The sequence below is a fragment of the Muntiacus reevesi genome, chromosome 1 (genome assembly GCF_963930625.1).
Source record: "Muntiacus reevesi chromosome 1, mMunRee1.1, whole genome shotgun sequence".
Lineage (NCBI taxonomy): Eukaryota > Metazoa > Chordata > Mammalia > Artiodactyla > Cervidae > Muntiacus > Muntiacus reevesi.
The window spans coordinates 194,501,682-194,641,861 of NC_089249.1; the positions used below are offsets into that span (position 1 = coordinate 194,501,682).

At 51.3% G+C, this 140,180-nt stretch overlaps 5 protein-coding genes and 1 non-coding gene across 18 annotated transcripts in view; 3 read left to right on the forward strand and 3 right to left on the reverse strand.

Annotated features, from left to right (window-relative positions):
• Positions 1-7,926: 7,926 nt before the first annotated feature.
• Positions 7,927-13,829, reverse strand: SPC24 (SPC24 component of NDC80 kinetochore complex). Of its 2 annotated transcripts, XR_010662921.1 has the most exons (6): positions 13,656-13,829; positions 9,782-9,926; positions 9,503-9,607; positions 9,290-9,366; positions 8,104-8,264; positions 7,927-7,978 (listed from the first exon to the last, which is right to left on the reverse strand). XR_010662921.1 is itself a non-coding variant. In XM_065932766.1 (5 exons), the coding sequence occupies exons 1-5, from the start codon at positions 13,813-13,815 to the stop codon at positions 8,158-8,160; spliced, it is 594 nt and encodes a 197-aa protein (XP_065788838.1). In that variant the 5' UTR covers positions 13,816-13,829; the 3' UTR covers positions 8,043-8,157. The 2 variants fall into 2 exon arrangements, 1 of the variants encoding a protein (XP_065788838.1); XM_065932766.1 differs by lacking the exon at positions 7,927-7,978 and having other exon boundaries at positions 8,043-8,264.
• A 7,353-nt stretch (positions 13,830-21,182) lies between these two features.
• On the reverse strand, positions 21,183-47,852 carry KANK2 (KN motif and ankyrin repeat domains 2). 4 transcript variants are annotated; one of them, XM_065917809.1, is made up of 13 exons: positions 47,753-47,852; positions 46,129-46,313; positions 45,041-45,157; positions 43,320-44,531; positions 32,007-32,177; positions 31,807-31,909; positions 30,278-30,529; positions 29,554-29,641; positions 28,824-29,043; positions 27,722-27,864; positions 25,376-25,576; positions 25,201-25,290; positions 21,183-23,294 (listed from the first exon to the last, which is right to left on the reverse strand). In XM_065917809.1, the coding sequence occupies exons 3-13, from the start codon at positions 45,075-45,077 to the stop codon at positions 23,241-23,243; spliced, it is 2,571 nt and encodes an 856-aa protein (XP_065773881.1). In that variant the 5' UTR covers positions 45,078-45,157; positions 46,129-46,313; positions 47,753-47,852; the 3' UTR covers positions 21,183-23,240. The 4 variants fall into 4 exon arrangements, with proteins under 4 accessions (XP_065773881.1, XP_065773883.1, XP_065773882.1 ...); XM_065917811.1 differs by having other exon boundaries at positions 30,278-30,517; positions 46,103-46,313; XM_065917810.1 differs by having other exon boundaries at positions 28,824-29,040; positions 46,103-46,313.
• An 849-nt stretch (positions 47,853-48,701) lies between these two features.
• On the reverse strand, positions 48,702-96,243 carry DOCK6 (dedicator of cytokinesis 6). Of its 8 annotated transcripts, none has more exons than XM_065917813.1 (50): positions 96,088-96,240; positions 88,279-88,366; positions 87,445-87,620; positions 86,872-86,940; positions 86,527-86,656; positions 84,813-85,025; positions 83,039-83,124; positions 80,913-80,979; positions 80,660-80,809; positions 79,664-79,744; positions 79,393-79,546; positions 79,112-79,239; positions 78,887-78,980; positions 78,320-78,482; positions 74,916-75,033; positions 74,759-74,829; positions 74,428-74,566; positions 74,239-74,340; positions 73,515-73,601; positions 72,572-72,803; positions 72,193-72,354; positions 70,995-71,158; positions 70,082-70,186; positions 67,769-67,861; positions 67,436-67,531; positions 66,639-66,779; positions 63,397-63,510; positions 63,102-63,272; positions 62,614-62,753; positions 62,355-62,524; positions 60,074-60,234; positions 59,625-59,807; positions 58,854-58,980; positions 58,322-58,406; positions 58,079-58,175; positions 57,810-57,944; positions 57,353-57,505; positions 56,724-56,882; positions 56,507-56,607; positions 55,424-55,616; positions 55,193-55,336; positions 53,705-53,836; positions 53,591-53,605; positions 51,964-52,089; positions 51,776-51,865; positions 50,987-51,223; positions 50,459-50,602; positions 50,259-50,365; positions 49,417-49,578; positions 48,702-48,937 (listed from the first exon to the last, which is right to left on the reverse strand). In XM_065917813.1, exons 1-50 carry the CDS (start codon positions 96,129-96,131, stop codon positions 48,895-48,897), a joined length of 6,342 nt encoding a protein of 2,113 aa, XP_065773885.1. In that variant the 5' UTR covers positions 96,132-96,240; the 3' UTR covers positions 48,702-48,894. The 8 variants fall into 8 exon arrangements, 7 of the variants coding, with proteins under 7 accessions (XP_065773885.1, XP_065773884.1, XP_065773889.1 ...); XM_065917812.1 differs by having other exon boundaries at positions 57,810-57,974; XM_065917817.1 differs by lacking the exon at positions 70,082-70,186.
• Positions 76,338-78,160, forward strand: ANGPTL8 (angiopoietin like 8). Its single transcript, XM_065917819.1, has 4 exons — positions 76,338-76,634; positions 76,812-76,973; positions 77,735-77,844; positions 77,928-78,160. The coding sequence occupies exons 1-4, from the start codon at positions 76,338-76,340 to the stop codon at positions 77,953-77,955; spliced, it is 597 nt and encodes a 198-aa protein (XP_065773891.1). The 3' UTR covers positions 77,956-78,160.
• A 13,220-nt stretch (positions 96,244-109,463) lies between the features above and the next one.
• Positions 109,464-109,536, forward strand: TRNAE-CUC (transfer RNA glutamic acid (anticodon CUC)). The gene has a single exon. It is a non-coding gene; the product is annotated as a tRNA-Glu (tRNA).
• A 20,194-nt stretch (positions 109,537-129,730) lies between these two features.
• Positions 129,731-140,180, forward strand: part of TSPAN16 (tetraspanin 16) — a 16,404-nt gene continuing 5,954 nt past the window's right edge. Inside the window, exons 1-4 of one of the 2 annotated variants that reach the window (XM_065932787.1) lie at positions 129,731-129,799; positions 132,540-132,737; positions 136,569-136,643; positions 138,341-138,448. In XM_065932787.1, the coding sequence (XP_065788859.1) occupies positions 129,731-129,799; positions 132,540-132,737; positions 136,569-136,643; positions 138,341-138,448 (450 nt within the window). The remainder of the gene's footprint in view (positions 129,800-132,539; positions 132,738-136,568; positions 136,644-138,340; positions 138,449-140,180) is intronic. The other variant, XM_065932798.1, reaches the window with a different exon arrangement.

Genomic DNA, 140,180 nt, shown 5'->3' on the forward strand with positions numbered 1-140,180 from the left:
GGAGGTGTCAGGGAAGGATTCTCCTTAATTTATCTTAAACTTTTTATTTTAAGAATCTGTCTCCAGTGCAGGTTCTATCGCTGGGTCAGGAAGATCCCTTGGAGAAGGGAATGGCTACCCACTCTAGTGAGCTTGCCTGGAGAATTCCATGGAGAGGAGCCTGAAGGGCTACAGTCCATGGGGTCACAAAGAGTCGGACACAACTGAGTGACTAACACTTTCACTTTTACATTTTATATGGGAGTATGATTAACAATGTTGTGATGGTTTCAGGTGGACAGCAAAGGGACTCAGGTATACACATATATGTATCCATTCTCCCCCAAACTCCCCTCCCATCCAGGCTGTCACATAACATTGAACAGAGTTCCCTAAGCTATATGGTAGGTCCTTGTTGGTTATTCATCTTAAATATAACAGTGTGTACATGTCCATTCCAAACTCTCTAACTATTCTTCCTCCCCGTCCTCCTTTAAAAAAAATTTTTTCCCCTGAATTTAATTCTATTAAATTCATTGCTAAGATAGAAATAAATTGAGAGGTTTCACATCACAAATATGGCTTCATTGTGATAACATTTGCCCAGAGCCACAGACATTGGGGTACATGGACCGCACTCTCCTCAGTCTTATTCTCTTGTGCATCCCAGCTTTACCTGAGTCTGACCTCAAGGGCATTTCAGACCCCTATCTTAGGGCGTGGCAGTCAAGCCACAGAGAGTCCTGGCGTTTCAAGTGGGAAACAAGAATACAAGTCATTGGATAGGAAAAAAAATACAAGGAACTAAGCATAAACGACTAAATGGGACATACCATAATGAGATGCCACCTACACGCCATTTGTATGGCTGTATTAAAAACAAAAAAACCACAAGACTTTCCTGATGGTCCAGTGGTTAAGATTCTGTGGTTTCAAGGTAGGAGATGCAGTTCGATCCCTGATCAGGGAACTAAGATCCCACACACCTCGATTAAAGATCCTTCATGCTGCAACTAAGACCAGGCACAGCCAAAATTTAAAAAAATAAATAAAACCATCATGTGATCCAGCAAGTCCACTTCTGTGTATATGCACACAGAAGAATTGAAATCAGGGACTTGGATATTTGCACACTTGTGTTCATAGTATTATTCACAAGAGCCAAAAAGTGGAATAAACACAAGTGTCCATCTGTAGGTGAATGTATAAATAAAATGTATATATACGCAGTGGATTATTATCCAGCATGAAAAAGGAAGAAAGTTCTGAAACGTGCTCTAAATGGATGAATCTCCAAGATATTGTCTAAAGGAAATCGGCCAGATCCAAAAAGATAACTACTGTGTAACTCCACTTACATGAAGTCCCTTGTTCAGCCGCTCAGTCATGTCTGACTCTTTGCGACCCCATGGACTGGAGCACGCCAGGCCTCCTTGTCCTTCACTGCCTCTCAGAGTTTGCTCAAACTCATGTCCACTGAATCAGTGATGCCATCCAATCATCTCATTCTCTGTTGCCTGCCTCCGTCTCCTCTTGCCCTCAATCTTTCCCAGAATCAGGGTCTTTTCCAATGAGTCAGCTCTTTGCATCGAGACTGGAGCTTCAGCTTCAAGCAACAGTTCTTCCAATAAATACTCAGGGTTGATTTGCTTTAGGATTGACTGGCTTGAGCTCCTTGCTGTCCTTGAAATCCCCAGTGCAGTCAAATTCCTAGAAACAGAAAGTAGGACAGAAAGTGGGTGCCTGGGGTTGGGGGAGAAGGGGGGCAGTTGGTGTTTAATGGGTACCGGCTTTCAGTTTTGCAGGAGGAAAGAGCTAGATGGTTAGCAAGGTTGCACAACAAAGTGAATGTGCTGAATGCCGCTGAACTGCACACCTAAATTTGGTTAAGATGGTAAACTTTCAGGGCTGTCTTGGTGGTCCAGCGGCTAAGACCCCGTGCTCCCAACACAGGGAACCTGGGTACCATGCCTGGTCAGGGAACTAAATTCCACATGCCTCAACTAAAGATCCGGCTCAGCCAAATGGGACTTCCCTTGGGGGTCCAGTGGTTAGGAACTCAGAGCTTTTACTACACGAGGTACAGTTGAGTCCCTGGTCGGGGAACTAAGATCCCGCGTGCAGAACTGCACAGGCAAAAAAAAAAAAAAAAAAAGCCAAATGCGGAGACAATGAGGAGTCCCGAAATAACAGCAGAAGGGGTGGCATTACCGGAGCCCAGGAATTTTGGTAGCTGGGAGAAGAGCCGTCTGCGGCAGAGAGAGAGGAGATTCTAGCCTCTCCCCTCCTCCAGGCCCCACCTCCCGCCAGCGCCCCTTTGTGCTGAACCCTGGTGGACGTGGGAAACGGGGTTCCCTGCAGGACCCTGCCCAAGGGCAGAGGACCCGGAGTGTGGAGGCAGTGGGTAGGAAAGTGTGCAGACTGGCTTGAGTTCTGGCTTGAGTTGGGTGACTTTGGACCCATCCGAGCCTCCGTTTCCCCACCTGCAAACCGGGCGATGCAAATCCCGGCCTCCCAGGCTCCGCAGGTGGCGGGTTTAGAGGTGGCTGAGCGAAGCGCCGGGAGTCGCCGGGACTGCGATCTTCTCTGTGTCCACAGGGTGGCACTTCCTTCCTTCCTTCCACCTTTTGTCTTGGGAAGGTTCCAAAATGCCTCTGGGGGCAAGAGCTGAGCGGACCGCACAGGAAGCGTTCCGGGCTTGCAGGCGGTCGCTCGATAATTGGTTGATTGACTGACTCCATGCTCAGCCGCGTGGCAAACCGGACAAATGAGCCTTAACAGTCCGGGCGCGCGCAGGAGGGGCTGGGCAGTGGCCGAGAGCGCTGAGAGGGGAAGGTGGGCAGGACCTGGGCGGGGGGAGGTCCCCGGGGTCCCCGGGCAGAGGGAGAGCCTGGGAGAGACTGGAGGTGATGGAAGTTTCTGATGCCTGACCTGGGCAGTTTTCTGTTAACGGAGGGAGTAGTAACTGAAATCCTTCCTCGGGCGCTCCCAGCGTGCCAGTGAGTGTGCACAGACACACAGGATTAGAGTGTCAGGATAAATAAGAGCGGACCCTTCTTGGGGATTAACTGGCTGCAGCCTCTCTGTTGCCGCCCAAGGAGGGGCCAGGCCCAGAGCCCATTTTACAGATGGGAAAGGGGAGGCTGGTGTCCCTGGGCTTGAGTCCCGAGCTCCTGGCAAGACCAGGATGCCCAGCCTTTTTGTCCTTCAATAGCAGCAGCCTAAAAGGCAAGGCCACGGTGGTGAACCTCTCTGGGCTCACAGGGGCTCCCCTGGGGAAGGGTCTGGTTGTCACCCAGGTAAGATGAGGGGCAGCTGGCCGGCTGCTTGGAGTTGGTCTGTGGGCTCCCCCAAAGGGGTGGGGAGCAGACTGGAGCTTGGGAGCTGCTGTCCCTGAGGACAGGGTGTGGGCAGGTGACTCTGAACTCCTGCCTTTCCAAGAGGCTCAGCAGCTCCGGCCAACACCAGCCGGGTAGTGGGAGGAAGTTGCTCCCCCAAGCCTGACACCCCAATTGACATCCTCTGCTGCCTTCACCCCCCAGCCCCAGCCCCCACAGGCATCTGAAACCACAGCTGCCTGTGGTGAGTCAGGCTGGAGCCTGCGGGGCTGAGCCCAGGTCCGTGGGAGGAAAGAGGGGGAGGCGGGGAGGGGGGAGAGCTGTCCACATGCCGGCCCGCCCCCATGGTGGGGGGCAGCGCCCCCCCTCCTCTAGGCAGTGAATTCCCTCAGTGATGAGGAGATGAGAGCACCTGAGAGTTGAAATTTGAGCAAATACTGGTCACATCACCCACCCCACGGAGTGGAGTGGAATTGAGAGGCAGGGAACAGCCCCCAGGACTCCTGGGTCCGGTTCAGCCTCCCCTCCAGGCAGCTCAGGTTTCAGCTCTGACTCCTGCCCTCCATGAAGGGGCTCCACCCTCCCCGGCACAGCTGCTCTGCTTACACCATGGCCTCCTCTCCCAAGCTGTGCCTGTGATTGGATGGAAGGCCGGGAGCTTGGGGGTTCAAAGCAAAACCATCCCCCAGTCAGCTGGGCCTCTGCGCCATGACCTGTGTCAAGAGGGCAGTGTCAGACTCTCCTTTCCCAAGCCCCAACTCTGAGCTCCCCCACCCCACCCCCGGAATCTGAAAATCCTCCTCATGTCTCACTGTGGACTGCAGGCCTGGCTTGATCCAGCCCCAAGGCCTCTCATCCTCTCCTTGCTGGCCTCTTTGCTGTCTCTGATCCTTTGTACTTGCTGTTCCCTCTGCCTGGGTCACTGTCTCCATATTTTTGTCCCCTGGGCGTTCAGGTCTGTCTGGGCCCAAATTACTCTTCCTCCCTGGGGCCTCCAATAGGCTCTGCCTTCATCAGCTGTGACACCGTTTGTGAACAGCTTGCCTTCACTGTGCCTTGGTTCCATCACTGAAGGACACTGGGAGCCAGCACCCAGTACCTGCTCATGGCCTCCACAGTAGCGTGGCTCCCTGGAGGGGGCGCCTGGCAGGTCACAGATGTCGAGTACACTGCTGAGTCAGGTGGGGAGGCCACCAGGAGGTCCTGGGGGCTTCCTGGGGGTGGTCCAAGCACTGCCGTGTCTGTATTGGTCCCTTGTGGTCAGTCTTCCCAGCCTCTCCCCAGCCTCAGCCCACCAAGCTTGCCAGAGGTCCAGGTGAAGAGGTTCAGCCTCTCGATTCCATACACCCTTGCCTATTTTCTCCAGAAACACCAATTAAAAACCAGGTTGCATAAGAGATATGGGTTCGATCCCTGGGTCAGGAAGATCCCCTGGAGTAGGAAATGGCAACCCACTCTAGAATTCTTACCTGGAGAATTCCATGGACAGAGGAGCTCAGTGGGCTCCATGGGGTCACAAAGAGTCAGACACGACTGAAGTGACTTAGCGCTTAGCAATGTAACTTTAGTGTTTTAAAGCAGTTTTCAAACATTACTTTCTGAGATGTCAGTTATATGAAATTTTATGAAAGCATAGAAATCCTAGAAAACAGATTGAAAGATCATTGAAATGTTAGCTGTGTTGTCTCTAGGCAAAAAAAAAAAAAAACCAGGTTGGCCAGGTGTGTGGATATTTGACCAGCAACCACTAAGGACTTTTAAGTGCTCTGTTGCCTGGCAGGGCTCTACCAAGTACAGGCCTGGGTTCCAGTTCTTGGTCTCTTTCCACCTGGGTAACCTTGGACAAGAGACAGGCGCCTCGGAGTCCGTTTCTCATCTGAAGAGCCAAGAACCCATGGACCCTGGGGCCCCCCTGCTGGGTTCAGCCTCCCGGGGAGGGGGGGTGTCACTGTGACTTTGGGCAACTGACTGGACCAAGCTGTGCCTCAGTTTTCCTACCTGTAAAATGGATCCCCCTCACCAGCTTGGGTTGGTGCTGGCCTGAGGGGATGGCAGAAGAGGAATGGGGTGGGTGTGTGGGGTCAAGTCTCAGTTCTGCGGGCGCCAAGGTTTGGGTTCCATGCTCCCTTCCTGGTGGTAGGGGGGACACTGATCCTGCACCCCAACCAGGGCTGGCCTAACATTCAACGTGCCCCTGGCTGGCCTCCATAATCTGGGAAAAGGCTGGTGGCTGCTGATGGGCTGGCTCTCAGAGGGAGAGCAGGCGGGGCGGGGGTGGGGGTGCAGGCTGGAGGCCGTGGGCCAAGGCCATCCGGGCGTCTGGCCAGCCCCGGGCAGTGAGTCAGGGCCCAGGCATGCAGAGGGCCAGGGCCTCCCCTGGCCCCTGTGAGCTCAGGCACCTCCCCGAACCCACCCGTCGGGCCCCACTGGGCTGCATGCCTCACCCCCTTGCTCACTCCTTGAGTTGGTCTCGGGGGGCTGCCTGGGGAAATGGGACATGGCCCCTCTGAATCTTGTGTCCATACAGCCTCCCTCAAATGTCAAATGTCCTTTTTGGTCACTGAGCTCTGGGCAGGCAGGCAATGCCTCCTAGGCCCCTCCCCGAACAAAGCCACTGCTTGGAGCGGGGTGTGATTATGGCAGGGGAGCAGATCCCTTCGGAAGGGGTTCAGGCCCTGAGCTAGGGCCCAGAGAGAACTTTGCCTCTAACTGTACCCGCCTCCCATCACCAGCTTTCTCTCCCAGGAATTCTGTGCCCATTAATTTGAACTAGAGGGAAATACACTTCTCTGCCAGTCCTGGGACCCTCAGCTGTGCCCCAGTCCTCTCAGGGCATGGAGCCCTCCTGGCACCTTCACTCCTGCAGGGGAGCAGGTGGAGGCTGGCTGTGTCAGCAGGAACGGCCATCATGGTGAAGCAGCTTCTCAACTGACCCTGGCAGAACCCTCATGGGTTCCCGGCTCAGACTACAAGGCAGGGGGGTGGAGGTGGGGGTGGCAGCCCTGAGTGCGTCCACCCCCCGCCCCGCCACCCCCAGGGTTTTCAGGACAGGGGTTGGCTCCTAGTATCTAGAGGGTAGAGGCCAGGGTTACTGCCAGATTATCCTATGATGTCCAGGGCAGCCCCCAACAGAGTGACCTGGCCCCAGCACTGTGAAAGCTGAGGCAGGAAAACCCTGGTCTAGGTCAAGTCTTTTGCCCTTTGGAGGCCAAGGGTACCAATGAAGGACTCTGCTTCTTTTTCACGTCATAAAAAAACTCTGCCAACCTTGAAAATGAAAACAGCCCAGGAGGACTTATGGGAACGTATCCTTGAATATGTAAAGCCAAGCTCTCGGCATAAAAGCAGGGCTTCTGAAGTTCTGGGAATCTTGTGAGCCATATGGTCTGGGGATGCTTGCATTTCAGTGACACTAATAACCCCTTTTTGGGGTCTATCTCCTGGACCCCAACAGGCAGGCTTACTTGCCCTAGGACCTCCAAGGACCATACCAAGGGGTATGGGAATGGACTATTTTGATGCCCATTTGATGTACTCGGGTGCCGCTAGAACTTACTGTTCCTTCTGCTTAGAAAATCTCTGATCAAGAAATACAAATTGTACTTACTGTAAGTTGTACAGAGGTGCACAAAACCCAGCACCCAGAGATTCATGTAACTGCCAAATCTATTGGCTTCAGGCAAAGCTGTATCCAGGAGGCACTTGATGGCAAAGGGACCATACTTCTCACTCGCTGCCCTTAGACAGGCAGGCAGGCTGGCCATAAACTTCCTACTTGCAGTAGTACTTCAGTCACTGAGGATGGGGGTTAGGTGAATGCACTGATTGGCTGGCCCAGGCTTTGGCTGCATGCTGAATCAGTGAGGGTTTATTATGAGCGTCTGTGATAGAAAAACTAAGAAAGACACACAGAGCAGGTTAGCCCCTGCACTCGAGAAGTCTAGTATTGATATCCAGTTCCACCATCATCAGAGAACTAGACTCTTATCATCTCTAGAGAATTTCAACCCTCCTCATGTGGCAATACAGCTGCCAGGGCTCCAGCCATCACACCCAAATTCCAGAAAATAGAGGAGAAGGGAAAGGGGACACTCCCTTGCCTTTTAAGAAGTCACATACAACACTTCTTCTTACATTTCACTGTCCTGAATTTAACTGCAAAGAAGACTGGGGAAAGTTCTGTTTTGACTTGGGCAGTTAAAAGGAGTTCCTTACCAAGTGGTGAATGAATATTAGGGAGGCAACCAGTGGTCTCCAATACAGTCCACCCTGGAGCCAGGGATGGGCCCCTATGTAACCTCTTTGTGACTGGCTCTTCCTTTCTAGTCCCAGCATGAACACCACCCCCATCCTCTGGGGCAGGTTCCCTTCCTGGCTGAGGCCCCAGAGCACTCTGGATACTCTCTAGCCTGACGGCATCTGATCACTTCTGACTCCTCCGTCAGCTGCAGATCCTTGTCACCTTCAGCTTGTGTCTTCACCTTGGGCACACAGCAGCACTCAGAGACTGAACGGATAAAAAGGGGCCACGCCTGAATCACAGGTGAAGACGTGGAATCTGTCAGTGGCTACCACGGTGTCACTGGCACGCGCTGTCACGGATGTGAAGTTGCAGCCCTGGCAAGGTTAAGTTGGTTCTCTCTGATTACCTAGTCCAGCATCTGAGGCCAAAGTCGGGAGGGTGGAATGGGGGTGGGGGGAAGAAAATCAGTAAGAGACAAAAACTCATTTATGTGTCAACATTTAATTTTAAGCTGATCTCACCCCCGAGGCGCTGACCACCCACCATGGCTGATTCCCACTATGTGGGGCTGTGTGACGCAGTCCCAGAGGCTCCGGACTACCACTCCGTGTCCACCAGATTCCAGAGATAGTCGCTGATGAACTTCTTAGAGAGCTGGGTGCTGTCCAGGTGGATGGGCTGGGCAACGCTGGGGCCATGGTGGACTGAGAGCACGGGTGTAAGGAAAGCCAGCATGCACTGCCCTCCCCTTCAGCCCCATGACGAAAGGATACTGCCTTTCAATTGTCATTATTAAGATGCTTAGAGGGGCTTCCCTAGCGGCTCAGTGGTAAAGAATCTGCCTGCCAATGCAGGAGGTACAGGTTCGATCCCTGGTCCGGGAAGATCCCACATGCTGTGCAACAACTAAGCCTGTTGAGTGGCATTCAGTATATTCACGCTGTTGTGCAACCATCATCATTCATCTCCAGAACTCTTCATCTTGTAAAATCGAAAAGTCAAAGTGAAAATCACTCAGTCGTGTCTGACTCTTTGCGACCCCGTGGACTGTAGCCTGCCAGGCTCCTCTGTCCATGGAGTTCTCCAGGTCAGAATATTGGAGTAGGTAGTCATTCCCTCCTCCAGGGGATCTTCCCGACCCAGGAATTGAACCAGGGTCTCCTGCATTGCAGGTGGATTCTTTACCAGTTGAGCTACCAGGGAAGGGTCCTGTAAAACTGAAACCCTGTCTCCATTAAACAGACTCCCCCTACCCAACCCTGATAATCCTCATCTTACTTTCCGTCCTCATGAAACTGACTCTAGAAATCTCAGGTAGGTGGAACTATATGGAATTGACTTTTTGTGTCTGATTTATTTCACTCAGCATATTATATCCCAGGTTCATCCATGGTGTAAAATGTGTCAAGATGTCTTCCCTTTTTAAGGCTGAATAATATTCTACTGTGTAGATGGACTACATTTTGTTTATCTGGTCATTTGCTGATAGATGCTTGGGTTGCTTCCACCTTTGGGCTCTTGGCAACAGTGCTGTTGTGAATCCTGTTCAAGTCTCTGCTTTCATTCCTTTGTGGGTATACCCAAAGCGAAATTGGGTCATATTCCAATTCCCAGAAGTGGAACTGGGTCATGTGATCATGCTGTTCAATGTGTGGGACCTGCCACAGTGTCTGCACCATCTAATCCTCCCCAGCAGTGCCCAGGGTTTCACATTCCCCACAAAGGATACTGCCTTTGATCATCCCAGGCTCACACTCATAATCCCACTCGATTTTACTAATTCGGCGATAAAGTTGAGCCACATACCTGTGCAAGAAGACCAAAAAAAAAAAAAACAGAGAAAAGAAGTCATTCCAGTGTCAACTCTAGCAAAGATCCATGGGCTACAGACACACATACACACTCACAGGGACACACACTCACATCACATCTATGGACCTACACAGCTGAAGGGATGGTGACTGTCGTGTCCTCGTCGACTTCCTTCTCTTGTCTGTCAAGATCCGCCTCAATCTCCTTGAGCTCCTCCAGTTCTCTTGTGAGCTGAGTAAAGCAGGTAGTTAAGGACCCCTGGTTTTGGAGGCAGGGCTGCCCACATGCTCACACCTCACAACAACCCTGTCGGCCCCGAGCCACTGGCTCTAGGTGTGTTTTCTAGCTTGAACAGGTGCCTCCAGGCGGGGCTGGGGTCCAACCATTCTGCACACGCAGGAAAGGATATAGGAGGTTGGCCTTCAGGCGGGTGTCCTCCTCGCTGGCCCTCTGAAGCTCAGCTTCAAGCTGCCGCAGCTCGACACCACCCTGATGTGCCTGCTCCTTCGCATCCAGGAGGCTCTGGGCCACCTCCTTCTCTGCAGTGAGGATCTCTGCAGGGTGGGGTGAAGTCTGGGCTCCTCAACTCGAGCTCCCCAGGAGAGCCCCAGAGCAGAGGGCAGCCTCAATGCCCCCATCTACACCCACTTCCATTTGTGGCTCCCAGACCCATCATCCTATTTGCAAATACCCACCAGAGTCCCACCTGGAATCTGACTCAGTGTATCCATTTCACCGAGTCACACCTGAATCCACCAGACGAAGAAACTCCAGTCCCTCCTCGTCCACTGAGTCTTAATGTATGACATCACTCTCCACCCCGTTGCCCAGACAGCAAGCCCAGGACTCACTCTTTGGATGCAGTTGGCCATCCATTCTGGCAGGGCCCCTCCTTCCTCGTGCAGGTCCTTCATCACTCCAGGACCACCCTGTCAGCCCCCCCACTTTGCTTTGGTTGCTCCTGTTGCCAGTCTGTACTGCTCTCTGCCTTCAGAGTGGCTGTGTCAGAGGCCGAATGCTAAGGCACTCCTCTGCTCAAAGACCTCCCAGGGCTCCCCCAGTGTCTCCAGGATAAGGTCCAGGGGCACCTTCGCCCTCCTTGCCAACCTCCATTCTCCTTGCTTTTCTCCCGATCACGTGTTTTCCCTCTGTTCTGGCTTGCAAAGATGCTTCATTAATACGTGCAGACATGCCATATTTCCTCATGTGCTTTCCTGGGCCCCCGCCTGCCTGTCCTCAGGGATGCTCCCATTGGGCACACCCGTTCCCAGCCTGAGGACCTCGTGGATAATGCCCAACTCAGGCGGAATGGACACTGTCCTTTCCCTCCTGGGGCATGGCTGTGCTCCTAGGACAGCCTCATCACCCTGGCCTATTTATTTCTTGTCTCTCTTCTTCAAGGCACAAATTGTGTCTTCCAGTCGCTAGATATCAGCCAACACCTACTCAGAATAAACATATTTGGAACGGAACATCTGAAAAGATCAAAAACACCCTAAGAAGGTTATTGTGTTCCTTCTTATTGAGTCAGAGAAACCGGCCAACCCAGAGAAGACACAGATGACAGTGCTTCTCAGAGGGCCGGTGTTTGTTTACAAACTTAGATCAAGTTAATTTTTAATCAAAGCGCTACATGTCTATGGTTGTGAAAATTTAAACACACACTTGGGCGTGCACACACACACACTCCTCTCTAAGCCTCTCCACCCTCTGAAGCAGCCACTTAAACTCCTCACTGTTTTCTCTGGCATCAGCCTTCATATTTCTAAATAATTTGCTTATGCTGCTATTTCTTGACCTGTGTTAGACGGTGCCTGCTGACTTCCTGTCGGAGAGCTGGGGGTCTGGCTCTCTTACACAGCCTTCCCGCCCCTTCTCCAGGCACCGTCCGAACCACAGCCAAGTCTCCTGGATGTTCAGTCTAAGCCATCACTGCCTACATGTGTGCTGTGCCACAGGTAACCAGGGAGCCCTAACTCACTATGTTCTCTCATAACCCTCTGAGGGCGGCTTAGCCCTCCTTGCATTCGAGAGGCTATGAACAGAAGCTCAAAGAAGTGACTTGTCCACAAACTTAGCTCCAAAGTCGGGATCTGAACTGGATCCTTTGTTCTGGCCATGCTGGGCAGCCTGTGGGATCTCAGTTCCTCGACCAGGAATTGAACCCAAGCCCCTGCAGGGGAAGCATGGGTCTTAACCACTGGACTGCCACCAAGGAAGACCCTGAACTGGATTCTTTGATCAAACCCCAGCACCCTAGAATGCTGACTCTTCTCTCCTTGCCCCAAATCCATCCATTCTGCTGAAACCCAGGCAGGTTATGTTGATCTTCTCCCCAACCACCCATGGAAGTAGAGTTAATGGAATGGGAGAGGAGAAAAGGAAGGAGGAGGAGGAGGAAAGAGCAGAAGACCTGGCCCAGGACATCCATCATGCTTAGTAGTTGTTGTTTTAATTGCTAAGTCATGTCTGACTCTTATACGACCCCATGGACTGTAGCCCACTAGGCTCCTCTGTCCAAGGGATTTCCCAGGCAAGAATACTGGAGCGGGTTGCAATTTCCTTCTCCAGGGGATCTTCTCGACCCAAGGATTGAACCCCAGTCTCCTGCATTGGAAGGCAGATTCCAACATGCTTAGAACCAACATCCAAACTCCTCCTGGGGGCTAGCAGGCTCTGGCTACTGCTGACCTCATCCACCTCTTTCTCCTGGGTCTCCAGGCTCATTCTCACCTCATGACCTTGTCCCTGAGAGTCCCCTCTGCCAGGATCACTCCTCCCCCCAGGCATCCTATGGTTAGCTCCCAGCTCATTCAAGTCTCAACCCAAACGGCACTCCCTCATAAAGTGTAATTGTCAAAACGCATTACAAATCCCTGGCACTGAAACCACAGTGGAAAACTAGATGACATTTCCTCAAAAAAAATTAAATATCAAATTATCATCTGACCCAGCATTTCCACTTCTGGGAAAATACAAAAACAGAATTGAAAGCAAGGACTCAGAGAGATTATTTTGTACCCTCCTGTTCATAGCAGCATTATTCACAATAGCCAAGATGTGGGAGCAACCCAAGTGTCCAGTGATAAATGGATAAACAAAATATAGCGTATCCATACAATGGCATACTGGAGATGATGGTGGTGATGGTTACACAACAATGTGAAAGTGCTTATGCCGTTGAACCGGACACTTAAAAATAGTTAAAATGGTAAACCTTACATTACGTCAATTTTACCACAAGAAAAAAAAAGCTTGAAGCCTTTAAAAAAACAAAAAAACCCTGATGCTGAGAAAAGCTGCAACATGGGCAGCCCCCACCTCCAACCCTTTCAAGGGCACAGTGCTATGCAAGCGTGATTTCTGTGAATTTCACTTTGAGTCATCAAAGAGGTGCTTCAGCAGCCCCAATTCACAGATGAGGAAACTGAGGCTTGAAAGGGAAGCCACTGGACTGAGACCACAGGGCTCATGAGTTAAGGGCTGAAATCCTTAGCCCATCACCTCCTGACAAATTCATTTTTCTTGTTTATCCTCTCCCTCACCCCGCTAGAGTATCAGCAGCCCCTGCACCCCAGGGATTGTGTTTGCTCTATTCCCTGCTGTCACCCCAGGGCTGGCACTATGCCTGTGCACAGCAGGTGCTCAGTAAAACATCTGAACAAACTCAACAGGAAGATGTGGATTATTTATTGTTAAAACCAACTTATAGGAAAAAGAGGCACTGCAAGGTTAAGTAAGTCACCTCAAATTTCACAGCTGGGAAGTGGGAATGCTGGGATTCAAACCCGGTGTTTTGACACTTGAGTTTCAATTCAAACCCTGAGTACCTCAGCTCCTGCTCACAGAGCGGCAGAGCCTGCAAACTCATATATTCACCACTAAACCCCCTGGGTGGCTCAGATGGTAAAGAATCCGCTTGCAATGCAGGAGGCCTGGGTTCGATCCCTGGATTGGGAAGATCCCCTGGAGGAGGGTATGGCAACCCACTCCAATATTCTTGCCTGGAGAATCCCCATGGACAGAGGAACCTGGCGAACTACAGTCCATGGGTGTCGCAAAGAGTCGGACACTACTGAGCGACTAACACACAACCCCCCGCTGCTATCCTGAAGCCCATTTCATGGGTGGGGAAACAGAGGCTCAGAGGGTACAAGGCTCACCTGCACGGGGAAATGGATTAGGGGAAGGGACACCCAGAAGGGAGGTTCGTGACTGACTTGGCCACCGCTCCCATTACACGGGTCCCGGCTGGCCCTCGCCCCGCCCGCCCAGGTCCTCACCTCGCAGCCACTTCTCGGCGCTGTCTTGCGTCTCCAGCAGCCGCTCCACCATCTGCTCGTGGCGCCCCAGCAGCCGCCGCTGCTGCGCCTCCGCGCGATTGGCACCCAGCAGGCTCAGCAGCCCCTGGCTCACCTCCTCCATGTCGCGGAAGGCCGCCATGACTACTTTAGAACCAATCCCGCGCAAATTTAACTGTCCCTTGAGCCCCGCCCCCCCTCCCGGAGAGACCCGTTTCCATTGGGTTGATCCCACGTCAGTCATCAGCGAATGTGGGCGGCTGCTTCGAGTCGGACAAGTGCGCCTGCGCCAGCTCGTCTGTCAGTCCTTGACGAAGGCCAGTCTGCGCAGGGAGGGCGTGCCTCCGCAGTCCCTGATGCGCCTGTGCAGGCTGGAGAGCAGCAGCACGAGCTTCAAACTTTCCTTAGCAAATTCAGTGCCTGCTACTTCCAGGTTGGGGTTCTAGGGGCTAAGCTGATAACTGCATCACGTGGAACCGACGTTCTGCGGTGTGTGCATGGGATACTCACAATAAGCATAAATAAGTAAAGTCTATAAGAAGCTGCAGAGCAAAATGGAGTCTGCAACCAGATTTATTGGGTTTCAACCCCAGATTTGCCACTTATTGACTGTTTTACTGGGCTTACGTGGTGACTCAGTGGTAATGAATCCGTCTGCTAAGGCAGGAGACCCGGGTACCACCCCTGCGTCGGGAAGATCCTGTGGAGGAGGAAATGGCAACCCACTCCAGTATTCTTGCCTGGGAAATCCCATGGACAGAGGAGCCTGAGGGGACAACAGTCCAAAGGGTGGCAAAGAGTCGGACTTAGCCCCTAAACAGCAACAAGCTGTGTTACCCCAGGCAAATTGCTTCATCCCTCTGCTCTTCACGTTCCTCTTCAGCAAAATGAGGGTCATCATAGTGTCTACTTTAAGAGTTGGCTTGGGAATAAATTATCCTATCTACAAAACAGAAATGGACTTGTGGTTGCCAAGGGGGAGGAGGAAGGGAAAGAGATGGACTGGGAGTTTGGGGTTAGCAGGTCTTCCGTGATGGTTAAGCAGGTAAAGAATCCACCTGCAATACAGGAGACTCAGGAGATATGGATTCGATTCTTGGCTGGGGAAGATCCCCTGGAGAAGGAAATAGCAACCCACTCCAGTATTCTTGCCTGGAAAATCCCATGGACAGAGGAGCCTCATGGCTACAGTCTAAAGGGTCGCAAAGAGTCGGACATGACGGAAAACTAAGCACTCACTGACTCAGATGCAAACTATTACATCTTAATAGAAAAAAATATTTAAAAATATATTATATATGTGTGTATGTAAAACTGTCACTTTGCTGTACTGCAAAATTAGCACAACATTGTAAATCAACTATACCTCAATAAATAAAAGAGTTGGCATGAGGGTTAAATAAGGTCAGTGCCTGGTATTCAGTCTGTGCTGTCCAGGTGTTACTGCTTCCTTGGTGGCTCAGTTGGTAAACAATTGTCTTCCTGCAATGCAGGAGACATGCGTTTGATCCCTGGGTTGGGAAGATTCGCTGGAGAAGAAATGGCAGCCCACTCCAGTATTCTTGCCTGGAAACCCCGTGGACAGAGGAGCCTGGTGGGCTACAGTCCATGGAGTCACAAAGAGTGAGCACACGACTCACTCACATGACTGAGCACACAGCATTTAAGGTCCCATATCAGTCGATTCTGAGTGAACTAAAAGGGATTACTATTTAGGTGCTAAGTAAAACAAATAGAAAGCTAGTGGTTGAGGTATCCAGCTCTTACTGAACACCGTGCTGGGCAGGGTTACAGTACAGGAAAGAAAAACTGTTCATTTTTGTGACGTGTCCCTCAGATGAGGTGAAGACATCAATCTAGCAGGTCATGACCAGCATTTTCTACAAAATACAATGGGGAAAAAAAATTAGTGCATTGTGTACAAAAAGCTAGGTATTGTTTTGGGGAAACTCCAAACATTTGTCTACTGGGTGTGGCGGGTAGTATTTCCCAAAAAATAGCCACAGAAATAGTTCCAGCTTTGCCACTCCCTGTCAAGAGGCAGACTTTATTCTTCTCTTGAATTTCAGCAGGATTTTGTGCAACTAACAATGTGGCAGAAGGGATGCTGTATGACTTAAAAGCCTTGGTCAGAAACTAAGATGCATCTTTTGCCTGGCGCTAGCTTGCTTTCTCCCTCTCTCTCAGTTCCAGGGTAGGCTCTCTGAGCCCATTTGCCATATTGTGAGGAAGCCCAAGCCACGTGAACAGTCTCCCAGATAAGGGCCCAGCCAAAACGAGCATCAACCACCAGACAAGTAAGGGAGTGAGCACTGAAATGATTCCAGCCCCCAGCCTTTGAGCCTTCTCAGCTGACACCAAGAGGAGCAGAGAGAGATGTTCCCAGCAAGCTCGCTCAAACTGCAGGTTTGTGAGCAAGATCCATGTTGTTGTTTAAACCCAGTAAATTTGGAGGTAATTTGTGATGTAGCTGTAACACCTGGATCCCTGGGTCACATATGAAATTTGTGTCTTGCTGTGGGACATGTGAAAAATCATGAGGATCTCCCTGGTGGTCCAGTGGTTAAGAATTTGCCTTACAGTGCCGGGGACACAGGTTCAATCCCTGGTCCGGGAAGATTCCACATGCTGCTGGGCAACTAAGCCCATGTGCCCCAGCTGCTGAGCCTACACTCTGCAACTAATGAAGCCCAAACACCCTAGAGCCCATGCTTTGCAACAGAGAAGCTATCACAATGAGAAGCCCGTGTACAACTAGAGAGAAAGCTTGTCTACAGCGTTGAAGACCCAGCGCAGCCAAAACAGAATGAATAAAAAGATATAAATTATATTAAGAAAATTTTAAGGTAAGCAAACCACTGAATTAAAAATTTAAGGGAGCGCCAAAAATCTTAAAAAAAAAAAAAAATCATTGAAAGGCACTGCTCTAGTGACAAGACCTCACAATAAGCAAAGAAATGAATGAGATCATTTCAGTCAGCCAGGAAGACTTGTCACGAGGGCAATAACACAGGGTCATAGGACAAAATCACTAGAGTTGGAGCAGGGGAGGGAAATGGCTTTACGTTAGGGGCTCAAGGATGGATTCCCTGAGAAGGGGACATGTGAATAGGAACCTGAGTGATGAAAAGGAAACAAGGCATAAGGCAGAGGAAAGAACAAGTTCAAAGGCTCCTGAGGTGTGGGAGTTTAATTTCTTTCTTTCTTAATATTTATTTATTTGGCTGCACCAGGTCTTAGTTGCGTGTACTTGGGATCTTTAGTTGAAGCATCCAAACTCTTAGATGTGGCATATGGGATCTAGTTCCCTGACCAGGAATGGGACCCAGGCCCCCTGCCTTGAAAGCTTGGAGTCTTAACCTCAGGACCACCGGGGAAGTCCCAGCAGTTTAATTTCTTTCAGGAGTGGTGAGGAGGTTGTCATGGCCAGAGAGGAGTGAAAAAGAGATTTTGAGAATCTTTATTCTGATGTTGATGCACCAGGAAGCATTGGAAGGTGTTACATAGGGGAGAGCTAGGCAGGGGATTGGCTATAGATCTTCTGGAATTGAGAGGACTTGCCAGCAAGCCTGGATGCACGGAATGAAGAAGAGAAAAAAAGCTCCTGGGTGTTTGGCCCAAATACCTATTAGGTGGTGGTGGTACTTGTGACCAATATGGAGAGGAACAGACTTGGAGGTGAGGGAGTGCATGAAATGAAAAGTTTGGGGAAGGTCCCAAGGCCTGGAGAATGATTGTGTGGAGCTATCAAGAAAGCAGTTGCTTGGCTAGATAAGTCTCCAAAGACATTTGAGCTGTGGATAGAAATTCAGGCTGTCAGGATGCAGCCAGTATCAGATGTCAGCTCTCCTGGGGGAAGAGTATGGAGAAGAGGAAGTTCAAGAACAAAAAGTTCTGGGATTTCCCTGGTGGTCCAATGGTTAAGACTCTGAGCTCCCAATGCAGGGGGCCCGGGTTCAATCCCTGGTCAGGGAGCTGGATCCCATATGCTGGGACCCAGGGCAGTCAAATGAATTAATTAAAAAAAAAAAAAAAAGAAGAAGTTCCCCATCCTTTGACTCATAAAGTGGCTTGCAGATATAGAAGTGATGTCACCTTAGTAGTTTCCTGCAGAAATGTCGGTTTCCGGGCGTGGAGCTGGGACCCCAGAGTCAATGCTTATGGCATTGCTCACCCTCCTGACGGCGGAGCATTTGATGAGTTTGCTTTGTTACCATCAGCTCTGTGACCTTTGTTTGGTGTGAGGGGCTGACCTTCTCTGCGCTGAAAGGCAGGCACAATGCTGAGTGGAATAAAAAGGTGATAAGACCATGGATTCAGTTTCTGGCTCTGCAGATCACCTGTGACCTTGGCAAGTTCTTAACCTTTCTAAGCCATGAGCTAATGATAGCTCTCTTATCAGCTGGGAAAGGCTGTTCAAGAGATAAGCCATTCCACGTTGCACCAGCAGAGCCTGAAAGATATAAATGCTTCTGTCGGAAAGGCCACTCACTTCACTGCCAAAAAATAAAGCAAGAACTACTCACAGCCATTATGATGGCTCTTATTAAAAATAAATCATAAAGCAGAAGCTAAAGCTTTACAGCACTGTAAAGCAATTATTATATGTGCGTGCATGCTCAGTCAGTAAGTTGTGTCTGACTCTTTGCGACCTCATGGACTGTAGCCCGCCAGACTCCTCTGTGCATGGAATTTCCCAGGCAAGAATACTGGAGTGGCTTGCCATTTCCTTCTCCAAGGGATCTTCCCAACCCAGGGATCAAACCTGCATCTCCTGCATTAGCAGGCGGATTCTTTACCGCCACGTGGAAGCAACTACACTTCAATAAAAAATTAATAAAAATAAAACAATTTTAAAAATCAGAAAATAACAATTGTTGGTGAAGAAATGGACGAACTGGTTGGTGGGAATGTAAACTGGGCCAACCGCTCTGGAATAAATTATAGCTATTCCTCAAAATACTAAAAATAGAACTACCACATGACCTAGCAATTGTACTTTTAGGTATATCCCCCCCCCCACACCCTGCCATGTTGAAAGCTGGGACTTTGTTTGTACACCCAGCACGATTTACAATAGCTAAAATGTGAAAGCAACCAAGTGTCCCTCAGTGGATAAATGGATAAATAAAATTTGTATGCAAACAATGGGATTTTACTCAGTCTTTAAGTACGAAAATTCTGCCACATGCTACAGCATGGATGAATGTCGAGTATATTATGCTAGGTGGGATAAGCCAGTCATAAAAAGACAAAAACTCCCCACTTCCACTTATACAGGGTCCTTAGAGTACTTGAATTCAAGGAGACAAGAGAATGGGAGTTGCCAGCGCCTGGGGGTGGGGGTGACGAAGTTAATGTTTAAAGGGGACAGAGTTTCACTTTGGGAAGATGAAAAGAGTTCTGGAGATGGATGGTGGGGAGGGTTGCACAACAAAGTGAATGTACTTAATGACATTGAACTTCACAATTAGAAACAGTTTAGATGGTGAATGTTTGTTATGTATATTTTGCCACAAAAATAAACGAACTTGTATTTTTTTTAAAAAGCCAAACAAGAGGGACTTCCCCGGTGGCCTGGTGGCTAAGACTCTGTGCTCCCAAAGCAGGGGGCCCCGGGTTCAATCCCTGGTCAGGGAACTAGATCCCACATGCTGCAACTAAGATCTGGTGCAGCCAAATAAATAATTTTTTAAAAAAGCCAAACAAGACACTGGGTTTGGGGAGTGGGGAATGAGGTCTTCAGCATGAGCTGAACAAGGTAGCAAAGATGATGAAATGATCCTGGGTGATTGTTTATGAGAAACAATTTTTTTTTTTTTTTGGCCATGTCATGCAGCTGGTGAGATCTTAGTTCGCCAAGCAGGGATGGAACCTGAACCACAGTAGTGAAAGCACCAAATCCTAACCTCTGGACTGCCAGAGAGTTTCTGAACAATATTTGTTTTCTTTGCAACTATCTCTCTTTTTTTAATTGGAGTATAATCACTTTCCAATGTTGTGTTGGTTTCTGCTATACAACAAAGTGAATTGTGTATACATATATCCCCTCCCGCATCCCCACCCTCGGGGTCATCACACTGAACTGAGTTCTCTGTGCTTTAGAGCAGCTTCCCACTATCTACCTTTTTCTTTTTTTTTAATATCCAAAAGGTCTCTTCTTGGCTCACGAACCACAGACTCTTCCGAAAACTGACAAGATCAGTGTACCTTCCACTCAGAAATATACAACATTGCATAAAATTTCTAGGACTTCCTATAACCTCTGAAAACCACCCATTATCTCCTGGTCCAGAGGGAAAACAGAGGAAGTGAGAATCAGGAGACCAATCATCCATTATCAGTTATCCTTGGGGAAGAGAGGGAGAGAGTTCCCAGGACTGGAGAGGGGAGGGGCTGAGGATACGCCCCTTCTTGTCCTTGTGCTGGTAACTCGAGGATGTTCACTTTTCAAATTGCCATGGAGCTGAACACTTTTTTTTTTTTGCTGCACTGTGCAACATGGAGGGTCTTAGTTTCCTAACCATGATTAAACCCATGTCCCCTGCATTGGGAGCACGAAGTCTTAACCACTGGACTTCCAGGGAGGCCCCCAGCTTTTATACACGACTCACTCATACACGAAAATGGCAACCCACTCCAGTACTCTTGCCTGGAAAATCCCACGGACGGAGGAGCCTGGTAGGCTACAGTCTATGGGGTCGCAAAGAGTCGGACGCGACTGAGCGACTTCACATACATGAAAGGTATATGCTGCCTCAATAAAAAAATAAAACAGGAAAACAAAGTATTTTAATACTCAGCCTGTTAGGAAAATGTTTGGTGGGAGATGCTCCAAGTGTTGACAATGGTGCACATTTCTACCAAATGGGACCATGGCACCCTCCTCTATGCCAGATGTTTTCATTACTGTTTAAATTTTGCCTTTTACAATCACTGTAAATTATTTTGTCATGAAGAAAAAAAAATCAGGAAACTTTTTTTCCTGAGGTGTCCACAGTTGGTTTGTTTAGAACTTTCTGCCACAGTGACTGTGTTCTGTATCTCTGCAGCCCAGTCTGGTAGCCACCTGCTATGTGCAGCTACTGAGTATGAATTCATTACAACTGATTTGCATTTAAATGGAAATTGCCACAGCTGGGTAGTGACTGCAGTATTGGATAGTGTCAGTGTAGGGCGGAGCATAAGGGCGTTTATTTTAATAGTCTTGCCAGTTTTCTGTAGTGTTGAACATTGTTCAAATAAGTCTACTTTTAAAAAGAAATCTATTTTAAAGCTTCATGAGAAATACAAGGACTTCCCTGGTGGTCCAGTGGTTAAGAATCCCCCTTCCAATGCAAGGGATGTGGGTTTGATCCCTGGTTGGGGAACTAAGATCCCACATGCTAAGATCACACAGGCAACTAAACCTGGGTGCCTCACCGAAGACCTAGCTCAGCCAAACTTTTAAAAATTAATTGATTTAAAAATAAAAAGATAAACAGTAAGATAAACATCAGACACAGACACTTTGGCCTTCTCATAAGGTAGCTTTATTAAATTCCTTTACCTTCTAAAAAATGATTACAAAAAGGAATACTTCATTTAAGTGTAATACTGTCTTTACGGACGTACCATGGTCGGAAAGTGAAGTAAAAGGTCTTGAATACATGTGAGAAGAGAGCGGGGTCAGGCACAGAACCCCCTGTAACCTACCACGCCAAGCCCAAGGGGTAAGGGCAGGGAGAAGGGAACACACACGGATAAATATGAACTCACGGTGGGGGGGGAGGGTAGGGGCGCGGTGGTCAATGAGCTGCTTCTAGAAGCTTAAAATAAACGCACCCACGGCTCCAGGGCCGGACACATAGACACAGACCTCTTGTACCGCTTCTCAAAGCTGCCCAAAGCTGTGGCCTCCTGTCAGTGGTCACCCCCAGCCAGCTTGGGCTTCCCTTCCGTTTCATTTACACACTCACGTACACACACAAACGGGGCGGGGGGTCTCTCTCCTTTGACCATCCAAGCTCTCTTGTCTTAGGTACTATCCCTTCCATCATAGTCAAAGTGAGCAGACTCCATCAGGCCAGGAAACCTACTTTTCTAGGAGAGAAGCCAGCACTTGGCTTTGCTGAATGAACGTGTGTAGTGCCGAGGGCTTGACCCGTCTTGCTGGGGTTTTAGCGCCCACCCCGGTGGCTATGCCGAGCTGGACAAGAGAGGGCAGGACGTCTCAAGACTAAAGGATCTCACTCCCCGGTCACAAGGCACTTTTTGAGGCTTAGAACCTGTCCCCCTCCTCCCCTCCCTGTTTCCTTTTCTCTTGCTTTTTTGGTCACAAAAGGAAGGAACGGGAAAGAAAACTATGTTGCGATTCTGAGACAAAATAGGCCATGCAGGAAACTGCGTGTATTGGGAGAGCCCCGTTTCCAGCAGGCTGTGTTCCAGGCGGCTCCGGAAAGCCTGTAGGTTGTTTTAAAAAAAAAAAAAAAAAAACAAGCAGCTGGCCCTTGTTTGGTTTTCGGCAAAGCTCTGTCTCTTTAAGTTTGCACTGGGAGCCCTCGGGGGCAGCCAACTTTTAATCGAGCACACATGGGATTTTTGGAACTGGGCCTATGCTTGCCAACAATCTCATGCCCTGTTTTCTTTCCTTAGAGGAGAGACATTCTGGAGTCTGGGGTGAAGGATGGCCTCGTCACTGGGGTTCTAAGCCTAGGGATGTGGGCACCCCTCTGGGGACCGGATTCATTTCCTACATGTCCAGTTCTAAAGGATTTTCTAGGAAAATGAATATTTGCCAGGGCCCCCCTGCATGGAGGAGATCCTGGGGAATCTCAAGAAAGGCACAACTTGGACACCTCGGCTGCTGGCTCCTGAGCCCCACACCTTAGTGGGGCCGGGGGTGGGTGGGGGGTTGCTCGCAGTGGGAAGAACAGAAGGCAGAAGAAAGGACTAAACTTCCCGCCCTGGATGACAGAGACAGAACCTGCTTTGTGAAGAGGCCACAAGAGAATGCCACCAAGAAAGTCGCCTGAGCACGGGGCAGCGGACAGAACTCAACTGTATACCAGACAGTTACGTGGAGGGGGACTGGGTGTCAGGCCACTCTTGATGATGCAATCCGTGCGTAACAACATTTAGGCTTAAAGTGAAAATACACGATTCCAGTGACTTTCAAATTTGGCAAAAAGTAAGTGATTTTTCCCCCCATCCCCCCTCCAACTGTGTGATTCGGAAATACAATATTTTTCCCTCTTACCCTCCTCCATCTGTAATTGCCAGTTGATTGTTCTCAGCGTTCCTCACAAACCCACGCCTCAGAGCCAGCCACTGGCGCCGATTTACATACGAGTTTAGCTCCAGTCTGTGCTGCGGCTGGTTTGAACCAGGGTACTGGGAAAAAACCCACTTTCATCTGAAGTCTCCACGCTGTTGGGGTCTCCCCCTGGGAATCAGAGGAAAACCCCGATTGCCTTTGATCCTGGGACCTTGGTGGATCGAGTTGGGTCTGGCCAGGGAGGAGATGAGGGACAGTTCTTTCTGGGGCTGCCTGGTCCCCAGGAGTGGCACCTGGGGCTCTTCTCACGGCTACTCCTCTGCAGAGGATGACGCAGGACTCTCATCATCTGACATCGGGGCAAACTGAAATGAGAGGCAGAATTCCTTTAGTTTGGCCTCCCCTTGGGGGTCTGAGGTAGTGACTTTGCTGGCTGGCCCTGCGCCTGTGGTGAGTGAGCAAGAGGCCATGGTCCCTTGGCCGCAAGGAGGTGACACTGCTGGGGAGACAGCTTCACAGACGCTCACAGATGAACGCAGTGGAGGGTTCTCCCTGAGTGATAAGGTGGCGGTGACGGGGAGAGCAGGTGGTCAGGCAGGGTGACGTCTGAAGGATGTTGGGGGGGCACCCAAGGGGCAGAGTGTTCCGGGGAAACAGCAAGTGCAAAGACCCTGAGGCAGGAGCGGCAATCGGGCCAGTGTGGCTGGAGCAGTGTGAGCAAGGAAGGGGGAGGTAAAAGTGGAGGGAGGTGGGCTTTGAGGATGACCCCACTCCAAGCGGGGTGGGACTCACAGAGGGCTGTGAGCAGAGGAGGGCTGTACCCCGACTCAGGTGCTCAAAGTGACCTCTGGCCACTTTGGGGAGGACGGTGGAGGGGGCAGTGAGGATGCGAGCCAGAGAAGCAGTGCGGAGGCAGCGGCAGTGGTCCCAGAGGACAATGATGGAGGATTGGGATCCATCGCTGTGGAGCCCTTGGGAGCAGGACCACATGTCAGACAGCAGGACCACCCAGCCCCATCACCCCCATCTCCCAGGGTGGACATGGAGGCCCAGAGCTGATCCAAAGGGGATCCCCTGAGCACCTAAGACCCTAAGCAGTGATGCTGAGAAGACTCGGAGTCTCAGAAAGAACCTGCAAGCGGAGCAGGAGCCAGATGGTTTATGTCTCAGCAACCTTCTCTCTCTTGGACTATTTGAGGAAACTGCTGTGGTAAACACCTACCTCGCCACCCTCAAACCTGGCCCCAGACATGCCTCAGGGAGGCCAGGGCAAGTGGGAGGTGGGGGTGAGGAGGAGCGGGCAGAGAGGTTCCAGTCTGAAGTCTGGATTCACACCCTAAGGTCTCGGCCCCTTCCTGTCTGTGAGGCTTTGGACCAAGAATGGAACCTTCTAAGTCTCAGCTTCCCCACCTGAAAAATGGTCACAGTAACCGTACATTATGCAACTGAATAGGGTTCTTGTGGAGGGTTCTGGAAATCCTGCTCGGGAGGCATTTGGTATACAGTCCATTAGACTAGCAGGCGCTTCTCAGGTGGCTCAGTGGTAAAGAATCCGCCTGCCAATGAAGGAGGTGTGTGTTTGATCCCTGGGTTGGGAAAATCCCCTGGAGGAGGAAATGGTAACCCGCTCTGGTATTCTCGCCTGGGAAATCCCATGGACAGAGGAGCCTGGTGGGCTACAGTCCATGGGGTTGCAAAGAGTCAGACATGACTGAGCACACACACATGCCGTCAGACTAGAAGGGCTTGTCTCTTTCATCAGACAAGGGCATGCGTTGCAAACCTATGAGGACTGCCCCTGCGTCCCCCATCAGACTGGAAGGGCTTTCTCCTCCATCAAGCACTCAGGACACAACGAACACCAATCTTATCCTCCTGTTAGGTTTCCAGAAGAGCATTTTGCTAATGGGCATGATTTTTTTTTTTTTAAAAACCCAGATTTCTAGGGTCAAATCTGAGAAATTCACCATTAAGACACAGTTAGGCTTCTTTACAGTGAAACTTCTCAAGGCCTTGAATACAATGATACACTTCGAGTAAATGCCAAAGTCTTCCGCGTGGTGATGAAGAACAGGATTTGGAACCAGACAGATCTGGTTTGAATCCTGTGATAACCAGGATAGCTGCACAGTCTTAGCTCTTGTGTCTTGTCTCCTCATGGGGGCACCATGAAGGTTCAACAAACAGCTGACTCTGCAGCCCTTGGTGTGGTCCCTGTATGCCATCCTCCGTCAGAGCCCCCACCCCTTCCCAGCTAGGGCTGAGACTCACCGAGCACTTGATGTTCATGTGGGAATACAGCATGGACGCAATTTCACTGTGTCCCGCGTCCAAGGCCACCATCAGAGCCGTGCTCCCATCCTGCAAAGCATCGGTTGCTATGCTGATGCTCCGCGCTGTGCTCCCACCCACCCACCCCCCTGGGCGCGCCAGGGCGGGGACTCACACGGTCGGTGATGGAAATGTCGCAGCTGGGCACGGCCAGCAGCAGCGCCGTGATCTCCTTGTGGCCGTGCTCGCAGGCACACATGAGGGCCGTGGAGCCGTCGTCATCTTGGATGTTGACGTCCGCCTCGCAGGCGAGCAGGGCTTTGACCACGTCCACCCGCCCGTGGCTGACCGCCAGCATCAGGGCTGTCTGCCCCGCCTGGATAGGGCAAAGGAATAGGCTTATGGATCATGCAGGCCCCAGAGGGTGACACCCCTGCTCCAGAACCTTCCATGGTTCCTGAGTACTCTGATGCTAACTGCACTCCACTCATGGGCCTTCTTCTGTATTTTGAACAATCCTACCTACCACTGGGCCTTTGTACTTGCTGATCCCTTTTTATCCCTGCTGATTCCTTCTCATCCCTCAGGTCTCAGCTTAAATGTCTCCTCCTCAGGCACATGCTGTGTCTCCCCATCCCTTGTTGTTGGTGGTGTTTAGTTGCTAAGTCATATCCGACTCTTTGCAACCCCGTGGACTGCAGCACGCCAGGCCTCCCTGTCCCTTACTATCTCCCAGAGTTTGCCCAAGTTCATGTCCATTGAGTCAGTGATGCTATCCATCCGTATGTCCACTTAAATGAGATTCCTAAGTCACAGGTACAAACATAAGTAAAATGTGTTGAGCTAAGAATTGTACACTTTCTGTCTACAAGTTGGTGGTAGTTTAGTGGCTAAGTCGTGTCTGACTCTTGAGACCCCATGAACTGTAGCCTGCCAGGCTCCTCTGTCCATGGGATTCTCCAGGCAAGAATACTGGAGTGGGTTGCCATTTCCTTCTCCAGGGGATCTTCCCGACCCAGGGATTGAACCCAGGTCTCCTGCATTGCAGGCAGATTTTTTACCGACTGAGCTAGAAGGTTAAATCTCAACAAAAACCAACGTCCAGGGACTTCCTCGATGGTCCGGTGGCTAAGCCTCCCAGCTCCCAATGCAGGGGGCCTGGGTTCCATCCAGGTCAGGGAACTGGATCCCACATGCCACAACTAAGACCAGGCAAAGCCAAATAAAGAAATTATGCTCTGTGACAAGAGCTAAGACACAAAAGGACACAATACTACATGACTCCGTTTATATAATATATCCCTAACAGACAAATCCGAAGAGACAGAAAGCAGGCTGAGGGGGCTGGGGCTGGGGGAGGGAAGGGAGTGAAGTGACAGCTGCGGGTGCTGGGTCTCCTGTCGGTGTAAAGGTGTTCTGGAGGCAGACAGAGGTAGAGGTCGCACAGTACTGCAGCTATGCTAAATGCTACCGGCTTGGTCATCTTAAAAGGGTTCATCGTATGTGCATTTCACCTCAATTGTTGAAAAAGTAAACCACCTGGACACATACCCAGAAAAGATGAAAACTCTAATTCAGAAAGATACTTGTACCCCAATGCTCATTGCAGCACTTTTACAATAGGCAAGACATGAAAGCATTGATGGATGAAGAGACCAAGAAGATGTGGTACAACGGAATACGACTCAGCCATAAAAAATAATGAAATAATGCCATTTGCAGCAACATGGATAGACCTAGCGATGATCACACTAAGCAAAGTAAATCAGACAAAGCCAGATATCATATCACATATATGTGGAATCCAAAAAAATGATACAAATAAACTTATTTACAAAACAGAAACAGACTCACATAGTAAAAAAAAAACTTATGGTTATCAAAGGGGAAAAGGTGGGGAAGGAGAGATAAATTAGAGGCTTGAGATTAATTAACATATACACTACTGTATATAAAATAAACAACATGGTCCTACTGTATAGCACAGGGAACCTTATTCAACACCCTGTAATAACCTATAATGAAAAATTATTTATGTATGTATATATACAACTGAATCTCTTTGCTGTACACCAGAAATAACACAACATTATAAATCAGTTATACTCAACTAAAAAAAAAACACACCTAAACCACTAATACAATTCTTTTAATTAAAAATAAATCAGTAAAAAGGCAAGCAGGGCCTGGGACTTCCTGGTCATGCAGTAGTTAAGACTCCAAGCTCCCAAAGTAGGGTGGCCCAGGCTTGATTCCTGGTCAGGGAACTAGAGCCCGTATGTGGCAACTAAGATCCGGCACAGCCAAATAAATAGTTAAAAAAAAAACAAAAAACAAAGAATGGGGCTCTGGAGCTAGACCTCCAGGTTCAAGTCCCCCTCCTCTAGTTGAACCCCGAGGAAATGAATACTTCTCTGCGCTTCAGTTTCTCTGCCTGTGGAGTGGGGGTTCCTGCCTTGGCTCTGGGCAGGGCTAGGACATCATAAGTGGGAAGGGCTGTGCCGGCGCCGAGGGCCTATACCTGGCTGGCTTTGGCATTGACGTCTCCAAGCCGGAAGAGCTGTAGGACGGTCTGGATGTCATCCTGGGTCTTCAGGGTGGCCAGGGCGGTGAGCATGATGGGGCTGTAGCCGGCGCGGTTCTGCTTGTCCACCTGGCAGACACCTGCCGGGTTGGGCCAGGAAGACATCGGGTCTCAGACCCCCGTGATGCTGGCTGGGGGAGGGGCCCCGAGGACCAGGCCACGTCTCTGCCATCAGACTGGAAGCCTTGTTCACTACCATAATGAGCGCTGGGGATCAGGTCTCCTCCATGAGTCTAGGTGTGGACTCACCCCTTCTTTTTCTTAGACTGACAACCCTATTCTGCCCCTGGGTCCCCATCTCTCTTATGGGAGCAGCTCCTAACAGTGAAGTCTGTGACTCCTCCATCAGACTGGGCTCCCAAATTTAGGGCTGAAAGTAGGATTTGTGTCTCCCTCATTAATCTGAAAGGCCCCCTAGTCATCTTTCAGTCTGGCCTATGTCTCCTCCATTAGACTGCGGGCTCTGCCTCCTTCATCAGATTGACTAGTGGACAGTCACGTCTAATTGCGGACCACGACTTGTCTCTGAGCCCCAAATGGGAAGCCACATCCTTTCCTCAGATTAGGGTTCCAGGGGTGTCACCTTTGTTATACAGGGGTCACTGGGGTGGTAGAAGGGCCACGTGTTTTCCGTTAAGGCCATGACTGCCTTTTCCAGACACTGGGGCCACAGGTAGGGCCTCTATCCCTTCACCAGCGTGGAAGGGCGCGTCTCCCCCATCAGACTGGGAGGGCGGCGTCTCCCTGATCAGACGGGAAGGGCAGTATCTCCCTCACCAGACTGGGAGGGTGAGATCTCCCCCATCAGACTGGGAGGGCGGTGCCTCTTCCACTAGACTCTGAGGGTGGCATCTCCTCCACCAGACTGGGAAGCAATGTCTCCTCCATCAGACTAGGAGGGTGAGATCTCCCCCATCAGACTGGGAGGGCGGTGCCTCTTCCATTAGACTATGAGGCTGGGAAGCAACGTCTCCTCCATCAGACTGGGAGGGTGACAGCTCTCCCATCCCTGGGCCCCCGCCCCGACCCCCGGGCTCACCACTGTCTAGCAGCTGCCGCACCACGGGGAAGTTGGCGTGGGACACGGAGTAGTGCAGAGCGGTGTTGCCGTTGCTGTCGGCGATGTTGACCACGTAGTCCAGCAGCCACGCAGACACGGCCCGGAAGGTGACCAGGTGGCGCCGCACGAGCTCCGGGTGGGCGTCGCTGCGGCAGGCCAGGCGCAGCCACTCCTGCAGCACCGTGGTGTAGGCCACCTTCTGGCCGGGAGAAGGGGGCGTGAGGGCCACGGCAGCCCGCCCCGGCCCCGGGGAAGCCCACCCTGAACCAGAGGGGACGTGTGGGCGCCCCACCCTGGGTGAGCCCCCCAGAGGAAAGCGTAGTGTCCCCTGCCCTAAAGGGAGGTGTAGACCCCATGGTCCTAGGTACGTCCCAGAGGAAGGTGTGAGCATCTCCACCCTGGATGGGATCTTCAAGGTCAGGTGTACACACCCATCAGAGGAAATACAGCTGCCCCTCCCTCAAGCCCTGGAAGGCACAGGAACCAAGGCTAGCTTTGCTGGCAGGTGACCATCCGTGGCCCTCTCTCCTCCCTGATGCCTCTCCAAAGACCACAACTCAAGTCTCGGAGCCCCTCGCCCACCAGCTCCCAGCTAGGATCCTGGGGTACCCATGATCCAAAGCACAGAGAGACACTGTGGATGAGGAGAAGCCAGGGTGGGGTGGAGGAGAAGGAGCGCCCCCACTTCAGGCCCAGGGCCCCACCGTACCAGCTCCCGCTCGGTGAGGGCTTTGGGGTTCTCCAGGTACTTCTCCAGGGCCAGGCAGGCTGAGATGAGGTCAGGACTCAGCTCCATCCTGCCAGGGGCAGACGAAGGGGAGTTTATCTCAGGAGCACTCGCCTCAGCCTCCTGGGTGTCCTCCACCCACCATGTCCAACTGGGGTGCTCAGAGAGGGTCTCAACACTGTGCCCCGTGGCCCTCACCCAGTCCTGCCAGGGCTCCCGAGTGGTGGAATCGCAGACCCCCCTCCTTCTCAGACACTTTTACATAGCACCCCCAAGGGGCAGACATGGGCAACACACAGACCCCAAGAGAAAATGGACACATGGGTCAAACTTTATTCCAAATGACCAGCAGCAGATGGAAATCTATTTCTGAGGATGGATTTTTCATCAGGGGGAGAAATAGGAGACATACACAGGATGGACAGGTGGGGCAAAATGTCCCAAAGAAGGTGGGTGACTTAAAAACAGACTTGGCCTGCCCCTTAAACCCTAACCCCAACAGCCCAAATTGCCCCCCTCAGGCCCTTTATCAAAGCCACCAGACTTTCAGATGCCCAGAATGAGAAAGTGTGGGTTCACTAATTCAGACTAAGGTGTACATGACTGATGGGTTTCCCCTCAGAGGGCTTGAATGGTGGGATCTGAGGCAGAGGTCACCCTCTCTGCCCCAGACCCTGCCTGAAGCCCTCCCACCCAGAAAACTGACCGGATCTCGTCTTTTGCACTTGATCCTGATGCCCCCTCAGCTGTGGGCGTGTGCAGAGACTCCTGGTTCAGTTGAGACTCCTCCCGGCTCGTCTTGGCCTTCACCGTCTCCTTGGGCCTGAGCTGGGGAGCTTCGGCCACACTCGGAACCCTCTCCTCTGGCTCTGGGGCCTCGTTCTCTGTGCTCTCATTGTCCGAGAAGTTCTCTGCAGTACTGGAGTCCTCGGAGGAGGACTCATACCTGGGGGAGACGCTGTAGGTGGTAGGGGAGGGGCATTTGACCTCTCTGGGCCTCAGTTTCCCCATCTGTTAAATGGGGATGGTGGCACTATGAAGTTGAGAGGGCTCCAGGGATGCAATAAGTGCTCAGTAAACACTGCCTGTGATGGTGATCATGTTTGGGGGGTCAGGGAGGGGCACTGCTCTTCCCTTCTACCCTTCGGTACCTGTTACACTTTGCTGCTTATGCTAGAAAGTGTGTTAGTCACTCAGTTGTGTCTGACTCTTACGACCCCATGGGCTGTAGCCCACCAGGCTCCTTTGTCCATGGAATTCTCCAGGCAAGAATGCTTAAGTGGGTTGTCATTCCCTTCTCCAGCAGATCCTCCTGACCCACTGATCGAACCCAGGTCTCTCACATTGCAGGCAGATTCTTAACCATCTGAGCCACCAGGGAAACCCACTTTGCTCCTTACATAGGTGTGGTACTGATTCAGACCCTTGTCCTACTGCAAACAGGACACTTGTGCTTTTTGCTATCTCGTGACAGTCTAAGCTTCCGCGCCTGGCATTTAAGGCCCCCAACTCTTTTTGCTCCCCAGGCCTCCCATTTTTTTTTTTTCTTCTTTTTAAGATTTTTTGTTTTTTTTGGATGCAGACCATTTTTAAAGTCTTTATTGAATTTGTTACAATATTGTTTTGGTTTTATGTTTTGTTTTATGTATTTGGTTTTATGTATTGTTTTATGTTTTGGTTTTTTGGCTGTGAGGCAAGAGGGATCTTAAATCCCCAACTGAGGTTCGAACCTGCATCCCCCGCACAGGAAGGTGAAGTCTTAACCACTGGACCGCCCAGGAAGTCCTCTCCCACTTTTCATGTCATGGCTTCCTCTTGTCTTAGAGTGTTTATCCAGGATGTGTCCTCCACCAGGAGACCCCCACCCCCCACTCCGCGCCTTGCAAGGGTCTGCTTGTCCTGCAGCACACGGGTTCCCCTCTGTCGGTGACTCTCCTCAGGGCCATCTCTGCCTCCTCCAGGGCCCCCTCACTGCCTGAGCATCCCCACCATTGCTCCGACCCTGCTGGGCTGGGACCGCCCATCAGTGCCCCAGGTCACAGTGGACCAGGAGCTCCATGGGGGCACACAGCACCTCCCATGGGGCAGTGTGATGCAGTGGTTACAGCACCAGCTCAGCACCAGACTGACGAGTCAGTCCACCAGGCCTCGCTGTGCCTCAGTTTCCTCATCTGTCTCCTGTGCTTTGGTTGAATGAATGAATCAAAGTGAGGGGCTCAGCCCAGGATCTCTCACCTGCCGTTGACCCCCACGAACTGGAGGCTCCTCCGGTGGGCCTCTGGGTCTGTGGGCTCCTCTTTCTGCTTCATGATGGACCACACGCCTGCCTGGGCCCCTCCTGGAGGGGGAGGGGTGGTGTCACGAGAGTCTCCCAAAGCCAGACCCCATGCCTGGGCTCCAGGCGCCCGGTCCTCCATGCAGCCACACCCGCTTACCTGCACCCCCAGCCTCCTCAAACTCCTGACAGGCTGCTTGCCTGATGGGCTCCTTGATGGTGGTGTCGTCGTGGGCAGGCACCTGGCCTGTGTTCTTCTCTGGCTGCGCCTGGGTGGCCCCCTCAGACTCCGGGGGTGATAAGGACGATTCTGCAGGAGCCTGTGGGTGACCTGCAGAGACAGGAGAAGAGGCGTTTATTGCAGGTAACAGCAGCAAAACAAGAACAGTAATAACAGCTGCCTCCTGTCACCTGCGCTGGGCCAGGTGCTCCAAGGGCTAATTCTTGCATTACTCCATCAAAACTTCCCACGTGGATGCTGGATTGTTACAGACGAGGAAATTGAGACCCTGAGGGTGGCCTAAGGTCACCCTGCAAAGAAGTGGCAGGATCCATTCCAGTTCTGGTTTGTCGCCTGCCTCACAGTCGGTCAGGGTCAGGGAATATCACATGACCCCTATAATCCTGGCTTGTGACCTCCCCTCTGACATCATACTGAGTGTTGTCTGGAAACTACAGCTGAAAATAGTGGTCATGGTCAGGACTCAAATCTCCCGCAAAAGAGCTGTGTGACCTCAGGCAGGTCACTTAACCTCTCTGTGTCTCAGACACAACATTTCCTTCATCATGACGCCATACACGCTAAAGACAGTAACGTGAGAGAGAGGGCTTAAAACAACACCTGCACAACAAGAGCATGCCGAACATTTGTTAAGTCAAGAGAACTGTCAGCTACATTTTGATAAGACTTACTAAAAAAAAAAAGAAAAAAAAGACTTACTACTATCACTTTATAATATTATTTCAATATTATAAATTATTTTATAATATATATTTATAATATTTTTATATTTATATTATATAATTATATATTTATATTATATTATATTTTAATATTTATATTAAATATTAAACATTTATATATTTAATATATATTTAAATATATTAAATATATATTTATATATAAATATATACTTATATTTATATAAATATATATTTGTATTTAAATATATATTTAAATATAAATATATATAATATATATCATTATATAAAATAATATAAATATATTATATATTATAAATATTTATAATATACAATATTATTTTATAATATAATATTATTTCATTATTATAAATATCTATAGTGTTGTGCTGTAGATAACATTTTGTACCTAGTTTCCTGCTTCTTTATTTTCAACATTATGCAGGTGTTCCTTTTAATAATCAGGACAAAGAAGAAACAAGGGTAGCCACAGGGAGTGGACAGAAAAAGAAAAAAACAATAAGGGCTATTAGAAAAATAGTTAAAACCCCACCCAGGGGGATTTCACTCTGGGTCAATGAAAACGTTCTTGGGGTGGATGGTGGGGACAGTTGCATAACAACGTGAAATGGACACTCAAACATGGTTAAAACAAAACTTTTTATGTTATGTGTGTGTGTGTGAGTCACTCAGTCGTGTCTGACTCTTTGTGACCCCATGGATTGTATTCCTCCAGGCTACTCTGTCCACGGGATTCTCCAGGCAAGAAAACTGCAGTAGGTAACTATTCCCTTCTGCAGAGGTTCTTCCCAACCCAGGAATCAAACGGGTCTCCCATATCGCAGGCAAATTGTTTACCATTGGAGCCACCAGGGAAACCCTATGCTATATGTATTTTATCATAATTAAGGGAAAAAACGTCCAAGTTGGTCTGAGAACAAAGGTGACATTGTAGGACTCAGGATCCCGAGGGTGCCCACTGCGAAAACAGGAGTGGAGTTGGCAGAGAGTTCCAGCCCCGGATCACCAGCCTGGAGCCAGGAACAGAAGTCCTGAGACCCTGAGTGGCTGCCCAGGTCTCAGAACCCACCGAGGTCCACCCCATCCCAGGCCACATGTGGCTTCCATGTCCCCACTTTACCAATTCATTTTAATTCCCTTTAACATTTAACTTTTTTTTGACAACTGCAGCAACTACTTCCTCAAGTCCATGGGCGACGCTCAACTTGAGCTAGGAACAGGGAGTAAACACTTCACACAGCAGAGCACATCGAACGGATGAGACATTGGCCATAAAAGCTTCCGACAGCGCCCCAGCCCAGGGCGGGGCTGGCCCAGGCGGATTCCAGAGTCGGGAGCTCCAACTCCCAAGGGAAACCGAGAGCAAACGCCAGGTTTTTACGGGAATCTGATTTTTTTTTTTAAATCTCGTCAATAAATTCACATCTGACAGACAAAAGCACTACATGGTCAAGTGGAAAGTAACAAGAGACAGTGGAAAGTATCACCGTAGCCCAAAGTCAGACTTCCTGATGGAAACACCTGGGAGGTCTGTTACTTAAATTCAGGTAAAGTAACATTATGCTCCGGGCTTCCCTGGTGGCTTAGGCCTTAACGGTAAAGAATCCGCTTGCAATGCAGGAGACCTGGGTTTGATCCCTGGATTGGGAAGATTTCCTGGAGAAGGAAATGGCAACTCATCCCAGTATTCTTGCCTAGAAAATTCCATGGCCAAGAGCATCCTGGAGGGCTACAGTCCATGAGGTTGCAAAGAGTCGGACACGACTGGGAGACTAACACTAACAACATTATGCTCAGAAAAGAAGCTAGTCACAGAACAAATGATGCATGATTTGCAGGATCCCACTTGCAAGAGGTTCGTAGAAGAGTTAAATCCACAGAGATAGAAAGTAGGATGGCAGGTGCCAGGGGCTGGGGGAGAAGGATGGAGAGTAAGTGTTTAAAGGGGACAGATATTCAATTTGGGAAGACAGAAAAGTTCTGGGAGGCCTCCCCGGTAGCTCACTGGTGAAGAATCTGCCCGCCAATGGAGGAGACACGGTTAGATCCCTGGTCTGGGAAGATCCCACGTGCCTCAGGGCAACTAAGCCCAGGTGCTTTTGCTACTAACTACTGAGCCTTCGCTCCAGAGCCCACAAGCTGCAACTACGGAGCCCACGTGCCACAACTACTGAAGCCCGCTCACCCCGCAGCCTGTGCTCCACAACAAGAGAAGCCACCACGGTGAGAAGCCCATGCACCGCAACTAGAGAGAACCCGTGCAGCAGTGAAGACTCAGCACAGGCAAACAAATCCATAAAACAAAATAAAAGTTCTGAACGTGGATGGTAAGGTTGGTTGCACAGCACTGGGAATGTGTTTATTGCCACTGAGAAATGGTTAAGAGAGTTTTATGTTACATGCTGTTTACCCCCAATTTTTTAAAAGTGGGGGAAAAAAAAAGAGTGAATTGGAGCAGCACTATGGCCCCTTTTGCCCCACGGAAGAGCAGGCTCTGCCCTTCAAAACCTGGGATGGCTCCTTCCAGTTGTGAGAAGTTAAAGGTCAGACACTGCAATACTAAAATAACAATAACAGAACTGATAATAATTATTATTGTTATTCTACTGGGAAATGGAGTGAACCGTGACCAAAATTTATATGGAAATTTATATGGAAGAACAAAAGTCCGTGGCCAGCTAAAACGGGCAGGGATGGGGAAGCTGGCTTAAGAGAGAGTAACACGTCTTCCCAAAGCCACAATAATGAAATCAGTGGGGCATGGCTGCAGGAAGAAACAGGCCAAAGGAGGTGAGGAAAAAGGGCTCAGCACAGACCCCAGGTGAGAGAACTGGGGGTAAAACAGAAGCGTTTGTGCTCACTCGGTCCTGTCTGACTCGTGGCAGCCCCGTGGACTACAACCCACCAGGCTCCTCTGTCCAGGGGTTTCCTAGGCAAGAATATCGAAGTAGGTGGTCATTTCCTTCTCCAGGGGATCTTTCCAGATCAGGGATTGAACCGAGCCTCCTGCACTGGCTGGGGGGTTCTTTTCCCACTGAGCCACCTTGGGAAGCCCAATAGCAGCTCTGCGTGGAGCAAGCCTACGGGCACCATTTTTCCAACAGCATTTGGTCCCTTTATGTCTTTGTGTCACATTTTGGTAATTCTCAGAATATTCCAAGCTTTTTCATCATTATTGCATTTTTTATGGTGACCTGTGATCAGTGATCCTTGATGTTACCATTGCAAAAAGATTATGACCTGCTGAAGGCTCAGCCGATGGTTACCACTTTTTAGCAATAAAATACATTAAAAATTAAGGTATGAACATTATCTTTTAAGACATAATTCTATTGCACACTTAATAGGCTACACTAAAGTGTAGACATAACTTTCATATGCCCTTGGAAACCAAAAAAATTTTGGGACTTGCTTTATTGTGGAGGTCTGGAACGGAACCCACAAATCTCTGGCATATATTCGAAAATTGCTAAACGATCAGGTCTTAAAAGTTCTCATCACAGAAAAAAAATTATAACTGTGAGGTGATGGAGGTTAAACCTACTGTGGTAATCATTTTTGTGATATATACATACATATATACATGTATATATTGTCACATACATATATATGTATATACTGTAATCATCAATGTGTACACCCTCAACTAATATGAATACTATTACTTATGATAATATATAATAAGTAGGAAATGGCAACCCGCTCCAGTATTCTTGCCTGGGGAGTCCCATGGACAGAGGAGCCTGGTAGGCTACAGTCCATGGGGTTGCAGAGTCGGGTACGACTGGGCAACTGGGCACAGCAGAGTCAACTAATATAATTTATGTGTCAATCATACCTAGATAAAGTGGAAAGAGTTAAAAATTTAAAAAAGAAATCTGCGATGAGTTTAATGACATCAACATTAACAGTTAAAATACTCTTGGTTAAAACTATTTTGTTAAAAAAAACTCAAAAAAAATTAAAATAAAAAAACCAAGAACCTTTTAAATTTAACTGACAGAAGAATAAAGGCTGTGGAAAGATAGTCATGATGCCAAAAACAGGCAAAGAATTATCTTTTTTAGAATAGGCGTTAACAAAATTTTTCTGTCCTGGGCCAGATAATAAATATTGTGGGTCATAAGGTCTGTTGCAAACAATAAAAAAGCAACCCTAGACGGTATATAAATGAACGGGCCTGGCTATGTTCTAATAAATTTGAATTTCATATAATTGTGCTCATACCACACAATGTTACTCTTTTCACATTGTTCAACCATTCAAAAACACAGAAACCACTCTGAGCCCATGGGCTGTATGAAAAGAGGCAGCAGGCTTCAAATGGCCCTGCAGGCTATAGTTCGCCAACCCCTATTCTGGAAAATGCCAGGAACATCTCAAAATTGCCCCAGAGAAAAAAATAGAGGCTACGACTAAGCGAGTCGCTAAGGAAGGAGACTTGTGAAACATATATGGTGATGCTCAACCCCACCAGAAATCAAAGGAATGCTATTTAAAACAAGGAGGTACCACCTTGGACAACTGCATCAAATGAGCAAAAAATTATAGAGAGATAAACAAACTCTATGTTACTGTGGATGTAGGGAAAAGGACACTTCAGACCCAGCCATGGTTGGTGGGAGTGTGGCCAGGGAGAAATTTCCGGAGAGAATCAGGCAAAATCTGGAGTGAAGCTGTGCCTTTCCTGTAACCCAGCAACCCCACGGGACAGGACGTGTAAGGACGAAGCCAGTACTATTCAAAGCAGCCAGGAGTTGGAAGTAACCCAGGTGTCCACCAAGGAGGGGATCATATAAGAAAGTGTAGCACATACCTAGAGCAGAAATCTATGCAGTCATTAAAAGTGACAAACCACCAGATCAGGGTGGAGAATTCCAAGAGAGTGTAGAGAGGAAAAAATAAGAAACAGAAAGAGATTTTTTTTTCCTAAAGCACAATACCATTTTAGGAAATTAAACATGCCTAGGGCATATTTTTCAAGAACACTCAAATATCTAAATAAGCTTCTGGAAGGTGGGTTGCAAGGAATGATATTACAATGGGGGGGGGGGTATGACAGAGCAGGGGGTGATGAATCACAGCCTGTGGGCATGGTTTTTACATTTTTAAATGGTTGGGGAAAAACTGAAAGAAGGAGTCTCTTTGGGACACGTGAAAATTACAGGAAATTGAAATTTCAGTGTCCACACAATAAGTTTTATTGGTACATAGCCACATTAGTTCATTGATGTATTGGCTACCCTGCTTACATGCTACAAAGGTAGAGCTGAAACATTAAACTCATCAAAATGTATACATTAAAAATGTGCAGATTATGAAAGAGGCTCAGAGACTTAGAGAAGGAACTTAACAGTTGCCAGGGAGGCAGGGGGAAGGATGAGGGAAGGGAGAGTCAGGGAGTTTGGGATGGACATGTACACACAAATATATTTAAAATGGATAACCAACGAGGATCTACTATACAGCACACGGAACTCTGCCCTCAGTGTTTGGCAGCCTGCCTGGGGAGGGAGTTTGGGGGAGAGAATGGATACACAAATATATATGGCTGAGTCCCTTTGCTGTTCACCAGAAGCTATCACAAAATTGTTAATCAGCTATATACAAAAAATACAGAATAAAATTTTTTTAAACGTGCAGATTTTTGTATATTACACATACCTCAGTAAAGCTGGTGGAAAAAAGAACTGAGCAGAACTGAGTCAAGTCATTGCAACAGAGATCAGATGCCCCACAAAGCTGAAAATGTTTATCAATCCTCAACATTGAGGGTGGAAGACAAAGGTGAAAAAAGAATTAAAGTCAAACAAGAGAGGTGCCATGCCTAGCTCCATGGGGCTAGTGAAATTCTTGGGCCATGGGCCCAAGAATTAGATTAACTCCTTAAGTCCAAAAGAAATTTTAAAAAAATTTAAATCACTTGGCCAACTAGTGCAGGAAGGGAGAGTCCACAGCAAGGGGTTAGCGGGGTCGGGGGGAATAAAGCAATTTGGTAACAGATATCATGGTCCTTAAAAATGCTCTTCTAGGAACCTCCCTGGAGGCCCAGTGGTTAGGACTCGGTGTTTTCACTGTGAAGTGAAGTCGCTCAGTAGTGTCTGACTCTTTGCAACCCCATGGACTGTAGCCTACCAGGATCCTCGGTCCATGGGATTTTCTAGGCAAGAATACTGGAGTGGGTTGCCATTTCCTTCTCCAGGGGATCTTCCCGACCCAGGGATTGAACCCGGGTCTCCTGAATTGTAGGCAGATGCTTTACCGTCTGAGCAACCAGGGAAGTCCTGTTTTCACTGAGAGGGCCCCAATTCAATCCTTGTCCAGGAACTAAGATCCTGGGAAGGTGCATGGGGCAGCCAAAAAGAGAAAAAGCAGGAGATGAAAGGTTCCCACAGAAGGAAATTTGCATGGCACCTTTGGTAGCTCAGATAGTAAAGAATTCTGCCTGCAATGCAGGAGACCTGTGTTCAATTCCTGGGTTGGGAAGATCCCCTGGAGAAGGGAATGGCAACCTACTCCAGTATTCTTGCCTAGATATATTCCATGGACAGAGGAGCCTGGCGGGCTATAGTCCATGGGGCTGCAAAGAGTCGGACGAGGCTAACACTTTCTTCTTTCTTTTTGACAATAAAGAGTCACCCGGCTGTTAAAAGATAAACAGCATGTTCCAATAATTTTTTTTTTTTTGCCACACCTTGCAGCATCCAGGATCTTAGTTTTCTGACCAGGGACTGAACCCCGCACCCTCGACAGTGAAAGCTTGGAGACCTAACCACTGGACCATCAAGGAATTCCCCTAAAATTTTTTAATAACATGATGAAATGTCCCTGGGATAATGTTAAATCAAAGAAATCAGAGGATTTAAATTCTGGCTTTGAAAACTATGGACAAATTCCTTTACCACTCAGTGCCTCAGTTTCCACATCTGTAAAATAGAGATAGAAACGCCACCCACTTCCAAGCTGTACTGGGGGTGTCAATGAATTAAGATACAAAAAGGACATCACATAATGCCCTGGCCCACTGTAAGGGCTGCCTAAATGCTTTTACATAGAAAATAAGGCAACACAACAAATTCCATCATCTACATGTTGCCAGACTCCAAAAATACATATTTTCTTCATGAGAAAAAAAAATCGGAAGGAAAGAAGAAGTGTCGATGGTAGCTGTGTCTGGGCAGTGGTGGGTTTATGGAGCTCTTATTTAGTGTTCTAGAGTCTTCTGTCTCAGTTGGTAAAGAATCTGCCTGCAATGCAGGAGACCCGGGCTCAATTCCTGGGTCAGGAAGATTCACTGGAGAAGGGATAAACTACCCACTCCAGTATTCTTGGGCTTCCCTTGTGGCTCAGCTGATAAAGAATCCTCCTGCAATGTGGGAGACCTGGGTTCGATCCCTGGTTGGGAAGATCCCCTGGAGAAGGGAAAGGCAACCCACTCCAGTATTCTGGCCTGGAGAATTCCATGGACTGTATAGTTCATGGGGTCGTAAAGAGTCCAACACGACTGAGCGACTTTCACTTTACAGAGTCTTCTGTACTTTCCAAACCTTCCACAAAGAATATGAATTGCATTCATAGGACTTTGTTTCAAACAATAACACAGGAAATTTCAAAGCCTTGGGGAGACCCCACGGATGCACGTGCCTGGCTGCCCCTTCTCCCAGGAATCTCTCTGTGGTGCCTTTGAAAGGTGAGGGGTGAATGAGAGTTTATGGGGGGTCTCCAGGCCTCTGCCTGTCTCATCCACCTTTGCCAGTCTGAGGCGACGACTGCCTCTTACCCTTCCTGCCCTTCGCTGCAGCTAGCAAATTCTAGGTGGCAGAAAGGCTGGACCCCCCCCAGCCTCCTTATTGACCTATGCATGACCAACCTAAGTGATCAAAACATTTGTCAAGGATTTCCCTGGGAGTCCAGTGGTTAAGACCCTGTGCTTCCACTGCAGGGGGCACGAGTTCAATCCCCGGGTGGGGAACTAAGACCGCACATGTCGTGCAGTGGAGCCAAAAAACAGAAAAACAAAACATTTGTCAAGAAACCACCCAGGTGCTTCTTTTCTCTCACATCTTGGCTCAAAGAGCCAATAGCTAACCCCTGAGCACCTACCAGTGCCTGATACCATCCTGAACACTCAGCATCAACCGATGCATTTCAGCTCACACTGATCTGGAGCCATTGGGTGGTCGGAACCACCACCCCGCCCTGCCCCCACCCCCACCCCCACCCCCAGTTTGCAAATGTGGCACAGAGAGGTTAGCCAGCTCGCTCAAAAGCACAGACCTAGAGAGCAGGGAAACCAGAATTTGAACATGGGCCTCCATGCCATCCAACCACCACCCATCCCACATCCGTTTTATTTGCTTCAAACATGCGTTCTCTGAAATGATTTTTCTTCACTTGTTTCTGGTGGGCTATTTGTTTATTGCAGGGGTTTTTCGTCTGTCTTGTTCACTGCTGTGTCCCCAGTGCCTAGAAAAATCTAGCACATGGCAGGCACTCAGTAAATATTCGCTGGATGAGAAGGCAATGAAATGAATTAGCACATGCCCGTTCCGCCCAAGCGAGGCAGAGACTGGGGCTGGCTGCAGCAAGAGGGAGTTAAGTGAGACACAGGAAGAACTTCTGGGGGGTGACCGCTTGCACAAGGTGGGGACACGGCTAGGTCTGTGTCCTGCAGGCAAGAGGCCCCGTGGCTGTGCTGGGAGGCACGTCTGGAATGGAGGTTGCCTCTAAGAGATCCAGAGGCTGGGCTGGGCGGGGCCTCTGGCTGGGGGCCAGGGTCGCAGGGCTGGGTGTTTGGGATAGACACAGAACACAGGGTGGAGTCCAGAGCTGGCCAGGAAGAACATGGGGAAGCAAGAAAACACAGCTGGGACCCCGCCCTCCAGCTTGTACCCTCTGGTGCCTCTACAGGGCTCTGGCTACCTGATATTATTTGAAACTTAGATGAGGAAATGGGTTGAATCTTTGAGGCATGCTAGCATGCTATAGATTCAGAACAGCCTGGTCTCAGATCCTGAATGTTTGACAAAGGACATGTGAAACTCCTCTGCAAACCTCAGTTTCCCCAGTTATGACAAGAATTGACCTGAAAATTATTAGTAGGGGGGCTTCCCAGATGGCACAGTGGTAAAGAATCTGCCTGCCCATGCAGGAGACACAAAAGAACATGGGTTCAATCCCTGGATCAGGAAGATCCCCTGGAGTAGGAAACAGCAACCTGCTCCAGTATTCTGGGCCTCCCTGGTGTCTCAGGTGGTAAAGAATCTGCCTGCCATGCAGGAGACCCGGGTTTGATCCCTGGGTCAGGGAGATCCCCTGAAGAAGGGAATGGCAACCCACTCCAGTATTCTTGCCTGGAGAATCCCATGGACAGAGGAGCCTGGCGGGCTACAGTTCATGGGGTTGCAAAGAATCGGACACAGCTTAGTGACACAATAACTAACAGCAGAAGTAGCAACACACAATGGTTAAGTGCTTACTGTATGTATGCACTAATTCAGAAGAATCCTAGAGGTGTGGACCGTGACAAGGCCACTTCACAGACAGGGAAGCTGAGGCCCAGAGAAGTGAAGCTGATCATTCAGGTCACACAATAAGGGGTGGAATTTAAACCCAGGTGACCTTGCTACACAGAGCCCACTGTCTTAACCTCCTCGGTGGGTGAAACACTTAATAGAGCCGTCAGCACCAGACTGGTATTAGATAAAGAACAGCTGTTAGGATTATGAGTCATTCTGGCAGCATCTCCCAGGGGCCTCAGGACGGCGGTGGTGGGGCAGCTGCTATCCTGAACATCCCACATCCCCTTTCCGAGCATGAGGACTCAGCAGTTCCTCCAGGGAGCATCCCCTTCCTCCCTCTGGACTTGGGTGGGGCTCCTCCACCCCCAGGATCTGGGTCTGGGCAGCGAGAGACTCAGTGATTAGCTCAGTGAGGAGCAAATGACCCAAGCCAACCAAGAAGGGTCACCCCTGGGATTTTTACTGGTGCCATCTGGATTGAGGGGCTCCCTTTCCTTTTATGAGCTGCCTCAACAGATGTCAGGAGTGGTGTGATCACCTCTGCCTGCCTGAGAGAGAAGCTTCCAGGATGCACAGAGGAAGAGAAAGAGGGAGGTAGAGATTCCTGAGGCTATTTGAGCACCTGGATCCAGCTATGCCTGAAGCTGTTACTGACTTACATGAACAACACATTTCCTTTTTCATGGCCTGAGACTGGTTTTCTGTCAATCAGGGAAGAATTTTTTTTTTTTGCCCAGCAACTGACAGCCTTGGGGACCTTCATCCAAATACCTCCTACTGTCCACACATTTATAATGTTCTAGACATGAGCACACACCTAATTCTTCAGATACCTAATTTCTTCACATGGTCCCTAGAGGGAGTGAGTCGGCAGCACAAATGTCCCCTTCGCACAGATGAAGAAACTGAGGTTCTGATTGCTGGTGGAAGAACAGGGTGGAGGCTGGACCCCAGCATTCAGAGGAAAAGGAGGGACCCTGCAACATCTGCCCCCACCTACTACGGCTCACCTGCTGCCCCATCACAGCTGCGCTCTGTGATACTGATCTTCTTCACCTGGTGGACGTTGCTAGTGGATGCAGTGGGCGCTGGGGACACTGTCTCCATCACCTCGTGGCTGCGGAACACAGCGGGGCTCTCGGCCCCATTGGATGTCGCCAGGGCCCGCAGCCCTGCCCCGTAGGGCTCCAGACTCTGGGCCCGCTGAGCAGGGGCTCCCGCCGCCGTGCTGGCCGCCACCTCCACCTCTCTCGGCCCCTGCACCACCCGGACAGTGTCCACACGGACTGGGCTGTCTGGCGGCGGCCAGGCCTGGGGCTGGAGGTCGGCCTGCCGGGCTTGAGCTGCCTGTAGCTCCTGGAGTGCTTTCTTGAGCTGGGTCTCCAGCACGGCCACCTTAGCGGCCAGGGCTGCCTCCCCATCAGGCACGCCCAAGTCCCGCTCTCGGACCCAGGTGCCCACGCTCCGGGTCTCGAGCGCCACTGGGTCCTCGGGGGCCTCCGGAAGGTCCAGGCAGAGCTCGCCACGGCCCCGGGCTCCTGCAGGATGGCCCAAGAACTTCTGGCTCTTGAGCTGCACCGTGAGTTGTCGCTTCTCCTCCTGCAGCACCGACAGCTTCACCTGGAGCACGGGGATCAGTTTCACCTGCTCTTCCAACTGCCGCAGCTTCCGCAGGGCCCCCGCCATCTGCTCCCGCACGTGGGTCAGGTGCCCAGCGCTGGGTGCCACTGGCGTGGACAGTCCTGATCCCCGCGGTGTTGGGGGCGGCAGCCCCACGCCCACCAGTGAGCTCGTTGAGCCAGCCGCGCTGGGGGTCAGGGAGCCCAGACCGGCAGGGGTGGCTGCCTGGTCCTCCAGGCGGCGACGGGCGTCCAGCAGCGTGCGCTCCACTCGTGGGTTGAAGCCACCGCGTGTCTCCAGGGCGCCGTACTGCGGGTAGAAGCCACGGCCGCAGTAGGAGTAGGCCGAGTGGCGGCTGTCCCCGCTGGCATTGGAGCAGAGAGACTCGGTGGACGTCCACCAGGAGCCGGGCCCGCGGGGCAGGGAGCCCAGGCGGGGTCGGCGCTGCACGGCCACCCGCCGCAGCGTGTGGCCCTTCTCAATGTCGTCCACGTACTTGAGAAAGTCCAGGTCTAGGCGGTAGCCGTAGGGCGTCTCCACCGAGTAGGGGACCTCGGGCTCTTTAGAGGGGAAAGCAGGCGGGGAGGCTGGGCCGGGGGTCCCTGAGGGAGAGAAAAAAGCCAGCACCTCTGAACACTGTGGTCCCCTCCTGGGGGCAAACTGGGTGAGTCTGCCCCTGGGTGAGTCATGGCTTATTGGCCCAAAGGATGGGCCACCACTGGCTGCTCAATGCTCAGCTGCAAGTCTCGGACCCCTTCCCCACCCCAGTCTCAGGCCCCTCTCCACCTCCCCAGCCCAAGGCAAGGCCTTGTGTCCCCTGTGGACCCTCCCAAGTCAGGGCTGTGCTTCCAACCTCCCAACTGAATCAGGACCCTGTCTCCCAACTCAGACCAATCGCCTTTCCTGAAAGACCCTGTCTCTTCCATTAGACTGTCGAGGGCAGAACCGAGTTGTCCCCATTCAGACCCTCAGGATAGAGCTGTGTCCTACCCTCAGCCCCGCTCAAGTCAGAACTCCTTCCCTCCTCCAGACCACACAGGACCTGGCCTGTGTCCCTCCCGCCCCACCTCCAACCCCAAGGCTGGGCCCTCTTCCCCACGAGACCCCTGACCTGGGAAGGGGGCTGACACGTGCAGCACCTGGGCCATCCTCTTGCCTGCAGAGCTCCTCGGGTGTCTCTGGTGGGGGACTGTGAGTCAGACCACCTGCAGCACTGGCTGAGGTTTACCTGGGAAGAGGGGGGAGAGGGTGTGATGACACCCAGAGTCAAGAGTCTGCAGGGGGAGGGGAGGTGGCCACCCCTCCCCACTGCCCCCTCCTCCCCAACTTCCCTCTTTCCCTGGGCGTGGGACCCTCTCACATGCACACACCCGCCCTGCCTATGGAAAGGGTTGGGGGGGCCCCCACAGCCTGGAACAAAGAAACCAAACCTCACAGTCCGCCCGCACATCTGTCCAGCCCCTGGACAGGCTCCAGCTGTTCCCACAGCCCCGCCTCCACAAGGCCCCCCACCAGGGGCAGGGGGGGTGGGGTGTTGAAGTCCGACAGGCGCCACCCTTCCTGTGCCCCCTCCCCTCAGCCCAGGCAAGAGCTGGCTACCAGGACAGATGGGGGCACTAATGGGGAGACGGCCAGCCTTTCTGCAAGGATCTGGGGAGACAGAGACACGGGGGCACAAAGAGAAAGCAAAGGGTAGGAGACCCCCAAACAAGAGCTGGGTCCGGCTGGGCAGTGGCGGGGGGTTGGTAGGGAAAGTTGGGGGGAGGCAGCAAGGAGCAAAGCCTTTCCCCTTTATGGAAACAATTTTCTCTAAAAATAAACAGTTTCGCTGCCGGGCTACACGAGAACTTCCTGCTCCCCCCCCACCCCCCAGGATGCGTCCGGCTCGGGGGCTCAGGGGCGCAGCAAGGATAGAAGGCGGGTGGAGGCCCTGGAAGTCATGGGGGTGCGGGAAGGAAGTAAGAGGGGGTGCCGGAGGCTGGAAAGGGGAGGGACAATCAGGGCCTCACACTAACCTGCACCCCCAGACCTGGAGGATGGCCAGGGTACTTCCGTCCCCCACACTCTGACCGAGTCTGGCCAGTCCTTTCTGCTGTCTGACCTCTAACCACCCTGCTGCAGAGGTTCCGGCCATCCCACTCTTTTCAGGCTGTGGCTCCAGGGCAGTGGGTACCTGGGAGGATGGGCCAGGTGGAGCACCTGCTGGGCATGAAGGCGGGGCCGGAGCTCCAAGGGCAGCCGAGCTTGTCTTGTCTCACGTCCTCCTTGCTTAGCCTCTTGCTTGTCTCTCTCCACGTCTCTCTCTGTCTCTCCACGTCTCTGTCTCTCTGCACTTCTCCCGCCCTGTCTCTCTACGTCTCTGTCCTCACTTCTCCTTTCAGTGCCTGGAACACACAGTCATCCAATTGTAGGAAACCTGGCTTTCCACCTGCTTGAAGGGTCACCCCCTGCACAACAGGGAAGTGATCGAAAATATTTTCTGGGGACCTGAGAGAGACTAGAGGCAGGAAGCAGGAATGGTACTTCTGTGGAGACCCCTGGAGGTGAAGGGGGTGGAGTGAATAATAGTATAACTATAATTATCATCCGGGCAACTCCTTTGATCATCATGACAACCCTACCAGGGGGGTAGTTATCACTGTGTATTACAGTGTCTTGGGTAAGATGAAGTGTTTTGGGACACAGAAACACATAATGGGGACTTCCCTGGCGATCCAATGGTTACAACTCCATGCTTCCAATGTAGGGTGCACGGGTTCGATCCCTGGTCAGGGAACTAAGATACCACACACCACGTGGGGCGGCCAAAACAAAAAGAAAGAAATACACAGTGACTTGCCCAGGGTCACTTAGCCCGAGGAAGTAGCTGGGTCTGGATTTGAATCCTTAGCTTGGTAGATTCCCCTCACTGCCAGTCAAGCCACCCACACATCCATTTTCCAGGCAGAGAGACTGAGGTCTGAAGCCATGTGGCCATGCTCCATGTGACCAGCTAACGTTGGAGAAAGCAGATGGTGGGGGAAAGGGTAGTGGCGGTGGGTGTCTGAGGCCCAGGCTTCTCTCCTTCCATGAGACCCCTGGAGCAGGCGAGCACACGGGACAGGACAGAGGGAGATGGAAAGGGGGACAGGCCCCTCCACGAGGGGACAGGGAGGTGGCTCAGGGAAGTAACACGGGATCCCAGCGAGGCGGCCCGATGTCCAACGGGGTCTCCCTAAAGCCCGGGTCCCAGGCCAGCCTAGACATCTCTGGGGTCTTCTCGCTCCTCTCCCCGTCCCAAAGACCGGGGTGAGGAGGACCCCGCCCCGTGCAGGGAGGGGGCGGGGCCTGCGGGGTCCCCAGCTAATGGCAAACAGCTGCAGCTCCCCACGCCGGCCCAGCCGCTAGGCCGAGGCCCAGCCCGGCCGGACGCCCGGCCGCCTTCCCGCCGCCTGGGGCCTGGCTCCGGCCCGGCCGCGGAGGAGGGCGAGGGAGGACGAGGGAGGGAGGAGGGGGACGGGACAGAGGTAGAAAGGAGGATGGAGACAGGGGAGAGGGGCAGCGGGGAGGCAGTGATGGGGAGAAGGGATAGCGGGGTACGGATGGAGGATGGGGTTGGGAGAGACCAGCAGGGACAGAGTCAAAGATAAGGACCGCGCAGAGGCGCGGGGACCGCGACACTCAAGTCCGGAAAGTTTGCGCAGAGATGATGGAGCTGGAGGCAGCGGCTAGTGGAGACCGGCGAGATCGCGCCCTGGGCTTGAGGGTGGGGTGGGGTGGGGTGGGGACCACGCTCGAACCCCGAACCGGACTCGAACCCCGACCCAACCCGGGTCCTACTCGCCTCGCGCGCTCCGGCCGCCGCTGTCCCAGCGTCCCGCCGCCCGTGAGCCCTCCGCGCGCCGCCGCCGCCCGGCCGACCAGCCCTCGGCGGTAGCTCCGCCCCGCCCCGCCCCCTCGGGGCCGGCCCCGCCCCCTGTCGCCTGCGGCCGGGCCAACGTGGAGGGGGATGGTAAGGGACACGATCGCACCTGGACGGCAGGTGTGTGCGCGCGCGTGGGGGTGTTCGGCCTCGCCCCCTCCTCCAGTCCCTGGGACAGTGTTCCACAACTGCTGTCTTCCCCGGCCCGCTGCAGCTGGGCTGCTGCGCGGGGCGGGAGGGGGTGGGGCTGGCCGGAGTCCAGCTCCTGGAGGGCGGGCGGTGGTGGTGGTGGTGGTGACTGCGGGAGGTCACCCCTCCCCCAGCCGCCCAGCGCAGGCCTGGTACACTCTGACGTGACCACGCGGGGCGGGAAGGGAGGGGTGGGTCAGCGCGAGGCCGCAGACCTCAGCCAAGGCCTGGGCTCCATGGCCAGCCAGACCTGGTTTCCAATCTCAACATCACCAAGCCTCTAACTACTGGCTGCCTCAGTTTCCCCATCTGTAAACCGGGATAAGAATGCTGCCTGCCTGACAGTGGCGTTGAGATGATTCTGTAACCACGAAGCAGGCTGTCCCTCATGCAGCCAGGCCCATAGATGGGACAGTGTCTTTCTGGGAGGCAATTATACAGGTCTGGGCTCTGGGCAAGGGTTTAACAAATGTCACTATTATTCCCCATGAACACACATGACATTGTCATTTGTGTGTTGCCTTCCCCACTAGAATGTCAGCTCTACAAGGGCAGGAATTTGCATGGGTCGTCACTGCTGTCTGTTGCACCCGAGTAGTTCTCAGTGTCCGTCATCAACAATTAGGTCGAGTATGCACCTGGGACCCAGCCCCCAGGGACCACACCACACAGGCTGTTTACAAAAACCATTTTAAATTAGAAAAGACGAGAAGCATCAGTGCACAAAGATGAGAACAGAGGAACAGAGGGCCCAGCCCCATGCACAATATGGTCGCCTCACAGCCAAGTGGGCAGTGGGAGAGACTGTCAGGAAGGCACAGGTAGCTGAGGCCAGGGTCCTGGTTCTTCTGGGAGTGGCTTCAGGCCCTGTGGGCTCAGAGGTCAGTCTTCCGGAAACTTGCTCTGTTCAAGGAGTTCCTGGGGGAGGGAGGAACGAAGGAGATCAACACGGCCACATAGTCCCCAACTCCATAATGCTCTCCAGCCATCACCTCCTCCCCTTCCTCCCACTACTTTCCTTTCCCTCCTCCCCTTCCCCGAAAGATCCTTCTATGGTCATCCTGGCTCCTTTAATGTTGGTTCTGATCCAGCCATGGAACTGGAGATTCCTTCATAAAATTCACCACTGGACATATGAATCATACCCATTTGACAGATGTGGAAACTGAGGTTCAGAAAAATGAAGTCAGTCACACGCCTGAGAGATAACCTAGCCAGGATCAGAAATGGTGGCTCAGAGCTTGAATATTATGTACATATGCCAGTGTTCACATGCATGTGCAAAGCCTCGAGCACCCATGTTGATGGGCACATGTATGGCAGCCCCCACACTCTGCCAGGCTTTGCCTGCCCCATCTCGCCCTCTCCGGGGTGGGCCGGGGACTCGGGTTAGGCACCTGAGGCTGGCTGTGTTTGGCGCCAGCAGCTGCGGCAGGCGCTGTGTGAGCAGAGGCTGCAGAGCCTCCCGCAGACGGGAATAGTTGCGCTCCAGCTCCCGATGGTACTCCTTCTGGTCCGGCCCAATCAGGGCTTTGTTCTTCCGCAGCGCATCTTCACACCTGAGGACCAGATGGCTCAGTGGGAAAGAATCCGCCTGCCAATGCAGGGGACCTGGGTTTGATCCCTGGTCTGGGAAGATTCCACATGCTGTGGAGCAACTAAGCCCAGGCGCCACAACTACTGAAGTCCACACGCGGTAGAGCAGCACATTGCAATGACTGGGTCTGCCTGCTGCAACTAATGAAGCCAGTGGGCCCTAGAGCCTGTGCTCTGCAACAAGAAGCCATCGCAATGAGAAGCCCACGCACAACAAAGAGTAATCCCCACTTGCCACAACTAGAGAAAGCCTGTGTGCAGCAATGAAGATCCAGTGCAACCAAAAAAAAAAAAAAAGAGAGAGAGGTGGGAAGGCCATGAGCTGGGGTCAGGCATGCAGAGCAGTAATACTGGGGGTTTGATAGGTGGATATATTGTTGTTCAGTTGCTCAGTCGTGTCTGACTCTCTGCAACCCCATGGATTGCAGCACGCCAAGCTTCCCTATCCTTCACTATCACCTGAAGCTTGTTCAAACTCATGTCCACTTGAGTTATTGATGGTGGACATGACTTAATGGAAATCAGAGAGGCCATAAAGGGGGGTCAGGTTGATACACTGGCTGTACTGGGGAATCAGGTGGGCAGAGAGTCATAATGGGGGGGTGGTTAGAGGGGCCCTGTCTGGGGATGGGGTCAGGCCTACTTTTTGCAGAAGTCTTTGAAACAGAGCCGCAGCTTGTTGTGATGCCTAAAGAGCTTGGGGTCTTCTGGGATCTCAGCCAGAAACACCTGGGCTACCTCCAGAGGTCCCTGTGGGGTGACAGGGGCTCATGAGGCTGTCTGCACACCACCCTCCCTGCCCCTGGTGGGGGTTGGGCAGTCTGCTTCCCCCGCCAGCCATGCCTGGTTCACAGTGGGCCCCACAGAGCCCTGCAGCACCATCTGCAGCATCTTGGCATCAGGAGGGTCTTGCTCAGTGGCGAAGGCCAGCTCCCGAGTCTTCTTTTGCATGTCCTCGATGGCTACCTCCACCGGGGTCAGCACCGTCTGTGGGGTAGGGATGGGCACGTGCCGGCTGGTGCCTGGAGACGCCCTGACCCAAACCAGCCTGCGGCAGCTTGGATCTTGGTTGGGGGTTCATAGAGTGGGCTTGGTGGGCTACAGTCCATTCCAAGAGGCTGTGTAAGGAACTGGGTCTGGGGGCTTCTGCCTGCCTGGGTCTGGAAGGGTGAGGGTCAAGGTTCAACTGCTTTTGGTGTGCTGCTGCTAACTCTGGCCTGCTTCTAGTCCAGACTTGGGTCAGCGAGGTCTGGAGGGAGGGGTTTAAGTCTGCCGACTAGGGCCTGGAGGCTGGAATTTGGGGGTCCTCCGCCTCCCTTGGTCTGGGGTCTCTTCACCTCCCCACTCCCTGGGCGGCCCCTGACCACCCACCTCCTCCCGGTGGCAAACACGGATTCGGGTCTTGATGTAGGGGAAGGCGTGGGCTGTGCTGAGCAGCGTCTTGCGCTTATGCTGCTCTGGCAGCTCGCCGTGAGCACGCCCGTCTGGCGTGAAGGGTGTGCAGAACAGGAAGGTTCGCAGCCCATAGTTGCGGTCGAAGTAGGTCACCCGGTCCTTGAGCTCATAGGTGTCAAAGTGCGGCTCCACGTATGTGATCTGGATGTAGGCCTGGGGCGCAGGGCCCAGGGGTAAGGGTTTCAGCCCCAACACACATACCTGGGGTTTGCCAGCCTCCCGCAGGGGCCCCATCCCTGTAGAAAGGGGGTTGAGCCTCCCTGGGTCTGCGGGTTTTGGGTCTCAGGGATTTGGGTTCTCAGGTCTCCCTATGTCTCATCTGGGGCTTTCCTGGTGGCTCAGACAGTAAAGAATCTGCCTGCAATGCAGGAGACCAGGGCTCAATCCCTGGGTTGGGAAGATCCCCTGGAGAAGGAAATGGCTACCCACTCCAGTATTCTTGACTGGAGAATCCCATGGACAGAGGAGCTTGGTGGGCTACAGTCCATGGAGTTGCAAAGAGTCAGACACGACTGGGCAACTAACACTTTCACATCTCATCTGGATGTATGGGAATCCCTGAGGAATAGGATTGTGGGGTCCCTGAGAGAGACGAGCTTTGGAGTTTCCTAGAGAAATAGGATTTGAGGGACCACAGGATGTGGTACATGGTGTCTCTGAATATAGGGTTTGGGGAACCCTGGGGGGATGGTCAGAAGCCCTCACCTTCTGCGGGTCCAGCTTGGTCTTGTCCACAGGGTTAGAATCTTTGATGATCTCGACCACATCCTCCCCGAACCTCTCTGTGTAGAACTCCTGGGGACACGGGGCTAGCTCAGGGTCACACGGCTGCAGCCCCCACCCAGCCACAGGGTGGCCCAGTGCCCTGTCCACCCCCCACTGCCAGGACATGCCTCCAGCCGGTGTGAGATCTCAGCCAGCTTCGTGATGGACGGCTCCTTGTACACGAACTCCTGCTCGTCCAGGTCACCAAAGCGGGCGCCGTAGAAGCCCACGCGGAAATATGTCCCAAACACGCGCTGGGGCTGTGGGAGAGCTGCTATTGACCGGGAGGCCCCTACCCCAGAGACACATGTCCTCCAGCCCCATGTGCAGAAGATGGGGGCATGGGTGGAGGACTGGGGGGACCCCAAGAACATCACATCACAGGCAGAGATGTGGACCTGGCCGACTGCCCACTGCCCACACCCTCACTCCTTCTCCCCAGCCTATCTGCTGCCCCCTCCACCTTTATTCTCATTGAACAAACCCCGAGCTTCCGATTCTGCCTCTCGCCCCATGCAGTCCTTCAGAGTATGAATCTCAATACGCAATGAGGAACAGGGCTCTATTGCTCACAACTCACTTCTCAGTGTCTATGGGGCTGGGTATATAATCGTTTAGCTGCTAAGTCATGTCCGACTCCCTGCAACCCCATAGACTCCAGCCTGCCAGGCTTCTCTGTCCATGGGATTTCTCAGGCAAGAATACTGGAGTGGGTTGCCATTTCCTTCTCCAGGGGATCTTCCCGACCCAGAGACTGAACTCCCGTCTCCTGCCTTGGCAGGCAGATTTTTTACCACTGTGCCACCTGCGAGCCCTGGGTATACAGTAGGTGCTTAATAAATGCACACGTGGCTGAACGAAGTCATGGCTGTCTCTTGTTCTGGGACAGAGGCTCTGGTTCCCTTGTTCAGGGCATCCCCTCCCCTCCCTGATCTAAATTTGGAAAGGGACTCCCCTTCCTTCCACCCTAGGTAGATGACCCACCACCAGGAAGGACGGGGGTGGCTCATGTTCACTCACCAAAGTGGATCCAGGTAGGGTGGGGTGGGCACCAGGACAGGGAGGTGGGAGCCAGGGGCAGAGAGACAAAGTCATTGCAGAGGTCAGAGGTCAGAGTCCCCAACCCCCAGGGTCCTGGTTATGCAGCCCGATGACAATCATTCTATGGGTAGGGAGATCCGGGGAGGGAGGAGACCCGCCTGCCCTGCCCGGCCCCCACCCAGCCCTCCCGCCTTGGCTCTGGGTTCCTGCCATCTTTGGCCAGAAAATTCTCCCCAAACTAGGAGATGCCTAAAAATAGACCCAAGTAGAGGAGAGGCAGAGAGGGGGAACATGAAATGGCAAATGAGCAGAGATCCTGGGGGAAGTTGAGGAGACAGGGAGACATGAGACCCAGAGACACACACAGAGTGAACAAGCAAGGACACAGACAGGGAGAGATGGATGGGAAGCGACCAAGAGACAGAGACAGACAGAGGGCGGGAGCGGGAGGCCCCCCTTTCAGGCAGTGACCAAGCTGGCCCTGCCCGAGGGAGGGGTGTCACTGGAGAGCTCCCAGCTGGGTGAGTCACAAGCTGCCCTGGAGATCTGGGGCAGGGAGGGGGACCCGGGAGGAAGTAGTGGGGGAGCGTCATCGGTCTCGCCCACTGAGCCCCTGTGGCCAGGCAGCCGTGCTCCGCCAGCGCCTCCTGGTGGTCCCCGACCACTGCTGACCAGTTGTCATGCGGGTCCCAGAGGCAGGTGGGTGGCACTCACCTCCCAGCCGGAACTCTGTGGTGGGAGAGAGAAGGTGCAAAGTCAGCTGGAGATGGCAGGGGTCGGCAGGGGCTGGGGCTGGGGGCAGGGGCTGGGAGGGCTTCCTGGGCCCACCTGGTGCATGATCTTAGTGAAGGCCTCCTGCAGTTTGCCATGCACGGCAGCTAGCTTCTTGTAGTCGCGGTGGGCTTCCAGGATGGGGATGAGGGTCTTGTAGACCTCATTCACGGCCTCGTAGAGCCCGCCCTGGGGATTGGGGTGTGGGGGTATGTCAGGGTTTCCAGAACCTACCCTGGTCGTCTCTCCTGCCTGGTACAACCACGCTCCTACCCACTCCCCCGGGTGCCATCTTCTATCACCTCCTCCAGGAAGCCTACCCTGACTGCATCTGCCCCAGATGGGGTACCCGCCTTTCCACTCAGCCCTTACTGACATCCTCTGTGGTCTCCACCATCCTACTGTGGACCAGGTGCTGAGTACATCTATGCTTTATCCATGTTCTTTCATTGGTAGGAGGAGTCATTTTCTTTCTCCTCAGACAGGAAATTGAACCTGAGACAGGATGGGCTCCCCAGGACCAGTACCTGAATGTAAGCCCTTCTGGCATGATGCCTAAGGCCTCCACACACAACTGCCTGCTGGCGCATGGTAATGCGCACTCCTGAGTGCCAGCCAGGGCCAACATCAAGCTTGGCACACAACAGGTGTCCTGAGCTATTTGCTGACTGTCTGAGGTCTGTGTCCACCATCTGGCTTATTCCCAAGGCCTTTGTCTCTGAGACTCCAGCAAAGTAACAATAAGAAACACAACATCAAAAAAACCTCTAGGGGCTTCCTTGGTGGCTCAGTGGTAAAGAATCCACCTGCCAACGCAGGAGACATGGGTTCAATTCCTGATCCAGAAAGATCTCACATGATGCAGAGTAACTAAACCCAAACACCACAACTATTGAGTATCTGCTCTACAGCCTGGGAACTGCAACTACTGGGCCCAGGTACCACAACTACTGAAGCCCGTGCACTACAACTAGAGAAGCCATCACAATAAGCCCATGTACAACTAGAGAATAACCCATGCAGCAATGAAGACTCAGAACAAACAAAAAATAAATACAAATAAATAAACAAAATTAAAAAAAAAAAAGAAAGGAAAAAAAGAAGGTTCAATGCAAAGAACTGAAACAGGATGGTAAACATAGGTGGTCACTGATTTTGGGTGCTGGGTATGAGGTGTGGTGGGGGATACAACTTTCTTTTATGTGTTCTTGAAATTTTTCATAACAGAAAAGAATTTTAGGGACTTCCCCAGTGGTCCAGGGCTTATGACTCCATGCTCTCACTGCAGGGGACCAGGGTTCAATCCCTGATCAGGGAACTACGATCCCCAGAGCCTCCGGGCATGGCCAAAATAAAAATTTTTTTTTAAATGGTCAGTGAATATACTCAAGCCTTACCCATGTACCAAGAGTTTTAAGGGGAGAAAGGCAGGAAAGCGACTTCAGAGAGACCCAAATCCTTGCAGCAGCTCCATCCGGAATCTCCGGGAGCGGGTATGGGGCCCAAGAGTGGAAGTACGCTGCTGCCCCCGACCCTGGGCCTCACCATGGTGAAGTAGACAGCCGCCTGCTCCAGCAGCCCCACCAGCCCCATCTCCGTGAAGTGCTTCCCGGAACAGAAGCCCTCCTCGTCGGGTGAGAGGATGTCATCAGAGATGGCAGACTCTTCCAGCACGTTGGACGAGATGTTCTGGGATGGGAGATGGGCTCAGAGCCTGGTCTTTTACCCACACGTGCCACGCTCCCGCCTGCCACTACTCCCACCCCCGCCACTCACCTGGAAGGAAACGCAGCCCACAGGCAGGTGGCGGCTGTCCTCCAACAGCGCAAGGTACTCGGCCACCAGGGCAGCCGCGTGCACCATGCACTGCGCGGCCTCCGCGTGGTTGCCCAGCTCCGCGTGCTTCCCCGCCATATTCTGCAGCCACGTCAGCCGCAGGTCTGGGGAGCCCTGGTAGCCCCGGGCAATCCTAGAGCCCAGGTGAGGGTGACGGGAGGTGGGAGGAGGGTGGAGACTCACCTTGCCCCTCACTGCTCACCCCTCACTTGTCCATCCCCTTCTGTTACCCCAGCCATCTGCCCCAGACGATCTCACCTGAATCTTCATTCACCTCTCCCTCCCCTCACCTGTCCATCCCCTCACCTGTCTTCTCACTTACTGTTCTACTCATCTTTCTTCTCAGCAGTCCTCCTATTTGTCTCCATCTGACCAGCCAACCTCCTCACCTGTACCCCATTCACCTGTCTCACCCATCCAACTCTCACCTGTCTTCCCATTCACCTGTGCATCACTGCTTCTCTTCCTCTGTCTCCTTACTCCACTCCACACCTGTCCATCCCTTCCCAAGTGTCACTCCCTCACTTGTCCTGCTCATCAGTTTACCTGGAACCCTGAACCCTGTCACTTGTCTGCCTAGGGCCCTCCCTTCTGTATGCCCCTCCCTCCCTGTCTGCATTACCTGGGCCCCCATCTCCCACTCCTCAGCTTCTTACTAAATACTCCTCTCTCCTCCAAATCACTCTGCTCTCTTGATCTGTCACCCCTTCATGGGTTAGCGCCTCACCTGTCTACCTCACCTGTCCTTGTTCTGCTTTGTCATCCTGATCTGTATGTTCCTCTGGCACCTTTTTTTTTGCTCATTTACCTGCCCTTACTTGCGGCCTCACCTGTCTTCTCACTGCTCCACTCACCTGCCTTCCCTCTCCCTTGGTCTTCATCTGTCTGCTCTCCTGGTCCCTCATCACTTGTCCATCCTTACTTGTCTCTCTTATTACCTGTATACTCACCTGCTCCCTCCCACCATCTCCTCTCCCTTTGACTGTCTGTGAATGGCTGACGGTCCCGACTGGCCCTCCTCACCTGTACATGAGGTCAATAAGCATCTCCGGGTCTTCCTGATGCTCCTTCATCTTCACCGTGTCAGTCAGGATCATATGCAGGTTGAACATCAGGTCCTGGACCTGGAGTGAGGGAAGGGCCGGGAGCGATGTGGCCAAAGTGGTGGGGTCAGGGGTCAAGCAGGGTGGGGCCAAGATCCTGGTTGTGGAAGGTGGGGCCGGGGCCCCCCGGGGATCACCTGCTCAGCAAAGGTGCTGTCCCGCAGCCCCACGTCCTCCTCGGCATAGGTGAGGATGGTCTTGAGTGAACGTCGCAGGTGCTCGTCACTGAAGTTCTGTGTGGTCCCCACCAGGGACGACAGCGACATCGTCACTTGCATCTTCACGCGGGCAAAATTCTGGGTGGGCCGGGAGGAAGAGCACGCCTGCCTGTGGGCCTTGGAGCCTCACCCCAGGCAGGACCTTCTCAGCCTGCTGACATCACCCCTCTCCCGTCCTGCCTTGCGTCTATTTGAGCCAGAGCCCTGGTCAGGACTGCCCTGGTAGGCTAGTGGTTAAGAATCTGCCTGCCATGCAGGGGACACGGGTTCGATCCCTGGTCTGGGAAGATTCCACATGCCACGGGGTGACCAAGCCCGTGCACCCACAACTACTGAGGCCAGAGGCAACTACTAAAGCCCACGGCCTAGAGCCTGCACACCCCAGTAAGAGAAGCCACTGCAATGAGGGGCCTGTGCACCACGACTACAGAAAGTGCGCGGGCAGGAATATAGCCCAACACGGCAGAAATAAACAAACACAACTTATTAAAAAAGTTAATAAAGAATCCTAATCAACGGCCCTCCCTGGAGCCCCGCGCCCCGCTTACGTTGCCAATCTCGAAGTTCTGGCGCATGAGGAGGTAGAGGGAGGCGCTGGCGTGTGTGCGGATGGCACTGATGCGGCTGCCGCAGTGGCGCAGGAGCCTCAAGCAGAGATCGGCACACAGCTCCGTGTCCTCCTCGAACAGCAGCTCTGGGAACTGGCCCCCGCACCCAAGGGGAAACAGACACCGGTGAGCCTCTCCCTGTCCTGACCCAGACGGTTCCCCGTGGGGACTTGGGCAGAAGCACAGGGCTCTTCTGTCTTTTCTGGCCAAAACCAGCAGGCGCTGGTGTTTGAGCCACTTGAAGCCCTTGTGTGTGACTCCAGGTAACCGACTCTGCCACTCTGATCCTCAATTCCTCTGCAAACCGCGGCTGAGGAATGTGTCTGGGTACACGGCAGGTGCTCCGGGACTGGGCAGTGACTGTTATCTAAGAGGCGTGGCTGGCAGAGATACTCACCTTGGATACCAGAGCCCGCTGTGTGGCCAGGCCGTGCTGCAGGAAGAGGGCACTCTGGGCGCTGCCCAAACTGTATAACACGACCTTCAGTACCGCGCCCAGGATGCTCTCCCGGGCCTCTGACAGCATCACCGTCTGGCAGGCCAGAAATCCAGCTCTTAGGGACTGGGGTGGTTATGGAGTCAGGGAGGGAGAGGGATTCTCAAGTCAGAGATCACAAGGCCCGTTGGTGGGGTCAGAGGTCATGGAGATGCCGGATCAAGCCATACCTGCACGATGATCTCCAGTGTGTCCAGGACCACCAGGCTTGCCTCGGTTGCCAGGTTCCCGTCCACCAAGGCCTCGTGTTCCATTTCATCCTTGGTCCTAGAGGGGATGGGACGGGCTTGGGAGGGCCTCTCCTGGCCAGACTCCTCCCCCGACAGCTGGGCGCTTTCCCTTTATCTGCCCTGGGGCTGCAGTTCTCTGGAAATTGATCTAACCCCTGTGAACTATGTCCCGCCTACACCCACTTGTCCACACGGTCCGAGGTTTGTCTCCAGTGTGTGACGCTCTTCCGCCAGCGTACATTCTCCTGGTTCCCAAACGGGCTCCTCTCTGAGACACACAGGTGCAAAGACAGACACAAGTGACCATGAAAAGATACACACATGGGAGCCCCGTAAGGACACTGGATGATGTGGACGCCTGCGGAGTGCATGCGGTTAGACATGAACAGGGAACACAGAGACCCACGTGCCATGGGTACACAGACACTGTGTGGGCCTCTGGGAAAAGCGAGCCAGACAGTAGGCAGGAATGGCTCCCGTCTCGGGGACCCCTGTACAAAGTGTGGGCGGCGCTGGGTGGGGACATGTGTGGGGGTTACACCTTCCTCTCACCATGGCTCCCATCTCGGGGACCCTTGTACAAAGTGCGGCAGGTGCTGGGTGGGGACACGTGTGGGGTACACCTCCCTCTCCCCATAGCTCCCGTCTTGGGGAATCTTTACAAAGTGTGGGCGGCGCTGGGTGGGGACATGTGTGGGGTACACCTTCCTCTCACCACGGCTCCGTCGCACCATCTCCTGTCGGGCCCCGATGGTACCCAAAATAGCTTCCTCTAGGCGGGCCTTCATGTCCAGCGATTTCTTGAATGTGAGGCTGTTGATGCGTTCAAAGGCCTTCTTCCCCTGAGACGGCAGAGAACAGGTTCAAGATTGACTCTGTCCTTTTCTGTGGGCTAACCTGGTCTGCTTTTTCTGGCTCTATCCCTCCAGGAACCTGTGCTCAAAAACACAGTCCTCCCCTTTACAGCAAGCTCTCAGCATCTCCCGGATTCTGTTGGTGAAGGAAATTCTCCCTTTTTGCTTTGGTTCAGGATGTGCTCAAGTGCTCAGTTGCTAAGTCAAGTCTGACTCTTTGTGACCCTTTGGACTGTAGCCCACCAGGGTCCTCTGTCCATGGGATTCTCCAGGCAAGAATACTGGAGTGGATTGCCATTTCCTCTTCCAGGGGATCTTCCCAACCCAGGGATCGAACCCACGTCTCTTGTGTCTCCTGCATTGGCAGGTAGGCTCTTTACCACTGAGCCACCAGGAGAACTGAGAAAGGTACATGGACTCTTACTGTTCCTTGATTTCTATCAGGAACTTCTCTCAGAGGCAAAACTGCAGCAGCAGTTGGTGGGTAACGTACATCACTGAAACAGTCTACCCCCCCCCCAGCACCTGGTGCACAGGCCACCCCTTCACACCCAGCCCACGTCACTCCAGGCCCCCCACTATGTCTCCTCAACCTGCCCCCTACACCCCAGTCCCCTGCCCGACCTTCGAACCTTGTACTCGAAGGCAGCCAAGCAGAGGTACAGCAAGTCCAAGACACGACCCAGCTGAGGGAGGGTCAGGTCCGCAGCCCAGCGCTGCAGCAGGGCCGGCTCAGCGTTCTTCAGGACCCATAGCACACACACCAGCAAGGTCCGGCTGGACTCAGCAGAGAGGGCATAGCCTGAGCGAGCAGCCTGGGGCCGGAGAGGGGACAGGGGGCTTAGAAGGAAGAGAGTTGACCGTTTTCTCCATAATAAAGTGAGAACTGGCCGACTGGTACTTGATTACATAACTTCTATTACTGGGTTATTGGGCACATGATGTCCAAAATACAACAGAAAATCACAAAACATGTGAAGAGGTAGGAAGATGCGATTGATAAGGGAGAAAAGGCATTAGACACAGGCACAAAGATGATCAGATGTTAGATGGTGTCTCTGGGGACAAGGCTAGTACTCACCGTCACCGGGCCCTGGGAGATACTGGCCCGGGAGCCAGGGGCCAGGGGGCCACCTGCAATGGCCATGGCCACTGAGGGGTTGATGGTGCCCCCCACATCCCCTTCCCCTTCTGTGTCTGAGTCGAGCATAGAGGCCAGTCTTGAGCGTTGACCTGGGCCCTCTGGGATAAAAAAAACCAAGAGAACTCGGTTAGTTCTGCCTCTTTCTCAAATTTCAACTCAGAGGTCACCTCCTCAAGGAAGCCTTCCCTGATACCACCCCCCAGACCAGGGTGCGGTCTCTAGTTATTGACTCCCAGAGTTCACTTATTGTATTTGCAATTAGATACAGTCATCGTGCAACTAAGATCCACAAAGGCCTGGACTATATCGACCTGCTCTGGCCACTCTATGCTCAATGCTTAGAACATGGCCTGGTGCACAGGAGTAGTCATTGTAAAGATGATGATGACAATGATGACAGTGGTGACAACCATAATAACTGCTGCTGCTATTATTATAGCATCAACTGACACGTACGTGGATTTCCTATGTGTCAGGTGGTGTTCTAAGCACTTTAAAAATATTAACTATTATTCTTCAACACAACCCTATGAATTAAGAACTTTTATCATCCTTACCTTATGGAGGACGGGACTGAGGTAAAGACAGGTTAAGTTACTTGCTTGGGGTCATGTAGTAGGTAAATGGTAAAGCTAGAATTTTAACCTAAACAGTCTGGTTCCAAAATCTATGATCTTAAAAGATTATCCTCTCCACTCGCCTCCAAAACAGTATCATCAGAGAGAGCTGCTACTAATAAATACAGAATAGGTCTCAGCCTAGAGATTCTTGAGATTAAAGGTCAACTGAATTTTATTCGAGCTCCAGCCCAGTTTAACATGGATTCCTGACCGGCTTAAGGTGATCAGCCCCTCATCCTATCTGCTTAAGAGAAGGAAAGACGAACCCTCACTGGGAAAAGAGGACACTGCCTCAGTCCTGATGGCCCTTTTACACACAATGTCCAAAATACAAGAAAAAAATCATAGTACATGAAGAGGCAGGGAAATGTGATTGACAGGGGAGAAAAGACGACAGAAGCAGGCATGCCACAGAGATGATCAAATATTGAAGTGAGCAAACAAGGACACTGAAATAAAAAGTAGAGGACTTTCCTGGTGGTTCAGCGGCTAAGACTTTGCACTCCCAATGCAGGGGGTCTGGGTTCAATCCCTGGTCAAGGAACTATATCTCACAGGCTGCAACTAAAAGATCATGTGCTTCAACTAAAGACCTCAAATGCTATAACTAAGACCCGGTGCAACCAAATAAATAAATAAATATTTAAAAATAAAATTTAGAAAAGATGCACAAACAAGGGTAAAAAGATGGAGAATATCAACAGAGAGCTGAAATCTACAACAAAAAAACATCAAATATTACAAGTGAAAAATGAAACATCTGAAATTCAGAACTCAACAGAGGGTGTTAACAGAAGACCAGACATAGCAGAAGACAGAGGTATTGAGCTCAAACACAGGTGAAAAAGCTTCCTAACTCAGGCACAAGAGAGCAAACAGAATGAAAAGCAGAACAGAGCATAGCAGACACGTGTAACAGGATCATAAAGGTCTAACATACGTGTCATTGGAGTCCCAGGAGGAGAGAAGACAGAAAACGAGGCAGAAAAAAAAAAATCAAAAGATAACTGAGAGTTTCCCCAAAATGATAAAGGGCATCAACCCACCAATTCCAAGTCTGTATCTTTCAACCACAGTGCACACTTGTTCATCAACGGTGCTGGTCAACGTGCAAATTAATGAACAAAAGGCTTCAATTGCCCTCTCACCCTGATGTTCCCAACCTCTCCCTCCTCCCACCTCTTTCTAAAAGATAATTCATCTCCCGTTTATCGTGCATTGACAGTATTCCAGGCCTACACCTCCCCAGATTTTCACAAAATCCTAGGAGTAGTTGGTACTACCACTGTCCCCATTTTACAGGTGAGAAACTTGAGGCTCAGCAAAGTTAATGGCTTTCTTGAGGCCCTGTGGCAGGACTTAAAGCCACTTCTCTGATGCTAACACCCAGGTTTTTTACTCCTTGCCCACCTTTTCTGACTTGAACCTTTTCTGACCTTGAGGCTTTCCTGGGGCCCCGTGGCAGAACTTAAACCTGCTCCTCTGACCCTAACACCCATGTTTTAACTCCTTGCCCACCTTGCCCGACCTGAGCCTTATGGGATCACACCAGGTCCCCAGATGGTGGAACCTGCTCCGCCCCACCCTGTCCTGCTGACCGGCAAAGTCATGCAGCCGTGGCAGCGTGTCCCGGGCGAGTGACAGCAGCGGCAGGTATAGCTCAGCCACCCGGGCCTTCACGGTGGCCTCGGCATAGCGGGGGTCGGCATCATGGCTGCAGAGCAGGCTGTGGACAGCACAGATGGCCTTCTTGTGCAGCAGGGATGCCCTGTAAAGTAGTGAGGTGCTCAGGATGGAGTGGGCGTGGCTCCTGGACCCTAGCCCCCACCCAGGGGACCAGACAGGGCCTGCACTCACCCCTCGGCCTCAGGTTCCACGGCTAGGGCCAGTTCCGTCAGCAGGAGCCCAGCCAGGAAATGCTGCTGCCGGAAAGGCCCGCTCAGCTCGAACATGCTGACCACCTTGGGGTCTGGGGCCTGGCTGGAGAAGGTGGAGCTCTGGAAAGGATGGGGGACAAAACAGGGGATGAGGGGGTCAAGGGTCAGAGGGGAGAGGTCGGGGTTAACTCATCTGTGAGATGACAGGGGGTTGAGTCCAAAATCAGAAATCTTAGAAACGGCAGATGGAATGCCAGTTTGGGAGTTAGAAGCAAGAAATCAGACGCTGGTCCTCCCGGGAAGTTGCTGAGAATGCAGGGTCAGAGGTGAAGGATCAGAGAGAAGGGGTCAATCCCTTGAGTAGTGGCCTATGTGTGAAATGGACAGAGATGAGGGAACCGCAGAGAAAGGGCTGAAAGGCAAGAGGTTGGCGGGTCAGAAGAGGCGGCACAAGCGGGGCCAGCCTACCTGGGAGGTGGTGGAGGACACCGAGGGCGAGGGCGAGGCCGGGGGCGACAGAGGGCAGCAGGGCAGGTTGAGGGTCACGTAGTGCTCGTGGCTGCAGAGGATGCGAGTGAAGTCCATGCGCAGGGTCAGCAGCACGGCCGGGTTGGGGGCTGACTGCAGCCGTGTGGCCACCTGCAGGGAGGGGTTGGCAGATGACATCACACGGGGCCACCCACCCCCCACCCGCGTCCCCCGAAGGACTGCCAGTCCCCCCACGTTCCTGCAGGCGCGCCGTGCCCACCACGCCCACGCCTACCTGCTTGTAGTGAGCCCGGACCAGGCTGAAGACAAAGCCGCGGTCCACCAGGGTCAGCAGATCGCTGAGGAAGAAGGCCAGGCTGGCATTGAGGCGCTCGGCCAGCTCCGCGTCCTGGGGGCACAGGGCCTGTCAGCCTACGCCCACTGGCGCCATCGAGCCTCAGTCCCTGCCCCAAGGCCTTGGGTCTCCTTGACACGCCCTTGTCTCAGCTTCAGACTCCTGGCCTTCCTGCTTGTCCTCCTCTCTCTGACTAGCCTTTCCCTCCTCCCCAGGTAGGTGTCTACTCTCTATCCAGCTCTGTTGAGGGCACGCTTTTTTCTTCTCTTACCAGATTTTATTTATTTATTTTTACAAGTATTTATTTATTTGGCTGTGCTGGGTCTTGGTTGCAGCACATGGGATCTAGATCCCTGGCCAGGGATCAAACCCCGGGCCCCCTGCATGGGGAGCACCAAGTCTTAGCCACTGAACCACTAGGGAAGTCCCCCCTCTCACCAGATTTCAGTAAGATGATGCAGATGGCAGAGACTGGCTGCTAACTCCCCCCATAGCCTCTCTTAGGTATTGGGGCCCTTTCTTAGAGTTCAGAGCTGGGTAGGGACTACATTTCCCAGCCTTCCTTGCAACTGAGAAAAATCACGTGACCACATTCTGGCCAATGGAATTTGAGAAAAGTGACTGTGGTGGGTCCTCCTGTTCCCACCACTTTGTAATACCTGATGTGGTGGGTACTATGATGAAGTGAGATGGCCAGCCCCACACTGTGGAGCTCCCTCCAGCCCACTACGCTCAGGAATAAACTCTGGTCACATTTAAACTGCTTGTGAGGATATTCAAGCAAATTAACCTCTGCCCTAACTGATAAACAAAAGTATTCCAAATAGTTCTACTTGTTTCAAAGACACCTAACAGGATGCTATTTCAAGAGAAGCCTGGGGACTTTCTTGGTGGTCCAGTGGTTAAGCATCTGCCTGCCAATGCAGGGGACACAAGTTCGATCCCTGAACTAGGAAGATCCCATGCACTTTGGAGCAACTAAGCCCATACTCCACAACTGTTGAGCCTGTGCTCACAACAAGAGTTGTTCATTCCCCAAGTCATATCTGACCCTTTGCAATCTGATGGACTGCAGCATGTCAGCCTCCCCTGTCCTTCACTATCTCCAGGAGTTTGCTTAAATTCATGTCCATTGAGTTGATTATGCTATCTCATCCTCTGCCACCCTCTTCTTTTGCCTTCAATTTTCCCCAGCATCAGGTTCTCTTCCAATGAGTTGGCTCTTTGCATCAGGTGGCCAAAACAGGAGAAGCCCCCACAATGAGAAGCCTGAGCACTGTAACTGGAGTATAGGCCCTTGCTTGCTGCAACTAGAGAAAATTCATTTACAGCAGCAAAGACCCATCACAGCCAAAAACAAAGTAATTAAGTAAAAAAAGAGAGGAAAGCCTGAAGGATGAGAAAGAAGGAACAGTAAGCGCAAAGACCCTGGAGCAGGAAGTGCCCAGTAAGTGGAGGAACAGCAAGGAGGCTGATATGGCCTCAAGGCCCAGCTGCCCTCCTGTTCTCATGAGTTACCCTATGGCCTCACAAGTTAGCCTCAGGGGTTCTCAGGTCCTGTGACCCAGAGACAAAATACAAAACCCGCCTGGGCTCCAAGTCCACAGGAGGGCAGAGACAAGGTCTGCCTGGTGCATGGAGTCTGATATAGTTGGATGCTCCATAAATGTCCAGTGAAGGAACGACTGCTGGGACCCGTCACCGATGCCCCCCATCCAGTGGCTGTGACGAAGCTGCTTCTCAAGGGTGCTGTTCTTCCCCGTAGGCCTCTTGAAGAGGGATTTCCTCGTAATCTGGAACTCAGCTCTTAGGGAGACTTTAGTGCAACCAGGTCAAGGCCTTTGAGATCAGCCCAAAGGTCATGGGGAATTGCACAAGAGCCAGCTTGGGCTGGACCGGCATTTCAAACATCTGGGAAATTCCCATCAAATACAGAAGTCCCCTTTCTCTTTGAAAATCAGACATTCTGGACTTCCCCGTGGCTCAGTGGTTACGAATTCACCTGCCAGTGCAGGAGACACGGGTTCAGTCCTTGATCCGGGAGAATTCCCACATGCTTCGGAGCAACTAAGCCTGCGTGCCACAACTATGAGCCTGTGCTCTAGATCCTGGGAGCCACAACTGCGGAGCCCACGTGCTGCAACTACTGAAGCCCGCGTGCCCTGGAGCCTGTGCTCCACAATGAGAAGCCACCATAATAAGAAGCCTGCGCACCACAACTAGAGTAGACCCCACTCTCCGCAACTAAAGAAAGGTGCGAGCAGCAATGAAAACCCAGCACAGCCCAAAATAAATAAAGTTATATTAAAAAAAATCAAACTTTCTGGCCACAGCCAGTGGGCACATGCCCTCTGGTCCACCAGAAGCCCTACTCTCCCACCGAACCTGGTGGTGAGGGTTTCCAATCTCCATTCTGCCCCTTCCTAGTCATGTGATATCAGGTTATTAGTCATTCTCTGCCTCAGTTTCTCCATTGGTAAAATGGAGAAAACAATAACACTAAGTTCATGAAGCTGTTGGGAGAGTTTAATGATGGGATCCACCTAAAGTGTTCAGGTACACAGCAAGTGTTCGACAAATGCACAATTTGATTATCATTATTATTGTCTGCTCAGCTCCTGTGAGCACTAGGTTAGTAGTTCGGAGTCCGGATGATTGTCAAGGTCTCAGAATATCAATGTCCGTTTATTGAGTACTCACTGTATACTGCCACTGTGCTAAGGGCTAATGGATCTGCCCTGCCACCTCCCTGCCCTCCCCAACACTCATTCCCATCCTTGGTTAACTCCACTGCAGCCATTCACCTCCTCACTGCTTTCTAACGGAGGCAGGTCCTGCCTCAGGGCCTTTGCAACTGCTGCTCCTGCTGCCTAGAACACTTTTCCCTTGGATATCACACAGACTGCTCCTTTACCTCCTTCAAATCTCTCCCTAACAGCTCCATGAAGGCAAGGAACTGGGTCTGCTTTGGTCACCACCGTCTATTCTCTAGTTCCCAGCCTAGGGCTGTGCACAAAGTAGGTGCTTTAAGAAACAGATGTTGCAGACCCATCCAGTGAATGGGATTTGTGGTCTTGTAGCCAGGAAGCACCAGGCAGATTGGCACCCCACCTGGCTGGCTCCATGTCTTCCCTCAGCACCCCTGCCCCCCACACACACCACGGAGGCCCCACACCCCTCACCTTGTGGATGCGGGTGATAACCTCCAGGCCTACAGAGCCCACCAGGGCTGCGATGTCATCCAGGAATCGTCCAGGGAAGCGAAGTTTGCGGGGTGTGTCCAGCTTCTGACCCAGAAGCAGGTGCAGCGTCATGCTTTTCACCTGGGGGCCAAGCAAGAGGATGGGGGGTGGAGGTGGAGGTGGCTTGCCAGAAGGGGGTGGAACTTGGGGGACTGTGAGTGATGGCTTGAGGTGGGCTAAAGGTGGGCAGAAAGAATCCTGAGACCTGACTGTGTGGGCGGGGCCTGAGAAGGCCATGGGTGGGGCTTAAGTGAGGGCTAGCTAGAAGGGTAGGAGGCTCAGAGAGAGCATGTGTGGGGCTAGAACTGGTCTCCAGGGGTCAAAGTTGGGCGGTAGGAAAGAGGGTGGGGCTTCAAGGCCCACCAGATTGAGCGGGGGCCATTACAGTCAGCAGGAATAGTTCAAGGCACCTCTTGAAGAGTCTGGGGGCGTGTTCAAGTCTGATCTCAACAGCTTCCTTCTGTCTCTTGGGGATGAGGTGGGTCGCCTCGCTAGGTAGAGTTTCTCAATGGTGTCACAGGAAAAGTGGGGGGAGAATCCTTCACACAGGGGAGGGGGTTTCAGGTAAGTTTCAGGGGCTCTCCAGGGAGAGATTCACTTAGGCATCTCTTATCTCCATGTGGGGGCCTCTTGGGCCCATTTCTCAGGGGCCTTAGGTGCAATCTCAGGGGGTTTCTCTCCCTTAAGAGAGTCTCCTAGGGGCCCCTTGCTCTCAGGCAGGGAACAGGGAGTCTCACCATGAGCTGGAAGAAGAACCAGGCGTGCTGCAGGACGGCTTCGCGCACAGCGCTGCCGCTGACCACCCACTGCAGGGCCAGCTCCTCATGCAGCAGCTGGGGGCAGGGGCAGGGGTCACGGAGTGCAGAGGCGCCCACGCAGTACCCCCAGTGTGACAGGGGAGGATGCAGCTGGATGGCTCGGGGTTAGAGCAATGGGAGGCCATGCAGGAGGAGAGGGGCCAGAAAGAGTCAGTGTGCCCTTTCCCTGGCTCTCCAGACCCCACTGGGCTTGGGGGGTCAAGGGAGCTCTGGATCCCAAAGTGGAGTCACCCACCCCCTGCCTCCTACTACCTTCTGCACAGTGGGTCTTGGCTGGGTGGTGGGCGGGGACGAGGAGGAGCTCTCGAGGCAGGAAGAGGTTCGGCTAGAGCTGCGGTCGATGGCCTATGATGGAATGGCGAGGGGATGGGATGGTGGGGGGTGGGGGGCGGTTAGTGTGGGTGCAGATGGTACGGATGGAGAAGAGAGATGGTTGATGGCGTGGATGGAGGGGAGGTGTGCCCATGTGGACAGACAAGGGGGGTGTGGATGGAATGAGCAGTGTTAATAAATAAAGACAGCAGTGTGTGGGTACAGATGGAGAAGGCATGAACGTGATGGAAGAGATGAGAATAAGCAAGACACGGTAAGGAGGTGACAAGCAGGGTGAAGGGGACAGGTGAGGATGTGGACGGGAGCCCGTCAGAAGTGAGCACGGATGGAGCAGGACCCAGCAGACAAAGGAAAGAGAAAAGTGGTGGTGGGGGTGGCGCATAGGTGGAGAGAATGAATGGGGAAGATAACATAGATGGAGAACATAGATGGAGAAGATAACGTGGTCAGAGGCAAGGAGAGCAAGTGGGGTTGAGGGTGGAGGGTGAGTGAGTCCATGAGTTCACCGATGGACAGAGGGCAACAAGGTGGAGGATTGCAAGTGTAGATAGGGGCGCAGAGGACAGACAAAGGGGATTAAAGGGGAGGATGGAGGAGGAGAAAGAAGAAAAAGAAAGATAAAGACAGAGGAGGTGAAATGATGAGAGGCAGCAGGAGCAGCCGAGAGCTCTAGGTTCCAGGCCGGGCCCCACTCCAGCCTTACTTGGGGCCTCGCCAGGCCTCAGCATCCCCATCTGTGAAATGGGCATGGAGTGCTCAAGCTCCACTCTCCCCGCCTCCTTTGCTGGTCAGAAGGTGAGGCCACTGACAGGGAGAGATGACAACCCAATGATGGAACTGGCCCAGCCCTGGAAACTGCCCAGGCCCTTGCCTCAAGCATGAGGGGGCCCCCACAGCTCCCACAGTCCCAGCTACACGCCCTGGGCTCCCTGGCCTGCATCAGATGGGTCACCCACTGCCAAGGCCAGCCTCACTGTCGCCTCCCTCCTCCTCCTCCTGAGGCCTGGAATGCCTGCCCTCTTGACATCTTGTCACCTCCAGTGTGCTCTTCCAAGACCAGCTGACACCCCAGAGAACTGAGGGCATGGTGGGGAGGCCTGTTAAAAATGTCAGGGAGGTACTGGAAAGGCCCATGAAGCCAGATTCTCAGAAATCTTAGAAGTCTGCCCAGAAGTTCCCCTGCTCAAGCTGTGAACAGTCCTCTGGTTGCCAGGCCATGCAGGTTGCCTAGGTGACAGGCACAAAGCTAGAACACTTGGCCTGGGGCCAAGTGTGCAGAGAATCTAGCCTTGGGTGCCCAGGGGCCTCTGAGCTTGCTCCCAACCTCTGCAGAGGCCTTCCCCTCCACCTGGAACACCCACCCATCCCCAGCTGGCTCCATCTCACTCTTTAGGTCACCTAGGAGAGAGACTCTTCAGATCACCCTGTCTTGGTTCACTTCCTTGCAGGCGTTTTCATCTCCTGCACTAACATAGTCGTGTGTTTGTTTGATGGGCATCAATCTCCCTGACTAGCCAGCAGCTCAAGGATGAGGCTGGCCCGAGGATCTGTCTCCCCAACGAAGTCCTACTTGTGAGGCCCTAACTCCTTCCCAGGCTTGGGGCCGCTGTACTGAACAGCGAGTCTTCCCCACTTCTGAAAATTCAGAGCCCGGAGCGCAGGGTGAGCCCCTAACAGAACCAGAACTCATCTCAGGACTATCTGAGGGCAAAGCCCCTCCCCACACCAGGGTCCTGGGAAGGGTCCCTCTGCCTGAAATGGGGTGAGGGAGCCAAGGTTCAGTTCCACCCTCTGGGCATCATTCAGGCTGCTGTGTCAAGGGGACAGTTCAATCTCCTGAACAGAGTGGATTAAGGAGACACAGAGAGAGAGGCCATGCAGGAAGTGAGGTTAGAGTGGCTGGGTCATTTGCATGCTATTTGCATATTGCCCCTCCCTTTCTGTCACTGCACATCATTTGCATGCTATTTGGATACCACTCTGTCCCTTCTGTCTCTGCCTGAGGCTGTGGTCTGTGTGGCAGCAAAAGGCTGGTGAAGATGCCTCTGTGTCGCCTATAACATCCACAACATCCATGCCACAGCCCCAAACGAAGGCAGGAGGTGGAGGGTGGGTCTGCTGCCTCCTCCAGGCAGCCCCCCTAGGTTAGTTGGCAGCAGCCAGGAAGGTGGGAGGAGCCCATGCTGAGGTAGGGTGATGCACGTGCAGAGGCACGTCAGGTAGGGAGGGCACCTGTCTGGGGTCGGCCCCACAATAAGGGGGGGCCCGTCGCAGTACAGCCTTGCTGCCTCCCGGAGCATAAGCAGCATTCACCCAGGAGTGTGAGCGGTCGATACCCTGGAGATACACGGGTAAGTGGTAGTATCTATGGGCAGAGGGCAGGGAAACCAGCGACAAACACGGAGCGTGCTCACTGCCCTGGGCCACACATGTGCCCACGTGGACACCCACCTGTGACCCTGCAATACATGTGTACAAAACACGCACAAGATCTGTGTATATATGCCTCCCACATGTCTGTGCATGGAACACACGAGTACATGCAACCGTGTTCCAATGTGTGTGGGCAATGTGCACATGGGCGCCCCCCTTGTAGATACATGCATGTGGCACATGTGGAAACACCCCGCTGCGCTAAGTACACACTTCTCTTTTTTTCAAGCTCCAGTCACCCATCCTTGGGTCAGCCTCAGAATCCAAGTCACAGCTCCTGAACTAACAGCCAGAGCCCAGCCCCACTGTCCAGGGTCAAGTTTTTTTTTTTTTTGCCCATCTGGGTGGCTTGTGTGAAGAAAATAGCAACCCACTCCAATATTCTTGCCTGGAGAATCCCATGGACAGAGGAGCCAGGCAGGCTAAGGTCCACTGGGTCACAAAGAGTTGGACACAACTGAAGCGACTCAGCACACACACACATGCGTGGCTTGTGGGATCTTAGTTTCCCAACCGGGGACTGAACCCACACCCTTGGCAGTGAACGTGCGGAGTCCTACCCACTGGACTGCCAGGGAATCCCCCAGGGTCAAGTCTTCATCTGTGCTGTTGGTTGTCACTCCCTGTTTTCCATCAACACAGAGATCTTTCACCCACCCACACAGCGGCCATGACCACTGAGGCTGGCGCCAGCAGGGGCCCCTCGTCTAACCTTGCTGGCCAGGATGCGGGAGACCTCGTCATCCACAGAGCCAGGGGCCACGGCCAGGTCGGGGTTGCTGCTGCTGATGCTTTTAGAACGTGCCAGGTAGAGGCTGGCGGGGCGGCCAGGGCCACGGGCCAGCGTGGCAGGCTGCACCGTCACTGGAGCGGCCCCTGAGGATGGAAGGAATACGCTCAGCCCCCTGCCCACCTGCCCTGATGACCTCCTGTCCCTTCCCAGCCGGATGCCCTTGGTGAAGTCACTTTCTTTTTTTGTTATGGGGTTGTTCTTTTGGCTGCATTATGCAGCATGAAGGATCTTAGTTCCCCGACCAGGGATTGAACCTACATCCCCTGCAGTGGAAGCACAGAGTCTTAACCACTGGACCTCCAGGGAAGTCCCCAAAGTCACCTTCTGCCTCTAAACCTCTAGGTTCCTCACCCGTAAAGTGGGTGTAATAGTGGCTCTGCCTCATAGCAATTTTGAGAAGGATGAAAAACACTGAGTGCCCGGCATATTGTATGTGTCCAGAGGGGTTACTGGTTATTATTAATTATTTAGCAAATGAAAATATCCAACTTTAAAAAAAAAAAGAAAGAAAATATCCAATTTTATTGAGTGTTCACTGTGCCAAGTATTTCACATGGATTACTATGCCATTTGGACTTCCCTAGGGGCTCAGACGGTAAAGAATCTGCCTGCAATGCAGGAGACCTGGGTTCAATTTCTGGGTCAAGGAGATCCCCTGGAGAAAGAAATGGCAACCCAGTCCACTATTCTTGCCTGGAGAATCCCATGGACAGAGGAGCCTGGTGAGCTACAATCCATGGGGAAAGCTACTAACACTTTCATTTTCCACAAGAGAGGCAGTACTATTATCACTGTTTAAAAGATAGGAAAACAGGCCAAGAGAGGTAAAGTCATTGCCTGAGGTCACAGAGCTTATAGGCAGAACTGAGAGTCAAACCCAGGCAGCTCTGCTCCAGTCCTTGTTTGCTGACTGGCTGAATCACTTGACAATAAAATTTACAGAGACCGCAGCCCTGGGGTTGGGGCACGAAGTTCTCTCTCTCCTGCTCTCCTATAAATTGCGCAAACCAACCACGGCCTGTACAGCCTCAGGACCTTTGCACATGCCTTCCCTTTGCTTAGGATGCTTCCCTCCCAGGCCATTTCCTGCGCCCCAGAGTCTCCCACCAACACTCACCACCCGGGAGGCTGGGCTCCGTGCCAGGCAGCCGAAAAGCATAGTAGACATATGCAGCCAGCAGTGGGCAGTGACCACGGGTGTCCTGGGCACCCTCTAGGCTCCGGTGGACGAGGCTGACCACATGGGCCATTGCTTCAAAGGCGCCACGACCCAGGTTCACTGCCGGACAGAGCACAGGTTTAGTTCCAAGCTCCTACTTCAGGGTCCAAGGGGGTCAAGTGGTCTTCAAAAGGTCAGGGGACGAGGGGACTGAGGGGCCATTTTTCAGATTGGAAAGTTGAGACCAGAGAGATAAATGGGCTATTGGAGGTCACCACTAGTCACTGGGCCCATTCTCTAGACGGGGAAACTAAAGTCTGAGGCTGTGACAGCTCACCAATCTGGCCACCAATGACCGGGGGTCGCACCACCAGACGAACGAGCTTGTCCAGCACGTGGTGGGAGAAGGCGACAAGGGGCTCGGGGCTGGCGAGGCGCAGGGCTGCCAAGCTGCCCCGCAGCTCCTGCTCCACGGTGCCCTCGCTCAGCACAGCGTCCTTCAGCCGGAACGGAAAGGCCCCCTCCTCCAGGACGTGCACCAGGGTGAAGAACTTGTCCAGGTGGGGGTCCTGGTGGGGGACCAGGGGTGAGCGGGAGACTGAGTGGGTCTAGACACTGAGGCTGGAGACCAGGGAATGGAAAAGAAATGAGGAGGGAGCTTCCCCGGTGGCCCAATAGTTAAGAATCCACTTGCCAATGCAGGGGATGTGGATTCGAACCCTGGCCCGAGAAGATCCCACATGCCCGCGGAGCAACTAAGCCTGGGCACCACAATTACTGAGCCCAGGCTCTAGAGCCCACGTGCCCCAACTACTGAAGCCCACACACTGCAACTACTGAAGCCCATGTGCCCGAGAGCCTGCACTCCATGAGAAGCCACCGCAATGAGCAGCGCATGCACCATAACTAGGGAGTAGCTCCCACTCACTGCAACTAGAGAAAGTGTGTGCAGCAACGAAGACCCACACAGCCAAAAATAAATAAATACATAAATATTGATAAATAAAATTAAAAAAAAAAAAGAAAAAGACAGGAGCGATTACAGACACAGCAAGGGGCAAACCGGGGGAAGGGGGAAGAGGAGAGACCATGCAAAAAAGGCCAAAGCTCCAGCTGTGATGGCCATTGGCATGGCCACCCCCGCCTGAGTCAGCAGCTTCCCCGGGAGTCAGCCTTGCTGACCAAAGTCACGTCCATGGCCCAGGGCCAAGCCTCCCAGGACAGAGGAAACTGTTGCCCAACCCCAGGGCCAGACTCCTGGGTTACGGCCCGCCCCCTACCTGGGGATGCACAGAGGACACAGCTGTGAGCTCCACGCTGAACACGCCCTTGTGGCCATCCACCCAGCGCATGCCCGGCAGCGCCACCTGCGGGAGGGACACCCCAGGTGGGCACCGGCCCAGCCTCCCCCACCGCTCAGGCCACCAGCCTCAGCCATTGCGACACTGGCCCGACTGTGGCCCTGCCTGGGCGAACAGCGGGGCACCTCGCCCCCTGGCCCCGCAGCCCAGCCCAGAGATGGGGGCGGATTGTGGGGAGCACTAACGGGGGTCCACTGGGCAGGCTCAGGGATGCCTAGGACGCTCATAGGAGAAGGGAGACTGAGGATGAATGGAGGGACTGAACAGAACACAGCATGATGAGAGGACCCGGGTGCAAATGAAAGGGTTTGTGGGAGGTTGACACAGCATTCCCATGGGGAGACAGTGCTCCGGGGAGAGTGATCAGGCAGGCAAGGCTACAAACGGGGGCCAGAAGCGGTGAGGCAGTGGGGTCTTAGTGGGGAAGAGTGCGTGCACAGGTAGGGGGGCATTATCAAGGGAGGGACACCCCACAGCAGGGAGGGACACCCATGGGGCAGGAGGACACACAGGATTAACGACAGGGGTGAGTGTGATGAGGCCTCAACAGAGGAAAAGGCGCCCGGGCTGCTGGGAAGGAAAGCAGGGCGTGACGGGGGTTCCTGGGCCCGGTGCTGGCTGGCAGGGGGTCCGGGGCACGTACATCCGGTGTCAGCACGGAGTAGCTGGGCGGGGGCTGGTCTACCGACACGGGGAGGCAGAAGGGGCCTGTCCTCAGGCGGCCGTGCTGCAGCAGTGGGATCCACTGGGGAGAGACTGGGGGTCAGATGTGGGGCCGGGCAAGGGCTGGGAGGGCTGGGCGTGGGTGGGGGAGAGGCGGCGGGGGGCTCACGGTAAAGCCCACAGGAGTCTCCAGGGCCGTGCCAGGCCGGGGCTGGCAGCTGACGTGGTAGAAGGTGAAGAGCAGGTGGTGGTTCTCGGTCACGCAGGCAGGAAGACGCAGCTTGAACTCCTCGTAGAACTCAGGAGACCTGGCGGGGCCGGGCTGGGGGTTCTGCTGGGGGCTGGGCTCCCCCTTGCCTGTCCCACCCCCTCTGCTGGGCCCCGCTGTCCCTGCTGCATGCCTCAGGTCCCCCCATTTGCACCCCAGGAGCCTGCCCATCCCCCCACCCCTCTTCCTGCCCATCTGGATCCCCACCAGTCCCCCACCCCAGCCCACATACTTGTTATGGTAGACCACCGGTGTGAAGGCTTCCCGGGTAAATTCACTGCAGCTGGACTTGCCAAAGATGACCTGCGGGGAGCGAAGGCACGAGGGACTGGCTGGGGACCAGCCCCCCACGCCCGCTTCCGCCCGCCTCCCCGGGTCCAGCCACTGACCGGCAGGGCCTGGCTGGGGTCCTCGCCCGCCATGTACTGCACTCGCACGGTGAGGTTGCGCACGGAGCCCTGGCGGCTGCCGAAGTTGAGGTTGTGCGGGTACACGTAGAGCAGGCTCCTGGGGGCAGGGGCACGTCCACGTCAGACGGACGGGGAGCCTGGGCACGGTGGCCACCCCGCCGGGACACTGAGGGCTGGGTCAGGGACAGTGACGGGCCGCGGGCGGGAGATGTGAGTGCGGAGAGCGGGGGAGAGACGGGTACCATTCAGAGCACAGGTGGGGGAGCAGAGTGACAGAGGGGGGGAATACAGAGGGACTTCAGGGTCACTGGGGGTGCGTGGGGAGGCAGAGGAGACACATGGATGCTCAGGGCCAGGCTTCCAAGACGGTGGCCCAGGCAGCCAGCATCAAGCCTGAGCGCCGCCCAGGCTGACCTGCCCATCATCCAGCGCGGGAGCCTGACTGCCCCTTTTCCCAGAAGAGGCCACTAGAGTTATATGGCCTGTCTCTCAGCTGGGGAAACAGAGGCTGGTTGGAGGCAAGAGCTGGGCTGAGGTCAGAGTTCTGCCTCCCTCCTCCAGAGTAAGCTTGCACAAGCCCTAGCAGCCCCCTGGGTCTCCGTTTCCCTAAATATATAATGAGGGCATCAAGCCTCCCAGCTGAGCCTTTGTCATATCAATGATATTAAGCAACAATAATGTCAATAATTGCGCCAAACACTAATGTGGGGTCAACTGTGTGTTGGGCTCTGTTCTAAGCACCTGACATGAAACGACTCATTTATAGAAATAAAGGAGCAGCCTACTGGGCGGGGGGACCTCACATCATCCCCCATTTCACAGTCACAGGCAGGGAAACAGAAGCATTTGCCCACAGTCATTCAGGGAGAAAAACAGCAGTGAGCATTGATCCAGGGCACGTGGAGGTCCTGGAGTCAGGCTGTGTGGCCTTGAAAGATCTCCACCACCTGCTCCCCTAGCTCTTAACCAGGTCAACAAAGACTCGGGCATTGCAGGCTTGTGAGAAGTTTGTGAGACCAGCTACTGTGTGATAGCAGTGGGGCAGCTCCGGGTGAACCACTGGCGATCATAAAAGCCTCACTGTTACTGCTGTTACTGTTGTCACGCCCATCCACAGAGGGGAAACGGCGGCTATGAGCCGTAGGGTTCTCCAGCCAGGCCTGGGCCTATCCTCTCACCAGTGCTCCAGCCCACACCTGGCCCCAAGCCCTAGCCAGCGTGATTCCAGCGTGGCTGGCTGGACATCCACCTGATGCAACTGTGGTACCACCTCCAGGCCCTTGCACAACATGGGGCACCCAGCTGGCTGGTTAATGACTGACCTGAAGTTAAGGGGGGGTGTTAAGGCATAAAAGGCAGCCCCACTGGGGCTGTGGCCACACCCTCCCCAGCCTTCCAGCCATGCCTGTGCTCATGCTGTGCCTGCTGTGTGCCCTGGCAACGGCGGTCCAGCCGGCACCGGCGGGTTCCATGAGCGGCTCGGAGCCAGCGCAGCAGGAGGAGCTGACCCTGCTCTTCCATGGGGCCCTGCAGCTGAGCCAGGCTCTCAACGGCGTGTACAAGGCCACGGAGGCACAGCTGACAAAGGCCGGGAACAGCCTGAGCCTCTATGGCCAGGCGCTGGGGTTCCTGGGGAATGAGATCAGCCAGGGCCAGGATGCAGCCCAAGAGCTACGTGCGAGTCTATTGGAGATGCAGGTGGGCACTGCAACTGGGGTGTTGTGGGGTGAGTAGGAGTCTATGATGGAGTTATGCCTGGGTTGACCGTTGGGGTTTTCCCAGGAGTGAGGGGGTTCCTGGAATATAGGGTTTCCAGTGTTAAAATCAGGCCGATCTCAGTAGGTCATCCTACTAACATCCACTGTCTATTGGTAGATAGAAGAGGATGGTCTCAAGCTGCAGGCAGAGGCCACAGCCCAGGCGCTGGGTGAGGTGGCCCAGGGACAGCGGGTGCTGAGGGAGAAAATGAAGCGGCTAGAAGTCCAGCTGAAGGGCGTGTGGCTGGGCCATGCCCACCAAGAATTCGAGGACTTAAAGGTAAGAGGTTCCTGGCCCTGGGGGAATCAAGACCTTAATTCACGATCAGACCTCATTTCTGAACCTTCTGTCCAGAGGCTCCCCAGACCCAGTTAAGCCTTCTGGTACCCTGGCCTCTATGCTATGTGACCCTGGGTAAAAGCCATGCGCCTTCCCATGCCTCAGTTGCCTTATTTGTAAATAAGAACAACAACTGATGTCTCAAAATAGAGCCAGGGAGGGACTCAGTGCAGATAAAATCCTCAACCTGGGATGGGGCACTTAGTAGTTATTCAATAAATGCATACTAGAAAAGTGTTTCTGGAGCACCCATGATGTACCCAGCACTGTTTTATACCCTCTAATAATCTCTATCATGGGCTTCCTTGGTAGCTCAGTGGTAAAGAATCCACTTGCGATACAGGAGACACAGGTTCAATTCCTGGGTCAGGAAGATCCCCTGGAGAAGGAAATGGCAACCCGCTCTAGTACTCTTGCCTGAAAATCCCACGGACAGAGGAGCCTGGTGGACTACAGTCCATCGGGTTGCAAGAGTCGAACACAACCTAGCAACTAAATCATCACAATCTCTATCAGGCTCAGAGCAATCCCATAGAGGGACTCCTATTCCATCCCCATTTTACAGCTGGGAAAGTTGAGGCCAAGGAGAGGCAGTGGCTTGCCGGATCACACAGATACAGTGGGAAGCGGGGGAATCTGGGCAGAGTCCAGGGATAGGAGGTGAGGGGGCCCCCAGCTGAGGGTTCTGTCCTGACCCACAGGCCCATGCTGATGAGCAGAGCCACATCGTGTGGGTCCTCACGGGTCATGTGCAGCGACAGAAGCAGCAGATGGTGGCACAGCAGCAGCGGCTGAGACAGATTCAGGAGAGGTGAGCCTCACGGGGGTCTAGGTATGCGAGGGCAGTGGAATGGGGTATCCCTGTGCCTTGGCTAAGCCTCCCCTCCCTCCCAGACTCCACATGGCTGCGCTCCCAGCCTGAGCCTGAGCCTGGGCAGAACTGAGGACCAGTCATGCACCGAGGGACACAGCCCTGCCCCACGCGGACCCTGCACAGGGAGGAGCTGCCCATCCACTGAGGTTGGCTAGGGCGCTGGGCCCTGCTTCCAGTCATGGAGCAGAGAGGGAAGCAGGCGGGGATGCAGGCAAAGAACATGGACGGTCAAGGAGGGGTGGAGGAAGGACATGCCCCGTCATGTGTATACATTCCCTATTAAAGCAGAGCAGTGGCATCTCAGGCCAGCATCTGTATGTGTCGGAGGAGAAGCAGACCTCCTCCCGCATGTTCAAGATTGTTCCGCATATGCCCCCCATGTTCAAGAGGCCGGCTGCCCCAGAGGCTGTACCTGTAGCTGGTGTGGGGGGCATAGACCTCGCGGGCGGGGAACTCCAGGATCTCCTTGGTGGGCCGGCCCCTGGGGTCTGGGTAGGGCTTGACATGAAGCAGCTCCGGGGAGAGGCAGAAGTGGGGGTTCTCAGGGGCCGGGGAAATGTCGATCTTGAGCTGGGCTGGGGAGGGGGAGTCAGTTTGCACCTTCCTGGGAGTCTCCCGCTGGGCTCCCCGCCCGCTCCGCCCACGCACTCAGAGCTCAGGCCCTGGTGCCCCTCCGCCACCAGGTCAGGGCTCCGCCTCTCCCACAATGCCCTCTGGTGGCTCCATCTTTCAGGAGCTATGGCGGGAAGTCACCCTCAACTCCCGTTACTGCCCCGCGTCTTTGATCAGCTCTGCCCACATTCCCCGTTTGACCCACTACCTGTCTTATTTATTCTGTTTCTCCTCTCTGGCCCCCACTGGAAGGTCCACCCCTGAAATCGGGGCTTTGTCTATCATGGCCACCAGGACGTGGCACAGCAGATGTGGGTCTGAGTGACTACATGAGTGACACGTCTCATGTTCTGGGCGCACCACGCACCCGTCACGGGACGCAGGCGTCGCAACAGGGATGTCGGGCGCCGCATGTCAGCCAGGAACTTGAAGAGGTCCTCGTCACTGAGCCGCTCAGCCTCCTGCACGAACCCACCCCAGTGAACCAGGGCTGAGGGGTTTTGGGATCCCCGGGGATTGTGCGGCCGCAAGAGGGAAATGGGGATGTGTGTGGGGTCCCCCTCCCTCAGCCCCCTGCCCCCAGCCATGGCACCTGCTTAAAGAAGTTGGTGACGGTTAGTGTGGCTGGGCGGAAGCCAGAGAAGCTGCAGGCGTCGTCCCCACTACTCGTCCGGTCCTGGGGTCCCCGACGGCGGCGGTCAGTCCAGGCAGGTCGGCGCTCTAGGGGAGACATTGATGGAGAGGGACAGAAATGAAGGATGCGGGGAACCGAGACACTGCAGACTCAGGCCTGGTACCTGGTCCGGCCAGCAGAGGGCGCCCCTTCCCCTCCCTGGTAGATCCGCCCCTGGCCCGTCAGCCCCGCCTCCTCACCGCCCTCTGAGTCGGAGTCGCGGTCTGGCTGGCCGGCGCTGCTCACGATGTTGGCCAGGTGCACCGCCGTCCAGGCGAAGGGCATGCGATAGCGGCCCAGGCGGGTGCAGAACTGCTCAGCCGCCAGGCGCAGCTTCTCCAGCTTCTCTTTGTTCTGGGGGGAGACCCCCGACACACACACCCCACAGGCTCAGTGTCCCAGACCTGCTGAATCCAGGATCTGCTCTGCGGGGGGACCCCTTCAACACTGGGCCCAGCCTCCCACGCTCACCTTGGCTGTGTCCACCTCCTTCATCACCATGTATGGCTCGCAGCACTCGCTAATGTCTCCCTGCTGCAGCACCTTCTCCAGCTGAGGGGCGGACAGGCCCAGTGAGGTACTGCCAGGACCCCAACCTCCCCACATCACTCCCAGCCTCTCTGACCTTCACCGTCTCCCAAACATTCCACCCAGCTAGGGTTCTCGCTCCAACACCTCCCATGGCTCCCACTATCCCTTGGACTGAGTGCTAGCTGTCAGCCTGCATAACTAGCTGCCCCCGCCCCACCATTTAAGCCCCGCCCCCAAGCCCAAGACTCCATTTTTCCTCCCACATTCACATCTTTATTTCTTAGTATAAGCAAAGTCCACTCCAAGCACAGCTCTGGACCTGGACTCCAATCCTGACCACTTGGGGGCTGTGGGACCTTGAGCACATTCCTTCTGGATTTTGTGCCTCAGCTTCCCCATCTGTAAAATGGGCCCCATAGCAACCCCCACCTCCCTGGGCTGGGAGGATCAAAGGCCAGAATTCTTGTGAAGCCTGACTGACAGGAAGCAGTGCCTGCCTGAAGGTGTCCAATTAATGTCATTAATTAATTGATCAAAAACTAATTGAACGTTTTGGGAAAGGAAATTTGAGCTCACTCCTGGAAACAAAATCCAAACCCATGTGCCAATTAAGTTTTTCCACCCCTAATAAACTGAAAAACTCTCAACCAAAAAAAAAAAAAAAAATTTAAAGTCTACCCACATGTGCCAGGATGCCATTTCTCCCCAGGTTGTCCACTCATGGGTGTCAGCTCAGCTGTCACCTCTCCAAGAAGCCCTTGGTGAATTCTCCTCATCTGGGTTCGCTCAGAAGCTCCCCGTGGGCTCAGGCTTCCTCTCTGGCTTCCCCCACGACACCCCTGATCACCATTCTTGATGACACATCTTCTATGAGAGCAGGGACCTCACCTGTGGCCTTCACCATTATCACCCCCTTGCCAACCCCAGTCGGTATACCTTGATGACCAAGAAGATGTCAGGCGAGGGGTAGGTCACAGAGAAGATGGCAGAGCGGGCCAGGGTCGAGATGGCAGGATGGGTGACGTGGGCCCGCAGTAGGCCCTTCATGGAGTCCGAGTTCAGGTCAAAGTAGAAGTTCTCTGAGATCTAGGGGCACAAGAAACAGCTGAGCCACCACCTCCAGGAAAACCATCACCCTGCAGCAAGGAAGAGGAGCGGGTGGGAGGAAGGGGAAGGAAGGGGCTCCTACCTTCTTTTTCTCCCGCACATCGTATAGGGCCAAGATGCCAAAGATGGGCTCAATTTCAATCTCGAACCTGCAATGAGTGAGGGCTCTCTGGCAGCGGCTGACCTTGACCCTCCCACCTCCATATACCCTCTCCTTCTTGAAGTCCAGCCCAGCCTTGGTGCACTGGCGGTGGGGGAGGGCATCTGATTCCCACTGGGTCACACAGAAGCACCATTTAAGGACTTGGAGGAAAGACCTGTCCCATTTTGCAAAAGGGGAAACAGAACTGTCCTGGTGGCCCAGTGGGTAAGAATCCGCCTGCCAATGCAGGTTACACAGGTTCAATCCCTGGTCTGGGAAGATTCCACATGCCACGGGGCAACTAAGCCCGTGCACCACGACTACTGAGCCCACACTCTAGAGTCCATGCTTCACAACAAGAGAAGCCACCGAAATGAGAAGTCTGAGCACACGACTGGAGAGCAGCCCCCATGCGATGCTACTAGAAAAAGCCAGGGCACAGCAACAAAGACCCAGCATAGCCAAAAAGAAATAAAACAAACAAACAAAATTTGAGGCTCACCCCTGCCCTGTGTGGACCAAACCCACCCACCTTTGGCCTCCTTTTTCCTTTCTCCAGACCTCTGTGTATGTTGTGTCCCCCACCTAGAGAGCCCCATGTCGTCATCCCAGTTACACAGCTTGCATACAGTAGGTGCTCACTGTTGGCTGAATGACTGAATGAGCCTACAGAGCTGGTTCCCAGCCTGTGTGTTGGAGGCAGGCGGCCCACCACGGCCTCAGGCCAGATGGGGCCTCCCTTTCCTGCCCCCATCCAGGCAGGAACTCAGGGTGGGGAGGGGCCGGGCCGGGCTTGGGTCCAAGGCCACATCCTGTTCCGCTCCATTCCCACGCACTCTGGCCGCTCCCCAGGGCCAATGTGGAGGGGGCTGTGGCGGCGGGAAGCCAGGCCCAGGGTCACCAGTGCCCCCTCTAGCCTGGGTGTCAGCTGCAGACTGGGCAAGGGCCGGACTCTGGCCTCACAAGTCACTGTGATCTTGGGCACAATGACTTCACCTCCCTGGGCCTCAGTTTCCCACCCGCACCCACAAGGCGATGTTGTGGTGAAGGTCAGAGATAATACATGTGGAGGGCTTCCCTGGTGGCTCAGTGGTAAAGAATCCATTTGCCAGTGCAGGAGACACAGGTTTGATCTCTACTACGGTGAGATCCCGGAGCATCTAAGCCTGTGCACCACAACTCCTGGGCCCAAGTGCTGTAACTACTGAAGCCTGTGCACCTAGAGCTCATGCTCTGCAACATGAGATGCCACCACAATGAGAAGCCCATGCACTGCAACTAGAGGAGCCCCTGCCCACCATAACTAGAGGAAAACCAGCGCAGCAACGAAGACCCAGCACAGGAAAAGTTTTTTAAAAATTAGAATAAATTAAAAATTTTTAAGTAAAAAATACATACACACATAAATATAGAAAGAAAAAGTAAACATGGAGGGCTGAATACTAACACATATATATGGAATTTAGAAAGATGGTAATGATAACCCTATATCCAAAACAGAAAAAGAGACACAGATGTACAGAACAGACTTTTGGACTCTGTGGGAGAAGGCGAGGGTGGGATGTTTCGAAAGAACAGCTTCGAAACATGTATGTTATCTACAGTGAAACAGATCACCAGCCCAGGTTGGATGCATGAGACAAGTGCTCGGGCCTGGTGCACTGGGAAGACCCAGAGGGATCGGGTAGAGAAGGAGGTGGGAGGGGGGATCGGGATGGGGAATACATGTAACTCCATGGCTGATTCATGTCAATGTATGACAAAACCCACTACAATATTGTAAAGTAATTAGCCTCCAACTAATAAAAATAAATGAAAAAAACAAAAACAAAAACATGGAGGGCTGAGAACTGAGGCTGGCACACACCTGGAACTCAGGGTTAGTGGCTTTGAATAATGAAAGAAGTCTTGTTTCCCAGCCTGAAAGTCTATGGGGGTCCTCATGGTCTCAGGGCTGCACACAGTAATGGCATGGCCCCCACAGTGAGCGCCGACTGTGTGCCTCACCGTAATCCCCCATGGTCCCCCTTGCGTGCCTGAAGGGAGGGAGGGATCAGCACACTCACTTAAGCGACAGACACTTGACCAGGATCCTCTGTCCAAAGTGCTCTCGCGGTGGCTCTGGGCGGTTGCAGCGTTCCACGGCCTCATCCTGCCAAGAGCCGAAGGGGCAGCTGGGACACACCCTCCAGCGAGGGGTTGGAACGTGTGGCCTGAGACCAGCTCTACCCTCAGCCTGATTAAGTTTTCAGTCCCTGGCCTCTCAGCCTTTGCACATGCTGTTCCCCCAGCTTGGAATGCCCTCCTTCTGCCTTCCTCCTGGCCTGGCCAATACCTGCTCATCAGCAGGTCACAGTTTAGCTGGCACTTCCTCCAGGAAGCCTTCCTTCACCTGGAGGTATCTAATGTTCCAGGTCCTCACCAGGCCCTGATGCAGTGAGCCCCATGGCTGGGACACGGAGGGCAGTGAGAGGGACAATGCGCGTGCGTGTGTGCTAAGTCGCTTCAGTTGTGTCCGACTCGTTGCAACACTATGGACCATAGCCCTCCAGGCTCCTCTGTCCATAAGATTCTCCGGGCAGGAATACTGGAGTGGGTTGCCATGCCCTCCTTCGGCGGGGGGTCTTCCTGACCCAGAGACCGAACCAGCATCTCTTAACACCTCCTGCATTGGCAGGAAGGTTCTTTATCACTAGTGTCACCTGGGAAGCCCTGAGGGTCAATGACACACAGCTCATCACGGCACTGCTCTGGGTTGTCATTCCCTGTAGGGAGGTCTCTTCTCCACTAGACTGAACTCAGAGGGCAGGGACTGGGTCTGTCTTGTTCATGGCTGTATCCTCAGTGGCTGCTATGTAACAGGCACTCACACATCCTGGTTGGATAAATACAGAGGTATGTAGTGGGGACCTATTATAATGTGGTTGAACAAACATAGATGTATACAGAAAGTATCTAATTAATGCTGACTAGACATACATAGTGATACATACTAGACACCCAGTAAGAACTGGCTGAATAAATACAGGGCTATACAGCAAGCACTCAGTAAATGGCTGAATTAAAACACAGATGTATATACTAGGTGCCTAGTAAAAGTTAGTTGGATATACATGGATGCTTAATAAATATTAGTTGCTCAAATGCTGTTTGATTAAATAGAAAACTATACAGTAGACATACAGTGAATATTGACTGAATAAATATGAGTATATAGTAAAAGCCCAATAAATGCTGGGTAGATAAAAATAAAGGGATATATAATAAATAACAGTCATTAAATAGAGCTGATTCGTTGGAAAAGACTCTGATGCTAGGAGAGATTGAGGGCAGGAGGAGAAGGGGGCAACAGAGGATGGTGTGGTTGGATGGTATCACTAAGTCAATAAATAGACATGAGTTTGAGCAAATTCCAGGAGATAGCGAAGGACAGGGAAGCCTGGCGAGCCATAGTTCATGGGGTCACAAAGAGCTGGACACGACTTAGGGACTGAACACCACAGTTAAGTGCCCAATAAACACTAGGTGGATAAATACAGGCATATATAATAGGTGCTTAATGAGTGCTGGTTGATTAAATGCTGTTTGTTTAAAGACTATACAGTAGGCATACAGTAAATACTGGTTGAGCAAACACAGCAGCATATAGTAAGTTCCCAATAAATGCTGGCTCGATTAATACAGGGGTATACAATTTAGGAGTACCCAATAAGAGCTACTGAATTAAAAGGCAGGGTATACATTCGGCACCCAGGAAATCTCACTGGGATCATACGTAGGGATACGCGTCAATTGGCTGTGTACTGATCTCAGGGGCTGGGGAGTTGAGCAGGCGCCCACCTCGTCGGGTGCGGGGTAGAGCGTGAGCAGGGCGCGGGGCCGGTTCTGCCGCCGCAGTGCCTCATTACGCCGGTCCACGTCCTCTGGGGCCACGCGCTCAAGGAGTGAGGGTAGCAAAGAGTCTGCCGCCAAGTTCCTCAGGTCGAAGATGCCAGAAGCACCACTGCTTCGTGGGTTGTCGTCCAGGGAGCCTGAGGAGTGTCGGGCGTCATCCTGCCAGTAGAGAGTGGGCATGCTCAGGGCCAGGGGCTGAGGTCACCATGATAAGGGTCACCTGAGGGCTCTGCTGACCTTCTTTCTAGAAACTTCTGTCTGGAGAGATGATTATTATTGGTAAAAGTAGACACTCAATAAATATCAGATGAAAAAATAAAGGCTCAAGACTCAGCTGGCCAGTGAAGGACCTCTACTAAGCTTGCCATGCCTCAGTTTCTTCATTTGCAAAACAGGCGTCACCCTTTACTATGGTTAGGAAGGTTACTTCCCAGTCTGGGCATCACATGACCCTTGCCTGGCCAATCAGAACACAACAAAATCAGGATCTACCTGGGCTGGGCCAATGAGAGCCTTTGAGGACTTTGCTCACTGTTGCCAGGGGAGGGAGAGTTCTCACTGGGGCTGTTACTAGCCCAGGATCTGCCAGACCTTCTAGACTCAGCTCTGGTCAGAAGTAGACTTGGTGTTAAGTTGCTCAGTTGTGTCCAACTCTTTTGTGACCCCATGGACTAGAGTCCACCAGGCTCCTCTGTCTAAGGAATCTCCCAGGCAAGAACGCTGGACTGGGTTGCCATTTCCTCCTCTATAGAGGGCATCTTCGAGACCCAGGGATTGAACTCACACTCCTGAATTGGCAAGCAGGTTATTTACTGCTCAGCCACCGGGGAAGCCCCCAGAAGCAGATTACCCTGGTTTAAATCCCAGCTCAGCTCTGTGACCCTGGGTCTCTAACCCCGACAGCTAAGGGCCTCAGTTTCCCCAACTACATTCATAAGCAGCTAACAATGAAAATAATAACAGTAATTCTTTACTTGATTCTTGGTAAAACTAGACACTCAATAAATATTGGTTGACAAAATACAGGTCCAAAACTCAACTGGCCAATGAAAGCCCTCTACTAAGCCAGGCATGCCTTGGTTTCTTTTTTCTTTTTTTATTAATTTTGGCTGCACTGGGCAGCCTGCGGGATCTCAGTTCCACTGCCACAGCAGTGATAGCGTCGAATCCTAACCACTAGACCACCAGGGAACAGCCCCCTCAATTTCCCTGCTTCACAGGATGAAAGAGGACAAGTATAAAACATTTAGTATACACCAAGCACTTAATACGGCTTCCCTGGTAGCTCAGATGGTAAGAATCTGCCTGTAATGTGGGAGACCTGGGTTTGATCCCCGGGTTGGGAAGATCCCCTGGAGAAGGGAATGGCTACCCACTCCAGTATCTTGCCTGAAGAATTCCATGGACAGAGGAGCCTGACAGGCTATAGTCCATGGGGTCGCAAAGAGTCGGACACGACTGGGTAACTTTAAAAAAAAAAAGCACTTCATAAATGCTTATGATTCTTAACTTTTCAGTTACAGGGCTGATACATTTCCTGTGGGACTGGAGGCTGCTCGGGTCATTGCCAATCACAGAGGACTGAGAGCTGAAGCCTCAGGCAGGCCATGCACACACCGCCCCCAACCCCCAATAGCGACCCCTGCCAGGGCTCCCTCACCGAGTCCTCGGGGCCGGACCTCTCATCCCCAGAAGTGTCCTGCTCGAAGACCTGGCGGGTGAGCCCCTTCTGCCTCTCTCGTTGCGTCTCCGTGGTGATGGGGTTGTACGCCGCACTCAGGTGCTGGTATCTAGGAGGATGAGTGGGTAGCAGAGATGAGGGCTCCCCAGGGCTCCCCGAGGTGCAGGGCCACCCATCCACCAGACACTCCGCCCCAGAAGTCCAGCTACCCTTGCAGGGACAGTGGGTGGATAACCAGGAGGAGTGGCGACAGCAGCAGACAATGGGCTCCTCTGGGCTCAGACCTGGCCTCTCTACCCTGAGTTGCCCCCGAGTCAGACCCACCTCCTATGGGCAATGATCCAGTCCTCAGTGTACATTTCCACTGCAGCTCTCACCTGGGCATCCATCTTTCTGTACAAAATATAATCAGGGTATACAAAAGCAGAGAAGAGAAAGCATCCGTCACTTCAGTCACGTCTGACTCTTTGCAAACCCCATGGACTGTAGCTCAACAGGCTCCTCTGTCCATAGGATTCTCCAGGCAAGAATATTGGAGTGGGTTGCTATGTGCTCTTTCAGGGGATCTTCCCAACCCAGGGATTGAACCCAGGTCTGTCACACTGCAGGCAGTTTCTTTTCTGTCACATTGCAGGCAGTTTCTTTACTGTCTGAGCCATCAAGGAAGCCCCACACAGAAGCAGGACCCAGAGTTAAATCTTTCCAGTGGCCTGTCCTGTTTTTTTCAAGGATATAGAGGTAAAGTCTCAGAGAGGGAAGGGGACTTGTCTGAGGTCACACAGCCAAGCCAGAAGCTGAACTCAGGGCTCTCGGGAGCTTGGTGGGAGAGAGGTTGTTGATGTGGGGTACAGAGGCAGCGTGGGGATACAGACAGGGAGGGTGTGGGGCTCGACCCACCCGTCCTCGGGGATACCGGGCTCTGTGGTGCGGCATTCCCGGGGCTGCAGCAGTAGCTCTAGGTCATCAGCTGGAAACTCGACCAGATCCCGGAGAGGCCCAGGCTCTACATCTGGCGGCCGGCTCAGAAGCACATCCTCAAAATCCAGGGGCTCAACGACTTCGGTCAGTGGGACCTGAGGTGGAGCAAAGTGGCTGTGACCTGGGCCCCGGGGCTGGGGGCTGGAGACTGAATGTGGGCTTGGGCTGGCCTCGGACAATCAAGAGGACAATCAAGAGGGCGGTGGGAGCCATGGAGGGTGTTGGAATGGTGGGAGGGGCCCTGGAGGAGCCACAGGGGACAGTGAGTGACCTCAGCCGCTCCACCCCCACCCCAGCTAGGCCGGGCCCCTCTTTCCAGGCAGGAAATCACACCCTGTGCCTGGAAGGGCAGGAAACTCCTGGTGGAAGGAAAGGCCTGTGGACTGCAGCAAAGAAAGAGACAATTCCTAAGGCCGTGGGGGCGAGAGAGCCCCACCCCCTCCCTTACAGCAGCTAGAAGGGCGGCCCATTCCCCAGACCTCCCTCCCCAGCATCCCCAGCTGGGTGGTCCAGTCTAGACAGCAGGAGGTGTGGGCCACAGTGGGGGGGGGCTGGAACCTCTCCCCTTGACCACCCATGGGGCTGTTCCCTGCAGAGGGGGACCAGCCAGCCTCCCCATCACACTCACTGGGAACCGGAATGGGACAGTGCGGGGCCAGGACGGGGACCCCCCCCTCCTGCCACAGCTGGGCCCCTCCCAGCCTCAGCTCCCCCACAGCAGGTGGGGTGGGGGAGTGCCTCCCAAACACTCACCCCCAGGGAGCTGCTGCAGCGCCGGCTGGAATGGGGAGAGCCGCTGCGTTCCCGGGACACCTGCTTCCGCACTTCGGCAGCCACCGTCCTGCAGGGACAGGAAGGGGACCATAGCGGGCAGGAAAACTTGGGCAGCAGGGCCCTGGGAACTGGGGCTTCGGGGCCCACAGATTCATGCTAGGAGAGGAAAACCCAGGCTGTGGAAAGAAAAACAAAATCAGGCCATGGGCCAAGAGAACCCAGGATCCAGGATGCACAGATCTCAGCATGGGTGCCCCCAAGGCTGTAGCAGACACATCACCCCCTTTCCTCCTCCAAGCACAGATAGGGGGGCAGGGGGCTGCTGCTGGGCAGGGCCTGGGGGTCATTGATCCCTGCACTTTCTTCTTTCCGCTTTCTTCTCACCAGGACAGGCTCCCAGATCTCCAGAAAGGCCTCCACGTCCTCTTCTGGGGGATTGCTGCCCACCCCAACCCCTTATCAGGAAGGTAAGCCCCTTTCCACCCTTGCTAGACGAGTCACTCCTGCCCACGAGCCTCAGTTTACCCATCTGGAGCTGCCCTGCCCTCACAGAGCAGTGGAGCTGAGCAGGGGGCTTGGTGTTCATACACACACCCTATCAGGGGTCTAAGACTGAGGCTGATGGTGTGAAAGAGGCCAGCATGACTCCTGGAGCACAACCCAGCCACCAAGGTCAATGCAGTGACCTTCCTGGGCCGTCTGCATCTGCGCTGGCCTTCGGAGTCACAACGGAGACTGAGGGTCAAGGGGCAAGACCCAGAGGGGAGAGAGAGCCAGCATGGGAGGAGGAGGAGGGGAAGGAGGAGTAGGGATTGGGGACAGACCCAACAGGGGCAGGGGTTCCCCAAACTCTCAATTCCTTCAGCTGAGCCTGTAGGAAGGGACAGCCATGCAGTTATCTGGGGAAAAGTGTGCCAGGCAGAGGGAACAGTGAGTGCCAAGGCTCTGAGGCTGGCCTCTGTGCTCTGGGCCTGGAGACCCTCGCTCCCCGAGGGGTCTGTACAAACAAGACTAGGACTGTGCTGTCCCCATGAAGGCCCCAGCACTGGACCGCATGAACAGTAGATGCTCAATAAATTATTTTCTTTGGTCACGCCACACTGCTTGCAGGATCTTAGTTCCTCCACCAAACCCAAGCTCTTGATAGTGAAAGTGCCAAGTCTTAATCACTGGAACGCCAGGGAATTCCCATCAAAGTTTTTTTTTTTTGATGGAATGAGTGAATCTTTTCTAATCTCCCTCTCAGTCCAACTTGCCTAAATCTACCGTAAGTTGAGGGAAGCCCCTTATCTTTTAGCTGTGTGGCTTTGGGCAAGTGGGACAATCTTTCTGGGCCTCAGTGTCTCTTAAAATCAAGAAAGCAACTGTGGGAGATTCAGGCCTCAATCACTTCTGCTTCTCTCTTCTCCATTGTTTGGAAATCTGCTTAATAAAAAGTTGTGCCTGGGACTGCCTGGTGGTCCAGTGGTTAAGACTCCACATTCCCAGTCCAGGTTCAATCCCTGGTTGGGGAACTCAGATCCTACATGCCACAACTAAAGATCCTGAGTGCCACAAGTAAGACCTGGTGCAGCCAAATAAATAAATAATAAATGTTTTTTTAAACTAGTGAAACAAAAAAATTAAAGGTGCTAAGGATCAAATGTGGCCCACATCACCAATGAGATAGATGTGTGGGGTAGGCCCAGGTAAGACAGGTGTGAGGTGGGGGTGGGTTAGTTGGGAGCTTCAGCAGAGTCTGGAAGCCTCTGAATTCAAATCTGTGTGGGTCAAACAGAACTCGAACATGACCCTAATTCAACGTGGGATCTCCAATGTGAGACCCCAGCCTCCTTTCTCTGACTCTGGATTCTATTTATTTTCTGTGTCAACTATTTCTATTGGAGGGCGGTGGGAGGCGAAGAGGGAAGACTAGCTTGCAGGAATTTCAAAGGATATTAAAAATCAGTGAAAGTGAAAGTGTTGGTCACTCAGTCATGTCCGACTCTGCGATCCCATGGACTGTAGCCCGTCAGGCTGCTCTGTCCATGGGATTCTCCAGGAAAGGATATTGGAGTGAGTTGCCATATCCTTCGCCAAGGAATCTTCCTGACCCAGGGATAGAACTCAGGTCTCCTGCATTGCAAGCAGGTTCTTTACCCTCTGAGCCACCAGAGACTTGTCCTCAAATTCCCCAAGTCCCGGCCGCTTCCTCTGGAAGCCCGGGCACAGAGGATTGGGGGTGATTTACAAAAGATGCTAGAACAGGGAACCTGTCTGTGCCCTGGGCCCAGCTGTTCTGCAGCTGCTGCCGCAAAGCAGGGAGGGGAGTGGGGGCTGAATGTCCGGCTTCATTTGGTCACTGGCCTTGGAGTGAGTGCCCCAGGTTGGGAAAACTCTGAGTCCACAATGGCATGGCCACAGGAACTAGTTTACTGAGTCACAGAGCTTGCACTGGCAGCTGGGCGAGCATGGGTGGGTGACACCTCTTCTCCAGACCTCTGGGCTTAGTGGTATTTGTTGTTGTTTGGTCGCTAAGTCGTGGCCAACTCTTTTTCCACCCCATAGACTATAGCCCACCAGGCTCCTCTTATCCATGGGATCTCCAGGCAAGAATACTGGAGAGGCTTGCCATTTCCTTCTCCAGGGGATCTTCCTGCCCCAGGGATAGAACCCATGTGTCTTGCATCTCCTGCATTGGCAGGCGGGTTCTTTACCACTGTGCCACCCTGGCACCCAGCACTTATTGAGCTGTTCTGAGGATAGGGCCTGGCACACAGTAAGTGCTTAATTCAGAGTTGCTGTCACCACATTGCCTCAAAGAGCATCCTGGGAAACTGGAATTTCTGACCCTGCTTTTGTAAACCAAAGGTGAGTGGAGCTCAGAGAGGGGTCGTGAGGCACCAGGGGTCACACAGCAGTGCCCAGAATGGAACCCTGGGCAGCTGGGGGTCAAAGTCCTTCAACATTAGGCATGCCACGTCGCCCGTGACAGGAAGCAGAGCCAAGAACAGAGACTTCAGAACACCTGCCCTTCCCCTGCCCACACTCATTACCTGCCCCCTAGAGCGGTCCCATCCAGTCTTGGCGCTTCTGCACCATTTGAACACCGACAAATCTCCAAATCTATGCTATATAGATTAAGCTGCCCTATAGAGAGAACCTGGAGAAGGGAATGGCAACCCACTCCAATACTCTTGCCCGCAGAATTCCATGGACAGAGGAACCTGGCGGGCTACAGTTCATGGAGTTGCAAAGAGTCAGACACAACTCAGCAACTTACACACATACAGATAACCTGCCCTCCCACCATCCTTTGTGTCTCACTAAACACAGCCCACCCTTGTGGATAGGGTGGACTCACCTGGAGTCACTACCCACTCCTCTGTCTCACTGCCACATCAGATGTGCTTCACATGTCCCCACGGACCACGTTACAAAGAGGGAGGCAAAACGTTGAGCTGAATTTAGTGGGTTTTCTCAGGAATGGGTCTCAGAATTTGATTGATCAGATCAATCTTTCTAAGGTGAAAACCTGACAACCTGACGTGATTCTAAAGAGGTGCTCAGAGGGGAAAGATGGAGCAGTGGCATCACTAGGAATTCATGTGAGACCGTGGACCTCCCCCTAGGGCTGGTCAGATTAACAGAGGTCTACTCTTACAGGGAAGGAGGATGATAAAGCCAGAAATAAGAATGACATAAGTCTGCAAAAAGTGAGGGGAGAAAATGAATAAACACAAAACTATAGGGCTCTCTTGGTGACTCAGTGGTGTAAAAAAAAAAAAAATCCTCCTACCAGTGCAGGAGATACAGGTTTAATCCCTGATCTGGGAAGATCCTTAGTGGAGCAACTAAGCCCATGTGCCATAACTACTGAGCCTGTGCTCTGCAACAAGAGAAGCCACTGCAATGAGAAGCCAGAGCATCGCAACTAGAGCGCCACCACTAGAGAAAAGTCCTCAAGCAGCAACAAAGAGCCCTGCGCAGCCAAAAATAAATATACGCAAATAAATTTTTAAAATCTTAAAACACACACACACACACACACACATAAAGAGGGAATTCCTTGGTGGTTCAGTGGTTAGGACTCTGTGCTTACACTGCAGGAGGCATGAGTTCAAGCCTCGGTTGGGCAACTAAGATCCCACAAGCCACGCAGTGCAGCCAAAAATAAAATTTGGAAAATAAAACCATAAAAAGATTCCTCTTCATATCCCACCCTATACACACAACTCCTGGACTGGCAGAGAAATTTAAAGGCGAACAGTGAGTGCTGGCAAGGCAAATAATATGAGTGCTGGCAAAATTTAAAGGCAAATAATATGAATGCCAACAAAGATTAGGAATTCTCATCTGCTACTGGGGGAATCCCTTTGGAAAACCATCTGTAAATGAACAAGCAAAGTTGCAAACATGCCAATCCAGCATTTCCACTTTGAGGTGTAGATACTCAGGAGGAAACACATGGCCAAGAATGTTCATGGTAGCTCTGATCAGGACAACCTCAAAGGGAAACAACTCACAAGTTCCTTGACTGAAGAGGGAGAACATAGAAGCAGAGGGAACAGTATGCAACCATGAAAAGGGATGAGTCTGACTCTAAGCGGCAACACAGAGGAGCCCTTCTCCTGACATCACGCTGCCAGAGAGGACTCAACATTCCATGCGGTTCCATTCATGGGATGTGCTCAACAGGCAAAACCAACTCAGAGCAGACAGGGAGCCAAATTAAATGGAGAAATGATAATGCAAGTGGGGAAATGATAGTAGCAGCCATCAGCACAGCAGTTCCCTGAGGAGCAGAACCAGGTGCAGATCACCTGGGAGGGCAGCTAGAGTGGGAAGGCTCAGGAAGGTGAAGATAGCCCCTGTTTTGATCCAAGTGATTTCTTCCATGGCATTTGTTTCTTTTTTTGTTTGTTTGTTTTCAATTTTTTGGCCACACTGCAAGGCATGCGGGATCTTAGTTCCCTGACCAGAGATGAAACCCGTGCCTCCTGCATTGGAAGCACAGAGTTTTAACCAGTAGGCCACCAAGGGAGTCCTGGAATTTGTTTCATAATTACGCTTTCAACTTGGCATTTTTCTGAATGTATGCCATCCATCATGGTGGCTCAAATGGTAAATCCTTCTGCAATGCAGGAGACAATTCGATGCAGGAGACGCAAGAGATGTGGATTCGATCCCTGGATTGGGAAGAACCCCTGTAGAAGAAAATGGCAACCCACTCCAGATTTCTTGCCTGGAAAATCCCATAGACAAAGGAGCCTGGTGGGTTGCAAAGAGTCAGACATGACTGAGCACAAACAATATGGACAAATGTTACTGTATGCAACACAAGGTTCTTTTTTTTTTTTTCCACTTGTATTCTTTAAAATAAAATCCGACCTGGAACGGTGATAATGGCCATCACTTTTTTTTTTTTTTTCTGGATACATGGCTTGCAGGATCTTAGTTCCGGACCAGGGATCGAACCCATGCCCCTTGCAGTGGAAGCTTGGAGTCTTAACCATTGGCTATCTGAGTTTATATTTTTAAGCTGTCCCTCCAAATCTTTCTTTTAAATGAGCCTGTTCATTAGGAACCTTGGGGACAGTCTAACATGCAGGTTAATGTGGCATTTGTGGAATGAGTGATTTCAGCGAACAAGGAGATGAATACAGGCCTAGGTCTCAGCATGTAGACACCTGGGTGCCCACTAGACTGCTCTGCAGACCCTGTCAGAGGGTGGCCAGAAGACTTGAGCCATTTGCTTGTGGTTCACTAGGGCCCCAGGGCTTCCCTGGTGGGGTAGAATCTGACTCATCGGTAAGGAATCTGCCTGCCATCCAGGAGACACAGGTTTGATCCCTGGTTTGGGAAGATCCCCTGGAGCAGGAAATAGCAACCCACCCCAGTATTCTTCCCTGGGAAATCCCATAGACAGAGAAGCCTGGCGGGCTACAGTCCATCAGGTGGCAAAAGAGTTAGACATGACTTAACGACTAACAACAACAACACGGCAGCCCCAAGATCTTGTTCTGCTTTTCTTAGCCTGAGCTCTACAGTATCCATCGCCCAGGGCAAAACCCAGGGCCTCTGTTTCTCACTTGAGTGGAAGCCAGGACCCAAGGATACAGGGACTTGAGCAGCAAAGAAACAGTAATAACCTCCCCAGGCTCAGAAACAGTGAAGGTCCAAGACAGAAGAACAATTCACAGAGATAGCAGAACATAAAAACTGCCCAACTGATATGCCCCCAGACACCAGGTCACGGCGTCCCTCCTCTGTTCTGAACTCTCCATGGCTCCCACCTCACTCAGGGTAAAAGTTGAACTCCTCCCCGTAACCCACAAGCCCTGTACAACCCGTTCCCACAGCCCCGTTCTCACTGCTCCAGCCTGCTCTGCGCTCAGTCACTCAACTGTGTCTGACTCTTTGCGACCCTACAGACTGTAGCCCACCAGGGTCCTCTGTCCATGGGGATTCTCCAGGCAAGAAGACTGGAGTGGGTTGCCATGCACTCCTCCAGAGAATCTTCCCAACCCAGGGATCAAACCCAGGTCTCCCACATTGCAAGTGGATTTTTTACATCTGAGCCACCAAGGAAGCCCGGCTGGCCTCAGATATCTGTAAACAAACTGCTCCTGCCCCTGGGCCTTTGCACACGCCCTTCCCCCCACATCCGGGCATGGATCCCTCCCTCATCTCCTTCAGATCTTTGTTTACAAGTCATCTTCTTCTCCAGGTCTTCCTGATCCTGATTCCCAGGTCTACAATAGTCCTCACACTCATCACCTCCCATCGCTGCCTGGTATGTCCCCAAACTGCTTACCACTAACATGTAATCTACTTTATCCGGCTTCTCCTCTGTCTGCCCCACTGTATCTGCCCCCAAGGGTGGGTTCTTTTCCGGGGTCTTCATCAGGGCAGTGCTGGACACACAGGGTGTCCCCGCCCACCCCCTAATACAAGAGAACCGCTCCCCTGCCCCCAGCAGATTTTGAATGCACTTTTGGAGGCACAGATCAGAGTGGTGGGGGAAGGCGCTTCAGCCCCAGAGAGTCCGACATCCCTCTCCCCGGGCCGAGTCTCTTACAGTCTCCAGTGGCCACGGAAACGGATTCCCCAGCGCCTGGCGCCCGTCCCCTCCCCCGTCTGCCCACCAGCTGGTTCTGTCCCAGCCCCCACTCCTTCCATTCAATCACCCATCCATCTCCAGCGCGTCCAGGCGGTGCTAGGAGAGCCTGAGGCAGGGCTGGGGGCGGGGGGACATCCACAGCTGTCCCCTTCCCCACCCCCCCCCACCCCGCCCCAGACAGCTGGGCACGGGACCCTGGCGGGGAGAAGAGCACGGGAAACTTCCCGAGGGGGTTCAAGGGTCGCCAGGAACGTCATCCCCGGCCCCAAATTCCGGCGCCTGATGCATTCCCACCCCACACCAGGCACAGATGGGACGGAAAGAGCCCCCCAACTCCCACGCCCCGGGATTCGAGGGCCGGGAATCGGCCACGAGCTGGTGAGGAGGAGCGGGAGCCACCTCCTCCAGGAAGGCCCCCGGACACACCCCCACGCGTCCCACCGGTTCCGAGGGAGGACCTCCGCCACCATCGCGCCCGCAGCCCCGACACGACCCCCAGTCCCGACCCCCACCGCCCTCCCTACCTCCCCACGCCTGCGCTCCCCGGCCCGGAGGAAGCGGGCGGACCTGGCGAAGACCCAAGGGGCTTGAATGAGGGGCGCCCAGGCGGGGGAGGGCTGGGCCGCCCCGGGGCGGGGCTCGGACACGTGGGGGCGGCCCGGGAGGGGGCCCGACGGCCGCTCTACCTGTTGATCTTGTGCGCGAAGGCGCGGCGCTCGGCGGCCGCCATGGCGCCCCGCGCGTCCAGCCGCCGGCCTCGCCGCTGCCGCCGCGCGCACCGACCCCGCCAGGAACGCCGCCGCCTCAGCGCCTCCCGGTTCTGGGCAGCCCGGGCTAGGCGGGGCCGGGCCGGGGGCGGGGCCCTTCCGGGTGTCCCGGGCCGCTCTGTGCTGCCCCTGCCGGCCGGAGGGGCGCGGGTCCCCCGGGCCGCCTTCCTGCCCTCGGGGCTGAGCTGGGGAAACAGGCTCTGAGGTGGGCAGGGGAGGCAAAGACAAGGGACTGGGGCGGGGGGTGGGGTGGGGGGGTATCTCTGGCTCCCTCCCCTGGGGATGCTCTTTCTGCCCCTCTGGCTAGCAATCACTGTAGTCACCGTAAGTATAATCTCCAGCGTTTATTAAGCAAAGTCCTGTAGTTCTCATGTGTGGGGTAGGGGGTGAACGGGGGTGGGCTTGGGGGAGGCTTATCGTTTCTTCCATTTTACAGATGAGTAAGGTGAGACACCGTAAAGAAGGCAGAAGACCAAAGAATTGATGCCTTCAACCTATGTGCTGGAGAAGACTCCTGAAAGTCTCTTGGACAGCAAGGAGATCAAACCAGTCAATCTTAAGAGAGATCCACCCTGAATATTCACTGGAAGGACTAATGCTGAAGCCGCAGCTCCAGTATTTTGATCATCTGATGGGAACAGAGGACTCATTGGAAAACTCCCTGATGCTGGGAAAAATCCAGGACAGAAGAAGAAGAGGGTGTCAGAGGATGACATGGCTGGACGGCATAAACGATGCAATGAACATGAACTTGGGCAAACTCTGGGCGATGGTAAGGGGCAGGGAGGCGGGGCGTGCTGCAGTCCATGGGGTCGCAAAGAGTTGGACACGACTGAGCGACTGAACAAAACTGAGGCACGGGCTTCCCAGGTGGCAAATGGTAAAGAATCCACCTGCTAGTGCAGGAGAGGCAAGAGACTGCGGGTGGGATCCCTGGGTGGGGGAACAGAAAATGGCAACCCACTCCAGTATGCTTGCCTGGGAGATTCCATGGACAGAGGAGCCTGGCTGACTACAGTCCATAGCGTCCCAAAGAGTCGGACACGACTGAGGTGACTTAGCACAGCACAGTCTGTGGTGAGAGAGGCAAAGGGGTCCAGCCAGGCTCCGAGGCACTAAGGGACGTGACGCAGGACCTGGTGGTGGGATCTGCAAGAGCCAGTCGGGGAGGCTGCACCAGGGGGCCGCCTCCAGTGGAAGGAGGATGTGGGGACGTCTTGGCCAATATGTGGTCTCAGATCTCCCCGCAATGGTTCCTGTCTCGGTCCCACTGCCACAGTCTTAGAGGAATTCTCCAGCCCTCATTTGCCATCTGCTTATCCAGCTTCTTGCTCACCTCTCCGCCTTTGCATGGACAGGTGCCTCCTTCTGAAGGCCCTTCTAGCCCTGGTTAGAACATGTCCTAGGTAGAATTGGGGACTGAATCATACTAGGGATGAGTTATACCTTGGGGGCCTTTGCACATACTGTTTCCAGTCCTGTGTATGAAAGTGAAAGTCACTCAGTTGTGTTCGACTCTTTGTATAGACCCCATGGACTATACATTCCATGGAATGGTTCAGGCCAGAATACTGGAGTGGGTAGCCTTTTCCTTCTCCAGGGGATCTTCCCAACCCAGGGATCAAACCCAGGTCTCCCACAATGCAAGTGGATTCTTTACCAGCTGAGCCCACAAGGGAAGCCCTAGAATACTGGAGTGGGTAGCCTATCCCTTCTCCAGTGGATCTGCCCAACCCAGGGATTGTACCAGGGTCTCCTGCTTTGCAGGTGAATTCTTTACCGACTGAGTTACCAGGGAAGCCCATTCCTGTGAATGGGTGCTGGCAATACCCCTTCCCTTTTTACAGATGAGGCCCGACGAAACAGGCGGAGGATGAAATGGTTACATAGCATCACCGATTCAATGGACATGAATTTGAGCCAACTCCAGGAGATAGTGGAGGAAAGAGGAGCCTCTTGTGGTTCAGTCCATGGGGTCGCAGAGTTGTACACAACTTAGTGATTGAACAACAAGAGAAACAGTGATTTGCCCCAGTTACCCAGTGGGTCGGTGTCGGATCCTGAGCCTACAGGAGGGGGGCCTGGATGGTGGGGAACACTCCAGTCCTGCCATGTAGCCCCAGGCTCCTGAGGGCACAGCCTGGCTTGTGATTGCACACGTGTGTCAGCAGCCCACGCACCTGCCCCAGTTGTCCAGCCACTTTGGCTTGGGAGGCGCCAGCTGTAACCCGCCACCACTCCCGGCCTCACCCCACCCTCAACGCAACCTGCAATCTGGCCAGCTAAAGTCCCTGCCTTGCCTTCAGGCTGCTGGGCTGGAAGCATGAAGGTGAGCAAAGACTGGCAGGTTTCTCCACTCCTCTCTGCCTCTTTCCAGCCCAGCCCTCATACCACCTGGTCTCCCACTCCTGCCCTCACCCCTCCATGGTCAGAAGGAGCCTGGGAACACTGGAATCAGGTCAGGCCCCTCCTCTGCTTAGAATCTCCTTCATGGCTCCCACTTCATTCAGAGTAAAAGCCAAAGTCCTCGCTGTGGCCCAAAAAGGCTCTGGATCTGATCTCGATACCAGCCTGCCCTTCCCTCCTCCCGCTGTCTCCCATAATCACGCCACTCCGGCTGCCTGCCTTCTCCACATGGCTCTAAGCTTTAGGGCGCAGCTCTCTTTCAGGGCTTTTGTATGTGCTGTTTCCCTCCGTTACAAGTGGGTGCTGTCACATACCCCTTGTACAGATGAGGAAACTGAGACCCAGGGGGCAGAGTGACTTGCCCCATTTCACCCAGTGAATCAGTTTCAGATCTGTCCTTCCAGATCTGTGGCCCAGGGAGCCTGACTCCAAAGTGGTTTTCTCTAAATACCAGTTAGGGGACTTCCCCTGCAGTCCAGTGGCTAAAACTCCACATTCCCAATGCAGGGGGGTCTAGATTCAATCCCTGGTCAGGGAACTGGTCCCACATGCTGCAACTGAGAGTTCACATGAGGCAACTAAAGATCCTGCATTTTACGACTACCCACTCCAGTGTTCTTGAGTTTCCTTTGTGGCTCAGCTGGTAAAGAATATGCCTGCAATGCGGGAGACCTGGGTTCGATTCCTGGGTTGGGAAGATCCCCTGGAGAAGGGAAAGGCTACCCACTCCAGTATTCTGGCCTGAAGAACTCCATAGACTGTGTATAGTCTGTAGGGTCGCAAAGAGTCAGACACAACTGAGCAACTTTCACCTTTCTATGACTAAAGAGCTGCAACAAAGAATGAAGATCCTGTGTGCTGCAACTGAGCCCCAGCACAGCCAAATAAATAAATATTTTTTTGAAAAGATAAATACTGTCAGGTTCTAATCCAGGTCACGCTGTGTGACCCATGATAAATCTCTCAACCTCTCAGCCTCTGTTTCCTTGTCTGCTCTGTGAGGGCTGTGGTCAGCACTAAACTCCAGGCCCTTGTAGGAGTTGATTCCACACAGGAGCTGGGTGGGACTATGAACCCTGCCTTAGCGAAACCAGATAACTCAGATTGGGACTGGAAGCCCCGATCTTTTAACTGAGATCACACACCTGGTCTCAGGACTTAATGAACTTCAGGTTCTCACTGCCTCCTTACAGAAAGAATTCAGTGAGAGACAAAGTGATAGGTAAGAAGTGGGTTTATTTAGAGAGAAACACACAGTAGGAGCCATCTCAGAAGGCAAGGCCGGGACCAGGGGATGGTGTTGTCAGTTTTTAGAGGGGTGGATAATTTCATGGGCTAATGAGCGAGCAGGAGGAACATTCTAGCTACTTGGGGGGAGGAGGTGGGAATTTCCAGGAGTTGGGCCACCACCCACTTTTTGACCATGATGGTCGGTCTTAGAACTGTCTGGGGCGGCTGCTGGGGTCTGTCATTTAGCTTGTTGTGTTACGGTGAGCGTGTACTGAGCGCAGTGTCTAGTGGAAGTCGACTTGTCTGCCAGCTTGGACTTGTGTATTTCGTTGCTCAGGCATGTCCAACCCTTTGCATCCTTTTCAGCTGTAACCCACCAGGCTCCTCTGTCCATGGGATTTTTGAGGCAAGAATAATGGAGTGGGTTGCCATTACCTTGTCTAAGGGATCTTCCTGACCCAGGGATCGAACCTGCATCTCCTGTGTCTCTTCTTACATCGCAAGTGGATTCTTTACCCTCTGAATCATCAGGGAAGCCGCAGGTCCCTCCAATAAAGGCCTTGCCCCAGCAACCTGCCCACCCCCATGCCAACCAGATCTGATTGGTAAGGTGGGTCCTCTTCAAGGTACCACCAGGCCCGACTGGACCCTGGCTGCTCAAACAGGGGGCCAGGCTTTGCTGGTGCTCCAGTGGTTAAGAATCCTCTTTGCAATGCAAGGGACACAGGTTCGATCCCTGGTTCGGGAAGATCTCACATGCCGCGGAGCAACCAAACCCACATGCCACACCTAATGAGCCCACCCTGCGGAGCCCGTGTACCATGACTGCTGAAGCCTGTGTGTCCTAGAGCCCGTGTTATGCAACAAGTGAAGCCAACGAAACTGGGGAGTAGCCCCCCCTCACCACCACCAGAGAAAGCCCACATGCAGGAACAGCGACTCAGCACAGCCAAAACTAAAATAATTATTAAAAAAAAAAAAGACTGAGGCCAAGCTTGGTGGGGACTTCGGCCTCCTCTGATGTGGGGGAACAGACGGTGGGGTCTGATGGGGCCAGCTTGCAGACCTGGGGGGAGGAGCTGCACTGGCCCAGGTGGGAGATGCCTGGGCTGAGTGGGGGAGGGGCTGTGGAGAGGGCCCGGAAGTGGGTGGGCTCTGGGCAGGCTGACTTGCAGGCAAGTTGAATGTTTATGTGAGAGATGGAGTGAAACTGAAGACCAGCTCTCTTCACGCTGCTTCCCAATGCTGTTCCCTCCGCCCGGGATGCTGTTCCACCCACACCTTGTCTGTCTGATCCCTTCTTCATCCCTTGAGTCTCAGTGAGGACACCCCTGCTCCCACGGTTGCCTATGCATCCCCCGTGATGGCCCTGATCACAGTGTGTTTCACCGTCCTGCGTTGAGGTGAAGTGAAAGTCGCTCAGTTGTGTCCGATTCTTTGTGACCCATGGACTGTACAGTTCATGGTATTCTCCAGGCCAGAATACTGGAGTGGGTAGCCTTTCCTTTCTCCAGCAGATCTTCCCAACCCAGGAATTGACCTAGTGTCTCCTGCATTTCAGGCAAATTCTTTACCAACCGAGCTGTCAGGGAAGCCCTGTCCTGCGTGATCCATGCCTAAAACAGAGACATCACTTTTCTGACAAAGGTCAGTAGAGTCAAAACCGTGGTTTTCCCAGTAACCATGTACAGATGTGAGAGTTGAACCGTAAATAATGTTGAGCACCAGAGAACTGAGGCTTTCGAATTGTGCTGGAGAAGACTCTTGAGAATCCCTTGGACTGCAAGGAGATCAAAACAGTCAATCCTAAAGGAAAACAACCTTAAATATTCATTGGAAGGACTGATGCTTAAGTTGAAGCTCCAATCCTTTGGCCACCTGATGCAAAGAGCCGACTCATTAAAAGACGCTGATGCTGGGAAGGGTTGAGAGCAGGAGAAAAGGACGACAGAGGACGAGATGGTTGGATGGCATCACCGAGTTGATGGACGTGAGTTTGAGCAAACTCTGGGAGATAGTGAAGGACTGAGGAGCCTGGTATGCCACAGTCCATGGGGTTGCAAAGTCAGACATGACTTAGCACCCAGACAACAACAAAATTCATGTCTGAGTTCCCCAGCACCTGGTACACAGTCAGCGCTCCATAAATATTTCTCTCTCTTTATTCTGTTCTCCTGATCTGTTGCTCAGTGCCTGTTCCAGGACCTCACTATTTGAATCATTGTAGCGTTGTTTTGTAATACATTTGCTTCTGTCTTTGTCAGGGTCAAACCCAGCTGCCTCCAGACCATTGCACATGCTACCCTCTGCCTGGAACACTATTTTCCCTAATCTTTACCTGAAAGAACTTCAAACCATTTTAGGTCTCCTTGACCACCTCCCTCCCCTGCCCAAGTTGGGTCAGGGCCTCCTCAGGGCCCCCCTCCCTTCTAGCCCCTTGGTTTCCCCCTCATAGCCCTGATCACTCTTGGTTGTAACTGCCTGATTCCACGGTGTCTGTTTCTCCTACTTAAATGTCAGTTTCCTCAAGGCAAGGACTTTTCTCTACCTTATTCACTGCGGTGTCCTGAGCGCTTAGCTCATGGCTGGACATACCGTAGGAGCTGTATAAGAGAATGAATGAGACGGAGTGGTACTGGATCCAGTGGCCAGAGGACTCTGATGCCTCCTTGCCGCCTGGGGCCTACTCTTTCAGTGTGGTGGGAGAAACCAGCCTGATGGCAGGGGGTTCAATTCCTTTTTTCACTTTAAAATTTTACTTAGTTATTTATTCCTGGCTGTGCTGGGTGATCGTTGCTACGCATGCGCCTCCTCTAGGTGTGGTGTGCGGCCTTCTCGCTGCGGAGACTTCTCTTGCTGCAGTTCCCAGGCTCTGGAGCACAGGCTCAGTAGTTGTGTTACTGGGGCTTGGTTGCCTGGTGGCATGAGGAATCTTCCTGGACCAGGGATTGAACCCACATCCCCTGCATTGGCAGGCAGATTCTTAAACCACTGGACCACCTGGAAAGCTGAGATCAATTTGGTCAATTCCTCAATTTCCCAGATTGAGGGGCATTGGGGGCATACAGGGGGAGGCTGAGTGTGGGCGCCCACTGCCCTCTGGTGCCCACAGCAGGAATGGTGCGACCAGGACGCTTGCTCCTGCCCCCAGCTCTTCTGTCCACAGGCAGAGAACCTTTTCGCCACAAGGGGGAGGGGCGTGTGTGTGGGGGGGTGGGGGGGGTAAGCTGATAAGGGCAGGTTGGGAAAGAGGGGTACAGGGAACTTCCATTCAGCAAGCATCTCCTTACTACCTGCTGTGTATAGGCCCTGGGGTTACCCCAGGAGGTGGTGTCATCACCCCAGGTCACCAGCATATAGGGGCAGGCAACCCAAGGTGCAAAGAGAAACAGCCACCAGCCTCAAATCACATGCTTTTGGGCGGGTCTGTCGTATTCGGGAAACTGCTTGAGGTTCTTCAGATGTATGTGCTCAGTTGCTCAGTTGTGTCTGGCTCTTTTCGACCTGATGGACTGTAGCCCGCCAGGTTCCTCTGCCCATGGGAGTTTTTCAGGCAAGAATACTGGACTGGGTTGCCTTTTCTTCCTCCAGGGGATCTTCCCAACCCAGGAGTCAGACCCGCATCTCCTGCTTTCTCCTGCATTGGCATGCAGATTCCTTACCACTGAGTCACCTGGGAAGCTTGATTCTTCAGATGCATTTTGGCAATTTGGTGAATCACTTAATGAATGAATGAATGAAAAGGTGTCTCGGAGTCAGTGGTGAATTTATTTTTAAAATAAAACTTTTAATTTTGTATTGGGGTATAGCTGATTAACAATGTGGTGATAGTTTCAGCTGAACAGTGAAGAGACTCAGCCGTTCATGTACATTTATCCATGCTTCCCCAAACCCCTGTCCCATCCAGGCTGCCACATGACACTGAGCAGTGTTCCTTGTGCTATACAGCGGGCAGTGGTGAGTTTAAAGTAGGAATGATCACAGGCAATACTTCAAGTCTGAAGAGACCTGGATTCCGGCCCCGACTTGGCCACAGCCAGGCTGAGTGACCTGGATTGGCAGAGGTGGGGGATGGGGGGGCTGTCTGGCCCTCAGCCTCCTTACCTGTGCAATGGGGATGTTACTCTCAGAGCTGATCCTGGGGGCCCACGTTCAGAGCCCAGGAGATGGTGTCAGGAGAGCACAGGACCTGGGAGATGCTGCCTCATTGAGTTGTTTTTCCTGCCACTTCCGGCGTAGGGGAAGGAAGCACGGAGCTGGCTCGGGGTGTCCAGGACTGCCTTTGGGAGTGTAAGTCACAAAGACAAAGGCTGGGCCCAGAGAGGCCAGAGGGGCAGGCCACAGGCTTCCTGTTTTTCTTTGAACAGATGGTCAAGCCGCCGGACGCTTGTCTGTCTGGACATGTATCCCCTGTTCCTGGTAACCCCTTCTTATCCCTCCCAGTGACACTTCTGCCCAGTTTGCTCATTTCTGGTGCTCTTGTCACATTCCAATGTCTGGGATTTTTCCTCCAGGGCTCCCAGACATCCAAGATGTCTGCAAATAGAATTCAGTGGGGTCCATGAATTTGGAGGGGAAAAATGCATCACTCAGGCCTGCCCCTGCCTCTAATGATAGCAGTCATTAGAGCTGCCCTGGGTCTCTCTTGCTATTTAATGCATGAGCGAAGATGCACAAATTCCGTCACAATTAAACATATTTTAAGGGACTTCCTCGGCAGTCCAGTGGCTAAGACTCCACGGTCCCAGTGCATGGGACCCCAGTTCAATCTCTGGTCAGGGAACTAGATCCCACATGCTGCAAATAAGGGTCTGCATGCCTCAACTAGTGATCTTGCATGCTGCTGCAAAGATCAAAGATCTCATATGCTGCCAATAAGACCTGGCGCATGCGGCCAAATAAATAGACAAATATTTTTTAAATATTTTGATAACTGTATCCTATGTAACGGATTTGTAATGGGTTTCCTTTACCTTCTGAGGGGACTGCTTCTTCTTTGTTTTTTAATATTTATTTATTTATTTGCCTGAGCTGGATTAAGAGTGCAGAATCTTAGCCACTGAACCACCAGGGAAGTTCCCTGAGGGTTTCTCTCTCTCTCTCAGTTTTTAAAATAGTTTTTCTAATTTTTGTTTGTTTGTTTGTTTTTGCCTTGTTCTGTTTTTTGGCTGTGTGGGGTCTTAGGTGCGGCATGCAGGATATTTGTTGTTCTGGCTTCTCTCTGGTTGTGGCACTCGAGCTCAATAGTTGCAATGCAGGGACTTAGTTACTCTGTGGCATGTTGGATTTTAGTTCCCTGACCGGGGATCAAACCCACTTCCTCTGCATGGGAAGGTGGATTCTTAACCACTTGACCACCAGGGAAATCCTATGAGGGGTTTTCTTTTAGGTACGTACATACTTTCACTGATAAGGTCCCAATGCACAAAAAGATGGCCCCTACAAATAAGAGAAATTTTTCAAATTGCCTATCCCAGCCTAAAGCCTGCTGTGGCTCTGCATTGCCCCAAGAAGGAGCCGTGCTTCTCCCTGTGGGCTACAGACTCCCTTATGTGCCCCATAAGCTTGCCCCCCTCCCCTTTCCACCTCATTTACTTATTCATTCATTCATCACTCCAGCAGCATTTATTGAGCACCTGCTGTATGCCAGGCATGGGAAGCTGTAATGTCGGTGCTGAGACCTGAAGTTCGGGCTGAATCAGAGAGGGAGTTCCAGGCAGAGGGACGAGTAATGAAAAGATGGAGAGAAGTAATAAAGAAAAAAAGAGAGAGAAGTAAAATATAAATAAATAAATGAAATTAAAAAAAATTTTTTTTATTACCACACTGTGTGACTTGCATCTTAGTTCCCTGACCAGGGACCTAACCTGAGCCATGGCAGTGAAAGCAGAGTCCTAACCACTGGGTACTCCACCAGGGAACTCCCTCGAATTTTTTAAAAAAATAAAGTAGAATGACAACAACAAAGCAAAGATGGAGAGAAATGGAAGTCTCCCAAGTGGGGTCAGGGAGGGAAAGGTAAGACTCAAAGCTGATGGCTTTGTGGAAGCAGGTCCTGCAGGACCTCCCAGTGGGGGCCTGGGCATAGCCCTGCAGGCTGTGGGGGAGCCCTGGAGGGGTGCAGAGCAGGTCAGATACACCCTCTGATTTGTTTCAGGAAGATCTTACTCCTGTCTCTCATAGGCAGAGGTGTCATTAGGTAAATGCCAAGTGGAGGACAAATCAGCTGGAGGTTTCCAAATTACAAACCCTTGAACCTTTGGACTCAGAAGGCCTGTTTCTAGAAATCTAGTCTTTCCATGGAAAATGATGAGGATATTCATAGCAGTGTCAACTAAACAGCCAAAATTGGACATGACTATTTATGTGGGGCTGGCTTCACTGTGTGTGTGCGGTGGAATACTATGCAGCAGTGAAAAAGAATGAGCTGTGAATTTCAACCAAAGAAACCAAGAAAGCAACATCCCTGAGGCATATGGAGTGGACTGGAATGAGAAATCAGTGCATGCCAGGGTGTACAGGAGGTCATCCTTTGAGTGAAACATTGTGCTACGTGCTCAGCCCTTTCACTCCTGTCCCACTCTCTGCTACTCCATGGACTGTAGCCTGCCAAGCTCCTCTGTCCATGGGATTTCCCAGGCAAGAATACTGGAGTGGTGGACATTTCCTTCTTCAGGGGATCTTCCCCACCCAGAGATTGAATATGCATCTCCTGCATTGCAGGTGTACTCTTTACCCATTGAGCCACCTGGGAAGCCCACTTTGAGTAAAATATTAGAGAAAAAAAAAATATATATATATACCCATCTTTACTTGATTTTCTAGGTATCCCCTTCAAAGAATTAAAAAAAAAAAAACTGGTGGGGCTTGGATACAAGTTAGGAAAGACAGTTTTTAACAATTAATTTTGGGAGCAGTTGGCAATGACTTCAACAAAACTTCTAGGTAGACAAAGTTTTCTCAGGTCAGCAACTTCCTTTCTCTTTAAAACAGTTCTGCCAAGAAAATTAGGCTACACCTTGCACCGAGTATATGCTCAGATGTTTGGGTTCAAATTCTTCACCTTGGCTCATGATGGCAGCCATAAAAGACTTGTTTCATGTTTATTAGGATGGTGGCTGGCTCAGATGGTAAAGAATCTGCCCACAGTGCAGGAGACCCAGGTTTGATCCCTGGGTCGGGAAGATCCCCTGGAGAAGGGAAGAGCCACCCACTCCAGTATTCTTGCCTGGAGAATCCCATGGATAGAGGAGCCTGGCGGGCTACAGTCCATGGGGTCGCAAAGAGTTGGACATGACTGAGTGATTAACATTCAAACTAAAAGTACCGACAACACCAGGTACAGGCAAGGATCAGGAAAACTGGGCTTCTCAGATGCTGCTGGTGGTGAGACAGGCTGGTATCTGAGGTCCTTTGCCACAGTGCTTGCAAATGGACAAATGTCTCCTCCAGCAGCAAAGTACAAAGAACTCTATGGGACTAAAAATAACTGTGGGCATGCACAGTTGGGACAAATTATGAACAAAATACAAAAAGACCAAAACCCCACACAGGAGATGGGTGATCACTTAAGCCACCCTTCCATCTTGAACCCTGGACCCACTACCACCCTCACCCGATGTAGGAACCAACTCCCCCCACACTCCAGGCACAAGCAAGAGAACCTGTTTTTTATACTCCCCCCACTCCTGCTGCAGCAGGAACCCCAGTAAAAGCCTTGCCTGAATTTCTTGTCTGGCCTCTGGTCAATTTCTATTGATGAAGGAGGCCAGGAACTCTGGTTGGGAACAGTGGGAATGCAAAATGGTACAGCCAGTCTGGAAAACAGTTTGGTGGTTCTTAAAACACTAAACACGCAACCACCATTCAACCTGGCAATCCCACTGCTGAGTATTTAGAAATGAAATTTTATGTTCATGTTAAAAAAAAAAACCCTGTACGTGATTATTTACAGCAGCTTTATTCATCATCACCAATTGCTGGAAACATTCAATTGTTCTTCAATGGGTGAATATAAAATAAACTCGGGTCTATTCATACAATGGAACATTCCTCAGCAACAGAAAGGAACAAACTATTGATACGGGCAACAAAGCTTTATGCCCCAAAACGTTTTATGTTGCAGCGAAAGAGGCCAGACTCAAAAGGCTACATATCGTATGATTTCAATTACATAACTTTCTCAGAAAACAGATCTCTAGCGTGGGAGAGCAGATCTGTATTTGCCTGAGGCTGGGGGATGGGGCTGGCTATGAAAGACTAGCAAGGGGGAATTTGGGAGGTTGTTTTATTGTCTGGATAATAAATTTATTTATTTATTCAGTTCCTTGTCTGGATAACAGATGATGCCCCAGTTATCAGAGCAGTCATGGGGGATCCTAGGCACTGAGGAAGTCCCCGAGGCAACATCTGATCCAGTTGGAGGGCTTCTCAAAGGAAGGGGCATCTAAGCTGAGGCTTACAGGCTGGGCTGGAGTCAGGCAAGTGAAGGGCCTTCCAGGCAGTAGGAACAACGTGAACAGAACCCAGAGGAGAGATATTCAGGAAACCGGGTGGCATTAATTTGACTGGAGTAGAGACATTTTTTTTCTTTGAGACTCATCCTTTTTTCTGGGGGTTGTAGAAGGCTATGCCTCCTTGTGAGATCTTAGTTTCCCAACCAGCAACTGAACCTGTGCCCTTGGTCGTGAAAGCAGGACGTCCTAACCACTGGACCACCAGGGAATACCCAGAGATTCATCCATTTGTAATTTGAAAACTAGAGAGAAAGGAGACTAGAGAAGTTGGTGGGATCTAACCAGACTTTGTCTCAGATGGTAAAGAATCTGCCTGCAATGCAGGAGACCGAGTTTCGATCTCTGGGTTGGGAAAGTCTCCTGGGAAAGGTAATGGCTACCCACTCTAGTATTCTTTGCCTGGAGAATCCCATGGACAGAGGAACCTGGCAGACTACAATGGGTTTTCAGAGTCAGACTGACACTTTCACTTTTTTCTTCCACCAGACTTTATCACAAGGGCACTAGGGAGCCATGGAGAAGATTTAGAGCAGGAGAGGGAGGTAGTCAGACTTTCTAAACCTTGTTTTAGAAAGATTGCCAAGGTACTAGAGAGGAGAGTGACTTGGGATGGGGTAGCAAGGAGGAGATGGTGATGGCCTGAAGGAACAAAGCCAGGGGCCAGGGTGGAGAGAAATGAGCAGACTTCAGAGAGACTCAAATGCAGAAAGAACAGAGGCTGCATTTAATCAAAAGCGTCTTCCTACTTGGCGCTCTGTAGTGGCCTATATGGACTTCCCTGGTGGCTCGGTGGTAAAGAATCCACCTGCAATACGGGAGACGTGGGTTCGATGGGTCAGGAAAATCCCGGGTCAGGAAGATCCCCTGGAGAAAGAAATGGCAGCCCACTCCAGTATGCTTGCCTGGGAAATCCCATGGACAGAGGAACCATGAGGTCTCAAAGAATCGGACAGGACTTAATGACTAAACATCAATGACTTATATGGGGGACGAATCTGAAAAACAAAGTGGATATGTGTATATGTGTAACTAATGCATTTTGTCGCACTGCAGGAACTAACAAAATATTGTAAATCAACTACGCTCCGATAGAAATTCTCAAAAGTTAAATACAATCACTAAAAAAGGTGTCTTCCAGGGACTTCCCTGGTGGTCCAGTGCTTATGACGTTGCGCTCTCAATGCAAGGGTCCTGGGTTCAAGCCCCGGTCAGGGAAGTAGATCCCACATGCCACAACAAAGGATCCCAACGAAGACTAGGCACAGCCAAATAAATAAATATATTTTAAAAGGTGTTTTCCAGTTGCCTATTTAACGAGAGATAACATCTGCGAGGTCTAAAACCAACAAAGGTTTGAGGAACTTCTACAAATCAACCGGAACAGGACACTAACCTGAAACATAGAAAATGGGTCACGAGCAGAAACAGGTAAGTCACAGAAGGGCCCACTCAAACCCCCCAGGCTGTATCCATTAGACAGATACTGCTTTTTGTATGTTAGTCACACCTCAATAAAGTTTTTGGTTTTGTTTTAAAGGAAGCCCAGGGAATTCCTTGGTGACCTAGTGGTTAGGATTCTGGGCTTTCACTGTGGTGGCCAAGATTCAATCCCAGGTCGGGGAACTGAGACCCTGCAAATGGAGCAGCATGGCCAATTAATGAATTTTTAAAAATTTAAAAAGGAAGCCCAGAAGATGCATGAACTTGTCAAGAGATGCTCACACTTCTCAATGCTCAGAAACACACGGGTTTGGGGGGACTACCTTGGTGGCTGTTAAGAATCTGCCTGCCAACGTAAGGAACATAGGTTCGATCCCTGGTTCGGGAAGATACACGCTGGGCAGTGACTAAGTCCCATGCACTGCATCTGACTGAGCCCACACCAACAGCTACAAAAGCCTATGCTCTGCAACAGGAAAAGCTACTGCAATAAGACCTCACACAACAAGCAATAAAGAGTAGCCCCCGCTCACCACAACTAGAGAAAACCCACAAACAGCAACGAAAACCTGCGCACTACAAGAAAAACCCAGCTCAGCCAAAAAAAAAAAATAGAAACACGCAGGTTGGAACAAGATGTCACTTTATAGTTCCTAGGTTCTCCAAAACTAAGCAGCACGATAACGCTCTGGCCTGCATCGCTCCTGTTCTAGTGGAAAGGAAATCAGGTTGTGATAATGTCATTGAATGCTTTTGTTAGCCAGGAGGGCTGGCTGGGGGTGGGGGGCAAGGGTGATAGCATCTGTAATGATTGTGCATCGGATACGGGGGTACCCCTACCCCCAACAGACAGCCCAGTGCAGAGCTCCCCTTGGCTCTGCCCTCAGGATCTGGCCAAAATCTGAACACTTCTCTCCTTTTCCTCAGCTCCCATCCTCCAACAGCCTCCTTCACAGCTCACTTGGACCAGTGCAGTCACCTTAGCAACCATACCTTAAGTCCCCACATTCTGTCCCTCCTGTAGCAGCGAGAGGGTGCCTGAGCAATTGAGCCAGATCCCAGCCATCTTCTGCTCAGAACCCTCCATGGCTCCCATCTCCCTGTGGGTTAAAGGCCAAGTCCTCCCATGTTCTCAAGGCCCTACTCAACCTGGTTTTCCACCTCCCTACCTTCATCGCCTCCTAATCCCCCACTCTCACTCACTCAGCTCTGACCATGCCTCCCTGTTCCACACATGGTTCTGCCCCAGGACCTTTGCACCTGCTGTCTCCTCTGCTTGGAATGCTCTTCCCCCAGGTTAACCACAGGGATCCTTCCCTTCCTTCCTCTTTTACCTCTCTAATTAAAGACCCCATAGGGACTTCTCTGGAGATCCAGTGGTTAAGAATCCACCTTACATTGCAGAGGATGTGGGTTCAATCCCTGGTCAGGGAACTAAGATCCCCCACACCACAGGGCAACTAAGCCCACAAGCTGCTGGAATCTGCTCTGCTATGGAAAATCCCACATGACATAATGAAGATCTTGTGTGCCAAAACTAAGACCTGATGCAGCCAAATAAAAATAAATATATTTAGAAAATATGGTGGGTGGTTGTTTAGTTGCTAAGCTGTGTCTAATTCTTGAGACCCCATGGACTGTGTTGCCCACCAGGTTCCTCTGTCCATGGGATTTCCCAGACAGGAAGACTGGAGCAGGTAGCTGTTTCCTTTTCCAGAGGATCTTCCTGACCCATGGATAGAATCCAGGGCTCCTGCATTGCAGGTGGATTCTTTCCCTATTGAGCCACCAGAGAAGCTCAATGTAAATTACATTAAAAATAAAGAACCCAGAGACATGCTTCCTGCCCACCCAGGAGAAGACAGTTCTTCTCTGACCCTGTTTTCTTTTTCTTCTTGGTACATCTCTCCACTCGATACATTATATCATATCACACATCTGTCTCCTCCCAGCCCCATCTCACAAAGATGTCAGCTCCAGGTGGGAAGGGGTGCTTATCTGCCTTGCCTACCTCTGTGTCCTCAGTCCTAGAACACAGCTTGCCACATAACAGTGTCCAATAAACCAAACTCAGGCTCAGAGAGGTGAAGTCATCTTTTCAAGGCTACACAGCAGGTAAGTGGTAAAGCTGGGAGTAATGGGAAGATTTATTAAAAAAAAAAAAACTTAAAAAAAATTTATTTATGGGGGGAAGGAAGGAGACAGCGGGATGTATGGAAAAAGTAACATGGAAACATACGTTACCATATGTAAACTAGATAGCCATTGGGAATTTGCTATATGACTTAGGGAACTCCCACCAGGGCCCTGTAACAACCTAGAAAAGTGTGATGTGGGGGGGAGGTTCAAGAGGGAGGGGACATAGGTATACCTGTGGCTGATTCGTGTTGATGTTTGGCAGAAACCAACATAATGCTATAAAGCAATTATTCTTCAGTTAAAAATAAATAAATTTAAAATATATTTACTTACTTGACTATGCCAGGTCTTCTTTGCGACAGGATCTTTGATCTTCCTTGCAGCATGTGCGTTCTTTAGTTGCGGCAAGCAAATTCTTGGTTGCAGTATGTGAACTCTTGGCTGTGGCATGTGGGATCTAGTTCCCTGACCAGGAATTGAACCCTAGCCCCTTGTATTGGGAGCGCAGAGTCTTAACCACTGGACCACCAGGGAATTCCCCCACGGGAAGATTTAGAGGAGTCCTATGTGAGTCCAGCTCTGCGCTCATAACCATCTGGAGGCAGAGGAGAGACCCTGCAGAGGGTGGCAGGATGGACTGAGGTTCTCACTCCAGCAGCTCTGGGCCAGAGTCAGTCCTGTGCTATGAACCTCACCTGGCTTCATTCTCTCACTGGTACACCCTTCCCATTTTACAGTCAAGGAAACCAAGACTCAGAGAAGGGGTTTTTTATCCCCTGATGTAACAATTTTGACACAAATTAAGTCCTCCAGTTCTGGGGTTCAACTCACCTTGATGTGATGAACACATGTAAATTGGATGGAGAAATCAAGGAAGGCCACCTGTGGAGGTGACACTGAAAGCTGAGGGATGAATAGGGTTATGGTAGACTTGCCATTGAGATCCTGTTGGAGAAGACTCTTGAGAGTCCCTTGGACTGCAAGGAGATCCAACCAGTCCATCCTAAAAGAGATCAGTCCTGGGTGTTCATTGGAAGGACTGATGTTGAAGGTGAAACTCCAATACTTTGGCTGCCTGATGTGAAGAACTGACTCATTTGAAAAGACCTTGATGCTGGAAAAGATTGAAGGCAGGAGGAGAAGGGGATGACAGAGAAAGAGATGATTGGATGGTATCACCGACTCAATGGACATGAATTTGGATAAACTCCGGGAGTTGGTGATGGACAGGGAAGCCTGGTGTGTTGCGGTCCATGGGGTCGCAAAGAGTCGGACACGATTGAGCGACTGAACTGAACTGAACTGAGCACGCAGATGGCTCTATCAGATGGTTTTCTCTGGAGAAGGGGCAAAGTGTCCGAGAATTAATGGCCTCTGGGAGCAGCCTTTGGCCGATGGCTGGTGGGGGTGGTGGGGCTGGATAAACACCCCAGCTCCCTCTCCCACAGGTGGTTTCACTGACGTGTGTGTCCTGCACTAGCTCCTGGAGGTCCTGAGTGCTGAAACTGCATCTTCAGCAGTGAAAGCACTTACCACTGGGAAGCCAGAGAATTCCCACCAAAATTCATGGGCTGGAACTTCCCTGGCCGTTCAGTGGTTAAGATTCCAAGCTTCCAGTGCAGGGGACGTAGGTTCAATTACTGGTCAGGGATTAAGATCCCACATGCTGCTGCTGCTGCTAAGTCGCTTCAGTCGTGTCCGACTCTGTGCGACCCCATAGACAGCAGCCCACCAGGCTCCCCCGTCCCTGGGATTCTCCAGGCAAGAACACTGGAGTGGGTTGCCATTTCCTTCTCCAATGCATGAAAGTGAAAAGTGAAAGTGAAGTCGCTCAGTTGTGTCCAACTCTTAGTGACCCCATGGACTGCAACCTACCAGGCTCCTCCGTCCATGGGTTTTTTCAGGCAAGAGGACTGGAGTGGTGTGCCATTGCCTTCTCTGCCACACGCTGTGAGGCATGGTCAAAAATAAGTAAATACACAAGTATTTTAAAAAGCACACAAAATTTATATGTTTGAGCCCTATTTCCCAGGACCTCAGAATGGAAGTGTATTTGGAGAATGGGTTTTTATTTTTTATTGGTGTATGATTGGTTTACAATGTTGTATTAGTTCCTACTGTATAACAAAATGAATCAGTTACACATACACATATATCCACTCTTTCTTAGCTTTTGTTCTCATACAGGTGATTACAGAGTATTGAGTAAAGTTCCCTGTGCTATATACTGTGGAACTCCTTGTTAGTTATCTATTTTGTACATGTATGTGTGTGTGCGCTCAATCATTTCCGACTCTTCTGTGACCCCGTGAACGGTAGCCCACCAGGTTGCTCTGTTCATGGATTTTTCAGGCAAGAATACTGGAGTGGGTTGCCATCCCCTTCTCCAGGCGATCTTTGAGACCCAGGGATTGAACCCAGGTCTCCTGCGTCTCCTGCATTGGCAGATGGATTCTTTACCACTAGCGCCACCTGAGAAGCCCTATTATATATATAGTAATGTGTATTTGTTTATCGAGATAAGATCTTTAAAGAGATCATTGAGTTAATATGAGGTCTGGTTAAGACAAAGCCACCCCAGGGTTCAGAGGTGCCAGTGGCTAAAGATGCGAATCTCGGGCACTGGGATCGCCTTGCCTGATGCAGAGGGGAGGAGGGCAGGGCCAGACATCAACGGAAGCCACTGCGCTTGCCCTAAAAACCCATTAGGAAAAGCTTCCCAATGTGGGAAGGGAGAACACACGTCAGGAACCTGCTCTGAGGATTCAAGCCCCAGAGTAAGGTCTCAAGGCCACGGAGGAAATGGTTACTAGTTGAGGGCTGGACTGCCCTGACCTCAGCCTTCCGAGCTGAGCTTCGGGCATCTCCTCCCTCCTGCGTCTTTCAGATTTACACCCTGAGACAGAGAGCTGACCTTGGGCTGCCCTTTTGCAGCAGCGTGGCAAAAAAAAAAAAAAAAGAAGGAAGAAAGAAAGAAGCCAGGTCCAACATTCCCAACGTTGTATTTGTCTGTTTACATATCTGGGTCCCCAAAATATTTGAGTTTGTGATGACAGGGACTGCGTCTGTCTTGTTTGGCACAACAGTGGGCATACAAGGGGTGCTCAATGGATGCTCTTTGAATAAAAATTTGATTGAATTAGTGAGTGAACAGATGCCACCTATCAGTAAGAAGCCTTGACTTTAGGCTCAAGAGACAGACCTTCACATCTCATCTGAGGGGGCTGAGACATGGGGTCCCACTGTGCCTCTGGTTTCCTATCTGTGAAATGAGTGTAGTAACAGCACCTACCTCGAGGGATGGGAGGAAAGCATCCAGACCATTTGCCAAGCACCTGGCATGGAACAAGGTCTCCAAGAAGTGTCTACACCAACTCGCTCAGATCTTTTAAGAGAGAACCACAGAAAAAAGGTCCAAAGGCAGCCTGCAGAGAAAATTCCTGTGCTGGGCGGGACTGTTTTCCATGACCCCTGAGGTCCTAGCTCAGTTTTGGGTCAGAGCTATTTTTTGTTTCCACAGATCAGCTCTCACTCGCGTGGGCCAAGATGAGGTCGTGATTTCCAACATCCCTGCCAGGCTCAGCAAGGAGCATCCGCTGAGATGGTGAGAAAACTCTCCCGGGAAAGCAGAAGCCTGTCCTCCGGCCCCCTCCCCCACCTCCCGTCACCTTTGACAGTCATAACATTCCTCCATTTTCTTCACAATTTCTTCTGCGTGCCAAAGGAATCCATGCTCACTCTAGACAATTTGTGAACATTTTTTCAGAGAAAAGCTACATAAGAAAAGAAAAAAAAAATGCCTCAAAGTCCACCAAGGCTGACATTTTTGTAAATTTCCTTCTGGTCATTTTTCCATACAGAACAGGTAACTGTGCTAATTTTTCAAAAGATGAGGTTATTCTGAACGCACAGCTTTGGAACCCGCTATGGAAAAACCTGCAAAAAGAGAAGGGGGAACAGAGGATGAGATGGTTAGAGAGCATCACCCACGCAATGGACATGAGTTTGAGCAAACTCTGGGAGATCGTGAAGGACAGAGGAACCTGGCGTGCTACAGTCCTTGGGGTCGCAAAGAGTCAGACAAAACTTAGCAACTGAACAACGTGTCCTCTTGGCAATATAGGGATTTTTCTACTCGGGTTTTCTCCATCATTGAGCCTCCAAGGTCATGGTGGATTTCATACTTAATGATAAGAAAGACTGGGACTTCCCTGGTGGTTCACTCACTAAGATTCCAGGCTTCTACTGCAGGGGACATGGATTTGATCCCTGGTCTGTGAACTAAGATCCCACATACCTCTCGAGCACAGCCGAAAACAAAATAAAAGCTAAGAAAAACTGTATACTCGCGAGGGAAAGGGCAGATGCTGTTGTTTAGCCGTTAAGTCGAGTCCGACTCTTTGTGACCCCATGGATTGCAGCACCCCAGGCTTCCCTGTCCTTCACTATCTCTCAGAGTTTACTCAGATTCATGTCCGCTGAGTCTGTGATGCCATCCAACCACCTCATCCTCTGTCACCCTCTTCTCCTCCTGCCTTCAATCTTTCTCAGCATCAGAGTCTTTTCTAATAAGTCAGATCTTCATATCAAGTGGCCAAATTATTGGAGCTTCAGCTTTAGCATCAGATCTTCCAATGAATATTCAGGGTTGATTTCTTTTAGGATTGACTGGTTTGATCTCCTGCTGTCCAAGGACCTGTCAAGAGTCTTCTCTAGCACCACAATTCGACATTCAGTCTTCTGACATTCAGTCTTCTCTCTGGTCCAGCTCTCACACTGGTACATGATCCTGAAAAAGCCATAGCTTCGACTATGTGGACATTTGTCAGCAAAGTGATGTCACAGGTGGACAGCAAGGCATCTATGTGGTGGTTAAGACTGAGGTCCTGGGGTCAGATTCTGGCTCCTACCACTTTCTGACTCAGTGGGAGTGTTTTAATCTTTGGGCCTCATTTTTCCCATCTGTAAAATGGGGATATATTAACCCACTTTTAAAAAATATTTATTTTTATTTTACTTATTTGGGTGTTCTGGGCCTTAGTTGTGGCATGCCAGATCTTTAGTTGCAGCATGTGGAATCTAGTTCCCTGACCAGGGATGGAACCTGGGTTCCCTGCACTGGGAGCATGCAGTTCTAAGCACCCGATCCCCAGGAAGGTCCCTGTATCAGTCCAGTTAGTCTCACAACAACTCTGGATCCCACAAGAGTCAACAGCAGAGAAAGGTTTCCATGTCTTAAAAACATAAACTTAGCTTCACAGTGCACCAGGATCTGTGCTAAGCTCTTTTTAAAATTTTTTAAATTTTATTTATTTATTTATGTTTGGCTGTGCTGGATCTTCTTAAGCTTTATGTGGGCTTTCTCTAGTTGCAGCGAGCAGGAGCTACTCTTCTTTGTGGCTTGAGGGCTTCTTATCGAGCTGGTTTCTCTTGTTGTGGAGCGCAGGCTCTAGGAATCCAGGCTTCAGTAGTTGTGGTACACAGGCTTAGTCGCTCTGCAGCATGTGCGATCTTCCTGGACTGGGGATCGAACCACTGTCCCCTGCATTGTCAGACAAATTCTTGTCCAGTTCTCCACCAGGGAATTCCTCCATGTTCTTAAGGACCACACCATATTGCCTTCCTAGCAAGTTATGTAAATCACACCTTCAATACTGTATTACTTATGTAAAACCACAAAACATGCATCCAATGCTGTCTGCTTTGCCATGATTCATTGTCTCCAGCCTACGTGCTTTATGGAGTTTTCTGTATTTGTGTTTTAGATCCTCATTTTAAACAGATTTTTAAAATAAATTTATTTTAATTTATTTCACAAAGTACTAAGCATCTGTTTTTTTTGCAGCAAAAAACCAGATGCCATTATCAGATTTTTTTTTTTAAAGTTTCTCAATGATTTTATTTTATTTTGGGAGAGCTCAGTTGGTAAAGAATCCGCCTGCAATGCAGGAGACCCTGGCTTGATTCCTGGGTCGGGAAGATCTGCTGGAGAAGGGATAGGCTAGTCACTCCAGTTTTCTTGGGCTTCCCTTGTGGCTCAGCTGATAAAGAATCTGCCTGCAATGTGGGAGACCTGGGTTTGATCCCTGGGCTAGGAAGATCCCCTGGAGAAGGGGAAGGCTACCCACTCCAATATTCTGGCCTGGAGAATTGCTGGGTTGCAAAGAGTCAGACACAACTGAGTGACTTTCACTTTCATTTCTTTCTTTATTGAAGTATAACTGACTTACAGTATTATATTAGTTTCAGGTGTATAATCTAGTGATTCAATATTTTTATGGGTTATACTCCATTTAAAGTGATTACCAAACAATGGACAATTTTACTTAATTAATTTTAAATTTTCAAAGTTTTAGACTTGCAGAAAAATTAAATGGAAAGTACAGTTCTCATATATCTCCTCTTTCCCTGCTCTGTTTGCTTTATTATTAACATCTTGCATTAGTGTGGCAACTATTACAACTGATGAACCAATACTGATAACACTACTATGAACTAAAGTCCATAGTTCACATTCAGGTTCACTCTTGGTATTGTACATTCTGTGGGTTTTGACAAATGCACAGTGTCCTGTATCTGCCAGTACAGCATCATACACAATTTCATTACCCTAAAACCCTCACTTATTTCTCCCTCTACCTCCCACTCCCCCCTCTCCATGAATCCCTGGTACCCAATGAATTTTTTTTTTTTTTTTGTCATGCCTTGCAGTATCTTAATTTTTTGATCAGGAGTCAACTCACATGCCCTGCATTGGAAGTGTCCACCGCTGGACAGCCAGGGACTTACTGTGAATTGTGTTCTCCTGGGGGATATTTTTGATGCCTCTAGCTGGGCTGGTCTCCGGGGCCCTTCTTGGTGACTCAGACGGTAAAGAATTTGCCAGCAATGCAGGAGATTTGGGTTTGATGTCTGGGTCGAGAAGATCCCCTGGAGAAGGGAATGGCAACCCACTTAGTATTCTTGCCTGGGAAATCCCATGGACAAAGGAGCCCGGAGGGCTACAGTCCATGGGCGTCGTGGAGAGTTGGGAGATTCTTTAAGTTTAGTGGCTCATTTCTTCTGCAGTGAGAAAAAAAGGTAGCCCCACCCACCCCTGAGAGGAGTGTCTAGGGGAAGGCCTGATACAGACAAGGAAGTCCGATGGACAATAATTTCTTCTTTTAAAAAATTAATTAATTTATTTATTTTTGACTGAACTGGATCTTCTCTGCTGTGCCTGGGCTTTCTCTAGTAGCAGTGCTCTGGCTTCCCATTGTGGTGGCTTCTCTTGTTTTTGGAGCACTGGATCTAGGCATGCCAGCTTCAGTAGTCACGGCGCGTGGGTTTGGTAGTCGTGGCACATGGGCTTAGCTGCCCCATGGCATGTGGAATCTTCCCAGACTGGGGATCAAACTGGTGTCCCCTGCATTGACAAGTGCATTCTTAACTACTGGATCGCCAGGGAAGTCCCCTGAGCAATGATTTCTTATCGTGAGGTGGAAGGTTTGCAATAATTGGAAGATGTGGAAGGCTGGCCATTGCATTAATCTGCCTACTCAGTAAGCATTTACTGAACACCTACTGTGTGCTAGGCACTTTTCTGGTCCCTGAGGACACAGCAGGACCTTGTAAGGCATGAGGAAGACTTTGGTTTTGTTGACTTAAAAAATTTCACAACATTAGAATTATGAGTTATCTTTTATTTGGGGCAAAATGAGGACTGCAGCCTGGGAGATAGCTCTGAGCTATCTGCTCCAAAGAGTTTATGGGGGAAAGTGAAAGTGAAAGTTCCACATGCCATGGGGCAGCTAAGCCCATGTGCCACGACTACCAAACCCACGTGCCGTGACTACTGAAGCTGACATGCCTATCATGTCCAACTCTTTGCGACCTCATGGACTACACAGTCCATGGAATTCTCCAGGCCAGAAAACTGGAGTGGGTAACCTTTTTCTTCTCCAGGGGATCTTCCCAACCCAGGGATCAAACCCAAGTCTCCCGCATTGCAGGTGGACTCTTTACCAGTTGAGCCACAAGGGAAGCCCATAAATACTGGAGTGGGTAGCCTATCCCTTCTCCAGCGGATCTTCCCAACCCAGGAATTGAACCAGGGTCTCCTGAATTGCAGGCAAGGTCTCCTACATCTCCTGCATTGGCAGGTGGGTTCTTTACCACTAACACCACCTAGGCTTCTCCTAAGTGTCTTGAATTGCCCTTCCTTGAGAAATGATGGAGGCAGGGACCACCCACCATTAAGATCATTCAAAACTCACTCACTTTCCCCTACTTTCCAGGTCCATCCCCTGTTATCTCCCTTCCTGCTATCGCCGGAAGGCCAGTATATATGTGATTTTGGTGAAGGCGTACTACATGCAATCAGGCACATATTTTTTTCCAGAAGTTTCTGCTGGTCTCATGAAGCTCTCTGCTAGGGAAGTCAAGGAACGGTCATCCCCATGAAGCATTTTGGTGCTTTTTCTAAATATGGGGAGATACAAGAATTGGACTCACAAAATCAGCTCCTAAAAAATATCTAACTATCTGAACTATCTCTCACCAGTTTTTCCCCTGAGCACAGAGTGCCTCATTTCTGCTCTCCACCCTAAACTCCTTTCAGGGGATGTTGAAAGGAGCTGCTGCAGCAGCACATGACTTAATCCATATAGAGGTAGATGGCAAATGCCAATTTGTAGCTGACAGCTTTGCTCTTAGCAAGGTGGGAGCCGCTGGGTGTTCAGAACAGGATGGACCTGAATGACTCAGTTGCTCACAGGCGCCCTCTGGTGGCGGGAACTCACTGTGTCATGAGGGGCGGAGCCGAGAGACCCTGGAGGAGGCGACCGTACCCGCCCAGGTGCGAGATGACTGGGGATGGACCTGGAGTGACGGGGAAAATGGTCAGGTTTTGAATGATCTTATGGTAGGTGGACCCTGCCTCCATCACCTCTCAAGGAAGGGCAATTCAAGACACTTAGGAGAAACCTAAGTGGCCCTAGCGGTCAAGAACCTCCCTGCCAACGCAAGAGATGTAAGAGAGGCAGGTTCATCCTTAGGTTGGGAAGAGCCCCTGGAGGAGGAAATGGCCACTCGCTCCAGTATTCTTGCCTGGAGAATTCCATGGACAGAGGAGCCTGGCAGACTACAGTCCATGATGTCTCAAAGAGTTGGACACTACTGAGCGAATGAGCATACTAAGGACAGACTGTCTAACCTTTCGGACCCCCCCCTTTCTACCAGCGGCTGCAGTTGGGTCCTTCCTGCAGGGATCCCCTCTGAATATCAGTCGGTTGACTGTCTTGGCTGTGGGGCCTCAACTCAGGTGCCTACCTGGCCAGCAGATAGCTGGACGGAGATGGGGGCATTCCGGCAAACTGCAAGTTGAGCCCACGTCCCGCTCCATGAAGGAGACCACAGACATGCATTTCAGCCACATGTGTCTGTGTATAGCGGGGAGTGCAGTTCCAGCATAGTCACATCTCTGGGTTTTCCAAGAGAAACTCCAAATCCAGATGTTCGATTGAAAAAGGTTTTAATTTTTTTTCTTTTATTTTTAGAGCTGAGGCCACCAGCAAGATCTGTTCTGAGAAAGAAAAGGACCCCTCCCTGGACCTGGACTCTTTTCCCAAACCTTGTGTTTCTCATTCCCGCTGGCAGCTGAAATATCTGCCACCGGCCACCCACTGTTTCCCGCCTGTGTTACTGTCCTACGGCTGCCATAAATTACCATAAGCTGGTTTGAGGCAATAGAAAGGTATTCTCGCCCTGCTCTGGAGGCCAGAAATCTGAAATCAAGGTACTTCCAGGGCAACGTGTACACGTGCACGCTCAATCATGTCCGACTCTTTGCAACCCCGTGGACGGTAGCCCTCCAGGCTCCTCTGTCCATGGGATTCTCCAGGCAAGAATACTGGAGTGGCTGCCATTTCCTCCTCCAGGGGATCTTCCCAACCCAGGGATTGAACCCTTGTCTCCTGCATTGCAGGTGGATCATTTACCTGCCGAGCCACTGGGGACGCCCCAACACTGCTTCCCAGAACTCTGAGGAAGAATCCTTCTTTCTTCCTTCAGCATTTGTTGGCTCCTGGCAGGCCTTGGCTTGTGACTACATCAGCCCAAGCTCTGCCTCCATCTTCACGTGGCCTTCTCCTCTCTCTGTCTGTGTCCAAATCTTCCCCCCTCCCCAACTCTTTTTTAATAAGGACACTAGTCATTGATTTTTTAAATATAATTTTTAAATATTTATTTATTTTTGGCTGCATTGGGTCTTCGTTGCTGCGTGAGGGTTTTCTTCTAGTTGCCATGAAAGGGGCCTACTCTCAGTTGTGGTGCGAAGGCTTCTCATTGCAGTGGCTTCCCTTGTTGCAGATCACGGGCTCCAGAGTGTTTGGGTGACAGTGGTCATGGCTTCAGTAGTTGCCCCAGGGCATACGGAATCCTCCCAGGCCAGGGATCGAACCCACGTCCCCTGCATTGGCAGGCAGATTCCCAACCATTGGACTACCAGGACAGTCCTGTTTCTGTTTTGTAAATAAGTTCATTTGTATCATTTTTTTAGATTCTGTATATAAGTGACATCATGTGATATTTGTCTTTCTGTGTCTGACTTACTCCACTTAGAATGATAATCTCAGGTTGCATCCATGTTGCTGCAAATGGCATAATTTCATTCTTTTTTTATGGCTGAGTGGTATTCCACTGAATATATGTACCACATCTACATTATCCATTCATGTCTTGCCCACTGTATGAGTTTGACTTTTTTGAGTATCTGTGATGTCTAAGACCAGAGTTACATTTGTGATTAGAATGGGCCTTGAAAGGATATTCACAATTTTTTAAAAAGATGACAGTTCTGGGTAGCAGCGCCTGAGGGCTTGCCCATTGCATGGAAAGCTTTCCAGTGACCCTGGGAAGCAGATGTTGTCCTTATCACCGTGTGGCAGGTAAGGAAACTGAGGCCAAGGCTTAAGTCATCTGGCTAGTGAGTGGGGACACTTTGATCTGAAGAAACCAAGTGCTAGGGCCCAAACCTCTGACCATATGGCCTTCCTCAAGGATTCCCAGTAAATTCCATCTGGCTGCCGATGTTTGGGGGCTTCTCAGGCAGTGCAATGATAAAGAATCTGCTTGCTAATGCAGGAGACGAAGGAAACACGGGTTCGATCCCTGGGTCGGGAAGATCCCCTAGAGGATGGGTGGCCACCCACTCCGCGATTCTTGTCTGGGACAGAGGAGCCTGGTGTCAACTGTCCATGCGTCCCGAAGAGTCAGGTGTGCCTTAGCAACTGAGCGCACATGCATATATAAGACAGATAGCTAACGGACTTCCGTGGTGGCCCAGTGGTGAAGAACCCAGTGCAGAGGACCTGGGTTCAGTCTCTGACTGGGGAACTAAGATCCCACATGCCGAGGGTCAACTAAGTCCGTGGGCCCCACAATTACTGATACTGTGCGCCGCAACGAAGATGCTGCAAATAAGGCCTGACGCAGCCAAAGAAATGAACAAATAAAAATGAATACTAAAAAATAGATAGCTAATAACGACCTATTGTGTAATACAGGGCACGCTACTCTATACTCTGTCATGACCTCCATGGGAAAAGAATCTAAAAAAGGAGTGGTATATGCATAACTGACTCACTGCTCTACGACAGAAACTAACACAACACTGTCAATCAACTATATGCCAATAAAATTATATTTTGAAAAGACATTTTTAATTTTTCTGCGGTACATGTTTATTTGGCTGCGTCAGGCCTTAGCTGCAGCATCTTCATTGTGGCGCACGGTATCAGTAATTGTGGGGCCCATGGGCTTAGTTGACCCTCGGCATGTGGGATCTTAGTTCCCCAGTCAGAGATTGAACCCAGGTCCTCTGCACCGGAAGGCGGATTCCTGTTAGCTATCTGTCTTATATATGCATGTGCGCTCAGTTGCTAAGTCACATCCAGCTGTTTGCGACCCATGGACTCAGGTACTTTGGCCATCTGATGCAAAGAACTGACTCATTGGAAAAGACCCTGATGGTGGGAAAGATTAAAGACGGGAGGAGACAGGGATGACAGAGGATGAGGTGGTTGGATGGCATCACTGACGGGATGGACATGAGTTTGAGTAAGCTCCGGGAGTTGGTGATGGACAGGGAAGCCTGGCGTGCTGCAGTCCATAGGGTCACAGTCAGACACGACTGAGCGACTGAACTGAACTGAAGGTGAAATTCACATAACATCCAATTAACCACTCTAAAGTTACACTTCTGTGGCATTCAGTACATTCACAATTGTGGGCAACCCCACCCCTATCTAGTTCCAAAACATTTTTACCACCCAAAAGGAATCATGTTCCCAGAAAGAAGTCAATCCCATTCCCTGCCTCCCCTCAGCCCTCAGCAATGACAAATCTGCTTTGTCTCTATGGATTTGCTTATTCTGGACATTTTCTATAAATAGAATCAGACAATACATGGCCTTCTGGGTCTGGCTTCTTTCATTCAGCGTGCTATTTTGGAGCATTTATCCCCATCGTAGCATGTATCAGAGCCTCATATACCTTTTAAGACTGAATAATATTACATGGTATGGATGGATCACTATTTGTTTAAGTATGTATTCCGTCCATACACGTGGCTCTATACTTTATTTCTTCACTTAAGAGACTGTGGTACGTCCCTGGTCATCCAGTGATTAATAATCCGCCTGCCAACGCAAGGGACATGGGTTAGATCCTGGTCCGGGAAGATCCCACATGCCGTGGAGCAACAACAAGCCGGTTTGACACAGCTACTGAAGCCCAAGAGCCCTAAAGCCCATGCTCCACAACAGGAAAAGCTACCACAAAGAGAAGCCTGCGCACCCCAGCTGGAGAGTAGTCCCCAGCTGCCATAACTGGAGAAAGGCTACATGAAGCCAGGAAGACACAGAGCAGCCAAAAATAAACTAAAAGGAAAAGAAAAAAAGAGAGACTATGATTTGAAGATCTCATTTCAAAACCAAATTACCTTTGTTACTTCTCCTTCATTTCCCCAGCTGCAGAATATAACATGTCTTAGCTCGGGCTGTCATAGCAAAATAGCATAGTCTGGGTGGCTTAAACAACACACATTTATTTTCTCACAGTTCTAAAGGCTGGAATCCAAGATCGACGTGCCAGCGTTGGTTTCTAGTGAGGTCTCTCTCCCTGGATTGTGAATCAATATGAATTTTTATGGGGGACGGGACACAAATCAGTCCCTAACACTTTGCTATCGTTGGACCGTGCCATACTTAATCAGCCCCCTTGTGAAGGCATTTAGGTTGTTTCTGATGATTCACGAACTCAAACTAGGCTTTAGAGCAAGTGTTGGCAAAACTGCAGCCTACCACCTGTTTTTGTAAATAACATTTTGGCATATGGTCACACCCATTCGTTTACATGTATTTACATATTGCTCATGTATATACTGTGTACGCTTCAACAGCAGAGTGACAAGTGAGAAACATTTATTCTCTGGCCCTTTCCAGAAAAGATTTGATCACTCACGTAGAGAACAAACGTGTGGATGCCAAGGGGGAGGGGGGGATAGGACGAATTGGGAGATTGGGGTGGGCATACATTCACTATTGATACTGTATATAAAATAAATAACTAAGGAGAATCTATGGCACAGCTCACGGAATTCTACTCAGCGCTCTGTAATGACCTAAACGGGAAGGAAGTCCAAAGCAGAGGGGATGTATGTATTGTTGTTCTTTAGTCACTAAGTTGTGTCCAAGTCTTTGCAACCCCATGGACTGTGGCCTGCTAGGCTCCTCTGTCCATGGGATTTTTCCAGGCAGGAATACTGGAGTGGGTTGCCATTTCCTCCTCCAGGGGATCTTCCCGAACTAGGTACTTAACCCACGACTCCTACATTAACAGGTGGATTCTTTTTTTTTTTTCATTTATTTTTATTAGTTGGAGGCTAATTACTTCACAACATTGCAGTGGGTTTTGTCATACATTGACATGGATCAGCCATGGAGCTACATGTATTCCCCATCCCGATCCCCCCTCCCACCTCCCTCTCCACCCAATTCCTCTGGGTCTTCCCAGTACAGGTGGATTCTTTACCACTGAGCCCAATATATGTATATGTATGTGTATGTGTATGTGTATATGCATGTGTATATGTATATGTATGTGTACATATGTGTATATGTATGTATAAGTGTATGTGTATATGTATGTGTATGTGTATATGTATGTGTATGTGTATATATGTGTGTATGTGTATATGTGTATGCATGTGTATGTGTATGTGTACATGTACATGTGTGTATGTGTATGTGTATATGTATGTGTATGTGTATATGTATGTGTATATGTGTATGTGTGTGTATGGGTATATGTATGCGTATATGTATGTGTATATGTGTATGCATGTGTATATGTATGTGTATGTGTATATGTATGTGTATGTGTATATGTACGTGTGTGTATGTATATGTATGTGTATGTGTATATGTGTGTGTGTATGTGTATATATATATGTGTATGTGTATATGTGTATGCATGTGTATATGTATGTGTATGTGTATATGTATGTGTGTGTGTATATGTATGTGTATGTGTATATATGTGTATGTGTATATGTGTATGCATGTGTATATGTATATGTATGTGTATATGCATATGTATGTTTATATGTATATGTGTGTATGTGTATATGTATGTGTATATGTATGTGTGTGTATGTATATGTATGTGTATGTGTATATATGTGTATGTGTATATGTGTATGCATGTGTATATGTATATGTATGTGTATATGCATATGTATGTTTATATGTATATGTGTGTATGTGTATATGTATATGTATGTGCATATGTATATGTATGTATATATGTATATGTGTGTATATGTATGTGTATGTGTATATGTATATGTATGTGTATATGTATATGTGTGTATGTGTATATATATGTGTGTACGTGTATATGTGTATGCATGTGTATATGTATATGTGTGTATGTGTATGTGTATATGTATATGTGTATGTATGTGTATGGGTATATATATATGTATGTGTATATGCATATGTATGCGTATATGTATATGTGTGTATGTGTATATATATATGTATGCATATATGTATATGTGTGTATATGTATGTGTATGCGTATATGTATGTGTATATGTATGTGTATGTATATGTATATGTATATGTATGTGTATATGTATATGTATGGCTGATTTGCTTTGCTGTACAGTAGAAAGAAAACATTGCAAAGCAACTATACTCCAATGAAAACTAAAAGAAAAGCAAAATTTAAAAAGCAAGGTTTTGTTAACTACCGGTCTATATGCATCTGAATAAATCTGTAGTAGAAATTCCTGTGGCGGATGTCCACTCCCCCCAGTCCACATGCTTTAAAAAGTCCTGAGAGTTCTGTTATTGCTCTTGATGACAAATACATCAATTTAAGGACAGTTCATAGACCAAAATGGGCTACTAATATAACTGCTGTGTGTGTAAGACATTGCTTCCTTTTTTATAAGCCTTTTAAAAATTTATTTTTAATCTGACACTGTTTTCTTGAAAATCGTGCTTTTCCAAAACTTCTAAAATATAAGGAAGGAGACCAAGCATGTGGAGAAATACAGTAGGACTCTCAGCACACCCTGTGTATGTATGTGTGTTAGTTGGTCGGTCGTGTCCAACTCTCTGGGATCCCATGGACTGTGGCTCTCCAGGCTCCTCTGTCCATGGGATTCTCCAGGCAAGAATACTGGAGTGGGTAGCCATTCCCTTCTCCAGGGGATCTTCCCCACTCAGGGATCGAACCCAGGTTTCCTGTGTTGCAGGCGAATTCTTTACTGTCTGACCCTCCAGGGAAGCCCCTCAACACACCCTGAGCCCTGTAATTAAGGAAATACTAGAGTGACTCTTGTTATTCTACCATGATATTTCAATGTCCTCCTAATCACTCTGTTCTATTCCTGAGTTCTGTCCTTCAAGGGGAATTTTTCACTGTTGTCTAGAACCTTTGAACCGTGCCTGATAAATTGCATTAGTTTGCTGCATGCTTTTTTGTTTTTTCTTTTTGATCCGTGTCTTGAATTTACAATCGCCGGATGCCTGCATTATTCTGTCTCTCCGCATTAATTCAATGGGTGTGTGTTGGAGGGACTTGGGAGTGGTTCTTGTCCCTCCATTCCCTCACACCGGAGGGCTGAGCAGAGGCTCAGGGGTTGGGGCGGATGGTGCAGATGGAGACGCGTTGGGATATGTCTGGCTGGGAGGCGCCAGGGTCGGGGCACAGGTGCTTCCGATGATGGCCACCAGGGGGTGCGAGAGGCCGGGATCTGGGCCTCTGCCTGGTAGGGAAGCCGGGGCGGGGCTGCCGCGGGAGCGAGGCACCCCGGAGAGTTTCCTGCAGCCTCTGCATCTGATCTAGCTTCCCAGTTCTAGCCTCCCTGGATGACAGGCGCTCCACTGCGCCCCTGAGGCCACACCACCCTGCCTCCCACCCTCCCCGCCCTTATCCATCCTTCATTTTCCCGCCCTCATTTACTCCACCCCTCTCCTGTCCTGCTTTGCTCTGGTGTTCTCCAAACATTTGCGCCCCCGTTTTCAGGACCCCAGCTTCTAGCGCTGAGGCTCTTTTCCCCAAAATGACCTTTTAGAGAAAGATGTGGAAGGACATACTCCTAGCTGTGAACGTGACCGGTGGTCCAGGGAGGAGATAGCCACGCCTCTACGAACATCTGGCTTAGTTCTATATGTTTCTAGAAGAAGGCAGTTTGACAACATTCATCAAATGAATTCAAATGGAAAGTTTTTTTTTTTTTTTTCCTTTGAGTTGTGCCCTGGGGATCACAGAAGATCGTGAAACCCCTGAGCCCTCCAGGACCTGGTCACAGACACACTCCAACGCAGGGGCTGGACAGAGGGGCCCCCAGGATTGGACCCGGACGGAGTGTGGGCCAGGAGACAGTGAAGGTTAGTGGCTGCAGGAGTTGGCCTGGGGGCCTTCAGTGCCTACATGCACATTTTTTGCCCTGAAATGCCCTCTCTGCTTCTTTCATCATCATCAAGAAAGACCCACTGATCAATGACAATTGGCTTAAGGATGATATCTTCATCCGCTCTGGCCAAGGAGGCCTCAGATACAGAAAGTATAGGCTCTTAGGTGGGAAGGGGACCGAGGTTCCTACCTCTGTGTCACTCTTGAAGCTTCAAAGCCCAGCCTTGGCCCTGCTTCCTGTGTGGTCTTGGGCAGTTACCTTGGCCTCTCTGAGCCATGTAAGAAGTCTGAGCCCAGTGAGCTAATGTGTAAGCAAGGGACTGAGGAACCTGATGGCTTGTAGCTAGATTCCTGCTCCATGGAACCTCTTCATTCATTCATTCCACAGTGGTTTCTTGAGCGCCACTGTGTATCAGGCTTTGGGAACACAGCCGTGAGTTGGACAGCCCACACACGATCCACTCGGAGCCCCCAGTCAGCAGGGACGTCAACCACATGAGTGGTCAGTGCTGAGCATCATCCCGGTAGTTCCTGGGTAGCATCTGGGGGTGGGGTGTAGCAGAGTGACTTCTCCATTCCTGATGAAGAACCAGCAGGGTACAGTTTGGGGCACTCGCTTCCCTGATGCTGGGAGCCTTGCTCCAGCATCTGATTGTGATGTGATAAAGGCTGTGACTGAAGAGGGGCGGCCGTTGGGGCCCCTTCCCAGCCGAGGATCAGGCAGCCAGGAGAGAGAGGGGCAGGGCAAGCCAGCTTTGGTAACCCCACCCCACTCCCCAGACCTCTACCATCTTGGGAAACAGGAGCCCAGAGGTTTAGGAAGATGCTGACTTAACTGGTCAGGGCACCCCAGTCTGGCTGACATGGCTGAAACGCACACTCCATATTATTCCTTGAAGAAAATGTTTTCTTTCTTCAATGGTGTTACTGCTGTAAGTATGTCACAACCCGGACCCCGGGGCTTTGCAGCCCTTCCTCCGTGGCTGGTTCCTTCAAAGACAGAAATAAGTTGATCCAAATTCGCTGGCATCCGGACCTGTGGTCCGCAGGGACCCAGGAGGGATGTAGGGCAGACAGACGAGGAGCACGATGCACTGGGGACAGGCGTCGCCTCCACCAACCCAGAGCTGCTAAATCAAGCAGAACTGTGTGCTCTGGGGGACCTGGGGGTCAATGGTGGAAGAACTCAGCTCTAAGGCAAACCCTGCAGAAAATGAAAGTTGTTTGGAAAGGCAGGAGAGAATGGCTCTTCTATTGGTCCTTTACATTTTTCAAACCATTTTGTTTTTGTTACTACAAAGTAACCCATGGGACTTCCCTGATGGTCCAGTGGTTAAGATTCTGTGTTCCCAATACAGGGGGCACAGGTTTGATCCCTGGTCCGGGAATTAGATCTCACATGCCACAACTGAGACCCAGGGCAAACAAATTAAAAAAAAAAAAAAGGAAACCTCAAATGTGCACTGCTGAAGCAGTCATTGTTTTCAATAGTAAGACTGTATGAGGAAAGATTGCCAGAAAAGAGAAGGAAATTAAATATTACTCCTACTCTCTTCACCTGTGTGGTTTCATTTTGATGGGAATTCAATAAGATAACGCATTTAAAAGGTGGCTGATGCCTGTCATGGGAACATGGCTCAATTATTATATCCTCCCAAACCTTTCTATGTACCTTTAAGAACAGCAACACAAATGTATGCGACTGCTTTACAATCTTCATTTTTTTTTTTCTTTTGAAAAATTGTAAGTTTTACCTCCTTTTAAATAGACTTCTTTTTAGAGAACTTTTAGGTTCACAGCAAAATTGAACAGAAGGTGCCAAGTCTTCCCATATAAGCCCTGCCCCACTCATGCACAGCCTCTTTTGCTGTCAACAATTCCAAATCAGGGTGGTCCATTTGTTATAATGAAACTATGTTGATATCAGGGGCTTCCCAGGTGGCACAGTGGTAAAGAATCTGCCTACCAATTCAGGAGATGCAAGAGTTCTATCCCTAGGTCGGGATCACCTGGAGGAGGAAATGGCAACCCACTCCAGTATTCTTGCCTGAAAATTTCCATGGACAGAGGAGCCTGGCAGGTTACAGTCTACCGGGTCGCAAAGAGTCGGACACGACTGAATCCGCAGGCAAGACATTGATATCATTATGACCTTGTACGTTGTACACTGTTTTCTCTTTTGGCCATGCCTTCTGGCTTGCAGGATCTTAGGTCCCCAATGAGGGATCGAACCCGTGCCCCCTGCAGTGCAAGCATGGAGTCCTAACCACTGAACTGCCAGGGAATTCCTGGTGTACATTCTATGGCTTTTCACAAGTGTATCTACCATGTCAGCATCGTATGAATAGTCTCACTGCCCTAAAAATCCTCTATGCTTCACCTGCGTCCCCCTCTCCCCTAGCCCCTGGCAACTACTGATCTTTCTTCTGTCTCCATAGTTTTGCCTTTTCCAGAATGTTATATACTTGGAATCATAAACCATGTAGCCTTTTCAGATTGGCTTCTTCCATTCAGCAATATGCCTGTAAGTTTCCTCTCTGTCTTTTCCTGGCTTGACAGCCCATGATTTTTTCGTGCCAATAGTCCATTGTCTGAATGTACCATAGTTTGTTTATCCATTCATATGCTGAAGGCCATCTTGGTGGCTTCCAAGTTTTGGCAGCTATGGATAAAGCTGCTAGAAGCATCCATGTGCAGGTTTTTATGTGAACATAAGTTTTCAACTCTGTTAGATAAATACCAAGGACTAGGACTGCTGACAATCTATTTTTTTTAAAAATATAGGCCTTAAAACATATTTGTGTGTCAATAAACATTCTCCTACAACAGAAGTCGGTGAAATACAAAGTTGTAAACAGATAACATTTCTTTGTAAATAAAATAAATTTGTTTATGAATTGTGTGTGGTTGGGCTTCCCTGGTGGCTCAGCAGTAAAGAATCCGCCTGCAATGCAGGAGCCGCATGAAACATGGGTTTGATCCCTGGGCTGGGAATATCCCCTGGAGGAGGGCATGGCAACCCATTTCAGTATTCTTGCCTGGAGAATCCCATGGACAGAGGAGCCTGGCAGCTACAGTCCATGGGGTCGCAAAAAGTCAGACACAACTGAAGTGACTGAGCACCTATGCACACATGTGTATGACTGCAATCCGATACACTGGCTGAGTCGTTTCAGTTGAGAATGTATGGCCTGCAAAGCTCACAATATTGGGGACGTTTCCAAAAGAAAATGTGCCACCCTCTGTCTCACAAGCATCATTTAAAATAACTGTCTAGGATCCCATTGCAAGGCGATACCATGATTTACCTACCCAATCTGTATCTTTGGTTGCTTCAGTTATTTCCAACATTTTTACCTGGTTCTGAGGCTCATCCTATGTGACTATTTTTCCCAGGTTGAATGTCTAGAAGTGGAATTTCTGGGTAAAAAGTTTTACCATAAAACCTTGAAGGTTTTAAACACCAATTACAAAATATCCTCCTGCCCCTTCCCTCAAAAAAAGGCTGTTGCCTGGTAGCAGTGTATGGAAAGTTTCTCTACATCCTCACCAACTCTGGGCATTGTGAGTTTTGAAATGTTTTTGCTGATTTTATTGGCCTTTGTTGCCTCCTCCAGGAGTTTGATTTGTATACAACTAACAGATTGCTTTCCCCTGTTTTCTGTTCTAAAGCTCTCTGGCATGATCCTCATTGGTCTGAGCATCTATGTGAATTTCAGAGGGGTTGTCCTGACCAAGGTCCTTGGGCTGTCGTCCGCATACCTGTTCCATGTTGGCTACCTGTGCCTGGTGATGGGCAGCGTCACGGTGTTGCTTGGCTTCGCCAGGCGGCAAGGAGCAGCCAAGGAAAGCAGAAGCACCCTCTTGTCTGTAAGTTGGATCTGCACACAGACCCCACAACTCCTCCGTCATGTCTGAATCCTTCCTTGCAGGTGTTCTAAATTCCTTTGATGTTTCCTATTTTATAGTGTTTATGGTGTCTTTTTAAGAACACCAGATGCAAGCATCTTTTTTTTTAAATAACTTTAAAAAGTTATTTATTTATGGTGATGTTTCGTCTCCATTGCTGTGTGCAGTCTCTCTAGTGGCAAGCAGGAGGCTACGCTTTGTTGCAGGATTCAGGTCTCTTGTGAATGGAGGACAGGCTCTAGTCTTCAGAAGTTGCAGTGTGTCGCCTAGGTAGTTGAAGCACATGTGCTTAGTTGCTCCGAGGCATGTGGAATCTTCCCGGACCAGGGATTGAACCCGTGTCCCATGCACTGGCAGGCAGGTTCCTATCCACTGCACCACCACGGGAGTCCCATCTTTTTCTGTATGATGGGTCTCATTTCGAGCCCCTCCCCCACCCAACTGCATAAATTATACCCTCCTAGGTTTTCTTCCCGTTATTTTATGTCTTACTTTCTCACTCTTAGCTCTTTAGTCTTTGGGAGTTTGATTGTGTGTGTGTGGTGTGAGGTAAAGATCTGATTTCTTTTTTTTTTCCTAGTTGTGTGACATACTATTGCACTTACCGCCTGGCCCATCCAGTCCCCCTCTGTCTTTGCTAGTTTCCCTTATGCTCTGGTCTGTTCTGTGCACACTGCTCTGTTCCCTTGGCCCATGTATCTGTCCCCCATGAATACAACACTATAGTAATTGCCACGCGGAACAAGTACACGGTCAGATGCGTGGAGTGAGAATATTTTGAGCACGATCATCAGATCACGTCACAGATTTTACATGTCTTACTCATTCTCACATGTAGCCTTGGCCAAATGTCTCCCCAGCATCCAGCTCCCAGAGTCCCCATTCCCACTTCCCTTATAATCTTGTCTGAACTGATCGTCCCATTTTAAGTTGAATCTGTCTCTTTTTTGCTTTGTTTTTAAAGAAGTACTCTCTCTATTTTTCTTTTTTTTGCTCTGTCTGGTCTTAGTTGGGGTAGGTGGGATCTTTCCTTGTGGCCCAAGGGCTTCTCTAGATGGAGCGTCTTAGTTGCTCTGCAGCCTGTAGGATCTTAGTGCTCAGACAAGGGATCAAACTGGCATCCCTTGCATTGAAGGCAGATTCTTCACCACTGGACCACCAGGTAAGTCCCTGCCTCCAGCATCTTCCCCTACTGTGTTGCTGCAAAATTCCAGTGGTTTTGATTTAGAGGTTTCAAAGTGATCTTTGCTCTAGCCATCTCCCAGAGAGTCAACAACCCCCATTCTTAAAGAATACACCCTCACTCTCCACCTCCCTGAATATCTATCATCTCTAGTTTTCTTGATTATTTCATTCAACAAGTATTTATTGAACCAGTCCTGTGTCTGCAATATTTCATTTTCTCTTCTAGAGGATGTTGTTGTCTCTTAGCTGTGTCCCACTCTTGGCAACCCTATGGACAGCAGCACCCCAGGCTTCCTTGTCCTTCACTATTTCCTGGAGTTTGCTCGAACTCGTGTCCATCAAGTCGGTGGTGCCATCCAACCATCTAATCCTTATCACCCCTTTCTCTCCTGCTCTCAATCTTTCCCAGCATCAGGGTCTTTTCCAATGAGTTGGCTCTTTGCATCAGGTGGCTAAAGTATTGGAGCTTCAGCTTCAGCATCAGTCCTTCCAATGAATATCCAGGGTTCATTTCCTTAAGGATTGACCGGTTGGATCTCCTTGCAGTCCAAGGGACTCTCAAGAGTCTTCTCCAGCATCACAGTTCAAAAGCATCAATTCTTCAGGGCTCAGCTTTCTTTATGGTCCAACTCTCACATCTATACATGACTACTGGAAAAACCATAGCTTTGACTATGCAGACCTTTGTCTGCAAAGTGATGTCTCTGCTTTTTAATATGCTGTCTAGGATGCATACAGGATCAGTAGCAGGGGGGGGCACTTTTTGCTTTTTTAACCTTAAAGCCCAGCACATGGTTATGGAAGCTTCTCCCCCTGCAGTGGAATCAGGGTGTTTTAATCACTGGATCTCCAGAGTCCTGTGGGCACTATTTTATCCATAGTTTAACTTGGAGGGATCAAACAGTCTTTTCTCTCATACCACAGTCCAACCCACTGGCAAGTTCAATCGACTTTACCCTCCGCCTCTGGTCCATCCAAGTCTCTGAGACCTCATCCACAAAAGTACAGTCCTTCTGGTGTCATTGGGAGCCACAGAGGAATCTGAGCACAGCTGTGCGCTGACAGATGCGCCCTCTGGTGGCTGTGGAGGGAACACCATGCGGGGAGGACCAGAGTGGAAGGATTGTTTGTCCTGATGGGAGACAGTCGGGGCTAGACCCAGGGGGCCCTGGCCGGCATTAGGAGTGGGTAGATTCAGGATAGATTCTGAAGAAGTCACCTGTAGGACTTTTCGATGTCTGGCTATGTCTTCTGGATGCCTCAGTCACCCAGAGGTTGGGAAATATTATTGGTGTTGTTCAGTTATATCTGACTCTTTACGACTCCATGGACCACAGCACCCAGGCTTCCCTGTCCTTCACCATCTCCCAGAGTTTGCTCAAACTCATGTCCATTGAGTCGGTCATGCCATGCAACCATCTCATCCTCTCTCACCCCCTTCTCCTCTTGCCCTCAATCTTTCCCAGCATCAGAATCTTTTCCAATGAGTCGTCTCTGTGAATCAGGTGGCCAAAGTGTTGGAGCTTCAGCTTCAGCACCAGTTCTTCCAATGAGTATTCAGGGTTGATTTCCTTTAGGATTGACTGGTTTGATCTCCTGCTGTCCAAGGGACTGATAATAATAACAGGCATAGGTAAAAACAGATGAAAGGAGACCAGGATCTGACCTTTCTTGGACATCCCTTCCCCTCACAGTATTTCCCACTGTTTCCCACCAGGCATGTGAATTTCATCGGAAACACGAGGCAGCATATGTTGATATTTTCTCCCTGGCACTCATCCACCTGTCATCTGGCATCTCCCCTTCAGTCTTATCACCCCTCCCCCCAATTTACATATCTGAGATTTATTGGCCCTGCTTCTTCTCTCGGCAACTTTTTCTTTTTGGCCACAAAGCATAAGTTGTGGAATTTTAGTGCCCTGACCAGGGATTGAATCTGGTCGGCAGTGAAAGCATGGAGTTTTAACCACTGGACCTCTGGGGAATTCCCTCGTGCCTCTGTTCTATGTCCCCACTGTCCCTCCTGCTTTTCTATCCCTCTCTGCTATCTGGACTTCCTAGATGGGTGCTAGTGCTAAGGAACCACACTGCCAATGCAGGAAATGCAGGAGACTCAGGTTCGGTTCCCTGGGGGAGGGCATGGCAACCCACTGCAGTATTCTCGCCTGGAGAATCCCAGGCTCAGAGGAGCCTGGCGGGGTATATAGTCCATGGGGTTGCAGAGTTGGACACAACTGAAGTGACTTAGCGTGTACTCAGGCCCTGCTGTCTGCACACACACAGTCAGAAGTCCCCTCTTAGGCCTCTGGGACTCCCAGAAAGTTCTGGACATGAAATGGGGTTCTAGCTATTAGCTCTTAAGAACACCCCACTGCCAGCATCCTGGACAACATCCAGGAAAATGACACAAGGAAAAAATAAAATCCCTCCCGTCAACCCCACTACCCTGCTACCCCCACCACCCATCCCACCTCCCACCCCACCACCACCCAACACCAGGCGTGAGGTCTTTCAAACTGGAGAGGCTACAGGGTGGCCTGCGGGTGGGGGTGGAAGGACTTCCAGCAAGCTCCCAGCCCCCACGCCCCTCCTCGCTGTGTCTTCCAGTGTTTCTTGGTCACGGTCATCATTCTTATTGTGGAAATCACGGCTGCCACGGTGGTCTTTGCCTTCTTTCAGATTGTAAGTACATGGCGGCTTCTCCCACTCCACATTAGAAATAGATGGAATCAGCAGAGCCCCGCCCCCTCCCCTCCGCGGACCCCACCCCCACCCCCGCCAGGCACCCACGCCCTTCAAGATCTGGTGGTGGTGGGACACTGCGTTTCTAGAGATGGGGAGAAAAAGCTAAAAACCTCAGCCCTCTCCGCCAAGGCTCTCCTCAAAAAACCTGCTGGGTTAATCTGACCTCTCTCCTGCATTTGCGGTGAGCCTTGCGGGGGATGGTAATGGGAAAAGCTGTGAAAATTGTTGCGGTTTTGAAATGAGTTCAAAATAGAGGGTTATTTAGCAATATCCATCAAAATGGCAAAGCACGTATGCTTTGACCCAACCATCTGGTCTCTAGGAATTATCCAAGGATATGCTTGTTTGTGGGCAGCCTGACATACATATACCAGGATGTACAAAAGATCGCTTCCATCCTAGTGGAGCATCAGTTTGGGGGAAGGGGGATTATAATTTATAATAATCCAGACAAGGGAGCCTGATGCAGCTGGAAAGAAGGAAGAAGGAGGCTGTATGTACAGGAGACGGTACATTCTCCAGAATGTAGTTCTGTTCTTGTTTACCTCTGGGCGAGGCCCACCCTGAGACAAGGATTTGAAAGCTCCTGGTTTGAGTGATGATCCCAAGAAGCACCAGTAGGGGGCATGAGCAGTGAGGCGGGGAAGGGAATGTAGCCGCTAAAAGCTTACACTGTACAACCGGGATCAGTCCTGGTTGGGACGCAAAGAGCACGGAACTATTTCCCCAACCCAAGGGGAGAGGGAGCTGCAGTATTGATCCGCCACCTAATCATCAGGCATTGTTTAAGGGCTGCTCCCAGGGCGCATGCGTACTGAGAGGGCACTTAAAGACCCTCATTCGCTGGCAGCCGGAAGTCGGGCTCCCGGACACAGAAATTAGCGAAGCCACCGGGATTTGAGCAGGCTACCAAGAGCCGCTAATGATCTTGTTGAAAACATCCAGACGCCGAATAATGAGAGTAGCCGGATGCCGAACCGTGAGAATAGTATGAAGCAAGGGGAACAATAAGGAGAGTATTCTTTGCTTTGACACGCATAGTATATCTCTTTGGGGACACAGGAAACTGTAACCCTGTGATGGAGTGGGAGAAACTTGTCGGCTGGAAGAAAAAAGTGGGAGGGAGACTTTTCATGATTTACCGTCTGGGCTTTGTGAATTTTGAACCATGCGATTATTTTACCTCTTTGGGGGGAAAAAAAAAGGTTTTAAATTTAAACCTCTATTCAAACACACACACACACAGAAAATTAAAGTCGCGCCTTTTGTGCAGAGAGAGATTCAGTTGCTAAAGATGATTTTCAAGTCCTTAATCGAATTGCAACCCAGTCGGGGGCGTAGCGGGCGAGTGGGCGATTCAAAAGAGCAAATGATTCAAAGCAGTTTGCGAGGATGAAAGCAGCCAGATGCGCTGGGCTCCACACCCACGCTCCTGCTTGTGTCCCTCTGGGGGTGGGGGCAGGCCCGACGGTAGCCTGAGCTCTTCCTCCTCCAGCGCAGACCCTGGTGGAGGGGCCAGGAAGGAAGCGGACCGGAAGTCCCCTTCCCCGCCCCCACCCTGAGCCCCCAAGAAACCTCACCAAATGGGCACCTTGCTGTTTTCTGTGCTCACCGCTCCCCGTTTCATCGCTGAGGTTCGAGAAGTGGCCTTGGAGCACAACTTCGTGACCCTGAGGAAGAATTACAGAGGTTACCAGGAGCCAGATGACTACTCCATGCGATGGAATTTGGTCATGGAGGAGGTGAGATTCACATTTTTTTTTTTTTTTATGGAATGAAAGACGCATAACATAAATTTACCGTCTTAGCCATTTTTAAGTGCTCAGTTCGGTGGCATTAAGCACATTCACAAGGTTGAGCAACCATTGCCAGCCTGCCTCTCCAAAACTGAAACTGTCCCCTTTAACCACAAAGGCTCCTTCTCCCCACCTCAGCCCTGGGCAGCCACCATCCTCCATTCTACAATGCTCTAGGAATATGACTCCTTTTAGTTCAGTTCAGTTCAGTTCAGTCCCTCAGTCGTGTCCGACTCTTTGTGACCTCACAGACTGCAGCATGTCAGGCCTCCCTGTCCATCACCAACTCCCAGAGTACACACAAACTCATGTCCATTGAGTCAGTGATGCCATCCAACAATCTCATCCTCTCTTGTCCTCTTCTCCTCCCGCCTTCAATCTTTCCCTGCATCAGGGTCTTTTCAAATGAGTCAGTTCTTCTTATCAGGTGGCCAAAGTGTTGGAGTTTCAGCTTCAACATCAGTCCTTCTAGTGAACATTCAGGACTGATTTCCTTTAGGATGGACTGGTTGGATCTCCTTGCAGTCCAAGGGACTCTCAAGAGTCTAGGGACCTCATATGGGCTTGGTAGAGAATCTGCCTGCAATGCAGGAGATGAAGGTTCTATCCCTGGGTCAGGAAGATCCCCTGGAGAAGGAAATGACCACCCACTCCAGTATTCTTGCCTGGAGAGAGCTTGGCGGGCTACAGTCCATAGTGTCGCAAAGAGTCGGACATGACTGAGCAACTGAGTATGCTCACACATAGGGACCTTGTCTAAGTGGAATCATGCAGTTCTTGTCTTTTCGTATCTGGCTAATTTCACTAAGCATTCTCCAGGTTCATCCATGGTGTAGCAGGTGTCAGAATTTCCTTCCTTTTTAAGGCTGAATAATATTCCTTTGTGTGGATGGACTACATTTTATTTATCCATTTCTCTGCCCATGGACCGGAGCTTCCCAGGTGGCACTGGTGGTAAAGAACCCACCTGCTAACGCAGGAGAGATAAGAGACGAGAGTTCGATCCCCAGGTCAAGAAGATCCCCTGGAGGAGGGCACGGCAACCCACTCCAGTGTCCTTGCCTGGAGAATCCTATGGACAGAGGAGCCTGGCGGGCTACAGTCCATGGGGTTGTGAAGAGTTGGACGCGACGGAAGCAGCTCAGCAGCACACACACTGCCAGTGGACACTTGGGTTTACAGGTGTACAAATGTCTCTCCGAGTCTCTGTTTTCCATTCTTTTAGGTGTATGTCCAGAAATGGAATTGCTGGATCATCTGATAATTCTACATTTAATTTTTTTTTTTTGAGGAATTTTCATACTGATGTCCACAGCAACTGCCCATTTTACATTCCCATCAGCAATGAAGGCACAAGGGTTCTAGTTTCTCCACATCCTCACTGACATATTATTTTTTGTCTTTGCTTTTTGGTAGTAACCATCCTCATGGATGTGAGGTGTTAGGATTTATTTCTTTGTTTAAATATGTATTTATTTATTTGGCCACATTGGGTCTTCGTTGCGGTATCTGGGATCTTTCATTGTGGTGAGCAAACTTCGCTCCGGTTGTGGTGCACAGGACCAATAGTTGAGGTGCTGTGGCTTAGTTGCCCCATGTTATGTGGGATCAGAGTTCCCCAACCAGGGATCGAACCTGTGTCCCCTGCCTCGGAAGGCAGATTCTTAATCACTGGCCC

Bases quoted from the DNA above. Each gene is read 5' to 3' on its own strand.
- ANGPTL8 (XM_065917819.1), top strand. From the start codon at position 76,338: ATGCCTGTGCTCATGCTGTGCCTGCTGTGTGCCCTGGCAACGGCGGTC. The intron at 76,974-77,734 runs GTAAGAGGTTCC...CCTGACCCACAG, and splicing joins AAGAATTCGAGGACTTAAAG to GCCCATGCTGATGAGCAGAG. The intron at 77,845-77,927 runs GTGAGCCTCACG...CCTCCCTCCCAG, and splicing joins CTGAGACAGATTCAGGAGAG to ACTCCACATGGCTGCGCTCC.
- DOCK6 (XM_065917812.1), bottom strand. From the start codon at position 96,131: ATGGCGGCCGCCGAGCGCCGCGCCTTCGCGCACAAGATCAACAG. The intron at 67,862-70,081 runs GTGCCCTCCCTA...ATTCCATCATAG, and splicing joins GTGGGGCCGACCCCAGACAG to GCCATCGACCGCAGCTCTAG. The intron at 62,525-62,613 runs GTGAGTGCAGGC...ACTACTTTACAG, and splicing joins GTGGAACCTGAGGCCGAGGG to GGCATCCCTGCTGCACAAGA.
- KANK2 (XM_065917809.1), bottom strand. From the start codon at position 45,077: ATGGCCCAGGTGCTGCACGTGTCAGCCCCCTTCCCAG. The intron at 30,530-31,806 runs GTGAGAGATCCT...TACCACCTACAG, and splicing joins TTCGTGGGGGTCAACGGCAG to CGTCTCCCCCAGGTATGAGT. The intron at 25,577-27,721 runs GTATAGGCCCTC...TGCCCTATCCAG, and splicing joins TCAATGCCAAAGCCAGCCAG to GCGGGGCAGACAGCCCTGAT.
- SPC24 (XM_065932766.1), bottom strand. From the start codon at position 13,815: ATGGCGGCCTTCCGCGACATGGAGGAGGTGAGCCAGGGGCTGCTGAGC. The intron at 9,927-13,655 runs GTGAGGACCTGG...CCCACCCTGCAG, and splicing joins CGCCGAGAAGTGGCTGCGAG to AGATCCTCACTGCAGAGAAG. The intron at 9,367-9,502 runs GTAGGTCCATAG...CTTCTTGCACAG, and splicing joins GTCACCATCCCTTCAGCTGT to GTATGTGGCTCAACTTTATC.